At 44.7% G+C, this 144,179-nt stretch overlaps 1 protein-coding gene across 5 annotated transcripts; it reads left to right on the top strand.

Moving 5' to 3' along the window:
- Positions 1-29,780: 29,780 nt before the first annotated feature.
- LOC121866018 (protein sprint-like) lies at positions 29,781-136,919 on the top strand. Of its 5 annotated transcripts, none has more exons than XM_042365601.1 (12): positions 29,781-29,994; positions 104,534-105,167; positions 120,132-120,272; positions 121,045-121,235; positions 123,767-123,858; positions 124,169-126,631; positions 127,612-127,880; positions 132,086-132,277; positions 132,683-132,814; positions 133,454-133,711; positions 133,847-134,039; positions 134,638-136,919. In XM_042365601.1, exons 2-12 carry the CDS (start codon positions 104,559-104,561, stop codon positions 134,760-134,762), a joined length of 4,665 nt encoding a protein of 1,554 aa, XP_042221535.1. In that variant the 5' UTR covers positions 29,781-29,994; positions 104,534-104,558; the 3' UTR covers positions 134,763-136,919. The 5 variants fall into 5 exon arrangements, with proteins under 5 accessions (XP_042221535.1, XP_042221538.1, XP_042221536.1 ...); XM_042365604.1 differs by having other exon boundaries at positions 29,783-29,994; positions 104,534-104,922; XM_042365602.1 differs by lacking the exon at positions 29,781-29,994 and adding an exon at positions 103,365-103,795 and having other exon boundaries at positions 124,169-126,334.
- The last annotated feature ends 7,260 nt before the right edge of the window (positions 136,920-144,179 follow it).

The raw sequence follows: 144,179 nt of genomic DNA, 5'->3' as shown, positions 1-144,179 counted from the left end.
ACGCCTGAGTTCGATTCTCTCCCCCTATCGACCTCTGGGTTCGATCCCGTCCCCTTATCGACGTCTGGGTTTGAATCCCTCCCCCTATCAACGTCTGGGTTTCGAATCTCTTCCTCTACCGACGTCCGGGTTCGAATCCCTCCCCCTATCGACGGTTGGGTTCGATTCTCTCCCCCTATCGACGTTTGGGTTCGATTCTCTCCCCTTATCGACGTCTGGGTTCGATTCTCTCCCCTTATCGACGTCTGGGTTTTGACTCCCTTCCCCTACCGACGTCTGGGTTTTGAATTAGTGGGTTGGGAAGAGATCCTGTTGGGATAGTTGTTGTGGCTGGTCTAGGACGAGGTTGGGATAGGGCTGGGACAGGGCAAGGCTGGGACAGGGCAAGGCTGGGACATGGTAAGGCTGGGACATGGTAGACATGGTTGAGGTAGGATAAGACTATGGCTGGCTTGTGGCTTCGGTAAGTGTGGTAGGGAGCAGGTCCTGAGCACTTAGCAGGTCGTGGAAGATCAAAGAAGGACATGGCAGGTCGTGGAGGGACATGGCAGGTCGTGGAAGGACATGGCAGGTCGTGGAGGGACATGGCAGGTCGTGGAAGGACATGGCAGGTCGTGGAGGGACATGGCAGGTCTGGAAGGACATGGTAGGTCGTGGAAGGACATCAGGTGTGGAGGACATGGCAGGTCGTGGAAGGACATGGTAGGTCGTGGAAGGACATGGCAGGTCGTGGAAGGACATGGTAGGTCGTGGAAGGACATGGCAGGTCGTGGAAGGATATGGCAGGTCGTGGAAGGACATGGCAGGTCGTGGAAGGACATGGCAGGTCGTGGGGGATTTGTAGGGTAATCAACAGTCGGCCTACTTTGACCCAGCTAACCCCACCGCCTGTAACGCCGCCCACAGTAGACGCCTCGACCACTTTATGGGCGTGAGGACAGGGGAATATGTGTGTGTGTGTGTGTGTGTGTGTGTGTGTGTGTGTGTGTGTGTGTGTGTGTGTGTGTGTGTGTGTGTGTACACGTTCCCATGTTACTATTGCATATAATTAGGCTAAACAGGTGTGTAGGTACAGGTATGATGGACAGGTACACGTTGATTGATGGTTACTCACGTGAGTTAGGTTAGGTTAGGCTTTATAACATCGATAAACGTATTATTATTGGTCAGGGTGGAACGCCAGGCGATGTTGTTTTTCGCTCGTATTGGCGTAGTTTTTTTTTGTTTTTTTAATGGTGTGAGGTTATGACTACGGTGATGGTTAAGGAATGACCCCTCGTTCCAGGTCACGTGTAAACTGGGTGATTAATAACGTGTGATGGAGTTAACAGGCGGGCTGTCAGGTGCACACAGCTGTTAAAATACACGAGTGGGGTGACGTGAAATTGGTGGTGAGGTGGATGGTGGTGGGCGTGGTGGTGAGGGCGTGGTAGTGAGGCGTGGTGGTGGTGGCTGGTGAGAGCGTGGTGGTGAGGGGGCGTGGTGGTGGAGGGCGTGGTGGTGAGGTGGATGGTGGTAGGGTGGGGAGTTGTGGTGTAGATGGTGGTAGGAGTTGTAGTGAAGGTCATGATAATGAGATGGTGGTCGTGGTGATGGTGAGACATGGTGACATAATAGTGAGGTGTATGGTGTGTTGTTTCTTGAGGATGGTGAAGAAGATATTGGTGGTGGTGAGGTGCGGGGAATCATGAGTAATGTACCTGCATGTACCATAATAGTACACAATACTTGCACCACACTCTAGAAATATACCTACCACACCAGACGATAGATGCTGCCGCCAGCCTTTTTACCTCGACACCAGGAATGAAAAAAAGGGGCAGTTCTCCACCTTAGTTCACAGGAGAATATTCAACAAGACAAGTGAATGTTGGGTGAGTGTAGGTGAGCGAGGGATATGTGTAGGTGTAGGGGTGATGGGATGGGTGGGATAGATGTGGTGAAGGATGAGGAATGGAGGTGGGTGAGGGGATGGGATGAGGTGAAGGGTGGTTGGGTAGAAAGGTCAGGGAGGATGAAGTGGGGATGAGGTGATGGGAGTTGGGGGTGTGTGTGTGTGTGTGTGTGTGTGTGTTTAGATTAAGAAAACATTAACAACCTTTAATCTTATTCCAGAAACCGGTTTAAATCTAATGTTATTCTCCTTATCTAAAATGCCTCCACTTATGTAAATTAACCTCGTCCTCCAGGCCTTGAGGTGACCCCCGAGGACCAACCATAGAGGGTCATGAACGCATTAAAGGTTATAGTAAGTCTCGTTGCTAATTCGACGTCTAATGATATGTCATCTTTATCTTGATACTAATTAATTGAGTTTTAAATTCATCGGGAAATTGACTTCGAATAAGGAACTTGGAGAATTGGCCACACACACACACACACACACACACACACCCGTCTGGTCCAGGGAAGAATGATGCGCCATAAACAAGCCATAAATAAGGTTCCTTGGGAGACGTAAACACAGCCCTTAACGTGTATGAGCGTGTCCCTAACGTGTCCTTACCCCTCCAGGATAACACAACATGCTTAAGGGAATCGCCTCCTACGTCACCGTCTCCATGTCTCGCCAGGGAAAAAAGATGACCGTCTTGAAGTCTCCGGCGATGATCCGTGGCCGTGTAGGGAGGCGGAGATGGTAGGCCGTGAGATTATCACCACTGGCGTACTCAAAAGACTGCGTTAACTGGGCCCTGCGTGACGTAACGAATGACAGACTGCGTTACTGAGGCCTGCGTGACGTAACAGACTGACAGACTGCGAATTAACTGAGGCCTGCGTGACGTAACAGACTTGATGACAAATTGCGTAACTGAGGCCTGCGTAACGTAACAGACTGACAGACTGCGTTAACTGAGGCCTGCGTAACTAACAGACCGACAGACCGCATTGAAATGGAAAGCACACATGCTGCAAATCGCGTTATATAGAAACCATTGTTATATGATATACAGTTTTTATAAGATACCCATTTAGTAAAAGCTCGCGCGACATATAACATTATATAAAAGACCACGCTAAATTAATAACAAAAAACGCGTTATATGAGACCACGTTAAATATAATCTCTACTCTCTCTCTCTCTCTCTCTCTCTCCCCCCCCCCCCCCCCCCCCCCGGTAAGACTCGTAAATGATAAAAAGCATAAGAGCTAATACCATAAGGCTCATCCACCAGAACCAGAGATTATTCACACCAAGTCTCCCAGATGTTGGGGTGGGTGGGGAAAGAGGAGAGGAAGGAATCTGGGTGGGGAGAGTGGTTTTGGAGGAGGAGGAAGGATGTGTAGGAGGTGTCTAAGGAGAGGGATGGGAGAGGGAGAAGAGGGAGGAAAAGGAGCAAGATGTGGAGAAAGGGGGAAGGAAAGAAATCGATATATTTTCTCTCATGAATTTAATAGAACCTTAAACAAAATATATTAATAATAAATTAGATATGTTTATAATAAGTTGAATTAAATTATATACAAAAAATAATGTCAATACTATAATATTTTTCAGTGTTGCCGACAAGTGATCACAATAATATCGTGGGTAATTCATCGCAATGTGAATAGGAATTTTAATCGTCAATTCCCAGAGACATTTTGTTCAAACTTTCTGATACGTAGTGAAAACATTTGATAGTTGTCAAGTCGGTTAATTGGTCATTATCTTGATTTTGTAGTTTAGGTAAAAGACCAGGTGTAATTTGATGATACCTGTATTATTAATTCTTTCCATCTTTTCTTTTTCCTTTTTTCCTATTTTTTCCTCCTTTTTTTTTTGTTTTTTTTCTTTATTTTACTTTTTTTCCTTTTTGAGCTGGGGTAGAAATAGGAATTTGTTATAATAATGTTAGTTGGGGATGTACACAGGCATTTGTAGAGGTTGTGTGTGTGTGTGTGTGTGTGTGTGTGTGTGTGTGTGTGTGTGTGTGTGTGTGTGTGTGTGTGTGTGTGTGGCTGACGTGGTGTTGATGGGATGGGGGTGTGGGGGTGGTGGGGTGATTGATGGTGGAATGATGAATATCTCCTGCGAACATCTTCGACATCTTCACTTTACAGAACATCTTCACTTACACACTTATCTTCCATCTCGAATATCTCTTTTACGAACATCTCACTGTACGAAACATCCTCACTTGAACTCTTACTTTACGAACATCCTCACTGTACGAACATTCTCACTTTACGAACATCTTCACTTTACGAACATCTTCACTTTACGAACATCTTCACTTTACGAACATCTTCACTTTACGAATATCCTCACTTTACGAACATCCTCAGTTACCTCAAGGTCACCTGTATAGAGGCTGGGACACTATGACTACTACTTTCTTGATTCACCACAACCACCACTCTTACCACAAGCCATTAACAGCACGGGTCTAACACAATCACCATCACCGCTACCACAATCACCATCACTATTACTACAAGGCATTAACAACATGGGTCTAACACAATCACCATCACCGCTACCACAATCACCATCATCACTATCACCAACATCATTTATTTATTTACTATTCCGTCTTCGTCATTTTTATTAATATTCGTTTTTCTTTAATTAATTAATTATTTATTTATTACCACCGCTGCCATGCACTCAAACCAGGGTTGTAAATGCCTTATATATTGTCCACGTTGGCAACACTTGTCTACCGGGAGAGAGAGAGAGAGACAGACAGACAGACAGACAGACCGCCTCCTACTACCACCAAATTATGCACTCCGGAGAGAAGAAAAAAAAACCAGCCTCTGCTATCTACAACAAAGGAATGAAATACAACCCCTGAAATGGAATAAATCTGGACTAAATCTCCAATAATATCTGTTGTGTAGTTTATTTTGTTTGTCCCGCGGAGAGCAAGATTGAACTGGGGCGAGATGCTCTTTGTTGCGTACGAGAATTTTAATTTTTTTCTGGTTTTAGTTTCAAGAATATCTATCCCGTTTATTTAAGATATATTTATTAGAGAGTTATATATGATAAATTATATATTCTAAGTCTTTTAAAAGTTTAAATGTTTTGTTATATTTAGTTTTGGGGGAAATTTGACCGCACGATACTTTGGCAATCTGTTGAGGAAGATGGCGGGTGATGACACTGCCTCAACACCGTCTTGGCGGGAAGAGATATTTTACCCAGGATGAGGTTGGGGGAAGTTTTGTTTTTTATTTATAAAAAACCCGGGAATTTTTCATATTAACTAAACTAGAATCTTTGTGAATTTACTTAAGTTAATATTTAGAGCCATTATAGGGAGTTAGTTATTATATTTAATCACTATAATGACACAAATGATAGGTACCGAACCTTCCTCGCGTGTTGTGAAAAAAATTATCAAGAAAAATGAGATTAATAGGCGATAGATTAAATAAAAAAGGACTTGAAATATTACAAGCTTGATATCTAAAGACAAATTCATCGTGGGATACTAACTAAGACAAGTTTAGGCCTATAATTCTTGAAAAAAGTTTGGAGGCTTATCTGGTAAACGAAAAATGTCGCTATTCATCCTGGGAGAAAAAAAATGTTCACTTGGCGGGAAGTAAGCCAGGTGGACTGAGACGCGGTTGCCGGATTATGACTTTTTTTTCCAGCGGGATTTCCTCCATTTTTTCATTATTATTTATGTGAATAATGAAGGTATTAGAGGAAGACTTGGCTACCTACAGTACAGTCTTAGATGCTTTGTTTGTTATTAAGACGTTTAAGGGAGATTTTTGTGTGTATGTACTGTATGTATGTATGTATGTGTTGTGTACGTGTGTGACTCACCTGAAAGCGACCCCAATCATTCAGATTAGTCAGATTAGATTTTTTTTTAGATTGCCTCCGAGGCGGCTAGTTTATTGGGCACCCCCTTACATCCTGTGCAAGGTGAAGCGCAGAAGCGTTTACAGTGCCCATCTGGGAATCATTCAGTAAACAAACTCCCCCACCACCCCAGGTCACCTTAGGTCACCCCCTAATTACCTAACCTTATGTTGGGGGGAACTAGAGTGGACGATCACATAACGTACTGTAATAGTCCTCCCCTCTTCCGCTTTTCCGCTTTTCCCCTCCCTCCTTTCTCTTTTCCCTTCCTCCTTTCCCTCCCTTCTCTCTTCTTTTCCCTCCTCCTTCCCTCCCGTCTCCCCTCCTTCCCCTCCTCCCCCCTTCCCCCTCACCCCAGTCTACCCACTACACTATCACCGACAAGTAATGTTTTTTGTTTCCTTGTTTGTGTTGACGTGAAGTAAACAACAGTGCCAGGGTGCCACGATTAAGGTGTTTGAGTGCCAGTTGATCAACAGTGCCACGGGGAAGGTGTTTGTAAGTGTTACTTCAGCATTAGTACTATCAGGAGATGTCAGGTCCGTTAGCCAGTGGTCAGGAGATGTCAGGTCCGTTAGCCAGTGGTCAGAAATGTCGTTGAATCATTTAAAACAATAAAATGAATCTCACGAATAAACCACAAAACAATCAATTGAATCCCAGTAAAACCCCACTCTCCCTCCCTCCCTCACCCGTCCCTCCCCTCCCTACCTCCCCTCCCCTACCTCCCCTCAGTAATGCGCTTGGCAATGTTCATCTTTTGTCTATACCAACCGCGATAATGGCTCCTTAACTCAACCGTTTCTAATTAATTAAATTCCTCCAACACCCGCGTCTCCCCCCCCCTCCTCTCCCCTCTCCCCTCCCTCCTCTCCCTCCTCCTCTCCCCTCCCCACCCCCCCCATACCCCTAGTAGTTATAAAATTATAATAGGCCTCACTCCAAATTATATCCCGTATATCAAGCGTTTAATGGGCGCCATCTATACGGCTGGTAATGGGAGTCGGGCAGGTCGCTTCACGCCACCGAGTCTGTAATTTGTTTAACGGGCCGAGCCGAGAGTCGTATAGGCGCCAGCTCTCTGACACTCACTCCTGGGTTATGATGTGCCGAGCGTGACCCCTAGCCCCTGTGTGAGAGAGAGAGGGGGAGGGGGGGTGAGTGTGTTTGTGTAGTATGGGGTTAAGTTGGCTATATTGAGGCGTGTTATAGCCAGGATGAAACATTGCCAAGGGTTAATTTGGCTATATTCCAGTGTATTATAGCCAGAATGAAGCATTGTGTCCAGGGTTAGTTTGGCTATTTTAGGGCGTGTTATGGCCAGGTGTAATAGCGAAATCTCACTGTTAAGGGTTAAATTGGCTATACTGTGGGGCGTGTTATAGCCAGAGTGAAGCATTTCCAAGGGTCGAATTGGCTATATTTGGGCGTATTATAGCCAGGGTAAGGCACCATCACGCCACGACACACACTAACTCACACCTCATCAGCCTCGTATATGCGCCTATGTTTCCCTAGGGGCGGTGTGGTAGGGAAGAGGAGGAAGAGGAAGAGGGAGGAAAAGAGGTAAATGATGGAAGAGCAGCAGAAGAGACGAGATGATTGGAGGCTCTCAACTAGCCAACCTTTAATCTGATTGGCTACACTGTGTACCAATCAATAAGCGTGTTTGTCGTAATACTTTTTATACACAGATTAATGACAAGTGAAGGGGGTACTACTGTTAGGGATTTGTGACGGGATGAGGAAGAGGAGGTTCGGTTTCAGTTAACAAATTTATTGACAAAGCTTGGAGTACAGTTTGCCTATTCTGAGTAGTTCAGTCAGGTCTTGACACCGAGGGTGGTATCACTTCTCACTGCCACGCAGGACAGAGGTTCATACACAAAGAAATACATCATATTCATTAACAGTATATATAGGTCAGTGGATAAACATCAAGAATGTCCCCAAGCACAAAGTTTACATGCTGAGTGTTCCGGTATGGGTACAGCGTTACTATCTTGCCAGATGTGTCTGTATCCTAGCCTAATTCTGGCCACGACTACATCACATTGTCTGGTTCTGTCCTTATGCTGGCCATACCGGTACCTCTCGTCACAAAATTTTTCATATTTACTAATGCTACAACTTTCAGGTCTCTCTGCATTTCTCACTTCGTCTAGATCAGAGTTCATGATTCTGACTTGAATGTTTTTAAGTACAGCATTGGACAGGCCAAGGTCACGGTCAACATTTCTTTCTTACATGCCTCATTGGCCAGTCTATCAGCACAGTCATGATACCTAATCCAACATGGGACGGAATCCATACAAATTCGATGCGAAAGTTGTTCTCATTGGCAGTTATCACATTTCTTTTAATATCACAGACAACTTTAGACATAGAGCCTGACGGGCTGTTCATTGATTTCAAAGCACTTTGAGAGTCGCAGAATATCACCCCACCTCCATTTTCTTTGAGGTAGACTGTGGCTAAGTAGATTCCAGTTAGTTCAGTTTGTGTTGTGCTGGCCCAGTTGTTCAGCCTTTGTTTGTTTGACACTATCATCTCTTTTTCTTTATATATTACAATTGCACAGCCTGTTCTACCTGTGTTTGTCTGCACAGAACCATCAGTAAAAACATAACATTCACTTGATTTAATACTCTCTATGTGTCTGTTAATAGTTTCTAGTGTGACACATCTCACCACATCGGTGTTTAACATTTGCTTACTACCAACAGGAGTATAATTAATAGGAACTGATATATCCAGCCAAGGAGGAATGACATTAATGGGCTCGTCTGGGATGATTGGGACATTCAGTTTCAAGAGATCTGCAACACTTTTATGAAGCCACGCCCCAAAGAGAGTCTTTTGTGGAAGGTTAGCGAGATGGTCGGGATTACTTAGATAGAACATCACCTCAGTTTGGGGGTCATTGAGGGGGATCGAGGAGGAGGGGTCATAAGAGGGGGAGGTCGAGGAGGAGGGGTGATAAGACGGGGAGGAAAAGGAAGATATCGAGGAGGAGGAAGAGGTGGAGATAAGAGAAGAAGGATGAACAAGAAGAAGAGGAAATCGAGGAAAGGGAAGAGTAGAAAAGGGGAATGAAGGAGGAGGAGGTCGAGGAAGGGAAGGAAGAAAGAGGAGGAGGTGTAGGTGTGAGAGTCTAGCACACCTGTTCGTCTTTGTTGATGAGTCTCCGTGAGGACTAATAACTGTAATGACAGAAAATGACGTCCTTTTAAGGGGTAACCCAGACAGGTGTGTTATGTTGATTACACACACACACACACACACACACACACACACTTCCCCACCGATCCTAACCTACCAACCAAACTTCCCTTTCTCTCTCTCACCCCTCTGTTTCTTCTCCCCTCTCCCCCCTCTCTCTCTCTCTCTCTCCCTCCCCCTCTCTCTCTCTCTCCTTTTCTCCCTCCTTCACTCCTTCCTTGTCTTCCCTATACTCATTTGTTCCTCCTTTTCCCACCAGTACCACCTCCTCCTCTCCCTCCCCTCTCTCACCTCCCCAACACCTCCCCCTCCCTCACCTCCTCCCCCTCCCCTCCTCCTCCCCCTCCCCCCTACCTCCCCCCCTCCCACCTCCTCCCCCTCCCCTCATCACCCCTATAAGCTAAGTAATGAAAATCCTTTGAGGAGGAGAGAAGGACCCCCAAATACCCCTTAAGGCCCGAGGATCACTGAGCTTCCTATTAACACCTGCTGCTGCGTCGCCGTCGAGGAGGTCCTCTTCCTCCTCCTCCGCCTCTTCTTCCTTATCTTCCTCTACTTCCTATCCTTCTTTTCATCATTATCTCCTTTTCCCTCACTTTTCTTATTTCCTCTTCCTCTCTTATCTCCTCCTCCCCCTTTTCTTATCCTTCTCTTTCTCCTCCTCTTCCTTATTTGCACCTCTTATTCTCCTTGTTATTCTTCCTCCTCCTCCTCTTGTTGTGTGTGTGTGTGTGTGTGCTCCTGGAAATGTCACCACCACCCTCTCTCTCTCTCTCTCTCTCTCTCTCTCTCTCTCTCTCTCTCTCTCTCTCTCTCTCTCATGTTACCTACTTTATTATCATGTTCTCTCTTCTCTCTCTTGCTTTCTTCTATCTTCTTCCTCTTCTCTTTTTCTTTGTTCGTCATCCTCTCTCTCTCTCTCTCTCTCTCTCCTCCCACAGCGGATAGCATACTCTTTCCCCCACCACGTCCGTTACACGTCGTTTCCCTCACCCCCCCTCGACCCCCCCCTCCCCTCCTCACCCCCCCCTCCCCTCTCTACTCCCCCACGTCGACTACCGTGCATGACTGCCCTCGTGGGGGTTGGTTATGTGACGATGGTGGTAGATGATGGTGGTAGAGATGATGGTGGTAGAGATGATGTGTGGAACGATGGTGGTAGAGATGATGGTGGTGGTAGAGGTCAGGGAGGTCCTCTTCTTCCTCTTACTTCTTCCTCCTTTTCCTCTTCCCCCTATCCCCTTTTTCCTTATTTTCTCTTCCTTCTATCCTTCCTCCTCCCCACCCCATCTGTTCCTCCTATCCTTCCTCCTATTATTGTTGTTATATTATTAATGTTGTTATTTGTTATTATTATTGTTGTTGTTATTGTTGTTGTTATTGTTGTTGTTGTTGTTATTGTTTTTGTTATTGTTGTTATTTGTTATTATTGTTGTTATTGTTGTTGTTATTATTTGTTTGTTATTGTTGTTGTTGTTATTATTGTTGTTATTGTTGTTGTTGTTATTATTGTTGTTATTGTTGTTGTTGTTATTATTGTTGTTATTGTTGTTGTTGTTATTATTGTTGTTATTGTTGTTGTTTATTTATTTTTTATTTTATTATTTTTTATTATTATTATTGTTGTTATTGTTGTTATTATTGTTGTTGTTGTTGTTGTTTTGTTATGCTGTTGTTGTTGTTGTTGATGCTGTTGTTGTTTACGTCTATAGTAGTACTCATGATGATGACCTTTTATTTAAAGCCCTTTGTTTACTTACTCCTTACTTTCTCTCTCCCCTTGTCTCTCTTCTCCCCTCTCTCTTCTCTCCCCCTCTCCTCACTGTCCCTCCTTACCTCACTTCCTCCTTGCTACGTCTTATTCCCCTCTTCATTCTTTATTTCTCCTTTCTCTCCCTCGTTTATTGCCCTCCTTTCCCTCTCTTTTCCTTAACTTCACCTCTCGTCCACCTCTCTCCCCTCCCTCTCTCCCTCTCTCTCCCCTCCCTCCTGCCTCTCACATCTTGCCCATCTCATCACTCTCCTCACTACCCCTCACGCCTGCCCTCCTCTTCCCCTCACGCCTCTCTTAGCTATCCCATCAGTCTCTCTCCCTCACCTGGCCACACCATATATTCCGTCTCCCTCACTTGGCACGTCTTGGCTACCACCTCTCCCCCCCTCCCCTCCCCTCCCTTCTCCGTCTTTTCCCTCTCTTTCTGTCTCTCTCCTCTAACCCCCATTTTTTCCCCTCCTCCCTCCTACCATCACTCTCCTTCCCCTCATCCTACTTCCTTTCCCTCATCCTACTTCTTTCCTTCCATTCTATGACCTCTCTCTCTCTCTCTCTCTCTCTCTCTCTCTCTCTCTCTCTCTCTCTCTCTCTCTCTCTCTCTCTCTCTCGACGTGTGGGTGACATTGGCTGTATGGATAGGTGTGTGTGAGGGGGTGGATAAGTGGATGAGTGGAGTGGATGATGTGAGGGAGGACACACATACCCCACCTCATACTGCCACTTATATTCTAATCTCAAATAACACGACATGCGCCCGGGCTTTGTGTGTGTGTGTGTGTGTGTGTGTATGTCTTCCGTGTGTGTGTGTGTGTGTGTGTGTCCCGTGTGTGTGTGTGTGTGTTGTGTCTAGTTAAGAGTGACACATGTGTCCTCTGTTGGAAGGTTTGTAAACAGTCAAGGTGTGTTGTGTCTGAGTGGGCGTGTTGCAGGTGTGGGAGGTGTTGTAGTGTTGGTGGGAGGTGTGGTACAGTGTGTTGTGTGGTGGTTGTTGTTTCTGGTGCTGCTGTTGTTATTATTGTTAATACTTTTGCTATTATTTCTCTCTCTCTCTCTCTCTCTCTCTCTCTCTCTCTCTCTCTCTCTCTCTCTCTCTCTCTCTCTCTCTCTCTCTCCTCTCTCTCTCTCTCTCCACGTGTGTTGTGACGGACCTTCTAATATTCCCGTCTTTTATGCCCTCGTCCCCACAATGTCGGGGACAGATAACATTAATTTTGTCTGTCTGTCTGTCTTATTATTATTATTATTATTATTATTATTATTATTATTATTATTATTATTATTATTATTATTATTATTATTATTGTTATTATTATTATTACTGTAAATCTGTTATATTCCCTGGCCATTTTTTTTCCTTGTATCATAATTTGTTGTAATAATTAAAGGTGTTTTAGTATAATTATTTTGTTATAAGTTTACGGGTATATTTTTTTAGGAGGAAAAAATAGAGGTAGAATTATTTATTTTTTAGTTACTGTTTTGTTATGATAAGTTTTTCTGAACATTAATCTTTCTTATTCATGGTTGGTAGCTTCTTGTCTTCCTCTCCAGTTCCTCCTCCTCCTTCTACTCTTCCTTTTCTCCTCATCTATGTTTCGTCTCTTTACTTCATTTTTTCCTGTACTCCTACTCTTTCTTCTCTTTCACCTCCTCTTCTCTCTTCCTCCTCCTGTCCCCTTACCTCTCCCCCTCACCTCATCCTCCCCTCCCTCTTCCCTTCATCATCTCCCTCCTCCCCTCCCTCTTTCCCTCCTCCTCCTCCTTCCACCATTAAGTCACCATTAATACCTCCATAAGGAACAGTGATGCTCCACCACTCCCTCACTCCCCTCCACCACTCCTTTCCCATCTCCACCACTCCCTCACTTGATCCCCTCTGCCACTCCCCGCGGTGTCCACACGTGCCTGGAGTTTGTTTATGACATATTTACTGCATTTGACGTTTTAGTGACGTCATGAACATAGAAACCAATAGCTGCAGTTGACATTGTTGACGTTATGAATAGAGGAACCAATTGCTGTAGTTGACACTGTTGACGTCATGAACATAAGAACCAATAGCTGTAGTTAACATTGTTGACGTCATGAATAGAGGAACCAATAGCTGCAGTTGACATTGTTGACGTTATGAATAGAGGAACCAATTGCTGTAGTTGACACTGTTGACGTCATGAACATAAGAACCAATAGCTGTAGTTAACATTGTTGACGTCATGAATAGAGGAACCAATAGCTGCAGTTGACATTGTTGACGTCATGAATATAGGAACCAATAGCTGTAGTTGACACTGTTGACGTCATGAACATAGGAACCAATAGCTGTAGTTAATATTGTTGACGTCATGAATAGAGGAACCAATAGCTGCAGTTGACATTGTTGACGTCATGAATATAGGAACCAATAGCTGTAGTTGACACTATTGACGTCATGAACATAGGAACCAATAGCTGTAGTTGACATTGTTGAATTCATCCCTCCTAAAAGCTGTACAGGACTCATGGTAGGCATAGGGGTTGGGGGGGGAGGGGTGAGAGATGAGGGGTAGGGAGGGAGGAGGGGGGTTATGGTGTGTCCGTCAGCTCACAATTGTTGATGGTACATTTATTGGTCGTTACTGAGGGCTATGAACGGGTGTGGTAAGTGCTGCCTCCTGCTGGACGAGTGACGCACTGACTGACACCAGCCACTCACCTCCTGACACGTCATAACAGCGATACAACGTCATACATACATACATACATACATACATACATACATACATACATACCATAACACGTAATTAAGGGTATTGATGAGTACAACGTCTTAAATATAATAAACGTGTTATGTCCAGGTTATGAAAACGTGACGGGAAAATATTTAGAATGCCATGAAGATTAACCTAACCTAACCACCCTAATCTAACCTAACCTAACCCTAACCTAACCCTACCCTAACCTAACCCCATCAGGTAACGTTAGGGTGTCTAATCAGGAGAAATAAGGTGCTAGTGGTGGTGGTGGTGGTGTTGATGATGTGGGAGGAGGTAGTGGTGGTGGTGGAGAAGGAAGAAGATGTGGGTTGGTGGTGGTGGTGGTGGTGGTCGGATTGGAGGAGGAGGAGGTGATGACGGTGGTGATGGAGGAGATAGTGGAGGTGTTGGAGGGGATAGTGGTGGAGGCGATAAAGTGAGCAGCCTCTCTCTCTCTCTCTCTCTCTCTCTCTCTCTCTCTCTCTTTGCCTCCCGCTGAGTTCAGTATTTCATATCTCTAAACTTTTCTTCAGTTCAGGTTCGCGCTGTGGGGTGTGTGGCACAGCTGGCTCGGTGTCATGAAGTGTGGCACAGCTGGCTCAGTGTCATGAAGTGTGGCACAGCTGGCTCAGTGTCATGAAGTGTGGCACAGCTGGCTCAGTATCATGAAGTGTGGCACAGCTGGCTCAGTGTCATGAAGTGTGGCACAGCTGGTCTAGTGTCATGAAGTGTGTGGCACAGCTGGTCTAGTGTCATAAGTGTGGCACAGCTGGCTCCAGTGTCATGAAGTGTGGCACAGCTGTCTAGTGTCATGAAGTGGGGTGGCAGGACAGCTGACCTGGTGTCAAGTGAAGTGTGGCACAGCTGGCTCTGGGTGTCATGAAGTGTGGCAGCTGGTCTAGTGTCATGAAGTGTGGGTACAGCTGGTCTAGTGTCATGAAGTGTGGCACAGCTGACTCGGGAAGTCATATGTGCACAGCTGGTTCAGTGTCATGAAGTGGGTACAGCTGGCTCAGTGTCATGAAGTGTGGTACAGCTGGTTCAGTGTCATGAAGTGTGGCGTGCACAGCTGACTCTGGTGTCATGAAGCGGGCACAGCTGACTCGGTGTCATGAAGGGCACAGCTGGTTTAAAGTCACTGAAGAATGATATATATAAATGACAATCTCCTCTCTCTCTCCACCCGTTCCCTTCCCTCGGTAATTTCTCATCTCTCCGTCTCCCTCTGTCTCTGGACTGCCTGACGCCTCCTATCTCTCCCCGAGATCAAGAGAGAGAGAATGAGAGTACGTGTGTGTTTGAGAGAGAGAGAGAGAGAAAGAAAGAAAGAAAGAAAGAAAGAAAGAAAGAAAGAAAGAAAGAAAGAAAGAAAGAAAGAAAGAAAGAAAGAAAGAAAGAAAGAAAGAAAGAAAGAAAGAAAGGGACAAAATCCATCAAACCTCCACATACCACCACTTCCTTTCCCTACCCCCCCCCCTACAACTTTCACCCTCTCCCCCTACCCTCCTACTCCCTCTAACCCCCACCCACCCCACCCCCTTTTCCAAACGACCCTTCACTTGATATTCTATTCAATTCCACATATCCTTTGACCTCCTTCCTGCCCGGGGTCATCCTAGGGACGAGGTGTAAGAGATCCTACAGAACATATCCTCTCTCTCTCTCGCTCACTCCTTACCCGGGGCGCTCAAGAGGGGGGGGGGTGGGGGGAGCTGGGCTGGGTCTTTGAGGTGTCGTAAGAATTTTGGGGGAAGAGAGTTTTCTGAGTTCTGGTGAGGTGGTGTCTTTCTTTCTTTCTTTCTTTTTCTTTCGTTCTTTCTTTTTCTTTCGTTCTTTCTTTTTCTTTCTTTCTTTCTTTTTCTTTCTTTCGTTTTTTTCTCTCCCTTGTTCTCTCTTTCTTTTTCTTTTCTGTTTCCTGTATCTCTCAACACAGGCATATTCTCTCTCTCTCTCTCTCTCTCTCTCTCTCTCTCTCTCTCTCTCACTAAGAGCTGACCTTTAGTTTTTTTTTTCCCAAGGCAGAAACTCCTTAGTGTGGGGGAAAAAACTGACTGTAGGGAAAAAATTCAATAGTGAGGGGAAAAATCTCAGTAGTTTAAGTCAGGTTGTGATTCTGTGCTTTTTTTTCCCCTAATAAGAAATTCCCTATTTTCTGTTTGGTTTATTTTGTGGGTTTTTTCGTGTTTGGTTTAGGTTTATTTATTGGTGTATTTATTTTGTGTTTTATTGATGTTTAATTTCGTGTTGGTTTTATCGTGTTTGGATCTTGTTTTTTTCGTGTTTTATTCATGTTTTTATTGTGTTTAAATCCTGGTTTATTTCTGGTGTTTTATTCATGTTTTTATCGTGTTTGGATCACGTTTTCACCATGTTTGACACCGCCCTTTATTACAGTAGAGTCTTAGTACCAAAAAGACGCCATCTTGTGACATAAGTTACCTATAATTACTTATTTACGAGATAAATTTGAAGTCAATTTTCCAGCCAAGTGATTCTGAATGGGTCGTAGGCCTATAGTAAATATATATAACTTAATTAAAAAAAAATTGTGCATAGGTCATGGAAATCCAAAATGGCGTCAAAATTACACTAAGAGTAATGTTAAGTTAGGAATTCTCTCATATTCAGTTAATTAAGGAGGAAGAAGCAAGAGAGGGAGGAAGACGCAAGAGGGAGGAGGAGACGCAAGAGGGAGGAGGAGACGCAAGCGGGGGGAGGTGAGGGAGAAGGGAGAGAGGGGAGGGGGTGCCTAGCTTGTATCTCCAGTAGCGATCTCACTGAGCCGTCACACAGCCGTTCTTCCCGTCTCTCTTATCTCTCTCAGTATCTCTCTCCCTCCCTAGGAAACGTCTCTCAACTTCGTCTTCCCTGTTGTAGTTGAATTTATTTGTTTATTTGCTTGTTTGTTTTTTTTGTTTATTATCCGTCTCGTCTGATTCCTTTTCTGTACAGTTGCGGAGGTTCAATGTTTTCATCTCCAGGTGGATTTCGTTTTCTGTGAGTTCGTTTATCGTCTCAATGTAGTTGTTGGTCTTTGATATTTAACTGTTCAGGACTATAAACATTATAAATACAAGTGTTGTTGTTTTGTTGTTGTTTGTTATTGTTGGGTATTGTTCATTGGGTGAGTCAGTTATAGGGTTGAGAGAGTCAGTTTTGGGGTGAGTCAGTTATGGGGTTGAGACAGTCAGTTTTGGGGTGAGTCAGTTATAGGGTTGTGACAGTCAGTTTTGGGGTGAGTCAGTTATAGGGTTGAGACAGTCAGTTTTTGGGGTGAGTCAGTTATAGGGTTGTGACAGTCAGTTTTGGGGTGAGTCAGTTATAGGGTTGAGAGAGTCAGTTTTGGGGTGAGTCAGTTATAAGGGTTGTGACAGTCAGTTTTTGGGGTGAGTCAGTTATAGGGTTGTGACAGTCAGTTTTGGGGTGAGTCAGTTATAGGGTTGTGACAGTCAGTTTTGGGGTGAGTCAGTTATAGGGTTGTGACAGTCAGTTTGGGGTGAGTCAGTTATAGGGTTGAGACAGTCAGTTTTGGGGTGAGTCAGTTATAGGGTTGTGACAGTCCAGTTTTGGGGTGAGTCAGTTATAGGGTTGTGACAGTCAGTTTTGGGGTGAGTCAGTTATAGGGTTGTGACAGTCAGTTTTGGGATGAGTCATTGGGTGAGTCAGTTCATTACTCTCCTTCCTCCTTTCTTACTTCTCACTTCTCTCTCTTTCTCCTTCCTTCTTTCCTCTTCCTCTCATCTCTCCACCTCTCCATTCCTTCCCCTTTTCTTTCTATCTCCTCTTCCCCTCTTACCTTCCCTCCCTCTCCTTCTCCCTCTCGACCTCACTTTCCCTCCTCCCCTCTCTCCCCCTCCTCTCTCTCCTTCATCCCTCTCCCTCCCCCCTCTCTCCTCTTCCTCCCTCTCGGTAACCTTGGGATGGTCAGGCTACGCTTCGTTAAAATCGGCATTAAAACCTTGTTCCCCTCTTTTCCCTCCTCCTCCCTTCTCTCCCCTCCCACCCACCCCCCCCTCCACTCCCCTCCAGGGATTATTTTGTATGGTTATCCTGGTGTTGAGTGGGAAAGGGTGGGAAGGAGAGGTTAGGGAGAGAGAGGAAGGAGAGGTTAGGGGGACATGAGAGGGGAGAGAGAGAGGAGAGGGTTAGAGGGACGTGAGGAGGGAATGAGAGGGTTAGGGGGACATGAAGAGGGAAGGAGAGGGTTAGAGGAACGTGAGGGACAGAGGAATGAGAGGGTTAGGGGATGGAAGAGGGAATGAGAGGGTTTGGGGTGGAAGAGAGGGAAGGAGAGGGTTGGAAGTTCAGGATTAGTAGTAGTAGTATTAGTATCAATAAATTGGACAGGTGTGTAACAAAACTGGAGAGGTATGTAACTAATTGAACAGGTGTGTTACAAAACTAGACAGGTGTGTAACTACATTGAACAGGTGTGTAACAAAAAGTAGACAGGTGTGTAACTGTAATTTACCTTGACTTATTTTGTAACTTGAAGCTGGGCTGTAAATTCCTATCATGTAACATATTTCCAGGTTATTTTTACAAGCGAGATGGAGTGAGGGAAGGTAAGGGGTCTTTGGGTAGGAGTGAGGGGTAGTTAGCAGGTAAGTGAGAGGACTAATGGGGGCTAATTAGTAGAGAGGATATGGCAGGTGGAAAGTTAGGTTAGGTTACTGGGTCAGGGTGGAAGGAAGCCGTGGGTGAGGGGAAGGTGTGAGGAGAGGGTGAGGGGGTGAGGAGAAGGTGAGAGAGGGGAGGGAGGTGAGAGAGGGGTGAGGGAGGTGAGAGGGAGGGTGAGGGAGGTGAGAGAGAGGGTGAGGAGGTGAGACAGGGTGAGGGGTGAGGAGAAGGTGAGAGAGAGGGTGAGGAAGGTAGAGAGGGGGAGGGAGGTGAGACAGGGGTGAGGGAAGGTGAGAGAGGGGGAGGGAGGGAGGAGAGGGTGACGGAGGTGAGAGAGGTAGGGGTGAGGAGGTGAGAGAGATGGTGAGAGATGGTAGGATAGTGAGGGAGAGAGAGAAGCGGTAATGGATGTGTGTCAGAGTACCTACCCCACACACACACACACACACACAGCAAGTCAGGTCGGTGGTGTGTCAGTGAGAGAGATAAAGGTGAGCCTTACCTTCCTGCCCTTTCCTTCTACCTGAGAGGATGTGAGGCAATTCTTACTCACTCACTCACTCCCACTCACTCACGCACTCACTCACCCTTTCACTTATTAATTCCACTGTAATCACTCACCCAGTCGCTTACTCAACCAACCAACCAACCACTCACTCACTCACTCACCCACTCGCTTACTCAACCAACCAACCAACCAACCGCTCACTCACTCCACCGCTCACTCACCAATCCACTCACTCACTCATCACCACTCATACCAATCCACTCATTCGCCTACTCATTCACTCGCTTACTCACTCACCCTTTCACTTATTAACTCACTCGCAATCCATCCCTCGCCTCAACCAACCAACCAACCAACCTCCTCCTCCACTCCTCCTCCCCACTCGCTTACTCAACCAACCAACCAACCACTCACTCACTCACTCACACTCACTCACCAATCCACTCACCTACTCATTCACTCGCTTACTCACTCGTCCGTTCCTCCGTCCGTTTGGTCATCAGTCCGTTCGTTCCTCCGTCCGTTTTCGCCTCAAGGGATTAAGGTGTCTATGGAAGCTATGAATATACAATGACTATGATGATGATGATGATGATGACTAGGGTGATAATGATGGCGTTGGTTTATGGGGATGATGGTGACTTTTGCTGGAGGATGATGACTGTGATGACGACTATGATGATGATTAGAATGATAATGACGTTGGTTAATGATGATGATTAGGGTGATAATGATGAGGTTGGTTAATGATGATAATGATGATGATGATGATGATGATGATGACAATGATGACTTCAGTAAATAGTGTTGCCTAAACCTGTACTGCTGCCTCTCCACTGCTGACAACTGCTGACCGTGGTGCTCCTGCTGACAACTGCTGACGATACTACTGCTGACAAGGTGTTGATGTGTTATTGTACACAATGCAGGTGCTCTCTCTCTCTCTCTCTCTCTCTCTCTCTCTCTCTCCCCCCTCTCTCTCTCTCTCTCTCTCTCTCTCTCTCTCTCTCTCTCTCTCTCTCTCTCTCTCCTCCCTACATCATTTTTAATCCTCTCCCCTCTCTCTCCTTCCCTCCTTCGTTTAACACCACTGTTCCGTCCACTCTTATTACCATTCCTCTTTCCCCTCTCTTCACTTCCCCTTTCACTAATCCTTGTTTCTCTCTCACCTTTCTCCAGTGTTTTATCATTTGGTTTTCTCTTCCTCCTTTCTTCTTCGTATTCTTATTCTTGTTCTTCCTCTTCATCTTCTTCTTCTCCTTCCACATGTTCTTTTTTTCCTATTTTATTTATCTTCCCCTTCTTGTTCATCTTGTTATTGCTATTCTTCTTCATTTTATTCTTGTTCTTCTTCGTCTTCTTGTGCCTCTTCTTCCTTCTGTTCTTATTCCTCTTCATTTTATTGTTCCTCCTCCTCCTCCTCCTCCTCTTTCTATTCCTCCTCTTCATCTTCCAACTCCTCTTCCTCCTTCTTTCCATCTTCTCTTGCTCTTTCCTACTTATTTCCATCTACTTTCTTTACTCTTCTCTTCTCCTCCCTCTTTGTTGCACCATCTTTCCTCCCTCCCGTCTCCTGTACCATCTGCGGTTATTGTGCTGTAAATTGTACCATCTGCGGTTATTGTGCTGTAAATTGTACCATCTGCGGTTATTGTGCTGTAAATTGTACCATCTGCGGTTATTGTTACGTAAATTGTACCATCCGCGGTTATTGTGCTGTAAACTGTACCATCTGCCGTTATTGTGGCGGAATTGTACCACCTTTTTCCCTGTACCATCTGCAGTTATTATGTTGGGAAGTGTACCATCTGTATATTCCCTACTTCTCAGCTGCACCATCTGTCGTCGCACCATCTATTGTACCCACCTCTCCCCCAGCTGCACCACCACTACCACCAGCTGCTGTCTCGTAACCAGCTGTCACCAGGCTCTCGTGGTGTACTCTGACCTTCACCCCCAGACACATCTGGCAGAGAAGTGAGGCTAGTGGCTAGAGGAGAGACTTTAGTACTCTCTCTCTCTCTCTCTCTCTCTCTCTCTCTCTCTCTCTCTCTCTCTCTCTCTCTCTCTCTCTCTCTCTCTCTCTCTCTCTCTCTCTCTCTCTCTCTCTCTCTCTCTCTCTCTCTCTCTCCCCTCTCTCTCTCTGATCTGCTTTGGGGGAAGGTGGTGGGGGTTTGGGGAGGTGGGGGTGAGTTAGGAGGTGGTAGGTGAGAGGTTGGGAGGTGGTAGATGGGAGTTGGAGGTGGTGGGTGGGGGTGGGAGGGTGGTAGGTGGGGGTTAGGAGATGGTAGGGAGTTGGGTAAGAGTGTTGGGAATGGAAATGGGGAAGTGAATGAGCTTAGGATGTATAGAATGGGGGGAGGGAGGAGGTAGGGGAAGATGGGAGGTGGGAAGGAGGTAGATGAAGAGGGTGAGGGGAGGACACAAGAGGTCGGCTTTTGAATTGGTTCATTAGGAGGTTTTGGGGGTGGGGGTGACGTCACTAACAAGCACCGTGTAGGTACAGTAATTAAGCCGGCGGTGTGGATTGGGCCCTTACCACATCCCCCTCCCCCGACCACCCCTACCCCACCCCTCCACACCCCTCCCTCACCCCCACCACACCCCTCCTCACCCCTCCCTCACCCTCTCCCCTCCCCTCCCCCTCCCTCTCCCTCCCCCCTCCCTCTCCTCCCCTCTCCCTCCCTCTCCCTCCCTCCCTCTCTCCCCTCCCCCCTCCCTCTCCCCTCCCCTCCCCCTCTCCTCCTCCACTTGCGCTTCTGAACTCCTAAATCCGCTTCGATTTCTCCCCTTGTCTCTCCTCCTCCTCCTCTTCCTTCTCCTCTTCCTCTTCGTTTACCTCCTCCTCCTTCAGTGTGCCTCTCCTCTCTTCTCCTCTCCTATTTCCAACCCATCCAACTCTTGCCTCACCCCTTCCGTTTCCTCCTCCTCCGTCTTCCTCTCCTTCCCACCCATCGCTCTCCACCCCTCTCTACCTCACCCCATCACCTCTCCACCCCTCTCTACCTCACCCCATCACCTCTCCACCCCTCTCTACCTCACCCCATCACCTCTCCACCCCTCTCTACCTCACCCCATCACTTCTCCACCCTCTCTACCTCACCCCCATCACCTCTCCACCCCTCTCTACCTCACCCCCATCACCTCTCCACCCCTCTCTACCTCACCCCATCACCTCTCCACCCCTCTCTACCTCACCCCATCATTCCATAAGCCCATTATCACCATTTTTTGTTCGCCCTTCACCGCCCTAACTCCACACACACACACACACACGACTATAGAGTGTGTTCAGGTTTTATGTGTCCCAGGTTCGTCAGAAGTACAAAGGCTGTGTGTTGGGTCGTGTTGCTACCGCTTATAGTGTGTGTGTGTGTGTGGTGATTCTGTTGATGTTATTACTTACTGTGTCTCTCTCTCTCTCTCTCTCTCCCCCCCCCCCCCCCCCCCCCCCTCTCTCTCTCTCTCCAGTCACCCCCAGTTAAACGACATGACTGATGGCCACCATATTAACAGTATCTGGACTGCCACTCTAATAAGACTGTCGAAGCTTCATTAAGGCGATGAGCTTTTATCTAGTGATTGACAGGTGTTAATGACCTACCTGTTATACCACCATGATTCCCCTCACCCCTCAACCCCCCATACCCCCTCACTCACATTCCTCCACCTCCTCTCACCCTCTTCCCCTCTCCCTTCACCTCCTCACCTCTCCTTCCGAACCCTTCCCCTCATTTCCCCGTCTTTACCTCTTCCTCCTCTCCTCCCCCCCCCTCCCCCTCCCCCCTATCCTCCTTCCCCCTTTCCCTTCCTCCCCCTCTCCTCCTCCACTACATCAAGCAGGTGGGTGATGACGGAGAGACCTGCTGATCGACTTTCTCCTGCTCAGTAGTAGCGGGAGGTAGGGGCCTAAGAGGCAGGGGAGGGAGGAAAGAGGAATTGTGTAAGTGGGGTGAATCACAAGGGCGAATAGGGAGTGTTAAGGAGTTTGTGCTAGGGAGCTGTAGAAGAGGGGTGTTAGAGATGGAGAGAGAGAGAGAGAGAGGGAGGGAGGTGAGGAATATTAAGGAGTGAGGTGAGGAGGGAGGGAGAGAAGGAGAGAAGGAAGAGAAGAAGATGGTGAATGTTAAAGGGCGTGAGGGAGTGAACAGCTGAGTTGAATCAATTAACAAGTAAGTGAGAGTGAAAGCAGGAAACAGTCTGATATAAACCAGTTAGTGTGTGTGTGTGTGTAGATATCGCACAGGAACCAGTCTCTGGGGTGTAAAGTCCGTCCCCCCCCCCTTACCCTGAGGGGGGCAAGAGGTAACTTTCACACACACACACACACACACACACACGCACCACACACACAGTAGGCATGGAATAAAGCGAGAATCACCATGAGTTGCACTTCAACACCGCCACCACTCCAGTACCAGCAATCACAGTGGTGCCCATCCTCTCCAGTTAGTGCAGTCTGCCAAACTCCTGGGTGTTACCATAGACCACAAACTGGACTGGAAGGCCCATGTAAACAATACTATCAAGGCAGCCTCGTACTGACTCTACATGCTACGACCACTCAGGTCACTTGGGCCACGCCAGAGCTGAGGACTATCTACAACGCCTTTATTCTCCCCAAATTAACGTATGCGTCACCAGCCTGGTCGTCTTCTCTCAACTCTACCCAACAGCGTCAGCTGAAGGTACAGAAAAGGGCCTGCAGAATCATGCTCAGCGTAGACTACTCCGGCTACAACAACGCTCTCTCCACCCTGGAAATGCCATCCTCAGTGATCTCCACCACCAAGCACTAGCAAGGTTTGGCAGTGGACTGCATCTCATATAGCCACCTTTGCCACCTGCAGTCCCTCGCCCACCTTGCGCAGTCCACCAGTACAACAAAATTCAGCCCATAAGAGCCTGCACTGATAGATATAAGAATAGCACCATCCCATCTATTGTTAAAATAATAAACAAGTCCTGATTTATGTACTGTACAGCCCTGTAAATGTATTGAACGTATATTATTATGTCTAAATCACATGTAAGTTTGTATATTTTCAGCCACCGGCTGCAACTCTATTAATAAACCGTTTATAATTATTATTATTATTACACACACACACACACACACACACACACACACACACACACACACACACACACACACACACACACACACACACACACACACACACACTCTCTTGTTGTCTCCACCTTCATTACCTGTACCGCGTCTCTCTCTCTCTCTCTCTCTCAATATAAACCTGTTTTAATGACTTGCCATACATAACACCATTAATATTCCGTGTCACTTATTGTCACCAAGATGTTCAACTAATACCTGTCTTGCTCCCTCAGGTAAGCGGGCCTGGACACACCTGATTCCCGGCCACGTCAGGTAAAGTGCATGAAAGATAGAAAGTTGTCTCACAAAAATGTATACAAACTTTCTTACCTTGCCTTACCTTACCTTACCTTACCTTACCTTACCTTACCTTACCTTACCTTACCTTACCCCACCCCACCTTACCTTACCTTACCTTCATACCTTACCTTACCTTACCCCACCTACCTTCCCTTACCTTACCTTACCTTACCTTACCTTACCTTACCTTACCCACCACCTTCCCTTACCTTACCTTACATACCTTACCTTCATACCTTACCTTACCTTCCTTACCCCCACCCACCTTACCTTACACCCCACCCACCTTACCTTACCTTACCTTACCTTTTGTACCTTATACCCCACCCCACCTTACCTTACCTTACCTTCAACCTTACCTTACCTTACCTTACCCCACCCCCCACACACATACCTTACGTTACCTTACCTTAACTAACCCCTTCTAACCAACACAGAACGTGAGTCCCTTGGGCATAACATGACGCATAATAGACAGGGTGAAGATAGTGTCAGGGCGTGAAGCGTCTATCAGGAAGGAGGAGGAGGAGAGGAAGGAAGAGGAATAGGAGGAGGAGAAGAGGAGGAGGAGAGGTGTAGTAGAGATGACAGGTGCTTGTCTGGGCCATATCTGTGTTAACGTTCTCTAATTAAGTTACACAGGTAGGCAGGCAGGTGTGTGTGTGTGTGTTGTAACCTCTGACCTTACCGAGTTGGTCAGTGTTTGATAAACTAGTGGTAACAACTAGCACTAATACATGGCTAGTACAATAAAACTAACACTAGCCCATTATCTGTCAACTCCACACACGCATATAGCCGCCTCATTCATTTCGAACCTGGGTACTACTAGGTCGGTCGCTCAGTGCCGTAAACACTCCGCCACCCATTCACTCTGTCTCCATTTGGTGTTAATGTGTAATCCTCTCCTCTCATTATCACCTCCTGTGTCTCTTACCCCTTTATCCCCCCTTATGTCTCTTCCTCTTTACCCCTTTCCATTTTCTCTCCCCCTTTTATTCCACTTATGTCTCTTCCCCTTTACCCCCCTTTTTTCTTCCCCTTTAACCCCTTCTTCTCTCTCCCCCTTTATCCCCCTTCTCCTCTCTCCCTCTTTATCCTCTTCTCCTCTCTCCCTCTTTACCCTTATCTCTCCCTCTTTATCCTCTTCTCTCTCCTCTTTACTCCTACCTCTCCCCTTTCTCTCTTTCCCTCTTTACCCCTCCTTATCTCTCCCCTTTATCCCCCTTCTAGCCTCTCTCCCTTCTCCGTCTCTCATTCCCCCTCAAACACACACACACACACGCACATTTCACTGTTAATTGACGACCCCGGCTTTCCCCAATACGGTAATTTTGGCGTAATCGAGACGGCTGATGCTACGTCCGTGTTCCATCGTCGTCGTGTCCTTAGTTATCATGTGTGCGTGTCCTTATTTGCTATGTACGTGTCCTTGATTAACCACCTGCCATCTTGTTGTATTCTATGTTAATATTATCCATGTCCTTTTTCCTTCTCCACCTCCCATGTCTTTCTCTCCCTCACCCCCCCCCTCCCCCTGCCCATGTCCTTCACCCCCCTCACCCATGTCCTTCACCCCCCCCACATGTCCTTCACCCTCCTTACCTAGCTCCTTCACCCTCTCACCCATGTCCTTCACCTTCCTACGTATCTCCTTCACCCACCCACATATCTCTCACCCACCCATATCACCCCCATGTCACTAGACCAAATGGAATCAATTGGGCCTCAAAAAATACTCTAAAAATTTACTAGAGTTTTAAATCCTGAAATTCCATGTTATTTTATGACCTCAGAGGCGAGTCTATCTAAAGAGGCTATAACTGGTTTTAAAATCGTGATAAAACTTTTTTTTTTTTTATTGTGAGTTAAAGTTTATGGTGGGAGGTTGAGTAGTGGGGGGAGGCCATAAAGTGGGAGTAGGTAGATAAAGGTAGGTGAGGTGGGAGAATGGGCGGCCACTGGGAAGAAGAGGTAGAGATAGATAGGTATAGGGTGGGAATGGAAGGAGGGGGAGGTTTAGTTCGGGTGGAAAGGGGGGGAATAAGAAGAGGAAGGAAGAGAAGAAAGAAAGAAGAACGAGACAAAGAAAAAAAATAAGTGATGTGTTCTCCCAAGTGACTCCTTTATACCCCGCCATATCGCCAGTGTACGAGGGTGTGTTATTTTAAGGGGTGTCGGCCGCCTGTCTGTCAGTCGGTGTCGTGTTGAGGTTAGGAAAGCCCCGTGTTGGATGGCGCAGAACGAGGTGAGAAAGAGGTGTGTCTGCGTAGATATAATGACCTAGATGCGCAGACTGTGGTGGGGGAGAGGTGTGTCTGCGCATATCAGATAAGATGCGCAGACCAAGGTGGGGGGGGAAGAGGTGTGTCTGGGTAGATATAATGACCTAGATGCGCAGACTGTGGTGGGGAGGAGGTGTGTCTGCGCAGATAAAAAGACTTAGATACGCCTATTGAGGTGAGAAAGAGGTGTGTCTGCGCAGATGATAAAAAAACCTAGATGCGCAGACTGAGATAGGAGGAAAGAGGCGTATCTGCGCATATTAGATTAATGGCATTCGTTTCATCCTAGTCAGTCATACCAGTTGGACAATAAAACACTTTAATTTTTATTCACATTTCATAAAACATTAAAGGTCTCCTGTTGTCCTGAACGCCCACCTCTCACACACCTATTGTACTCTTGTTAAAAAAAAGCCTCACCACCAATAACAAAGACTATTTTATTATATAGATATATATTTATCTTTTAATCGTTGCATGACCCTGACAGCTTTACCACCTAAATATTGTGTGTGTGTGTGTAAGTGTGTAATTTTTAAGGTGAATTGGGTAATATTGTGTAATGTTTAATAAAAATGTTGTATGTGTGTTGGTAATATTTCGGGTGAGGTGGAATGGTTGGAGGAGGGAGGGGGGGCATACAGGTGTACTGAAGCACCTGTCATGATTCAGTTGATTAATTTGGCTCTTTTTTTTCTCAGGTAAAGTTTAGGCTAGGGGGTCAAGGGGGGAGGGAGGAGGGTCAGGGGAGTTAGGAGGTCAGGGGAAGGAGGGTCAGGGGTGGGTAGGAGGGTCAGGGGAAAGGTAGAAGGTAGAAGAGTCAGGGAGGAAGGTAGGAGGTCAGGGAGGAAGGTAGGGGGGTCAGGGAGGAAGGTATAAGAGTCAGGGAGACAAGGTAGAAGAGTCAGGGAGATAAGGTAGAAGAGTCAGGGGAGGTAACCAACCCTCAGACGGAATGATAACACCTTGATTGATTGGTTGATTGATTGATTGATTGGTTGGTTGATTGATTGATTGGTTCATTGATTGAGTGATTGGTTGGTTGATTGGTTGGTTGATTGATTGATTGGTTGGTTGATTGATTGGTTGGTTGGTTGATGGATTGGTTCATTGATTGATTGATTGGTTGATTGATTGGTTGATTGATTGATTGATTGGTTGGTTGATTGATGGATTGGTTCATTGATTGAGTGATTGGTTGGTTGATTGATTGATTGGTTGGTTGATTGATTGGTTGATTGATTGACTGATTGGTTGATTGATTGACCGAGAAACAAAGGTGAGTTCAAGAAGGGATATTGTTCATTATCTTCACACTCTCTTGTTCAACTAGGATGCAGATAACGAGCAGTTAACAGGGTGGTTGAACAGGGTAGTTAGAGGCAGGTAAACGGCAGGTGATCTTGTGGGCGTGACAAGTAGTGTGGGCGTAACAGGTATCGTCAAGTTTTTAGGTTGCTTGAACACGTAGGTATAGTCGACCACACAAACTCCTGCCACCCACACTTTGTTTACCTGCCGCCCACACCTTGTTTACCTGCCACCCACACTTTGTTTACCTGCCACCCACACTTTGTTTACCTGCCACCCACACCTTGTTTACCTGCCACCCACACCTTGTTTACCACCCACACCTTGTTTACCTACACCCCACACTTTGTTTACCTACTACTTGCACCTTCACTTTGTTGTTTTACCTACTACTACTACTAATTTGAACCTTCCAATTAATGCTTAGAAACCTTTAATAGCCCCACCTGACACCCACAGCTGACAGATACCCCTCTAGCTGACACCATTGATCTTAATATGGACACTGTCAGCTCCTGGCTATAAGCTGACCTCTTGTTGCTGATATTTTAAGAGATTCTTGTTGTCAGCAGTGGGATTCTGAGTTCCTGTTATCTGAGGTTAAGTGATCTGATTGACGAGAGAGAACCGGTCTGGTGGATTAACAACTAGTGTATCGCGTGCAGTGGAGTGTGTGTATCGCGTGCAGTGGAGTGTGGTAGTGGTGATAATGGTAACTGTGGTGGTGGTAATGATCGAGGTGGTAGTGTTTATGGTGGTTGTGGTGATGATAGTGGTAGTAATGGAGGTAGGTAATAGCGGTATATAAGTGATGGTGGTTGTAATGGTGGTCGTAATGGTGGTAATGTGTTGTATTGGTTCACTGATCGTTCATATGGTAGTCCTCTCTCTCTCTCTCTCTCTCTCTCTCTCACACATACACATTATATTAGGTAGGCCTATATCGCTATACACCACGTTAACGATTCACTCAGTGGTGTATTCACAGACCATGAACGTATTGTGAGCCGCCGCCCTGAGCTACGCGCCAAGAATGGTCACATATTTTGATGGATTGGTCGAGGAGCACCGAATCGGCTGGTTGAATAGGCCTAATCCACCAATCTGACTCAGCTAGTCCTCTTTGTAGTCGATTCGGTGCCTCCCTATCCCGCCCCCCCTCCCCTACACCCTTCCTCCCTCCTCCCCTACACCCTTCCTCCCTCCTCCCTTCTCCCTGTCATCCAATCATATGTCTTCCTTACCCTGTTAAACGTTCTCTCCCGACCAATCATATTTCTTCCTTTCGACATTAAACGTTTTTTCTCTCTCGGCCAATCATAATTCTTGGCTTTCAGTGGGGAGGGTTTTCCTATGGTGGTCTTGTGGCTGAGTCGAGGAGGGAGGGAAGAGAGGGTAGTCATTTTAAGGGGGTGATTGAAGGGGAGGGGGTAGTTCTTTTAAGGGGGTGATTGAGAGAGGAAGGTGCTCCTTTTGGGAAGTGATTGAAGGTAGCGTGAGGTTGGTGTTGATCTTCTGGTGAAATAAATAAGGGGGGAGGGGGGATCAATCTTCATGTGATCCTGCGAACTTATGAGTAATTATGTGACCTAAGACAACAACACCTTACTACTTGGGCTCGAGTGAACTATCTCAGGTTAAGGCCCAAATTATACCCAAGTCTTGTCAATAAAGAGGGAAGGAGGAGGGTAGCGAGATGTGGTCGAGGAAGGTGTGGTGGTAGGCAGTGTTAAGGGAAGGAGTAGAACAGCGAGATGTGGTCGAGAAAGGTGTGGCAGGCAGTGTTATAGCCAGGAGTGGTAGTCTAGTAGTTACAGACAACGAAGATGGTAGTTTGGTTGTTTTTGAACTGGGGGGGTGAGTGGGGTTTGGGTGAGTGAGAGACTCGGTACAGTCGTCCTGCTCAACCGCCAGCAGCAAATGCGTGAACACGGCGGTGGGGAGTGATATAGTGGTGAGGCTGGCTGGTTGCTGTTGTTGTTGCTGTCTTAAAGGGCCTCCCTCTCCCTCTCCTCCCCCGTAGAAGATCCCCTCCTTACTCCCCCGGCCCCTCAGCAGCCACTACTCCCTGAGGTAAACACCAACCTCCACTAACTTGTCCTGACGGCTGATGGTCAAGGCGTGATATATGTGTTTACACGAAGGGGGATGGATACACTGTGTAGAAACTCGGCTACAAGTGCTGACTCTCCCCCGTGTGTTTACTAGTGGTGGTCGCCATTAGTCGTCCCTCTAGCTAGAAGACCCTACTGTATGTGTGTCGTGTTTGTTTACTCAAGAGGAGTTATACGACACGTGGGACTGCTGACACTGTTTACCTCATGTGAGTACACAATATTTGATGACTTAAGATTGTCTGTAGGAAGGTTTGGTAATGGATTCTATAGGATAATGTCTTAGGTGGTAAGTGTTTGTGTTGATTAATAATTGTGAGGTAAGGTTGATGTTTACCTGAGGAAAAGGTGGTTTACCAGAGCCTCACCACACTCCCTCCTTCCCTCCCAGTACCTCACCGCCTCCTTCCTTCCCAGTACCTCACCGCCTCCCTCCCTCCCAGTACCTCACCGCCTCCTTCCTTCCCAGTACCTCACCGCCTCCCTCCCTCCCAGTACCTCACCGCCTCCTTCCTTCCTTCTTCCAGTACCACTGCCTCCTCCTCCCTCCCAGTACCTCACCGCCTCCCTCTCCCTCCCTCCCCTCCCTCCCAGTACCTTGCCCGCCCCCCTCCCAGTACTCCCCTCCCTCCCTCACAGCTACTTTATGCCTCTAATTGCCAAAGTTTCACAATTACCAGCTGATCCAGCCTTACCATCTCTTAATCAGCCCAGAGTTATGCCTGGCTCCCTTACACACTTCCTTATGCACTCACACTCCCTCATGCACTCACACTCCCTCATGCACTCACACTCCCTCATGCTCTCACACTCACATTCCCTCACGCGCTAAAACACCCTTACATTTCCTTACACACCTTACACACCTTACACTTCCTTACACACCTTACACACACTCACTCCCCCTTACACTATTTCACACTTATACAAATGTTTAATAATTCTTGACAGGTGTGTTGTTAATGGTGACAGGTGATGGTGATAGGTGTGATGGTGACAGGTGTAACACATGTGGTGAGAGTTTACACGGATCAAGAGTCGACAGCTGTGTGTAAATTTGACACACGCGTGACAGCCATGACAGGTGAAGGGTCCTCGCGTGGCATAGAGTACTCGTGTAGGATCGATGACAAGTGTGGCATAGATGACAGGTGTTAAACAGGGGTATAGAGTCACAGGTGTTAAGCCCAGGTGACATATATATTAAGACACGGATGACACAGGTAGAATGACACACTTCCACCTCATCATGTATTCACAGAGACACACACGCGAACACACACACGCACACAGAGATCGTACAGTCACCTCCGCAGAATTAGTCTCTCTTCTCACACAATCTAAGACAAACTTTGGGTTGAGTACAGACTATTGTGTAGCATGAGTCAACGCCGTGTGTGTGTGTCGTTATGGAGAGGTGAAATCTCAGTCTCGACGGTAATATTGAAAACCCAGAAACCATTGATGAACTTCACCCCGCCCCTGCTCCACCCCGCCCCGGCTCCACCCCGCCCCGCCAGTCAGTAAGTCCTGCCCCGCCACTCATTTAGGAGAAAGCATTAATTGGACCCGGATTTACGGCGTGTTGCCCCAACTCATTTATAACCCAAGACCTTCAGCGTTTACCATCATCCCTTGTGTAGCGGTGGGAAGGGAAGGAGGAGGAGGAAGGGGAAGAAGGGGGAGGGACCGAACCGTATCTTCCGTGTTCGTATAAACGTCTTAGGGCTAAATAATGGGTTAGATTCTTTATTCTCTGAACCCTCGCTTCCCATCCTCTCTCCCTCCACCCTTCCCTCCCTCTCTCCCTCCACCCTTCCCTCCCTCCTCCTTCCCCTTCCTCCCCTCCTTCCCCTTCCCTCCTCCTTCCCCCTTCCCTCCCTCCTTTCCCCCTTCCTCCCTTTCCCCCTTCCCTCCCTCTTTCCCCCAACCTTCCCTCCCCTCCTTCCCCCTTCCCTCCCCGCCTTCCCCTTCCCCATTCCTCCCCTTCCCTCCCCCATTCCTCCCTTCCTCCCTCCTTCCCCATTCCCTCCCCCCTTCCCTCCCTCCTTCCCTCCTTCCTCCTCCTTCCCTCCCTCTCCTCCCATCCCCTTCCTCCCTCTCCCTCCCCACAACTGTACCTTACAACCCTCCCTCCCCTCCCTCTCTCCCTCCCTCCCTCCTTTCTTCCTTCTACACTCGGGGTGATTCACTGCCTCCGAATTATTGCAATAGGGGAGCTCTTCTTCACCACCACCTCCTTTCTCCTCATCTTCTTCCACCTGCTTTCTCCTCTTTTCTCTTCCCACTCTCCTCCTTTCTCTTCCCACTCTCCTTCTCCCTCCCTCTTCACCCTCTCCCCTCCATCAAAAGTTCCTCCACAACTGAACAATTTTACCAATGCATCACAATGTATCGTCGGATTGCTCATTTTTTCCTCGTCATAACTTTCCCCGACAGTTAATAAGTAGCCGAGCTGTAATCCGCTTAAGGGGGTATTAATTCACCAGCCGCTGGGGGGGATATCATATGCAGTAGAGAGGTGGTCGACCGGCGGTATGTAGAGCCGTAGAGAGAGAGAGAGAGAGAGATGGACTGGTTGGGCTAAGAGGTGTTTGTTTACAATGATCGTCTCTAGATCATATAGTTATCGTTACGTATTCGTGTCAGGTAACGTGTGAGTGTAAAATAAAAACCTGTTGTGTTGTTGTATCTTATTATCAGAAACAGGATTGAGGAATGGTAATGAACTAGTTAATAGAATTGCTGTGGTTAATAGATGACACTTTGTGGGGGTTTTTTTCTCAGTAGGTGTTGATTAATCCTGCCCGTGTTGACTTCTACTCTGTCCCACCACACCTGTCCCCACCACACACACACACCTGTCCCCACCACACACACACACCTGTCCCCACCACACACACACACACCTGTCCCCACCACACACACACACCTGTCCCCCCACCACACACACACACACCTGTCCCCACCACACACACACACACACACACCTGTCCCCACCACACACACACACACACACCGCTCACCACACACACACACACACCTGTCCCCACCACACACACACACACACCTGTCCCCACCACACACACACACCGTCCCACCACACACACACACCTGTCCCCACCACCACACACACACACACCTGTCCCACCACCACACACACACCTGTCCCCACCACACACACACACACACCTGTCCCACCACACACACACACCTGTCCCCACCACACACACACACCTGTCCCACCACACACACACCTGTCCCCACCACCACACACACACCTGTCCCCACCACACACACACCACACCTGTCCCCACCACACACACACACCTGTCCCCACCACCACACACACACACACACACACCTGTCCCCACCACACCACACACACCTGTCCCACCACACACACACACACCTGTCCCCACCACCACACACACACACACCTGTCCCCACCACACACACACCTGTCCCCACCACACACACACACACCTGTCCCCCACCCACACACACACACACCTGTCCCCACCACACACACACACCTGTCCCCACCACACACACACACACACCTGTCCCCACCACACACACACACACCTGTCCCCACCACACACACACACCTGTCCCCACCACACACACACACTGTCCCACCACACACACACACCTGTCCCCACCACACACACACACCTGTCCCCACCACACACCTGTCCCCACACCACACACACACACCTGTCCCCACCACACACACACACACACACACACACCTGTCCCCACCACACACACACCTGTCCCCACCACACACCTGTTACGAACTCTGACGGTGATTGGTGTTGACGTCACGGTAGGCGAGTGATAGCTGGAGTTATTAAGAGATTATGACGATTAGTGATTATCTTAAGTGAACGATTAGCTTACCTGTAATAACCGGCTGAGCTATAATAACCGGCTGAGCTATAATAACCGGCTGAGCTATAATAACTGGCTGAACTATAATAACCGGTTGAGCTATAATAACCAGCTGAGCTATAATAACCAGCTGGCTCGCATTGTCCAAGAATATCATTGTATCCACCTGAACTACGACTGTGTGTGTGTGTGTGGTGATAAAATCGGGTTGTGTCGTTGTGGTGAGTTTAATGTCACATTGCAAAGGTTTACAGTCAGAGAAAATTATTTTGTTTTGTTTAGTGTGTGTGTGTGTGTGTGTGTAATAATAATAATACTGGTAATGATGATAATAATAGTAGAAATAACTTTAATGATAATAAATGTAATAATAATAATAACCTTGATAATTAACTTGTAATAATCACAACCATCGTTAATTAGGTCGTTAATTAGGTTGTGGGTAACACCTCGGATCACCACACAAAGGCGACCCAATTAAAATCCTCTGTTTGGCTGCTGAACCAATCACAGCTAAGCCACTGACCCGGGTCGATGAATGTGATTGGCTGAAGTAATAACCAGTCTAGGAATGTGATTGGTCAGCATTTCGTGCCGCAACAAAGACGGTGGAATTATATATATTTTTTTCTCCAAGTTAATAATTATATATTTTTTTTTTCATTTGACTTTTATTTTTATTTTTATGGTTTTTAAAGTTATCTTACATGACCTACGTTTATGTTATGTTATGCTATGCTATGTTGTGTTATGTTATGTTGTGTTATGTTATGCTATGTTGTGTTATGTTATGTTAATCAGCTGTTTGTGTATCGTTCATGTACATAGACGTTTAATTAGTGTTATGAAATATTGAGTTGAAATTAACAGTATTTGTTGATAAATTAACCTGTATATAGTAGTTTACCTTTGTTAATGGTTAAATATTGGTTATATACGTAAATAAAAACAGTGAAATTTAAATAAAACGGTGAAATGTAAATAAAACGGTGACATGTAAATAAAACGGTGAAATGTAAATAAAACGGTGAAATGTAAATAAAACGGTGAAATGTAAATAAAACGGTGAAATGTAAATAAAACAGTGAAATGTAAATAAAACGGTGACATGTAAATAAAACGGTGAAATGTAAATAAAACAGTGAAATGTAAATAAAACGGTGAAATGTAAATAAAACGGTGAAATGTAAATAAAACATCGAATATTAACAAACTACGATGATAAATAACCAGCCGTGAAAATTTTAAATAAACAGTGAAACGATGGAGAGATAACTTAACCAAACGATAGTAACTATGTCTCGTACGATCTTGTAAATAAACAATACAATAATAATGAACCAAATATATAACTCAAATAACCACGTTCACCACAATACGACCAAAACGATAACAATTGTCTCCTCGGAAGATCACCATAAACAAACACTTTGAAGAAATTGGTTAAAAAAAAAAAATCAAACCGGAATTAAATTTGGATGTAAGAGTCATAAATCCAGGTTACGTTATCGACAAGGTAGAAAATTACTCGGAAGGTGGTGTTAGGTTATAATGCCTGGGTTAGGTGGTGTTATTGTTGGGGAAATGGTAAGTGGTGAAGGAGGGAGAGTTTAGTGGTTTGTAAATCCTATAGGGTGTTAGTGGTGCATGGTGGGGTGATACACGTACACACCTCTCTCTCTCTCTCTCTCTCTCTCTCTCTCTCTCTCTCTCTCTCTCCAACGCATAGAGGAGAGGAAGACAGAAAGAGAGGGGGGGGTAGGAGAGACAGAGAGGTGTGTGTCACTGCTTTACATAATTAACTTCATATTCTCACATGTTTCTCACTCACTCACTTGATAACTCACTCAATCACTCACTCACTTGATAACTCACTCACAACCCTCTCACAGCCTCTTCTCTCCTCAGCGTGTGTGTTTATTTGGGTGTGGTAGGTGTATGTATGTATGTCGTGGCGACCTGTGGTGTAATGGTTAGCATGCTCGCCTCACAATCGAGCGGACCCGCCTCGATCCCCGGGCAGGGTGAAACTATGGACAGCTTTCTTTACACCATTTGCCTCTGGATGTTAATCGATTTGCAGATCGTGTTACGGGGTAATGGTTAGCCAATGCAGTTGGCGAGTTGTCCGGTCTTCTGGGACTATTCCTTAACACTGGGTCATGCAGCTCGTTAACTCAGGGTGTGGTTGTTGTGTTGGCGACAGCTTCTACACCTTAAACAAATTCACGCCTAGGTGGCTCTTGGACCGGCCTTCCTCGTTACACCAGGGGCAACCATTATGTATGTATGCCCTCTGTTTACAATATACACACAATAATACATACATGTAACTCGCGTAATAGCTTAAGATAGTGACGAAGGATTAATATTTACCAGAACAAATACCTCTGTTATGACGAGGGATATATTGTGTAGATTAGTATGTAGATAACGTATATACACACCTGTGGGGAGTACCTGGTGTGTAGTGAAGATGTTTCGGGGTTGTATCGTGTGTTGGAGGTTGGGTTGTGTTGATGGTTGTGAGGTGTTGATGGTTGTGATTATGGTGGAGAGGTGGTGGTGATTGTGGGGGTGGAATAGAGACGGTGGTTGGTGATGGTGATTCTTCTTCACCATCATTATCATCCACTTCTACTCCTCCACCATCATCAGGTGGGTGGTGATAGTGATGGTAGTAGTGATGGTGAGGTGGTAGTAGTGATGGTGGCAATGGTGGTAGTGGTGGCAGTGATGGTGGTAGTGGTGGCAGTGGCATTATCACGTTACTGTGTTTATCTTAATGATCTGTCAATCTGTCTGTGGGCACTCCCGTCACGTTAGCAAGCCCGTCTCCGCCTTACAAGTGCCCGTCTCTCCACCCCCATTACCCTAGCACCCTCCACCCACCATCCTCACCCTCCCTCCACCCTCCACGTTGATGGCTGTCACGTGATCCCTCAATAGGTATCTTTCCCCCTCCTGCAACCCCGTCTCCCATTTCCACCCCACGCCTCCCACTTCCACCCCTCTCCCACTTCCACCCTCTCCACTTCCACCCTACCCCTCTCCCACTTCCCACCCCCACCCCTCTCCCTTCACCCCTCCCCTCCATCCCTCTTCCTTCCATCTCCTCCTTCCTTCCCTCTCCTCCACCTCTCCTCCTCTCTCCTCCCTCCCTCCCTCCTCCCACCCCTCCTCTTCCCTCCCTCCCTCCACCCCTCCTCCTCCCTCCCTCCCTCCACCCCTCCTCCCTCCCTCCCTCCACCCCTCTTCCCTCCCTCCCTCCACCCCTCTTCCCTCCTCCCTCCCACTCCTCCTCCTCCCCCCTTCCCTCTCCTCCTCCATCCCTCCTCCCTCTCCTCCTCCATCCTCCTCCCTCTCCTCCTCCATCCCTCCTCCCTCTCATCCATCCCCTGTCCCCCTCCTCCTCTGAAGCCTGGATAGTGTCCCCTTTTAGAAAGCTGACACACACACACCAGCCCTTTAAGCTTTTCCTGGCGTCTTTAAGCTTTTTGTGACGCATTTAAGCTTTTCCTGACGTCTTTAAGCCTTTCCTGACGTCTTTAAGCCTTTCCTGACTCCATTGTGGTGTAGGTTTTAAGCTTGACACCGAGTTATATCAAGGTAGGTAGGTAGGCAGGTACAAGAGGAAGAGATAGAAGAGAGTGAATGAGTGAAGAGAGTGAGAGTGAGTGATGAGTGAGTGAAAGAGAGAGAGATTGGAGTGAGACAGATTGATTAGTGAAGAAGAGAGGAGAGAGAGATTGAGTGAAAGAGAGAGATAGAGAGAGAGAGAGAGAGAGAGAGAGAGAGAGAGAGAGAGAGAGACAGGTACACCCAGGTCATCAGGACGGCCAGGTGTGGTGTACCGTGTTTTCAGGTTGAGTAACACGGCTACACCTGGCGGGGCTTCCTGGCTGACCGTACTGTACACACACACACACACACACACTTCCACACTCACTATCACACAAGGTTCCCCCCTCCTCCTCCTCTTCCCCTCTCTTCCCTTTTCTTTTCCTTCCTCCTCCTCTCTTCCCCTTTCCCTCTTCCTCCCTATATGTTCTTCCCCTTCTCCCCCTCCTTCTTCCCCTCTCCCTCCCTATGTGTTCTTCCCCCTCCCTATGTGTTCTTCCCTCCCCTCTTCCAGGTATGATGGACAGGTCGTGTTGGTTGCCGCAGTGTAGCGTGTAGGGGAGGGTAGAGGTGAGTAGGGAGGAAGGGATATAGGTAAGGAAAGGGAGAAAGGGAGGAGGAATAGAGGAAGGCGAAGGTGAGGGAGATGGTGAGAAAAGAATAAAGAAGGGAGAATAGGAAGGGGAAGAAGAAGAAAGAGAGGAGGAGGAGGAGGAAGAAGAGGAGGAGGAGCAGGAGGAGCCCCCACCCCCATTAGCGTGTACACGATGTAGGTCAGTTGTGTTAGGAAAAACAAACCATCGATTCTTCAATTATTATATTTTTCTTGTTCGTTGAGGTGGCGTGACACACACACACACACACACACACACACACTGTCTGTTCATCACCACGACACTACCACCCACCCACCTACTCCACCCACCCACCTCTCCACCCACACCCTCTCCACCCACCCACCTACTCCACCCACCCACTACTCCAGCCACCCTCCTACTCCACCCACCCTCCTACTCCATCCATCCATCCACCCACTCCACCCACCCACTCCCTCCCTCCCTCCCTCCACTCCCTCCACCCACCCCACTCCACCCACCCACCTACAGCTGACAGTAATCTCTTGGTAGTTCGCGCGCGAGACAGAGAGAGAGAGAGAGAGAGAGAGAGAGAGAGTCGTGTCATTTTCGAGCTGACAGTTGCATGACCTGGGCTGACGTGTGAGGCCGCAGGTGACCTTAGGTTGTGTGGGGAGAGGAGGTGAGGGGAGGAGGAGGAAGGTGAGGAGGGAACGAGTAGTTGAGGGGCAGGAGGCGAGGCGGCGGGGGTGGGGGACCAAGCAAACAAAAGTCACCTCCGCTTGACTTGTAAGAATTAACTTGGTATTTGTAACACAGATCTGTAGTATGATAATGGCGACAGTTTCTCTACCAATCTCTCTCTCTCTCTCCTCTGTTAAATCTTGGTTTTACCTGGTCACTTTTTCTCACCTGTGTATACCTGTACTTATATTGCTGAGGTTAATGAAGGTTAGGTGAGGTTAGGTGAGATCAGATCAGTTAGGTTAGGTTAGGTTAGGTTAGGTTAGGGTTAGGTTAGGTTAGGTGTCGAAGTACTGACATTATTCTGAAATTTTTAAGTCGACAGAAAATGTGGTGTAGAGAGTTGTGGCCAATGGATAAGGGGGAGGGTGTGGCCAAGGTGTGTCCAACGGCAGGGAGGGTGTGGCCAAGGTGTGTCCAACAGCCAGGGAGGGTGTGGCCAAGGTGTGTCCAACGGCAGGGAGGGTGTGTGCAGGGTGTGTCCAACGGCGGGAGGGTGTGTGGGGAAAAGTATGACCAGGGTGTGTGGCCAGGGAGGTACATACAATATCCCAGGGTAGATCATTGGCTCAGAATTAGCACCAAAAACTAGTGTATATCAGTTATTGTGAGGTGTGTGTGGAGGGGCCTTCTCTGTGTGTGTGGAGCTGAATCGTGCGTGTATGTGTGTGTATGTGGGGGTGGTGTGTGCGTGCATGTGTGTGGAGGGTACATCTGTGTGTGTGGAGGGTGGTGTGTGCGTGTATGTGTGTGGGGGGTGGTGTGTGCGTGCATGTGTGTGGAGGGGACATCTGTGTGTGTGGAGGGCGGTGTGTGCGTGTATGTGTGTGGAGGGCGGTGTGTGCGTGCATGTGTTAGTCACAATACTTACATCACATTGCACTTCCCCTTAACGATACTGCCACGGGGAAGAGGAAAGGAGGTGCAGGGTAGCCTATTACAGACACGCACACACACGCACACACACACACACGCACCAGTTAGCCTCAGGAGATAAAAAAATAATATTGACTCAAAATAATTCGTCAAAATGTTGTAATCTTTTTCGCCAACTGTGAAAATAAATTATACGGTGGTGTGAACTGGTGCTAGGGTGTGAGGTGTGGTGTTCATTTTGTAATGTATTTATTAATTTAGATTTATTTCATAAGTTTATTTGTTTTAATTATTATTTTGTTTAATTATTTACGTATTTATTTATTTATTTACTTTATTTATTAACACTTGGTCACGAATTTGTACAGTCTACTTTTGTTTATCATGGTGGTCAGTGTGTGTGTGTGTGTTGTTTGTTTGTTTGTTTGTTTGTATGATTACTTGTTTTACCTGGTCGTGTTTACCTCACATAATGGAATTTTATTATTATTATTATTATTTGTATTGTTGTTTTTATCAATAAGGTCTCATTATAACACCTGTAGAATTGGCACCACTGTATTTGTTGTGGGAGGAAGTGTGGCAACAGCGTGGTACATATTTCCCGCCTCCCACTGTGGTATAGTGTTGTAGAGCGTGATTAATTTTCAAGGGGTTTTGCTTTTATGCCGCTCATAAACTCTGGTTTTATGTTCTTTAATACCTTGAGAAGCTTTTGTTTTGGGTATTTTTCAAGCAAATTTATTCTACTTTTAGGGTTAAATATGCAAGTGTTAGTTTAGCTTTCCGTTGATCGTCTTTTGTTATTATTTACGGTAACTATTTTTCGCGGTGTCAGGCTCCCCTACAGCCTTTTCCCCTTCAATAAATCTTTTCCAACAATAAGTGGATCCAATTTATCGCTCAATTGTTATTTTCCGTTATTTTCCGGATATTTTTCCCACCCTTGACCTTCCAACGCTTAATTTATTTCCCATCAAACAATATATATTTTATTTTTCCCGCCTTTTGATAAATTTTGCGAGTCACTGTCCTAACCAATCACATGACAAGAGTTGGATCAGTCAACCAATGACGTGAAAGGGATTGATTCTTCACCAATCAGAGTCAACGAGCTGTGTGTTGTCCAGTGATGTGATTGGTTGTTGAGTTTTTCGACGAATGAAATGAAAGAATTAGATAAGAATCATAAGAGTGAAAAAAAAGCGTTTACAAAAATTAAACTAAAAAACGTAAAACAAGAAACAGGGTAAAACAAAACTATTACGACTAAACAATAACACACACACACACACACCCTCCATAATGTCGACCTATCAATACCTGACTCGTAAATTATTTCTCTAAGGCCTTTGACTCCTTCTGCTGCCACCCCCCTCCCTCGGGCCTACGACACACCACCCGGCCTGCCTTACATACGGTAGTTGACATGAATCACCTGAAGATTAGACACCCCTTGTTTATTTTTTATGTTGATTAAGCACGCCATCGCCAACCCAACCTAACCTTACCTAACCCATGACCTAACCTAACAACTTGACCCAACCCCAACCTAACGCTAACCTAACCCAACCTAACTAATACCTGGCCTAACCTACGGCCTAACCTAACCCAACCCGACCCTATAACCTAACGCTAACCTAACCTAACGCTAACCTAACCTAACTTGACCTAATAACCTAACCTTCAGGTGGTACTTGTAGGTGACACACAGTAGGTCTAGGTGGCAGTAATCGGGTGTGGTAGTGACTTGTGTTGGTTAGGTTAGGTTAACTCAGCTCACTCAACTTCCAATCTGCTAGGTTATCGGCACTGTTGGAATCGGGATTATCGATTTTTTTTTACCTGCAGATACTTAAAAGAGACTTTGTCATGTTAGTATTGTTGTTTCCTTTTATATCTGTGTGTGTGTGTGTGTGTGTGTGTGTGTGTGTGTGTGTGTGTGTGTGTGTGTGTGTGTGTGTGTGTGTGTGTGTGTGTGTGTGTCCCTGACGTAAGGGGAACAATCGATCGAATGTTTTAGTTATGATCGATTATAGGCTTAGGCCCTCTCTCTCTCTCTCTCCTTTATCCCTTCGATCTACCTCCCCTCTCTCGTCTTTCCCTCCCTTTCTCCCCTCAGTTCTCCTCTCCCTTCCCTTTCCACTTACCTCCCTTCCTCCCCATATCCAGATATTCTACTTCCTCATCCTCCTCTCCTCTCCATTTCACCTCCCTTTCCCTCTCTTTCCCACCCTCTCCTCCCTGTCACCCTCTCCTTCTCTTCAACTCTCCCTTCCCACCCACCCCCCTCCCTCCCTCCTTTCTTTCTCCCCCTCCCCCTTTCCTTCCTCTCTCACCATTCTCCTCCACACTCTCCCATCCCCACCTCTCCTTCTTCCCTCCCTCCTTCTTCCTCCCTCAACCTCCGTGTCTTTCCTTCCACTCCATCCCTCCCCCTATCCCTCCCCCCCCTCTCCCCACCATCGATCAGGGGTGGGGAGGGTGAAGGTGGATCACAGTAATGTCACCTATCTTCCGTCAGTCGCGCAGACCTCTCTCTCTCTCTCTCTCTCTCTCTCTCTCCTTTAGATAATTTAACCCCTTGAGTTCGAAGACACTATAGTCAAAGGGTTACATCATCGTACTCAAGGGTTTAAGTCATCATACTCAAGGGTTTAAGTCATCATACTCAAGAGTTTAGTCATCATAGTCAAGGATTTAAGTCATCATACTCAAGGGTTTAAGTCATCGTACTCAGGGTTTAAGTCATCATACTCAAGGATTTAAGTCATCATACTCAGGGTTTAAGTCATCATACTCAAGGGTTTAAGTCATCATACTCAAGGGTTTAGATCTTCATACTCAAGGATTTAAGTCATCATACTCAAGGGTTTAGTCATCGTACTCAAGGGTTTAAGTCATCATACTCATGGTTTAAGTCATCATACTCAAGGGTTACATCATCATACTCATGGTTTAAGTCATCATACTCAAGGTTTAAGTCATCATACTCAAGGATTTAAGTCATCATACTCAAGGGTTTAAGTCATCATACTCAAGGGTTACATCATCATACTCAAGGTTTAATTTTCTCATTGACAAAATCTAAACAAAGACGACCTAAAATGGCGTCAAAATCACTCTCAAGACTCGACCAGCTCAAACGACTAAGATGATTGGTTGATGCGCCGATGACCAGACCTGCGCAGTGAATGAGTCCTTACTGCGCAGCGCATTCTAGTATGGCGAGGCTATACAGTACAAGGCCGTGAATCATCGTGATGGCCGTAAAGTCAGTGGACGACAAGCCTTCCGTGTGTGTGTGTGTGTGTGTGTGTGTGTGTGTGTGTGTGTGTGTGGGTGTGTGGTTGGGTGTGTGTGGTTGGTGTGTGTGTGTCGTGGTTTTCCCTTATACATCATCTCTTTCTTTTCTTCTCTTCTCCTCCTCTCTCCCCTCCTCTTCGTCCCTCCCTCTTCGTCCTCCTCTTTCTTTCCCTCTTCTTCCTCCCCCAGCATAGCATCCACTGCGGTTCATATAAGACCATTTACATTCCTAACAGGGTCCTCCTCTTCTTCCCTCCTCTTCCTCCTCTTCTTCCCCCTCTTCTTCTTCCTCCTCCTTCGGTTAGGTACATTATTTGGATTGAGTCGGCAAGGCTATCATGGAATAAGTTAGCTGGCCTGACTCACTCGTTGCTTCACTGACTCACTCGTTGCTTCACTGACTCATCCGATGCTGCACTGTCTCATCCGTTGCTTCTGTCTCTCATCCTTTGCGTCACTGACTCACTCGTTGCGTCACTGACTCACTCGTTGCGTCAATGATTCCTCTTTGCGTCAATGATTCACTCTTGCGTCACTGATTCGCTCTTGTTTACTGCACGCACTGTCACTGACACTTTTTGCGTCACTGACTCGTGTGTTGCTTCACTGTCTCACTCGTTGGGTCACTCACTCACCCACCAGGTAGGAAAAAATACCACCTTCCTATTGATCAAGCTCTAAGACGTGACATCACCATTCGTCATGGGTCTTTGTGTTGCGTATCGTATATGATGTCATGGGTCTGTGTTGCGTATCATATATGACGTCATGGGTCTGTGTGTTGCGTATCATATATGACGTCATGGGTCTGTGTATTTGCGTATCATATGACGTCATGGGTCTGTGTTGCGTATGGTATATGACGTCTGGAATTAGCGTGGTATAATGTTTGTTTCTCTGATATAGGCGAGTAGGTGGTGAACACACACACACACCCACCTCATTATAACGTTAATTAAAATAGTATTACTAGAACGATGTGCCTGGCCGAACTAGCTAGTACACTCGGCAGGAGAGAGAGAGACTACCATTTTCCATCCATTATATAACTCATAATAAGCATAACCATTTACTACACTTCTAAGTTTATTTAAGTAACTATACGACACAGCCTTTTAAACTCACACACTTTAATACTTGGATACTTAAAATGACTCACACTTATAATACGGTACACTAAAGGTAATATTTATAAGTAACTTTTTCTTATACTTGTGTGAGTGTGAAGAATATTTTTTTAATTTATATAAAAATAATAATGAAAAAAAATATTAACTCCAGCTTTGAGTAAAACAGTTAAGGGAGACTAGGGGGGTGTCGTTACCTGTGGTAGTGTTCACTTACCTGAACTTAACGACCCACACGACCACCTGTCCATCTAACGACCCCAGCTCAATCTTCTTCTCTATTTTCATTATTCGACGCCTTTGGGGGTCACGGTGGAGGAGAGTGTAGGGGGAGGGTGGAGGAGAGGTGTAGGGGTGGAGGGGTGTAGGGGTGGAGGAGGGTGTAGGGGTGGAGAGGGGTGTGGGGGTGGAGGGATGTGAGGGTGGGAGGAGGTGGGGGGGTGGAGGAGAGGTGTGGGGGTGGAGGAGGTGTGGGGTGGAGGAGGGTGTGTGGAGGAGGTTTTCATATGATTCTCGAGGTGTGTCATAACGTGGAGTGATCCTGTGGAGAGGCTTTACCTTCCTCTCTCTCTCTCTCTCTCTCTCTCCAAAACTCTTTCTCTCCTCTCTTCCTCTTTCTCCCCCACCCACTCTCTCCTTCCTTCACCCCCTCATTCATTCTTCCTCCCCCTCATTCCAATTTCTCCTCCTCTTCCTCTCTCTCCTCCTCTTCTCCTCTCTCCCTCCTCTTTCCCCTCTCTCCTCCTTTCCCCTCTCTCCTCCTCTTCCCCTCTCCCTCCTCTTCCCCCTCTCCCTCCTCTTCCCCCGCTCTCCTCCTCTTCCCCTCCTCTCCCTATCTTCCAACCCCTCCTCCACCTCTCTTCTCATCCTCCTTCTCACCTCCTCCCTTTTCCTCCCCTCTCTCCTCCTCCTCCCCTCTCTCCTCCCCCCCTCCCCCCTCTCTCCTCCCCCCTCCTTATAATGTTATGAAGGCACCTCCACCAAGGATTAAAATTCAGGGCTGGAGACCATAATGTGCGTAACTCACCTGGTGTTGGGGAATACCTGTCCTTCTACCTCCCTCCCTCCCTCACCTCTCTCCCTCCCTTACCTCTCTCCCTCCCCTCATATCTCTCTCTCTCCCTCCCCTCACCTCTCTCCCTCCCTTACTTTCATCCCTCCCTTTACCTGCCCTCCCTACCCTTACTTGCCCTCCCTCCCTCTCCCTAACTCTCTCCTTTCTTCCCTCATCTTACCTCTTATCTCCTCCCTCCCTCCCTCCCTCCCTCAGGAATAGTATTTACATTTTACACTCGACTTAAGGACCACTTGTTTACTATCACCTCCTGGACACACACACACCGCCAGGGCGACACATTCTCAAACACTCGTAAGGTTAAATTTTTATCCCTTAGAGTTGTGTCACCTGGATGGTTTAAACACCTAACGCTACCTGGGGTTAGATTAGTTTATTATTATTGTAATTGTTATCACTCTCCTCCTTAATCCACTCTCACTCCTTACCTACTCACTCACTCCCGGTAAAAACTAGTCTGTCTACGTTCAGGTGTTATGAGTGTTGTCGTACATGTGTGTGTGTGTGTGTGTGTGTGTGTGTGTGTGTGTGTGTGTGTGTGTGCTAGCTCTTACCTGCAAGAGAGAGAGAGAGAGAGAGAGAGAGAGAGAAATTACATGTTATCGCGGCATATTTAACCAGGAAAAAAAATCATTCTCTTGTAACTCTCCGGCCAAATAAAGCCTCAACCATACCTCGTCCCTCTCTCCAGTTACCTCTTCTACCCCTCTTCCTCCTCCCCTCTCCCTTTCTCTCCTTCCTCCAATCCCCTTTCTTCCTCCTCTCTCCTTCCTCCTTCCTCCTCCCCTCCTTCCTCCTCTCCCCTCCTTCCTCCCCCCCCTTTTCCCTTCCTTCCCTCTCCTCTTTCCCTCCCCCTCCTTCCTTCCCTCTTCCCCTTCTTCCTCCATTCTTCCCCTTTCTCCTCCTTCCCCATTCTTCCCTCTCCCCCCTCTCCCCTCTTCCCCCCCACCTTCTCCCATCCTCTCCCTCACGGCCCATTTCCAAGCGGGCCCCAACACGTTATATAAAAGTTGGATACACTCACTCGGTTACAGGGGGGAGGCCGACTACCCTCATTATGGTGGTGTAACCGACCCAAACATTACTACGCGCACGTATCACCACCACCCACACGTTTATCAGGAGTCAATTTGATAGTTTTTATTTTATTTTGAGTTAGTATAATCTTGTTTGGGGTTATTTAAGGTTAGGTTAGGTGGTGTTAGGTTAGGTTAGGTTAGGTGGGGTTAGAGAATAAATAATAGTTTTGATCGTGAATAATACTAGTGGTTATGCAATGTTTGTTTTTTTCCTAGGCCGGGAAGGTTCAGTGAGCCATTTGCCTCTCGGGGTAATCCAGTGTAAACAAACAAACTTTTTCCCCTATTATCCTGCTTCTTTTCCTCCCTTGCTTTATTTTTTATTATTATTTTTCCTTTTTTTTTATCGTGAATATTGTAAGAGTCGGGAACATGTTGTGTGTGGGGTTTTTTTTTCTTTAAGTTCGGTATGTTGGTTATGGGTGGGGGTAGACGTCCAATGAAAACACGTCGAGTATTTTGGGGGATGGTTGATTGGTTGGCGGGGGGTAAGTGGATACATTATTTATCAGTGTTGGAATATGTTTAGTGAGAAGGTGACTTTCCTGTTTTGGTCCGTGAATATCATTATCCTGGCTGGCTGGCGCTCTCTCTCTCTCTCTCTCTCTCTCTCTCTCTCTCTCTCTCTCTCTCTCTCTCAGGTAGCACTCGACAGGTAGGACACACAAACACACTGGGAGACCTTGTGCTTTGCTCCCGTGTTATATTTTTATCACCAAGTGCCTCTTAAGTTAGTAACGAGTCATTTAACGAGAGATAGAAGAGACTATTTCCTTCCTGACACTTACAGTAGGTGTGTGTGTGTGTGTGTGTGTGTGTGTGTGTGTGTGTGTGTGTATTTATATTACTTAGACTATTCTATTGTTTATTTACTCTTAATTTATATAGTTATTCACATTTGTTCTTTAGTAATATTGATGAAATATATAAATTGTTTGGTTATGAGAGTTGTTGTTACCTGTTAATTAGTAGGTGAAGCTGTTGATTAATATTTGGTTTTGTGTTACAGGTAAGTGATCCGCGGCGCTAGCTGGCCCCAGGTAAGGTGGTGGGCTTCTCTCTCTCTTCTCTCTCTCTCTCTCTCTTGTGTGGGTGTGGTTAGTGGGTGAGAGAGGCTGATGGGTGTTATGGTTGGTAAGGTGTAGGTGGGTGTGGTGGCTAGCTGGATGGGTGGGTGTGGTAGCTGGTTGACTGGGTGGGTGAGTGTGGTGGCTAGCTGGCTGGGCGGGCGTGCTTGCTAGGTGGCTGGGTAGGTATGGTAGCTGGGTGGGTGAGTGTGGTGGCTGGGTGGGGTGTGGGTGCAAGAGGAGGCCACTTACAGGCGTCTCACGGAGGAAAAAAATTTGTCAGGTATTGGTCCCAAGAAAAACAGCTTTAGAAAACAATATTTATTCCAAGGTTGAAAACACAGACGTAAATTTGGCTTCTGGCTGGTGAGGGAGGGAGGGTGAGGAGTGTGCCGGGGGTGAGGGAGGTGTGGCAGGGGAGACTAAGCTGTGAAAGGGAGGTAAAGAGAAGGAAGGAGGAAATATTAAGGAGGGTTGTACGAGCTAGAAAGACAGACAGACAGATAGACAGACATATAGTTAGACAAAGACATCCACAGACAGACAAACAGACAAAAATAGACAAACACAGACAGAGAAAAAAGAGAGCTATGTAGATATTTGGCAAGCGAGAGTTTTCAATATCTCTCCAAAAGAGGCGGAAAGGGGGTGGAGGTACTGGGAGGAAGGGTGATGAGGGAGAGGAGGAGCCCCTCTCAAGGGACATAAAACTCTCTTTATGGCTCAAGGGTTTCATTTAAGAGCTTCAGGGCTTCCTTACCTCTCTCACTAGGGGGTGAGAGATAGGGGGAGGAGGAGTGATAGGTGGGGGTGGAGGAGGAGGGAGGGTTGGGAATAGGGATAGAGGTGGGGTGAGGAGGATGTGAGGGAGAGAGTAAAAGATGGGAATGGAGAAGGAGGGAAGAGAGGGATAGAGGTGAGTAAAGGAGGGATAAGAATAGGAAAGAAGGAAGGAAGTAGATGGAAAAGTGACAAAAACGGAAAGAAAAAAAGCAAACGAAAGGAATAAAAACGAAGGAAGAGATTAAGAAAAAAGAAGGAAAGGAGGAGGGGGGGGAATAATTGGGAGACAGATGATGTGACACCAAGCAGGACACACACCCAGCTGGCCTCACCGTGTACGTAGTCCCAGGGTGATTGTCAGCCCATTTCCTGTGTGTGTGTGTGTGTGTGTGTGTGGTGTGTGTGTGTGTGTGTGTGTGTGTGATAAATTTGTTTCATACAGTAAAGTGAGCTCTCCCCCCTTGATTATTCCAATTTCTCTCCTCCCTTCCCTCCTCCTCTTCCTTCCTTACCTTTCATCACCTCCCTTTTCCTCCCTCCCCCACTTTCCTTCCCTCTCATTCCTCTTTATCATCTGTACCTCTTGTCTCCCTCTCCACACCCTCTCGACTCCTTCCCTCCCCATTCTACCCTCCCTCTTCCCTGCCTCCCTCCACATTCTCTCCCATTTTTTTTCCTCCCTTCTTCCTCCTTCCCATCCTTCCCGTCACACATCTTCGTCGCTTCTCATCTCCTTCTTCAACATCTCTTCTCTCACCTCCAGTCTCCCCTCTCTCATTCTCATCTCCTCCCCCCCCTGGAGACCATATGACACTTGGCTCCTCCTCCCCTACCCCACTCCTCCCCACCCTCCTCACACCCTCCTTCACCCCTCCCCTCCTTCCCCACCCTCCCCCTACCCCCCGGCCTTTATTCATACAGCGGAAATTCAATAAATCGATAATGAATTCAACTCGTGACATGAATACTGTTTGACGAGACTAAGATACTCCCCCCTGTGCTGCTCTTCTCCTCCTCCCCCTCTCTCCTCACCCACCTTCCCTTTCTCCTCCTTCCTTTCTCCTTCTTCTCCCTTTCTTCTCCCTCCCCTATCTTCTCTCCCCTAGTCTCCTCTCGATGTTCCTCCTATCAACCCAGTTCTACCACCATCACCACACCACCTACCACCATCACACCACCTACCACATCACCACTACCACCCCTACCACCATCACTGCCACCTATCACCACCACCTACCACCATCACCACCACCTACCACCATCACCACCACCTACCACCATCACCACCTACCACCATCACCACCACCTACCACCATCACCACCACCACCACCATCACCACCACCTACACCATCACCACAACCAACCTTTCCGTGATGCTGCTTTGTTGTTGTTGTTTTTGTTTGTATTCCTGTTTTGCTGCGGTTGTTTTATTGTTGTTCTTGTTGTGTGTTTTTGTTGTGTTGCTATTTACAACAATTAAAACAATAAAACAATTCAAATATTTTCATTTCTAATTATGGTTTAAAATTGACTAGGTGTTCCCCATCCCATGTTCTGGTGATTACCTTCATTAAAGCACTCGGGTGTGACGGTGTACAGGTGTGGTGGTGTTCAGGTGACGGTGACGGTGTACAGGTGTGGTGGTGTTCAGTGGGGTGACGGTGTACAGGTGTGTGGTGGTGTGAAGGTGACAGTGTACAGGTGTTCAGGTGTGAAGGTGACGGTGTACAGGTGTGGTGGTGTTCAGGTGTGACGGTACAGGTGGTGTTCAGGTGACGGTGTACAGGTGGTGGTGTTCAGGTGAAGGTGACGTACAGGTGTTCAGGTGTGACGGTGTACAGGTGTGGTGGTGTTCAGGTGTGAAGGTGACGGTGTACAGGTATGGTGATGGAGGTTGTGGTATACTGTATGTATGTATGTGTATGTATGTATGTATGTATGTATGTATGTATGTATGTACGTATGAGTGTAAGTATATACATCATACACACAGGATAACAAAACATATAAAACAACACTAGCCCTGGTGTATTGTTATCCTACACTCTGGGGGTTGTGTATATGTTGAGGAACATCTGTGGAGAGAGGGAGGGGGAGGGGGAGGGAGGGAGGAGGGAGGAGGTGATTGGAGGGGTGAGGGAGGAGACAGAGAGGGGGTGAGGAGGGAGGAGGGAGGGAGGAGGAGGGAGGAGGTGGAGGTAAGATTGGATGAGGAGGAGAGAGAGAGGGTGAGGGAGGGAGAGGAGGGAGGGAGGAGGGAGTGGAGGTAAGATTGGATGGGTGAGGGCGAGAGGAGGGGGGGTGACTGAGGAGTGGAGGTAAGATTGGATGGGAGGAGGAGGGAGAGGAGAAGAGATAAGGGATGAGAAAATAAGTGAGGGTGAAAAGAGAGGGGGAGGATAAGATGAGATAAGAAACTGGTGAAGGAGGGAGGAGGAAGGAAGAGAAGGAAGGAAGAGGGAGGGGAGGGAGGAGGAGGGAGGGGGAATGAAGTGAAGGGAGATAGTAGGGGGAAGAGAAGGAGGGAGGGAGAGGGAGGGGTATTCTCGTTTACATGACAATGAATATTCCAAGGTTAGTTATGGGAGAGACTAACTTGATATGAGTGCTGTCAGGGTGTTGCTGCAGGGCCTTCATCTCCCCCCTTCCCCTGCCTCTTCCCTGCACCTACTCTCTCCTTCCCTTCCTTCCCTCCTCTGCCTTTCTCCTTCTCCCCTTCTCTCTCTCTCTCTCCTTCCTTCACCTATCTCCCCTTCCTCTGTCCTTCCTGCACTTCCCTTCACTCCCCGTCCTTCATCCCTCCCTCCTTTTCTCCCTACCCTTTATCATTGTTTCCTCCTTCCCCCCATCCCACACTGAGTAAAAAGTGTACCGTCATGTTATAAGTTACACGATACACCCAGCTCTGTGTACCAGTAGGCCGTCTGAGGTATTTGTCTTAAGCTTGTAGTGATTACCTCTTGTCAGTGGGGTAGTGAGTGTGTGTGTGTGTGTGTGTGTGTGTGTGTGTGTGTGTGTTAGGGTTGTATGTATGTTTGGTGTTAGGGTTGTTGTGTGTGTCCCTGTGTGTGTGTGTGTGTAGAGGAATTTCCTGCTTGGAGTTAATTAAATCTTTGACCATAAAAGGTGTTTGTGAGGTGTAGTGGCTGTGGTGAACGAGCGCGCCCTGTGTATGTGGTGAGGAGCTGTGTGTGTGTGTGTGTATGTATGTATGTGTACCTGTGTATGTATGTACCTGTGTATGTGTAGTCATGTGTAATAGTAATCAAACCCTGTGTTATTAGCGTTTTTGGGGTGTTGTGGTGGTGGGGATAGTGATGATGATGATAGTGATGATAATGGTGGTGATAGTGATGGTGATAGTGATGATGATGGTGTGTAGTTAAGTTTAGAAAGGTGTAAAGTGTTACCTCCTTTTATACTGATGTGTCAAGGTGTGTGTGTGTGTGTGTGTGTGTGTGTGTGTGTGTGTGATCAAGACCTCAGGTGTAGAGACAATATACACAATACACTAGCGCCCCCTCCTGACATACACCAGGTTTGGCCGGGCTACAGTAATCTACTTTGGACTGACGTGTAGAGATATATTGCTTCTGTACTGGTGTTAGCCCCGACCTGTTCCTGTCCCCTGTCCTGTCTACTTCCTATCCACGTCCTGTCCTTGTTTTGTCTCCCTGTCTAATCTCCGACCTGCCATTGTCTCACCCCCGTCGAAGCCTCGTTCCTAATCCTGTCCTATCCCTGTCCCAAATCCCCGTTCTATCCCTGTCCCAACCCTGTCTATCCCTGTCCCAAATCCTGTTCTATCCCTGTCCCAAATCCCCGTTCTATCCCGTCCCAAATCCCCGTCCTGTCACCGTCTCAACCTATGCTGCTCTACACTGTTAAATATTTTGTTTTTTTCCTATCGACTTGCTGCCGTGTGTGTGTGTGTGTGTGTGTCCAGCCCAGCCCAGGTATACGGTGAAGAGGGGGGTAGGAGGAGGGGGGGTTGGGAGGAGTATTATTGGAATCAGTTCGTAACTCTTATAGGGGAGGGAGGGAGGGGAGGTGGAGAGGGTCGTTTGCTTACATAATGGTACTTGTGTTGTGGTGTGTTCTTCCCTCCCTCCCCTATCCTCCTCCACCCCCTATCCTCCTCCCCTGTCTCCCACTCACACACACACACACCCACATAACGCGCACACACCACACACACACACACACACACACCACATTCATAACATTGTCACAGCTCCTCCCCCTCTCTCTCCCTCTCTCGTCTATTTATATGAGCTTCGGCTTAGGAGGGAGAAGAGGAGGAGGAAAGAAGAGAGAGGAGGAGGAAGAAGAAGAGAGAGGAGGAAGAAGAAGAGAGAGGAGGAGGAGAGGAATGGGAATGAAAGGTCCTACTTGTGGCTTCTCTCTCTCTCTCTCTCTCTCAACATTCACATTGCCTTCCTACCGTTGTTACAGCAGTATTTTTCCCTTGTAATTGTTTATCCACTAATTATTCTGGTATTTATGGCTCAATTTTGGTCCAGTGCTGCCATTTGTTGTGTGTGGGGGGGGGTGGGGAGGGGAGGTGGAGGAGAGAGGGAGGGGGGAGGGGTGGGTGACGGAAGGTGGGGAGGGAGGGGGTGAGGGGAGGGAGGGAGGTGGGGGAGAGAGGGAGGTGGGGGAGGGAGGGAGGGGAGGGAGGGAAGGTGGGGGAGGGATGTGGAGGAGGAGGGGAGGGGAGGGAGGAGGGGAGAGAGGTGGGTGTGGGGAGGGAGGGAGGGAGAGAGGGAGAGAGGGAGGTGGGGAGGGGTGGGGTGGGGGGAGGGAGGGGTGGGGGAGGGAGGGGTGGGGTGGGTGGAGGGGGGTGGAGGGAGGGGGGGTGTGAGGGAGGAGGGAGGGAGGAGGGAGGGTGGGTGTGAGGGAAGGTGTGGGGGAGGTAGGGGAGGTGAGGGAACGGGGTAGAGGAGGGATGGAGGGTAGGTGTGGTGAAGGAGGGATAGGGAGGAGAAAGGATATGGCTGAGGAAGGAAGGAAGGAAGGAAGTAGGGGTGTACCACTGAGGTCCCTTCTGCTCCGCTTAACTAGGTTCTACTGTTTAGTATATAAGGTTCTAGAGGAGAGAGAGTATATATATTGTACTGGTCAGCCCTCTACCCTTGTTGGTCTAGGCATGGGTCAGCCGGTCTGCATGGGTTAGCCCCTTCCCAGTACCGGTCCAGTCATGGGTCAGCTCCTCCCCAGTACCGGTCCAGTCATGGGTCGGCCCCTGCCTGTCCACCATAAAGAACTTCCTCAGCTAAAGCTTTATTTATCAGCAATAACGCTTCAGTATTTATTACAATAATAAATATCAACATTGTGTATATAGTGAACTGTATCTCTGTAAGGAAGCTTGATGCTTGGTCAACAGGTGTGTGTGTGTTCAGCATGTGTGTATGGTAGTTCTTCAGGTGTGTTAAGACTCGACAGGTGTTTGTGTGTGTGGGGTAATAACAGGTGTGTGGCGACTCATTCTAGGCACCTCTCCCCTCCCCCCCTCTCAGGCAAGTCTTCTCCACCAGTCTAACTTCCCTCCCCAACTAACCTCCCTACACCAGCTTCCCCTTACCCTCCAGTTTCCTCCCGCAGGCAAAGATCCCTCAGTTCTCCCTCCCAGGCAAGAGATCTCCTCCCCAGGGTAGGTCACTGTGAGGAGAAGTGCTTGCCCTGGGGAGGGAGGTGTTTGTGTTGTACTTGGGGAGACTAAGTGTAATATATATGTGTGTGTGTGTGTGTGTGTGTGTGTGTGTGTGTGTGTTGCAGAATTATTTATGACCTACAATAATGTCAAGAGAGGAGGAGGAGGAAGATGTACCTGAGAGAAGAGAGAGTCCTCCATGTATGTGTAGTGGCATAATCTCTCTCTCTCTCCTTTGACATTTTCTCATTAGTCTCATCTGTTCGTCTTCCGTAATCTTGATATCCCCTCCTCCTCCTCCCTCCCCTCCCTCCCTTTCTCCCCCTCCCCCTCCCTTTCTCCTCCCCCTCCCTTTCTCTTCTCCTCCTCCCTTTCTTCCTCCTCTTCCTCTTTCACTAATCCTCATCATTTTCTTTCTCTCGCCACAACGTCATCTCCCTTCCCTCCTTCCATCTCCTCCCTACTCTTCCTTCTTCCCATCTCCTCACTCTTTCTCCCTCCTCTTTATTCCCTCATTTCCTACTTCCTCCCCCTCCTCCCCCCTATCTCCTCTCTCCTCCTCTCCACCACACAAGGAACAAGTGAAATTGTCACAATCACAGTACTTTGATGTATCACTCTGCGTTCTCCAGACCCGACCGACCGACAACCGACCGACCGACCTCCACTATCTGACCAAAATTATAATATGTTGAGACCCCAAGAAGTTAGGGCTGCTAGGTTAGGGTTAGGGCTAGATGAAGTTGACTCGGTCTTTGTTCAGTCTTACCCAACTTGTGACTGGTGGATGAAGTTGGTGAAGGACATGTCAGTTTGGATGGCTTTTTGGCGACAATGGTTGAGGTGGTGTGGGTGTGTGTGTGTGGAGGTGTATGTGAGTGGTGTGGATGTGTGGATGGGGGAGGTGTGTGTAAAGAGGGTGTCTGGAGGAGGAAAGAAGAGGAGGAGGTGGAGAAAGAAGAGGAGGAAGGAGAAAGTAAAAATATGTCTGAAGGAAGAGGAAGGTGGGGGGAGGAGGAGGGAAGGAGAAGGAGGAGGAGGAGGAGGAAGAAGAAGGATGACCTAATTGGAAGTGTCGCTCCTCCTGGCGGTCGACACAGTAATTAACTCTGTAAACAAACTACTCAATTTAGTATTACTTTTACTTATTATTGTATCTCCCTCTTCCCATCGTCCTTCCTTCCTTCCTTCCTTGCCTCATACGTAACCTACCACGTTCCTTCATTTTCTTTCTCTCATTTCCTTCTTCCTCTTCCTTCCCTCTTCCGGTCTCTTCCTCTTTAACAATTCCTTTTCTTTCCTTAATCCACCATTCATTCCTCCCTTCCATCTTCCTCTCATTCTCTCCCTCCCTTCCCTAATCTTCCTTCATCCCCCTCACTCCTTCCTTCCATTTTGTCCCTCCTCTCACTTAGCTCTCCCTCACCTCTCTCCCCTCCTCCATTTCACCTCCCACACTCCCACCTTAATCTCTCCTCCCCCTACCCTCCCTACCTTACCCCACTCCACCCCATTCTCCTCCCCTCTCCCCCACCACCCTCCTCTTCCCCACTCACCCTCTCTGCCACTCTTCCCCACTCACCCTCCTTCCCCCACTCACCTCCCTCTTCCTCACTCACCCTCCCTCTCCCCCACTCCTCCCTCCTCACTCCCCATTCTCCTCCTCTCCCCACTCTCCCTCCCTCACCCCCATTCTCCTCCTCTCCCCCACCTCCCTCCTCCTCACTCACCCCTCCTCCTCACTCCTCTCCCACTACCTTCCCTTTCTCACTCACCCTCCCTCTCTGCCACTCACCCCACTCTCCTCCTCCCTCCTTCAGGGTCTGACAACTGTATCAAGTCGTGAAGATGAGGCGACGAGGCTTGTTTACCCGAGGGAGGAGAGGGGGAGAATTAGGGAGGAGGGGGGAAGGCAGGAGGGGAGAAGGGAAGGTAGGGAGGGGAGGAAGGTTGGAGGAGGGGTGGTGGGGACAGAAGGGGAGGAGGGGAGGCAGGAGGGTGATGGGAAAGGAGATAGAAAGGAACTGGGGTGGAGGGAAGACAGAAGAGGGAAGAGGGGAGGGTGATTGGGTAGAGGGAGGTAGGAGGGGGAATAGGATAAGGGGAGGTGGTGGACGGAGAGAGAGAGAGAGAGAGTAAAGACGTTAAGGTAAATCAGAAAATTTGTCACTAGAGGAACCAAACTTAGCCTCCATATCCACACAAACTCGCATCATTTTATTCCTCCCATATAAGACCACACACTCGAGTCACAGTGCAATTATCACGCCATCTTAAACCACCTTTTTGTTTTTGAGAGAGAGAGAGAGAGAGAGTCTCATTTGGCGGAGATGCGTGACGCGGAAGGAAAAAGCGCGGGAAATACAACTTGGGTGATTTATTGACACGTTTTTATGGGAAATGAGAAGTAAACAAACTGTCGCGTCGTCTGGTGAATAGTAATGACTCGATGTTTTGTTTTTGGTCAGTTATGGTGGTTGTTGGTGGAGTGATGACTGCGTATGGTGGAGAGAAAGAGAAGAGAGAGAGATGCAGATTGAGAGCTAACACTATACGCTTCTGATATTGTGTGTGTGTGTGTGTGTGTGTGTGTGTGTGTGTGTGTGGAAACTCATTACACCTGTCTCCCTCCTCCTCTCCCTCCCCCCCTCCTCCTCTCCCTCACCCCTCCTCTCCCTCCCCACCCCTCCTCCTCTCCCCTCCCCACCCCTCCTCCTCTCCCTCCCCCTCCTCCTTTCCCTCACCCCCTCCTCCTCTCCCCACCCCCTCCTCCTCTCCCTCTCCCCCTCCTCCTCTCCCTCCACCCCTCACCCCTCCCCTCCCACCCCCCCCCTCCTCCCCTCAGCTGGGTGGGTGATGGCCTCGTGTAATGACTTGAACTCCTTTGTTTATTATTTTTTATCCCCGTCGGGTCTATCGATCTGTATTGGGGTATGTAGGTATTGGTGCCGTCTGTCTGTCTGTCTGTTGAAACTGTACTTCCTCGTTCTCTTCCTCACCTTACGTCTTCCTCTTTATCCTCCTGTTTCTCGTATTATTCTCCTCCTCTTCTTCCGCAACCTCCCCCCTCATCCTCCTCTCCTTCATCCTCATCTCCCTCTCACCCCTCCTCCCCCTCCCTCTCCTTCATCCCTCCCCTCCCTCTCCCTTCCCCCTCACTCTCCGTCAAGCCAAGCACCTCTATACCTCTCCCTGGTAAGTTGTGTCGACAGCGACGGCGTCATGAGCCCCCACAGGTCGTCTGGGAGGGAGGGAGGTAAAGAGGAGAAGGAAGGTGGGAGGATGAAAGGAAGTGAGGGAGGAATGAAAGGGAGGGAGGGGGAGGAATGAAGGAATGAATGAAGGAGGAGCACCGCCGATTGAACTGTCAGCCATGTTTTGTTGACACTCGTCTCGTCCTCGTCACCACTGCTGTGCTTTTGTTTATACTCTGCTCTTGTCTTCCTGCCCTGGATGTTGTGTTCTCTCTCTCTCTCTCTCTCTCTCTCTCTGTCTCTCTCTCTCTCTCTCGATGACTGTTGCCCTGGTGTGCGGTTGAAAAAAGACAGATAGACATGCTAACACAGACAGACAGACAGCAGACAGACAGACAGTCACGAGATACAAAGAAACAGACACAGACAGACAGGAAAACACAGATAAACAGACAAAAGCAGAGACAGACACACAGATACAAACACAGACACAGAAACAGACAGACAGACAGGAGAAGGGCATCACGCACACACACACACACACACACACACACACACACACACTACATTTGACAGAAGGAAAAACTGGTAAATTATTTCACATAAGGATGAAACACTTGGGAGAGTAATGTGGTAAAGGCGGCCATCTTAAGTGAGAGTAATGGTGGTGTTGGAGGTGATGTTGAGGGAGGGAGGGTGGGGGGAGGAAACGAGGAGAAGGTGGTGGAGGAGGAGGAGGTGGTGGTGGTGAGGAAGGTGGGTGGTGATGGAGGGTGCAGGAGTAGGTGGTGGTGGTGGTGGTGGGGAGGAAATGAGGGTGGTGGTGATGGAGTGGAGGAACTTTGTGGTGAGGTGGTGGTGGTGGTGGTGGTGAGGGAGAGGGATCATTGTAGAGGTGGAAGGGAAGGGAAAGAAGGAGAGAGGTAGGAGAATATGAGAGAGAAGGAGAGATGATCTCCTAGGGGTAACATTATCTTCTCTTCTCCACACGTAATTCACTAACAATCAGGAGGAGAAACAAAAGACAGACAGACCTTTATTATAATACTTCCCGGAGATTAAGAGGCGAGGAATAAATAGCAAATGGTGGGGGTAGCCTGCTGGGTAGACGCTCACATTCACCATTATTTTCTTGTTATGGCTGAGGGGGAGAATCTAGCCAAGAAACTCCACAGCAACTAGCCAAGGGTGGTGATAAAACTAGCCAAGGGTGTTGATATAACTAGCCAAGGGTGTTGATAAAACTAGCCAAGGGTGTTGATAAAACTAGCCAAGGGTGTTGATAAAACTAGCCAAGAATGTTATAAAAACTAGCCAAGGTGTTTTAAAACTAGCCAACTATCCAAGGATGCTCTGAAAACTAGCCGAAGGTGTTACCGTGATTAGCCAGGCGTTGAGAAAATACGCTACAAAAAAATCATAGCTACTTAAAAATAAAATAGCCCAAACTAGCCAAACATGCTATAGAAATGAGCCAATAGACTGTAACTAGCCAAAGCAGCTGGCTAACAGGGAAACTTTACCCTCTATTCTTAGGAACTGCTATTTATAGGGGGGATGAGTTAAAGACGGAGGGAGGAGCTAGGAGGAGGAGGAGGAGGAGGGGGAGGAGGAGGAGGAGGTGGGGGAGGGAAGGAGGAGGAGGAGTGGGGAGGGGAAGGAGGAGGAGGTAGGGAGGAAAGAAAGAGGAGCAGCAGGAGGTGGGGTTAATTTCAGGGTAAGGGAGGAAGGAAAGAAAGAAAAAAGGGGAAGGGTAGGTGAGGGGAAGAAAGAGGAGGAGGTAGGGAGTGGTGAGGGGAGGAGGGAAAAAAGGGGGAGGTAGGGGTGGGTGAGGGAGGAGGAAGGAGGATGGAGGAGGAGGAAGAGATTGGGTAGGGAAGGAAGGAGGGAGGTAGGAAGGAGGTAGGGAGGAGGTAGGGAGGGAGATATACAAGGTAATTGAATATTAGAAGTTAGAGAGTTGTGTTTGATGAGGGAGATGGTGGAGTCAGGGTGAAGGTAGTGGTGTAAGGGCGAGGTTTATATGGCTATATAAGGGGGAGTGTAGACCATAAAGGCTTGTGGTGAGGGAGGGGGAAGGAGTGTGGGTTGGCACTATCTAGCTACTGATGGAAGACGACAGACTCCTCCAAATGTGAAAAGTTTTGAGCTGTTGTTTTACAGTTAAGAGAGTCAAGTGGTAGCTTGTGGTGGCGTGTGTGTCGTCACCACCACCACCACACTGTCAGTCAACCACCGCTGTTTGTTGACGGTGTAAGGTGGGTGAGGGAAACACATCACAGGCTCGGGGGGTGAGGAGGATGGGGGAGGTGAGGCTGGCAGGTGAGGAGGATGGGAGAGGTGAGGGCTGGCAGGTGAGGAGGATGGGGAGGAGGGGCTGGCAGGGAGGAGGATGGGGAAGTGAGGGCTGGCAGGTGAGGAGGATGGGGGAAGTGAGGGCTGGCAGGTGAGGAGGATGGGAGGTGAGGGCTGGCAGGTGGGGGGGAGGGGCTGAGGGCTGGCAGGTGAGGAGGGATGGGGGTGAGGGGTGAGGCTGGCAGGTGAGGAGGATGGGGGAGGTGAGGGCTGGCAGATGAGGAGGAGGGAGGAAGAGGACGACGACGACGGGGAGGAGGTGAGTGAGGGGATGGGGGAGGATTAGTGGGAGGTGTGAGGGAGGAAGATAGGGGTCGTGAGAGGAAAGAGAGTATCAGTTTGACCCCCCTCACACACACACCACCACCACACACATACATACACACACACACACATACACACATACACACCCCAGTACGACAGTGTCCGTTCATTATTGGTTCGTCGCTGGTGTCAAGACCTCACCAGTTGTCAACCCCCCCTCCCCCCCAACATACACACCTCCAGGACTAGAATGAATTAACCTCCTCCTCCTCCTCCTTCATTCTCCCTCCTTACTCTGTCCTTCTCCATCAACTCCTTCCGTATCACCCTCGTCTCTCCTTCCTTCCATCTCTCTTTTTTTCTCCCCCCTCTTTCCTTCCTTCTTTCTTCCCCTCTCTCTCTCCTTCCTTCCCTCCTTCCTTCCTTTCCCTCAAACTTCATTAAAGCAAAAAAATAAAAAAATATCCGTCAATATTTACTCTGAGAAATAAATGAAGAAACTTTTTAAAGGCTATTATATTTCTTCAACTTGACTGAGGAGGAGGTTTGAGGTCACCTGTCGGCCTTGTGTGAGTGGTACTTGAGTGTCCTGGAGTGAGAGTTTGAGTAACCCTTCTTACCTTGGACGGGGGGTGTTCCTGGAGAGGGAAGGGGGGGGATGTCACTTGGGGGGAGCCACTTGAGGGGAGCATCTCACTCATTTACACTGGGGAGGGGTGGGGTTGAGTTGCGTCTGTAGTTCTATACATGTCTAGGGTTGCTGGTACACACTCACTGATGGACGGGAGGGAGGGGTGTAGGAGGGGAGGGAAGTGTATGGAAGGAAGGAGGAGGGGGTGTGTGTAGGGAGGGGAGGAGGTAGGGAGGGAGAGGGGAGAGGTCAGGTGTTTTAGGAAACCCAATAATGGATAACATCGTTGTCCTGTCACCTAGGCATGGCGGAGAGAGAGGAGAGAGAGAGAGAGAGAGAGAGAGAGAGAGAGAGAGAGAGAGAGAGAGAGAGAGACCACCCCACCCCACCACAAACCCTCACCACCCCATTGTTCCACCTGTATCTGGCCACACACACACACCAGGTAATTAACACTGCACCTATCCCGTGTGTGGAAGGCTAATTGGTTACCTGTGTCAAGAACAATTTGTAAGGTCAGGTGAGAGAGAGAGAGAGAGAGAGAGAGAGAGAGAGAGAGAGAGAGAGAGAGAGAGACCCAGCATTATCCTTATAGGCCACCTGTGAAGTAAGTGAGAAAGTAGAAAGCAGAATGAGAGGAAGAGAAAGGCGAGACAGGAAGAAAGTTGTCTGTCTGTCTCTCTCTCCCCCAACACCTGTACACAACCTGCCTGGCGTGTGTACCTGTGATCACTCCGTCCTCTCACACGCCATATGTAAAAGTAAGGTGTTGGTACAGGTACATATTTAGGTACATACACAAGCACAGGTACATATTATGAGTACATTACGAGCATAGGTACATATTATGAGTACATTACTGCATAGGTACATATTATGAGTACATTACGAGCATAGGTACATATTATGAGTATATTACGAGCATTGGTACATATTATGAGTACATTACGAGCATAGGTACATATTATGAGTACATTATACATAGGTATATTATGAGTACATTATATATAGGTACATATTATGAGTACATTTATACATAGGTACATATTATGAGTACATTACGAGCATAGGTACATATTATGAGTAATATTACGAGCATAGGTACATATTATGAGTACATTAACATAGGTACATATTATGAGTACATGAGCATGGACATATTATATACACATGAGCATAGGCATATTATGAGTATAAGCAATAGGTACATATTATGAGTACATTACATATAGTACATATGAGTACAAGAGCACAGGTACATATTATGAGTACATTACGAGCACAGGTACATATTATGAGTACATTACGAGCACAGGTACATATTATGAGTACATTACGAGCATAGGTACATATTATGAGTACATTACGAGCATAGGTACATATTATGAGTACATTACAGAAGCATAACAGTACAGGAAAATTTCAAGATTATTATGGTATTACTTCATGTTATTCTGAATACATAGACAGAAAGAGAGACAGACCGACAGACCTGAAAGACAGAGACAGACAGACAGACAGACAGAAAGCGACAAAAATAATATAGGAGGAGAGATAAAGAAGGTACATTCAGACAAGAGAGAGAGAGAGAGAGAGAGAATGATAAACAGCGTACGTAAGATAATTATGATAAAAGTGAGGAATGGGGAAAGGAGAGAAGGTGTATAAAGGCAGTTAAGATGTATGGAACAAAGGGAAGGAGGTGATAAAAGGTGCATATGGGAAGTGTAATAGAGTGGGAAGAGGGGGAGGAGATGATGATAAATGTGTGGATAAGAGAGAAAGAGATAAAAGGTGGAATATGATAAGGTCAGAAGGAGGAGTGTTGACAAATGGTGTATCTCTCTCTCTCTCTCTCTCTCTCTCTCTCTCTCTCGCCTCGCATTAATACCGACTTGTCCAGCTCCCATAGTACTCAAGGGGTTAATTCATCGTACTCGAAGGGTTAATTCATCGTACTCAAAGGGTTAAATCATCGTACTCAAGGGGTTAATTCATCGTACTCGAAGGGTTAATTCATCGTACTCGAAGGGTTAAGTCATCGTACTCAAAGTTAAGTCATCGTACTCGAAGGGTTAATTCATCGTACTCAAGTGGTTAAATCATCGTACTCGAGGGGTTAAGTCATCGTACTCATGAGGTTAAGTCATCGTACTCAAAGGGTTAAATCATCGTACTCAAGGGGTTAAATCATCGTACTCAGGGGACTAAATCCTCGTACTCAAGGGGTGAACATGACATTTGCAGCCACAGTTGAAAGCCGAGAAGGTTATACTAAAGTTGATGGTTGGTTATACTACCTGGTGTGTGTGTGTGTGTGTGTGTGTGTGTGTGTGTGTGTGTGTGTGTGTGTGTGTGTGTGTGTGTGTGTGTGTGTGTGTGTGTGTGTGTGTGTGTGTGTGAACAGTAATTGACACACACACTGACTGAACTTTCGGGAATCTAGTGAGTTGTAGTGGGTCTCCTTATTGGGTGTTAGGTTAGGTCAGGTTAGGTTAGGTTGGTTGGGTTAGGATAGGTTAGGTTAGGTTAGGTTAGGTTAGGTTAGGTTAGGTTAGGTTAGGTTAGGTTAGGTCAAGTTAGGTCGTTGGTACAAGTCAGTACTTAATAGGGCTTGGTGGATGAACAGGTGGATGTCTTTTACCTGGCCAACAGCACGGGTGTGGAGGGAGAAACTACCTGGCGGAGAGGAGGTACCTGTTTACACCTGAAGAGGGAGGAGGTACCTGGCCACACCTGAAGGAGAGAGAAAGGGAGGGAAGGGGGGAAGAAGGGGAGGGAGATACACGTGGCTGGTGAAGATCAATGTGTGAGTCATCCAGTGTATTCCTCCTTACCCCCAACACCTCCCTCGCCCCCCCCTCACCCTCCTCCTCCTCCTCCGTCCGCCCTTTCTCCCTCGTCCTTCCCCTAGATGCTGACGGACACGTGGGGACAACATGGAGATGGGGAGGAAAGAAATAGGGGAAGAAAGGGGGAATAAGCGTGGTGAGGACAAGGTGGTGAACCGGTGTTGGAATATGCATTAGGAGGGTGTGTGGGGGGGAGGGTGTGTGTGCAGGGGGTGTAGGATGAAGTGTGTTAGGTGGCACAAATAACACACACACAACCATTTCCCCCACACACGTACACAGAATACGTACACAAGAATACAGATCCAACACACACACACACACACACACACACACCCCCTCATCCCCTCACCTTCACCCTACATAAAAAGATATAAACATGTATATATATTTTGCATCTATGTAAATATAAGGGGAGAAAAAAAAGGTTTGTAGATGGAACACCCAAGACCAGTCTGTGAGATGAAGGAAAATTAATCAAGATGTTATACTTACTTTGATTTCCCTGTGGAGTTGTTTCATTTTGTGCAAGATTTTGATTAGTGAGAGAGGGAAGGCATGTTAAGTAGAGGGGGGTGCTGTGTGGTGGTAGTTGTGGTGTAGGGGGTTGTGGTGGTAGTAGTAGTGGTTTAGTGTTGGTGGTAGTAGTAGTAGTGGTGGTGGAGGTGGTTTAGTGTTGGTGGTGTTAATGGTGGTAGTAGTGGTGGAGGTGGTGGTAGTGATGGTGGTAGTAGTGGTAGTAGTGTGGGATATGTGTGGAGACTAGAGATGTGTGGATGCTGTAATGAGGTGTGTGTGTGTGTGTAGAGCTGTGTAGATATTTTTTGGGGGCTGTGCAAGAGCTGTGTAAGGATCTGTTTAGGTCCCTATGAGCTGCACTATGTTGTTCACTGCTGTTCAAGACTCAGAACACATCCCGTAGGCTTTAATGTCAGGAAGTGTTCAGGTATGTACAGTTTTACCTGAACACTATCCAACTCTTTTTTTTAATTTATTTTGTTTTGTTTAACAGGATTATTAATTATTATTTATCAGCCATTTTTATTATTTATCAACTTAGTATTTTATTTTGACTTATTATATAGTGGTGCAACGCCATAGTGTAATAATATAGTGGTTGATTAACGTGTTTTATTTTTCATTGCAGGTATGTGAATTCTCCATCCACAACCTCCAATTGTGGTGAGTCTCTCTCTCTCTCTCCCCCTCTCTCTCTCTCTCTCTCTCTCTCTCTCTCTCTCTCTCTCTCTCTCTCTCTCTCTCTCTCTCTCTCGTTCGTTGATTGACAATGACTGTATACTTAATCTGTACATATATATTATTTTAAAGATAAATGTTTAGCTTTGTGGTAAGCTTTCTCTGTAATGTGTGTGTGTGTGTGTGTGTGTGTGTGTGTGTGTGTGACTCTCCTCCCTCCGCCCTTTTCTCAGTAATCCAGACCTCCGTCCTTGTTAGAAGTAGGAGGCAGGGAGGAGGAGTAGGGCGACAAGAGGATGGTTAGGTCAGGATTGAGGTTTTGGTTCCTGTTTGAAGGTCCTGAGGGTGAGGCATCCTGCACCACGCACGTCCTGCCAGGATCCTGACACAACCCTCCTGCAGTACATCTTCCCCCTCCTCCCCACACACCGCCTACACACATCCTTTCCTCTTACCCACCACTGTGACCACACACCCTCCACATGCACTACCACACCTTTGCCAATTATCCTCCTCCCCCCACCATACACTACCACCCCATACCACCTCCCCACACCACACCCTTGCACCACCACCCTTGCACCACCTCCTACACCACCACACCTCCCCTACCTAACCACACCACACCTTCCTACACCACAAACTTTCCCTCTTTCCCCGCTACTACCACACCCATCCCCCTCCTCCCTCCCTCCCTCACTTTGCAACACCACCCTCTCCCCCCTCTCCCTGCACCAACTGGGGAAATCATGTTTACATCTATTCTGGCAATCCGGATTTGGGATTCACAAACGTTCGTACAATCCGGATTCTAGATACACGAACCTTCTTATATCCAATATATTTTTCTCTCTCTTAAACTATCAACATGTGAGCGTATCTAAGACTCCACAATATGGCGTTGAAATTAATCTGTGACTGTACCTTTGTGTATTCAATGAGGAGTTACCGAGTGTTGAGTTACAGGAATCTCTGAGAGTCGCCGCCCGCGCTCTGTCTGGTACGGGAAATCGTATTTGCATGTCATTATGTAATCATCTAGGTCTTGTGAATAATTTTTTTTATTTATTTATTTTTTTTGGTGATATGTGATGATTTATATATGACTTTGGCATTGGTTAAATAGTTGAATTATGTGACTTATGGTGTGTTGGGTCGGCCGTTTTTACTTATGGCAGCAGTTATTATTATTAGTTTATTACTATTATTATTATTGTTATTGTTATTATTATTCTAGTTATTTTTATTATTACATATCGTGTCTGTGTGTGTGTATTTTTGTGAGTATATATACAGTATAGTGTGTGTGTGTGTGTGTGTAATTCATGAGGCCATTAACCATTATGTCCCAGCCTACCAGTAGCCCAGAAGGGTCATTAGTACCCAAGATGGTAAACCGTATCATAATTTGGTGCACCATTAGAAAATTAAACGAGGGGCTTCATGCCATCTGTTCACTTTATCGTTGGTCAGGAACACGGAACAGTGAACAACGGAACAACGGAATTTGGAAAACACTTAAGGTCGGTCTCTCTCTCTCTCTCTCTCTCTCTCTCTCTCTCTCTCTCTCTCTCTCCTTCATTTTTGTCCGAAATACTAAAGAAAACGCTGAATTTCCCCCCCCCCTCACCCAAAGTTTTGTAAACAACAGACGCCAAAGGAAGTAAACTGTAAAGGTTGACGCTCATTGGCCACGACTGCTCTGGGGGTGTGGTTAATTGGCCAATGAGGGAGCTTGTTGCTGTTAGTTCATGGTAGGGAGGAGTACAGAGCTAATATTGACCAATGAGGGAGCTTGTTGCTATTAGTTCATGGTAGGGAGGAGTACAGAGCTAATATTGACCAATGAGGGAGCTTGTTGCTATTAGTTTATGGTAGGGAGGAGTACAGAGCTAATATTGACCAATGAGGGAGCTTGTTGCTATTAGTTCATGGTAGGGAGGAGTACAGAGCTAATATTGACCAATGAGGGAGCTTGTTGCTATTAGTTCAGGGTAGGGTGGAGGATGGGGTACTAATATCACCCATAGAGAGGTACGGCAAGTGTTTTAACAGTTTCTGGGGATTTATGTGAAGTTGACACGGCTTATTTTCTCATGTGTGATGGATTTAACAGCATATGTGAGAGTTGATAGCTACTGACGGGGCATCCCACAGGAAATAATTATGTAGATGACGACATAACACCGCTGGGGACGTGTGGGGATTGGTACCTCGCTCTCTCTTATACCAACCTGTTAGTGTGGCTTTGAATCCCATGTGGGGGAAGGGACAGTGTGTGTGTGTGTGTGTGTGTGTGTGTGTGTGTGTGTGTGTGTGTGTGTGTTTTACAATATAACACCGGGTAAAACAAATACCATTATCAAATTCCTTCTGGAACTATGGGTCAATGTGCTGTGGCTTTGTGTGTTCCAACTAGTTAACGATTACCACACACACACACACAGTAGGAGGAGTTTTGTTTTGACCTTGTCCTTCTAATGTACCGTCATCAAGGTCATGTACTGTAGGAGTGGGCGAGGTAGGACAGCCCGGGGGGAGGTATTTTGTAGAATTTCTTCAACTACAGTTCTTGTTGAGGTCTTGTAGATGATGATGTATTATAACAGCGGCGTGTACGTTTGTTGCTGTAGAGACGGTAGTGATGGATGACGGAGAGGAAGAGAAGAGGAGGAGAAGAGGAGGAGGAGGAGGAGAGGAGGAGAAGAGGAGGAGGAAAAAGACGGAGAAAAAGCCCTCCCAGTACCCCCTTGTACTTACACCTCCCCCCTACCACCCCTTTCCTCTCACCTCCGTCCCCCCTTTTCTCTTAACCCCTTACAACCCCCTACACCCCCCACCCCCCTGCCAAGCCGTCGTTTTTTTGTCGTGTAGGTAATAGTGTAAACGAGAGAGAGGAGCTGGGAGGCCACCATGTTTTATTCATGGTGGAGGGGACACACAAGATTGGAATTCTCCATAATAGATTGTGCGCGAGATCCACCCACCATTTGGCTATGTGTGTGTGTGTGTGTGTGTGTGTGTGTGTGTGTGTGTGTGTGTGTGTGTGTGTGTGTGTGTGTGTGTGTGTGTGTGTGTGTGTGTGTGTGTGTGTGTGTGTGTTTCTGCGGCTCTTACTGGTTGACCTACCCACTCACTGACGGAGGGTCTCGTGGTGGTGCTGCTGAGGGGGAAAGGTGGAGGTGATGGTAAAGAGGTGGGGGGGTGATGGAAGAGGGGGTAGGATGATATGGTGGAAGGGGGTGGTGGTGGTGGTGGGAGGTGAAGAGAGAGAGATAGGTGGTGGTGGAAGAGGAGAGGTTGTAGGAAAGGGAAGGGGGGATTGTGGTGGTACTTGAGAAAAGAGAGAGAGAGACGTGTTGGAGGAAAGGGTGATAAAGGGAGGGGTGATAGTGGCAGGGGTGATAAAAGGGCGGGGCGATTGGTGGTTGTGGTAAGGGAGAAAAAAGAAAATGAAAGGGAGAATGAGGGAGGGGGAGAAGGGATGGAAACTGAGGGTGAGTAAGTGGTCGGGGGAGGGGAGTGGAGACCTTAGGGGGGGAGAGAGGAAGAGTGGAAGGCGAACATTCAGTGAACTAGTCTCAGCAGTACATGTTATTAGTGGCAGGGCGTAGCGGCTGAGGGGGCGCCATACGCATTGTTTACGCAAATTTCGAGTCAACATATGCAGCACGTGTTGACCAGAGGCGTGGGGGATGGGTGAAGCTTGAAATGAAGGTGAATTTTATACTGTGGTAGAGGATGTCTGTTTGTATGTAATGTATATATTCTTACAATGTGTGGTGAGGTGAGGGTAGTTGAAGTGAGGTGAGGGTAAATGAAGTGAGGTGAGTTATGAGCGTCTCTTGAACTTAACACAGTGACCCCGCAGCTATATATGTCACCATACCGCTTTTAGGACGAGACTGATAATGTAATTTGATAGTGTTATTGATAGTGTGAGTGTTATTGAGTGTTATTGTGGCAGATGTGATCAAAGATAACTCTTGTCATCACTTCCTGCTTCGAGAGAGTGAAATGTGGGGGGGAGTGTATAGTTATGTATATAAACACCCAGAATAAGAAACTATAGGGGATTCCCAGGCGACGGAGAAGAGAATCTAATCTTGTTTATGTTGGTGTTGACGATGCTCCCTCACGCACGGACCAAAAAAAAAGGCGGGAAAATGTATAAATGTAAACAAACGCGCAACAATACAACAATGGCGCGCGAGTGTTACATCAGACTCTCATTTGACTGGTCGTTTTTATAACAAGGATATTCTGTTAATTGGATAGATTCAAACACGAACACGAATTTAAATTGATTCTTTTTTGTTCATACGGTCACTAATTTTATCGGAAAATAATAACGACATCCATTACTGCGCACGTAATGGAAAGTTATACGGTCCATATGATACTGGTGGTGGTGATAAATTCTGTTGATATCGGTGTAAAACAATTAATTCCAAAAGGGAGAAATTACAAAGTTTTGGTAATGAAAGAGAGGGAGAGAGGTAACAGACATAGACAAACAAACAGGCAGAGAGACAGACAGACAGAAAGACAGATGTGTATACCATTAGAAACGTAGAAAAATACCGAGGGTGTTTTGGATATAATCTTTTGCAACAATATCATGAAAATCTTGTAAAAAAAAAAAAATTCCGTAAAAAATCCTAAATAGCTTGAAAAAATACCTCTAGAAATCCCGACTAATAGTAGACGTTATGTGTAAGTGTGTGTAAGGCTTCGGTCCCTAATTATATGTTGGTGTTAGAGTGTAGTGTTAGTCAGTCTGATATGTATGTGGTCCCGCTGTTCCCTGGCGGCGGCGGCTAAGTAATCCTCTCGCACACCACATTACACACTCCCTCTGCTCAATCTCATAGACGGGGATGTTCTAATATATTTTAATTTTAATTTCAGCCAAGGGGAAGGGAGCCCATAACCTCCCATATAACTTTAAAAAATATACTCATTCCACCGGCCATACATTGTAGGGGTGAGCTACTTGGGGGCTGGCAGGAGACCGGGGCGAGGAGCAGCCGTCTTGTGTACACTCTGCAGCCTCCAACACCATCTTGGGACGAGGGGGGGACTGGTTTATTTCTTGTTTATTCTATCTTTGTTGTTATTGTATATTCATAAGCTGTATCTTGTATGAGCATAATGTATATTGCTGTGTATGGCGTGCGTGTTGGTTACTGTGTATGGTGTATTATACAATGTTCGGTCACGGGAGAGAAAAGTCCTATGATTATGATATTGGAACAGCAAAGCCAATTCCAGATTAGGGTATCCCCTGTAGGTGGCTATGGCCTCGGGCAAAAGTTTTTCTCCTAGGGGTCTCTGGGCCGCGTTATTATCACCAGAAAGATCGGTAATAATGGTAATAATTTGGTGGTGGTTGGGGAGACGGGGGGGGGGGTAATCCTGGACATAATGCGGGAGTGGAGGCGGCACAGGTGGCGGGGACGGGGAAGATGGCACCACACGCACCACCAACTTTATGAAATCTCTTGTAAAGCTCGTTATTATATGGGGGAGTTCCTAGCCTGGCGGGGGACGAGGTACACACAAGTCCCCTGGAATCTATTTCGCTGGTTTTTTTTTTCCCCGCTGTTGTGTTGTCTTGTCTTGTGTTGCGTTGTGTCGTGTTGCTTTGTTTTGTCTTGTCTTTCGTTGCGTTGTGTTGTCTTGCGTTGTATTGTCTTGTGTCGTGTCGTTGTAACTACTGTCGGCTAGGCTGAGAGACCTGTTCTTATTACTGGATTATGATTATTGTCTCGCATTTGTTTCATATCAACTTTTTTTTTTTTATAAATTTATTAGAAAGTTAAAAAAAAATCTAGTTGTTTTATGATAAAGTTTTAGAATAATGATAGTAATTGTTTTTGTTCTACGTTTTAAGATTGTATTAGTGTACAAGGCCAGTTGATGAGACTTCCGACAGTCTGCAACTCTCGTACGCCTCCTGAAGAACACACCCTCGCCTGCCTCTATATCTGTCTTGGTAATAAATCAACCCCGGAAGACTCACATGTGTAGTAGCAGAAATTAGTTTACTCTAGGGACGTGGAATTGAGGCCTTTAGAGAGATGTTAGGGGGAAATAATTAAAAACCATATAAGATGCTTTTCCTAGTGAGCCGTAAACACACACACAAAGTATCTTTACGGAGGTGACCGATGAATTTTACAATGAACACTACGACTCCTGTTGCCTCGGTAGGGTTGTCAAAATCCTTCGTACGTTGTGTCAAATTGTCTCGCATAAAATTGTAAAGATACTATTTTTTGGTCTGTACTTTGAAGTTTGTTTTGGATTGGATTCAATATTTGTTTGTCTTTTGAACGTCTGTTGGTATTATTATTATTATTATAATTATTATTGTTATCTTTATTATCGGCTATGGCGCTTGACTTCCTCTTTTGTATTCGTGTCGTGTTCTCAGTGACAATCAACTAAGATTCTCACTTCCTCCTGTACAGATCATTATCACTCCTCGGTGGGTGACCTTATCAAAACTATTATCATTGCTATCTTGTGTGTGTGTGTGTGGAGGAGGAGGAGGAGGAGGAGGAGGAGGAGGAGGGAGGAGGAGGAGGAGGAGGAGGAGGAGGAGGAGGAGGAGGAGGAGGAGGAGGAGGAGGAGGAGGAGGAGGAGGAGGAGGAGGAGGAGGAGGAGGAGGAGGAGGAGGAGGAGGTGGAGGAGGAGGAGGAGGGGAGGTGTGTTGCTGAGGTGTCCTGCATACGAACACTTGTCCTCAGTCTCATTATTTATTCTCCTCAGCTTGCAACAGTGGAAGAGTCTCTCTCTCTCTCTCTCTTCCTCCTACGTATAAGCTACAGATCTTCTTCAAGGTGTTGGAGTCAGCACTAACACGGTCCAAATTTACTTTCCTCTCTTGTCCAGGGCGAGGAGGGAGGTGTAAGACGCTCCTCCTGCTGCTCCCTCTTCAGTAGTTGTGTAGTGTTGGCTGAGTCACTCTTATTAATGAGTTGTTTTGGTTACAGTCTAAATAGAATTGTATTTGGTTATTTATAGGATTGTTGTTTGTGGGTGTGTTTGTTGTGTGTTTGTTGTGTGGGTGTGTTTGTTATGTGTTTGTTTGTGTGGGTGTGGGATGATTCTTAGTTACAGTATGATGTCTTTTTATGTAGCCTTGGCCGGAACCCCTATCATTACCACCATCATCACCACCACCACACCCCCCCCCCCCCCAAGCTTCCATTGTCTCGTCTTGTTCGATATAGGGGGGGGTGAGTGGGGAGGTAGCGGTGGCACTAGTTGGGGTGGTGGCACTAGTGAGCGGTGGCATTGGTGGCATCAGTAGGTTGTAACAATAGTGGGCGCCGGCATCAGTAGGTTGTGACAACAGTGGGCGCCGCGTAGTATTACCCACAGTGAGTTACAAAGGCTGGCAGGAGGAAAACTCTCACGTTTCAACCTTTGTGTTCTGGATGAGACAGGTGTGTGGGTGGCTGCTTCCTACCTGTCTAACCTACCTGCCCGCCTCTTAATTATCTCACGTAACTTTTTTACATATTCGCTCCCAGAATCACCTGTGTGTGTGTGTGTGTGTGTGTGTGTGCGTGTGCGTGTGTGTAGTCACGCTAAATAGACAGAAATAGATAATTAGATAGACAGACACATAGATAGATAGATAGATACAAAATTAATTTCTGGTGCAGGTTGAGTCAGTAATCAGTGTTTGTCAGGTGTATCATAGAGGTGTTGTAACTTCCCTCTACACACACACACACACACACACACCCCCTTTTGATATGTCACTTCCTTTACTTGGTCTCCAACACCCACACACTCCTTCCAACACGCCCTCCAACACCCATACACTCCCTCCAACACCCACACACTCCCTCCAACACCCACACACTCCCCTCCAACACCCACACACTCCTCCAACACCCCTCACACCTCCAACACCCTCACACTCCCTCCAACACCCCTCACACCCTCCAACACCCTCACACCCCTCCAACACCCCTCACTCCCTCCAACACCCTCACACTCCCTCCAACACCCTCACACTCCCTCCAACACCATACACCCCTCCAACACCCATACACCCCTCCAACACCCATACACCCCTCCAAAACCGCCACTCCCCTCCAACACCCCTCACACTCCCTCCAACACCACCCTCCAACACTCATACACCCCTCCAACACTCACACACTCCCCTCCAACACACCCATACCCTCCAACACTCACACACTCCCTCCAACACCTCACTCCCTCCAACACCTACACTCCCTCCAACACCTCCCCACACCTCCTCCCAACACCCCTCACACTCTCTCCAACACCCCTACACCCTCCAACACCCTCACACCCTCCAACACCCTCACACTCCCTCCCAACACCCCACACCTCCAACACCCTCACACTCCCCCGTCACCCTCACACTCCCTCCAACACCCACACACTCCCTCCAAAACCGCTACACTCCCTCCAACACCCTCACACTCCCTCCAACACTCACACACTCTCTCCAACACACCCATACACTCCCTCCAACACCCACACACTCCCTCCAAAACCGCTACACTCCCTCCAACACCCTCACACTCCCTCCAACACTCACACACTCCCTCCAACAAGGTGAGAGTAGGGAAGGGGGGGGGGACCTCTCCTTTTGCTATTTAACCTCCGTGTATTATGGTGGAGGTGTCTTGGAGTTTACTTTGTCTGTCTGTTTGTGTCTGTTTTACCGTGTGTTTGAGTGTATCTGTCTGTATGGGTGTTCTGTCTCACTGTCTATGTCTCCCTGTGTCTGTCTGTATCTCACCGTGTTAAGTGTGTGTGTGTGCGCGTTTCTGTCTGTCTGTCTCACTATGCCTGTCTGTTTTTCTTACTGTCTGTTTACCATTTCTCTCACTCTGTCTGTCTGTCTGTCTGTCTGTCCTGTAAAAGGGGTTAGACAATATTGATGAGACTTCACTGTTGTTTAGTTGTTGACTGTGAGAGAAAACCAATACCTGTTTGGTCGTTGGAGGTCAGAGGTCACGAGCTACAACCCTGTGTGTGTTTGTGTTTTGCGGGCTCTTAAGGATGACAGCCAGAAGAGAGAAAATATGGTTCTGACTTCCCATTGGTCAAAATAGTCATAGAGAAATGTATACCTCACTCCCATTGGTCGAAATAATCATTGGGAAAATATTCTTCTCTCCCATTGGTCAAAATAGTCATAGAAAAATGTATGCCTCTCACTCATTGGCCGAAATAATAATGGGAAAAATTGTACCTGGTTCCCATTGGTTACCTGTGTGGAAGGTATTGTGGCAGCGGTGATGACGTCATGAGCAGCTGGGTATCACACGGGCGGCTCAACGAAAGGTCACACACACACGCCATACACACGTACACACACGTACACACACACACACACACACACACACACACACGTACACGTACACACACACACACACAGTTATTAAAGGTCAGATACTAAGGTGAAATGTCGATACTTTAAAGAGATGAACTTACATATAGCAACAGGATGAATGTGTGCGTGTGCGTGTGTCTCTTTTGTAGATAAGGCAAAAAATACATAATGGTTTAGTGCTCAGTGTACACCTGACCTGACCTGACCTAGCCTGACCTGACGTAATCTGACTTGACCTGACCTAACCTAGCCTAACTTAGCCTAGCCTAACCTGACCTAATCTGACTTGACCTGACCTTATAGAGGGAGGGTATGGAGTGAGAGAGAGGGAGGGTAGGGAGGGAGAGAGAGAGAGAGAGAGAGAGAGAGAGAGAGAGAGAGAGAGAGAGAGAGAGGGGAGTGAGAGAGAGAGAGAGAGAGAGAGAGAGAGAGAGGATCATTGTCCCCTGAGCACCCCAAACCACATTCTCTCTCTCTCACACCTATTCTCCTTTCCCCTCTCCTCTTCCATTCTCTCTCCCTCCGTTCCTGTCTCTTCCCTCTCTTCTTTCATTATCTCCCCCTGATATCGTCTCTTTCTTTCCCTATTCCACTTTTATCTATATTTTACTTTCGCTTCTCTCTCTCCTCTTCTCCCTTCTCTCTCTCTCTCCTCCCTTCTCTCACTCTCTCCTCTTCTCCCTTCTCTACTTTTCTCCCTTCTTCTCACTCTCTTCTCCCTTCTCTCACTCTTTCCTATTCTCACTGTTCCTCTTTTTCCCATTTTCTTTTCTTCTCTACCTTCTTCGTCTCCTCCTCCTCTACCCTTCTTATCTCCCTCTTCTCTTTCATTCTACATTCTTCTTCACCCACCTCTTCGTCTTCCTCCTCCTCTCTCCCTCCTCTCCTCCTCCCCCTCCACCCTCCTCTTCCTCCTCTCCTCCTCCCTCTTCTTCCTCTCCTCCTCCCTCTTCTTCTTCCTCCTCACCTTTGTACGTTATATGGACCCTTCCTTTACATTATCTTCCTATTGTACCATCTTTATCACCCCTCTTCTCTCTCTCTCTCTCTCATCATAATGTGGTTTGCATATCGTTCTCTCTATCACCCCGCAGCATCAAAGGCTTGGGCAGAGAAGAGAGAGAGAGAGAGGTTGATAGTGAGGAAAGAAATAGAAAGAGAAGGTATGGTGAGAGACAGGGGAGATGATAGGAACAGGGAGGGTGAATAAGAAAGAGAGAGAGAGAGATAGAGAGTCAAAACTCCTCAAATCTGAAATATTTGGTAAAATGGAAACCGTTTTTTTTTACAGGTTCTGCTTTTTTTTTCAGCACACGTACAAGTGGTTCGTAAACACCAGGTTCGAGGTGTATGCACAGGTATAGGGCTCAGAAAAGTATAAGGGTTCATATCAGGGGTTCGAAACAGCATAAGGGTTCATATCAGGAGTTTGAAGAAGTATAAGGGTTCATATCAGGGGTTCGAAACAGTATAATGGTTCATATGAGGGGTTCGAAACAGTATAAGGGTTCATATCAGGGGTTTGAAACAGTATAAGGGTTCGAAGAAGTATAAGGGTTCATATCAGGGTTTCGAACTAGTATCAGAATACATATTGGCTCATTAGTAATTTTTTGCTTTCCGTAAGATAAGATTAAACACTTAGTTGGTTGTGGTAAAAAGAGTTTTGATGCAATATTGACGTCATAATGACCGGTAATTTTGTGTTCATGTCAGGGCGTAAAGTGAGTCGGATACAGATACTTAGTGTTCGAATCTTTGTGGGGATCTGTACCCAGGCATCTTGTGACGGATTCGAGGTGTCATGTAAGGGGTCGTTGGTTCATGGGTTCGAGAGATAGCATATGAACCAATAAGGATTCGTACCCAGGTATCGCGTGACGGATTCGAGGTGTCGTGAAGAGGTCATGGGTTCGAGAGAGCATGTGAACCAATAAGGATTCGTACCCAGGTATCTTGTCGGGGTTCGAAGTGTCATGTAGGGGTGGCGAGTTCTTTCTAATACAAGAGGAGGCAGCCACCCCCCCTTGCTGTGCCTCCGCCAGTCACCCTCCTGACCATACCTGGCCGCGCCTCTACACACACACACACACACACACACACACACACACACACACACACACAGGCCTCACTGTACCTGCTCTCTCTCTCTCTCTCTCTCTCTCTCTCTCTCTCTCTCTCTCTCTCTCTCTCTCTCTCTCTCTCTCTCTCTCTCTCTCTCTCTCTCTCTCTCTCTCTCTCTCTCTCAATACTTTGCTGAAGGTATTGTTGCGAGAGAGAGAGAGAAAGACAGACAAATAGACAGACAGAGTGAGAGAGAGAGAGAGAGAGGTATAGTGCTACAGAGAGACAGACAGACAGAGTGAGAGAATGAGACCGGCAGAGAGGGGGGGAGAGAGAGAGAGAGAGAGAGAGGTCATAGGTTTATATATGATTCAGCCCTCAGCCTCCTAGTGTGGAGGGGGAGGAGTGTTTGGAAGTAAAATTAGGAGTGTGTTTGGAAGGTGCACTAATCAACACCTGTGCACTGAAAGAGACGGTTAAAATCAAGGTATATCCGTGGGTCGTGCACTCGTAATTAACACCTGTGCACTGGAGGTTCACCTTGTACTAATCAGGTGAGCTTCAGTCATTCCCTTTGTTAGTTCAGGTCTGTATAATCCTTGTTTAATCAGCCGCCATGACGGTAATCCCAGTTGCTTTGAACCCTCATTAATGGCGGGTTTGATGTGTTGTCCCCCAATATAATTTAAATATATAACAATACCCTATATAAATGTCTTTTTTTTTCTTTTTTCTTTTACATATACGAATAGTTTTGTTTTGGGGCGGGAAATGTATAGAGCATGTAAGAAAATTGGATCGATTCGTTTTTGTTTTGCTGGGAAATGTATAGAGCACGTAAGACAAAATGTGGGATCGAGTCGTTTTTGTTTTGGTGGGAGAAGTAGATGTGTAGAATACAAGTCCTTATTGCGATGTTTTTTTTCTTTTTATATGCCATTAGCGTATATAGCTATTACGTGTGTGTGGGTAGGTTTAAATACTGCTTTATTATATACTGGTAAATACGCCCTGATTCTTCTTCCTTCCTTGGTGTAGGTAGATGTTCACTTGTTTTTTGACGGAGTGAAATAGTTGTTTATGGTGTTTATTGATGTTGTGGTGTTTATAGTCCGCATTTGTTTTGATGGAATAACAGTTTATTTTGTTTGTATTGACGTAGGGAACTGGGCCAATTATTTGTTAAAAGAAAAGGATGAACAAATATATAAATATGATTTTTAATAAAATTTTTAAACCTCTAAAACATTATAAAAAATATCAAATTCTCTGCCTTCTTCCTCTTCTCCCTCACTTCCTTCCTCCCCTTTCCTCCACCCATCTTTCCTCCCTTCCTCCACCCTTCCTTTGCTTCCCTCCCTCGTCCACCGTCTTCCTTTGATCCTTCCTCCCTTCAACACCCATCACCCATACATCAGCTCCCCCCTCACTACCCCCTCTATAACAGCTCTCCCCCCCGTTTACCCCCCCTTCCCCCTAATTTATGTGGGCTATAACTTAACAATATTTCTCTAGCAAAGTACTTGAGGCTTACGGCTTTAATGCTCTCTCGTCTTCCTCCTTGTCCATTCTCTCTCTCTCTCTCTCTCTCTCTCTCTCCTTCATCCCCTCACTGTCTCCTCCCCTCTCTGCCTCTTTCCTCTCACTCAGCGCCCACCTCTCCCTTCCTATTTCCTTCCGTTTCCTCAATTCTCCTTGTCCTCCCTCCTCCTCTCCTCTTTCATCTCCTCCCTCCTCCTTCTCTCCCCTTCTTATCTCATCCTCCTCCCTCTTCTTTTCCTTCCGTCTTTTTCTCCCATTATTTCCCTCCCTCCCTTTCCTTTCTCCTTATCACCCCAACCTCTCCTCCCCTCAAGCCTGGTACACCATCCCTACCCTTCCCTTCCTCCCCCCCCTCACCCCTCCCCACCTCCTCCCCCACTCCCTCACCCCCTCCCCACCTCCCCTCCCACCAGCTCACCCCTCCCCTAACCCTCACCCTCTCACCCCTCCCCACCCCTCACCCCTCCCCCATCACCCCTTAATGAGGCACCTTGTACACGGTCGCTACGTTGATACAGTTTTATTAGAATTTCCTTAAAAATTGTTTCTCCATTTTTTACAGGTGAGTGGGGTGGGGGGGGGGTCAGCTGAGACTTTGTTTGTTTGTTTGTTTGTGTAAGTGTGATCAGGTAAGACTTTTGTTTGTTTGATGGTGTGACTAAGTAAGGCAGTGTGTGTACAGGGCAGGCGTGGCCAGGTAAGAATTTTGTTTGTTTGTTTTGTGTGTGTGTGTGTTTGTTGGGTATGTAGGTGTGATCAGGAAAGACCGTTTGTTTGTGCAGGTGTGATTAGGTGGTTTGTTGCAGGTAAAATGTTTGGCAGTATTTTCAGCTCCATTTGTGTGTGTGTGTGTGTGTGTGTGTGTGTGTGTGTGTGTGTGTGTGTGTGTGTGTGTGTGTGTGTAATGTGCTAATGCAGAGACAAAGGAGAGAATCAATAAACCATGAGGTACTAACCTTTACCTTCCCGAGGCTGTGAACCTTAACAACCACCACTATCACCACCACCAACAACCATCACCACTAACCACCAATACCTACCACCACCACAACACAACCTACCTACACAACCACCAACACCAACCACCTACCACCACCATCACCAACCACCTACCACCATCGCCACCAACCACTAATACCTACCACCAACCACCATCACCAACCACCATCGCACTAGATACAGCAAGAGCTCCTCCCCCCTCGCCTGCTACAGAGGAAACCAGTGAGTGTTAAGATGGCTGGATAACATTACTGAGAGAGAGAGAGAGAGAGAGAGAGAGAGAGAGAGAGAGAGAGAGAGAGAGACCTGACTAAGACCCGTGTTAATGAGAAATACCTATACGCTGGTCAGGCCACAAAGAATGGCTGACGGGCTGACGATGGCTGACGATGGCTTACAATGGCTGACGATGGCTGATGATGGCTGACAGTAGGATAACTATTAAGATATTATTTAGTGAACAAGTTGCCGGGAAGAGATCCAAACGGCCAGTGGAAAGTTGAAATTGAAACCGTTAATTTAGCCAGAAGAAGGAGGAGGAGGAGGAAGGTGAAGGAAGAAAGAAGAAGAGGAGGAAGGAGGGTGAAGGAAGAAGAAGAAGAAGAAGAAGAGGAGGAGGAGGGAGGAGGAGGAGGTGGGAGGGAGGAGGAGTGAAGAAGGAAAGAAGAAAGGAGGAAGGAGGAGGAGGAGGAGGAGGAGGTGAAGGAAGAAGAAGAGGAGGAGGAGGTGAAGGAAGAAGAAGAAGAAGAAGAGGAGGAGGAGGAGGAGGAGGAGGAAGAAGACAGGTGTTGGAGAGGAGAGGAGGTAATAGGAACCTAGAACGGAGAGAGAGAGAGAGAGAGAGAGAGAGAGAGAGAGAGAAATGTGTGAAAGGGAGATAAAGGAAGAAGGGAGGAAAGTAAGTGAGAATGGAGAGAAAGTGAGAGATAAACAAAGAGAATAGATAACTTGAAGGACATGGATAGATAAGATGATGATGTAAAGGGGAGGAGAGAAGAGGAAGTGAGGGAAGAGGGAAGAGGAGGAGGAGAAGGGAAGAGGACTTGCGCTTCAGACTCTCTCTCTCTCTCTCTCTCTCACTCACCACAGATAATAACCGCCTACCCCCCGGACACTCGCTCTGTTTATTAGCAATTACTGTAGCAAGTAAAACTAATTCCGGGTGAGGGTGACGTCGAAGTACACTACAGTAATATCCCCGAGGGCGGTCCCAGGGGTCTGTCGGGGCAGGCTCTCGGTCACCAGGCAGGGAAAAGGAAGTAGCAATACTGTCGGGGGAGTTTGAGGGGTCCGTCGGTCTAGGTGGGGAAAAGGAGAAGTAGCAATACTGTCGGGGGTAGTTTGAGGGGTCCGTCGGTAACCAGGCAGGAGGGGGAGGACAGTAGCAATACTATAGGTTTCTATCGGGGATGTATTTGTCGGAATATCCTGTCGGGGTCCTTCGTGATGTGGTCGTTGGTCATAGGTCCTGACTATCCGACCTCTTCCCTCTTCTCACCCTCCCTCCCCCTCCCCTCCCTCCTCCAAAGAGACAGAGAATAAGATAAAAGATGAAACAAAGAGAGAGAGAGAGAGAGAGAGAGAGAGAGAGAGAGAGAGAGAGAGAGAGAGAGAGAACAATAGCTACAAATCCCATCTCAGCACAGCTTCAGATTCACTCAACAGACAAAAAAAAAAATACAAATAAAATTCCCTAACAATTTGCTCATCTCTGATCTTATTAATTCTTTCTCCTTTAATCTATTTACCAATATTTACGAGACAACAAACACAGTAACTAAATATTCTTTGCGTTATAAAGATATAGTTGTTTTAGTGAAGCAGGATTGATTTATGTTGCGTCATTATAATTTTCCATTGAGCAGTGCAGGCATGATTGATGTATGCTGCGTCATCATCTTGTTCCATAGAGCAGTGCAGGCATGATTGATGTATGCTGCGTCATCATCTTGTTCCATAGAGCGGTACAGGCATGATTGATGTATGCGTCATCATCTTGTTCCATTGAGCAGTGCAGGCATGATTGATGTATGCTGCTTCATCATCTTGTTCCACAGAGCAGTACAGGCATGATTGATGTATGCTGCGTCATCATCTTGTTCCACAGAGCAGTACAGGCATGATTGATGTATGCTGCGTCATCATCTTGATAGAGCGGGACAGGCATGATTGATGTATGCTGCGTCATCATCTTGTTCCATAGAGCGGACAGGCATGATTGATGTATGCTGCGTCATCATCTTGTTCCATAGAGCGGTACAGGCATGATGATGTATGCTGCGTCATCATCTTGTTCCATAGAGCGGGACAGGCATGATTGATGGCTGCGTCATCATCTTGTTCCATAGAGCGTACAGGCATGATTGATGTATGCTGCGTCATCATCTTGTTCCATCACAGGCATGATTGATGTATGCTGCGTCATCATCTTGTTCCATAGAGCAGTACAGGCATGATTGATGTATGCTGCGTTATCATCTTGTTCCATAGAGCAGTGCAGGCATGATTGATGTATGCTGCGTTATCACCTTGTTCCATAGAGCAGTACAGGCATGATTGATGTATGCTGCGTCATCATCTTGTTCCATAGAGCAGTACAGGCATGATTGATGTATGCTGCGTTATCATCTTGTTCCATAGAGCAGTACAGGCATGATTGATGTATGCTGCGTCATCATCTTGTTCCATCAGTACATGATTGATGTATGCGTCATCATCTTGTTCCATAGCATGATTGATGTATGCTGCGTCATCATCTTGTTCCATAGAGCAGTACAGGCATGATTGATGTATGCGTCATCATCTTGTTCCATAGCAGGCATGATTGATGTATGCTGCGTCATCATCTTGTTCCATCATCCGTTGTTCCATAGAGCAGTACAGGCATGATTGATGTATGCTGCGTTATCATCTTGTTCCATAGCAGTACAGGCATGATTGATGTATGCTGCGTCATCATCTTGTTCCACAGAGCAGTACAGGCATGATTTATGTAAGCTGTACAAATTGTTCCAACAAGAGACGAGATTGAAGAGTGAGGAAGGGAGGAGGGTCGGGGGGGCACTCAAATTACTCTGCCAGTGCCTAATGGTTGTTAAAACTGCAGGGGAAATGGCCTTTGTTATGGTTGGTGAATGGTTAGAGGTGCCACTTAAGTCCTGGTGGAGAATTAGCCTAACTGTTCTTTCCCAGGCTCGTTAATGGCGCTGTTTTATGGTTTAGTGGTGTTGGGGTGATGGTGGTGTGTGTGTGGGTGTGGGTGGTGATGGTGGTGGTGTGGGGTGTTGGGGTGTGGTGGTGTGTGTGGGTGTGGGTGTGTGATGGTGGTGTGTGGGGTGGGGGGTGTGGGTGGTGTGTGGTGTATGGGGTGTGGGTGGTGTGTGGGTATGGGGTGTGGGTGGTGTGTGGGTGTGTGGTGGTGTGGGTGGGTGTATGTTGTTGTGATGGGGATGTTTTGGTGGTTATGGTGTCTGAACGTATACATTGGTTGTGTGTTTGTATGTGTATGGTGAGTGTAATGATGATGATGCTGTGTGTGTGTGTGTAGAGAGAGAGGGGGGGGGGGAGGCAGGAGAGCGCTACACATCTTGTTATGGCTGTTACACTCACTGATCCACCGCCCTGATAATATTGGAACCACCTTGTTTAAATGATGTTATCGTTCGTCGCCCTTTCATTTTTTATTTATCATACCAAACTAGCAATTTTTTATGACATTTTATCTCCATATTGTGCCAGTTTATACACGAGATAGTGAGATGTATGAGTGTATAAGTGTATAATCTTGGAACCGATCCGAGGTGTGAATTTTTTCTCGTAGTTTGATAGTCTTATAAAAACGTAAATAATTGAAAGTACAGATCACCCGAAGACTCTCCATACCCAGCTTATTCCATACCCAGCTTATTCCATACCCAGCTTATTCCATACCCAGCTTATTTCACCTGAATATTAACCATCCTGATGCTATTTTATGGGGAATGGGATGAGGTTAGGTTAGGTAGTGTTGGGGTGGTTATTCTTCAGGTGAAAGGTTTTAATTAGTTGGTATAAATTGTGGTTGTTGTAGATTGTGGTTGTTATGGTTGTATCTAAAATGTTTACTGTTTTCATTTTTTCTTACTTAGGCTTGATAACGATAAGACCAGAGAGTGAGAGCATTACTTTTATTTTCTGATAATAATAATAATAATAATAATAATAATAATAATAATAATAATAATAATAAATGGTGATAATAGTAATAATGTAGCAGTAATTATATTATATTACCTGAAATAAGCTGGGGATTATAGTAGTAGTAGTAGTGGTGGTAGAAGTCATAGTCGTAATGGTCGCCGTGGTAGTAGTAGTAGTAGTAGTAGTAGTAGTAATAAGCATCAGTGAAAATGAGTCAGGGTCGTTTAATCCCATTGGCTGTCAACACACCCCCCATGATGACGTCACGGGAGAACATAACACTGATTGGCCAGATCCCCAAACTATTATGTTTATTACGTCATCAAGACACAATGGCCACACCCACAAAGTCTCAACCTCGTTAATAAGTCTTCCAAGTAAATAATAATAATAATAATCCTTCAGCTCATGAATTATATGAAGGATTATCCCTAGGGTCTGGGGGGAGGGAGGGATGAGGGAGGGGTAGGATTAAGATAGAGTAAATCCCTCTGTCTGGAGTTTATAGAGACGCCTAGCAACTGTAGTCGAGGGATTTATCATTTAGTTGTGTTATGTAGACGAGGTGTGTGTGTGTGTGTGTGTGTGTAATAATAATAATAATAATAATAATAATAATAATAATAATAATAATAATAATAATAATAATTAACGGTTTATTGAAAGTTCTGCAGCCCGAAGGCTGAAAATATACATTGGACATAAATGACTTATTACATACATTGATGGTTTAACAAAAGCCTTCATTAGAGAAAGGTAAAGGAACATACAGTGAACATACAGATTAATGTAGGTGTTGAACAGCAAACACGTGGAGTAGTAACTCCCTCCCAGATGGTGTAAGGAGGGACCTGATGTGGTGTAGTAATTCCCTCACAGATGGTGTTATGAGGGGCCTCATGTGTAGTAATTCCCTCACAGATGGTCTTATGAGGGGCCTGGCGTGGTGTAGTAATTCCCTCACAGATGGTGTTATGAGGGGCATCACGTGGTGTAGTAATTCCCTCACAGATGGTGTTATGAGGGACCTCACGTGGTGTAGTAATTCCTTCACAGATGGTGTTATGAGGGACTTGACGTGGTGTAGTAACTCCCTCACAGATGGTGTTATGAGGGGCATCACGTGGTGTAGTAATTCCCTCACAGATGGTGTTATATGAGTGAGGTGTGGTCCCAGGCCTTCCTATCGTAGACGGATTAACACATCGCTGGTTGTTGGGTCTCTGGGCCGTTATCACTGGGTACCTGGGACCTCACTGTGTGAAGGTTAACTTGAGTACGACTGTTACTGTTGAGTTGTTCTCACTGACTTAAGCACTGTTCACCAATGTTCACCTCTGTTTAACACTGGTTCCATTCCTTTCCTAAATGAAATTGTAACTAATGGCGAGAACTTGTTGATATTCCGGTGGGGAGGAGGGTTCAGGGGAGGGGGTTGGTATGGGCCAACTTAACAGTTGACCTGGCTGCTCCGAGAGGAGCGCCAGGTACGTCTTGACCCTTCGGTGGTCAAGGATGTGTGTGTGTGTGTGTGTTAATATTTTTTTCGTAAGATGTAAATACTCTGGGAAAGTTTTATTACTAGGATGAACAAGGATTATCTTTCCTGGAAATATTACACACACACACACGTTAATACAATCTGGGGATTAGTCATTTAGTGAATATTTACACCTTATCAACCTTAAAGATGATTGGCTCTGGCCTTACACCACCGACCAATACCAGCTCGTGACGTCATAGCTTTTTGTGACATGGTGACGTCATCATTACACTACCGAGCTTATTTTCCTTTTATCTGTTTTGTCATCATTTTCGTTTTATTTCCTTCTTCCGTTTATCTTTTTATTCTACTTTTATCTGATTCTTCCTCCTTCGTTTCAAGTTAATAAAATGTGATTAAATTTGCATATCGAGAGTGGAAAATGGACATGAATTTAGCTGTAGAGAAGATTAGGAAATACCGCTAGTTTTGTACAGTGACAGACGAGTGACGGGTGAATCTAATTAGTAGACAGATACCTGGGAAGGGAGGAAGAGAGAGAGAGAGGAAGAGAGATGGGGGAGGAAGAGAGAGAGGGGGAGGAAGAGAGAGAGAGAGGGAGGAAGAGAGAGAGAGAGGAGGAGGAAGAGAGAGAGAGAGGAGGAAGAGAGAGAGAGAGAGGAGGAAGAGAGAGAGAGAGAGAGGGAGGAAGAGAGAGAGAGAGGAGAGGAGGAAGAGAGAGGATGTACAATAATTATCACACGAATAAGAGAGAAGGGATGATAAACACAGATATTGCAATTACTGAGACAGTATGGTAATAAAGTGGACAGGTAGAAGGGTGAAGAATTACCTGTCCTGTCCTCCCCCCACACACACAAAAGTATTATATTGAGAAAATGAATTTAACTATTTGTCTGTGTGGTATGTAATGCGTTGGAAACAAGGTGAACTTTTTTGTTGAGCTCTTTCCATCGTGGGCGTGGGATGTGGGTTTGGTCATCTGTGGACATGGGCTCCTCAGTGTGGGCGTGGTGTGCGTGGGTTGTAGTGTCATCTCCTGGTGTGGGCGTGGGTAGCTCCTGGTATAGGCGTGGGTGAGGTCATTTCTAGGCATGGGCAGTTCCTGGTGTGGGTGTAAATGTTGTCAGCACTAAGATGTGGCGTGGTTAAGCTCTGACTGTGGGCGTGTGTGTTGTCAGCTCCTGGGCATGGGTGTTGTCAGCGTGGGGGCGTGGGCGTGGTGGTTTTGGTAGATGATCGCCAGGTATGGGCGTGGGGCCTGGTTGGCCTAAGACTAGCGTGAGGTCGTAGGTGTGGGCGTGGAAGCGGGATGGTGGAGCACGCGCCCACACAGCAGTAAGTGTGGGCGGGGAGGTGCACAAAATAACTCCCTGCGTGTACCTGTCAGTCTCGTGGGGGGAGGGTGCTCTGGTTTGTTGTTCCTTCTTCTTCCCCATTATCATCTTTCCTCCTCTGTTTCCATTATTCTATATATTTTTCATCATCGTTAAATTATAAGGTTTGTCATAGGCTCGTTGTTCACTAACTCCTCCCGCCCGATGATAACGTCTTCTGCCGTGTTTTGTTCTTACTGTTGCTTCACACACACACGCTCAATTCCTTCACACACACACACACACACGCTTAGTTACACACCTCATGTATATAATAATATAAAAAAGTAAGATATATTGCCAGGGATATTACAGTTAGTGACGACAGTATAAAGTTTAGGGTCATAAATCTTGGCTGCTATTGATGATGAGTCCCTCCCTCACTCCCCTGCCGCGTGCATGTGGACAATAGGTACCGAGGGACTGGAGGCCACACCACCCCGCTTCTGCTATAGACGCCCAGACGAGCATCCCAACTATGGAATACAACCCCGTTTATCACCCTGTCTATTCCCCGTGGAAGGTGTTTCATCCCTTGCAGTCTGTGTATCGATGCGATTTTGTTTTTTGTTATGGCTATTGTATTTTACGTATGGCCAGAGTTTTGAGAGGTTTTTACTGTTTTTTTTTTAAGAGTCAGGATAGAGTTTTAAATGTCGTGTCGGCGATAGTCAATTGTTTTATGAGTTTGTTACCTTAGTTGTTTGTTGCCATGCCTGCCTACCTTGTTTGTGGGAAGGTGTTTGATTCTCTATATTCTGTTTATAGATGCGTATAGACGATTCGATTATACAGGGATTCGATTCCATACGACTTGATTATTTGAAATAGATTATAAACAAAATATTAAGGCGTTTATAGGAGATGGTCAACTGATTTAGGAGTGTGTTACCCCTAGATCAACGTTGCCAAGCCTACACTCCATGATCGATAAATTAAGTGCAACACCACCTTACCCTACACCAGAAACCCCAACCCCACCCCACCCACACCCCCACCCACCCCTACCCACCTCACCCCACCCCAGATAGATAGAGGGGTGGACAAACTTGTTAAAAGGTTTTGATACGCTGTCGGGAATCCATCATCTGTTGTTGCTGTTGCTGCTGCCTGTTAGACGCGTCCTAGAATGTTGTGGTGGTGGTGAGGACTTTGATGCTTCGATAGGAGACTTGTGTATTATGGTGGATTATGAGTTTGTTTAGACAGAGTGAGGGAGGGTGTGTGAGGGTGTGTGTGTGAGTGAGAGTGGGTGTGGGGAGGTTGGGAATAGGGAATAGAATCAGGGGTAGTACACCTATTTTTTTTTCTTCCTCTTCGTCTTCCTACTTTTTTCGTCTCTTTTTCCCTTCTTCCTCCCTCCTTTTCTACCCCTTTTCATTCCTCCTCCTCCCCTCCTTTTCTACCTCTTCTTCATTCCTCCTCTTTCTCCCCCTCTCTCCCCCTCCTTCCCTACCCCACGTGCCTCACCTCTCAGTGTAAACATCACCTCTACAGGTATAATCTTCTCGACGCCTCCAGCCTGAAAATTAAAGACTCTTCTCCTATTTCTTGCTTTTAATTAAGACTCATAGGCGCCCAGGTAGAATGTATCTCTCACCTGTGTCTCACCTGTACCTCGCACCGGGGCTTAATTACTCTTTGATTGCACAAGATAAACTCGGGTGAATTGAGTTGTGAGGAAAATTATTTTATTTATTTATAATTGTTTATAACTTTTATTACACAGATGAGTAGATAAATTCATACTGTAATAAAGGGGAATAAATCAGACTTGCGACAGACAGACACAGACAGACAGACACAGACAGACACAGACAGACACAGACGAACAGAACAGACAGACAGCCAGCAAGTGACCGGTAATAACACACACCTAATCTCTAACACCTGTGACTCATGTTGGCTGAAATACCTGCTGAGTGTTTATATATATATCTGATGGTTGTCATGGAATCGATCCCACTTTGAGCAACTTTCATGTCAATAAAAAACAAATCTTCAAATCAGATTCGGATTCGGTCTAGATTGTTTTTGCCCAATCCCCCAATCGATGCTGAGATCTTTAACACTTTCACATGGATAAGAGTCTTGCTGGGTCTTCAGTACTGTACTTTCACGTGGATAAGTCTCCCGGGCTGCTGACGTATTGATGTGTGTGTGAAAGTGATGGATGCTTGGTGCTGGGAAGGTGTTCTCTCTCTCTCTCTCTCTCTCTCCTCTCTCTCCCTCCCCTCCTCCCCCCTCCTTCCCTCTCCCTCTTTCCCTCCCTCCTCCTCCCTCTCCTCCTCCTCTCCTCCTCCCTCCTCCTTCCTCCTCCCCCTCCTCTCTCCCCTCCCCTCACCCCTCCCTCTCACACCCTCCCCTCACCCCCCTCACTCCCCTCACATCCATCACAAGTAAATTGAAAGGAAATGAAAGTATTACTAAAGGTTCGATGAACTGGAGCCTTGAACCCTGACTGTATGTATCTGCCTGTGTGTACCTGTGTGTGTGTGTGCGTGCGTCGTGCGTGCGTGTGTGCATGCATGCATGCATGTGTGTGTTTGTATCTGTGTGTTTATTTGTGTGCGTGCGTATGTTTATTATGACTGTTCGTGTTTGTGTGCGTATGTATATCTCTGTATATGCCTGCTTTTGCCTGTGTGTATACCAGTGTGTGTGTGTGTGGCGGCGGCGACCTGTGGTGTAATGGTCAGCATGCTCTCCTCACAATCGAGTGGACCCGGGTTCGATCCCCGGGCAGGGTGAAACTATGGGCAAGCTTTCTTTACGCCATTTGCCTCTGGATGTTAATCGATTTGCGGATCGTGTTCCGGGGTAATGGTTAGCCAGTGCAGTTGGCGAGTTGTCCGGTCTTCTGGGACTATTCCTTGACACTGGGTCATGCACGTTTCTCAGGGTGTGGTTGTTGTGTTGTCAACCATTATTATGTGTCTGTGTGTTTGTTAGGGGAGGCAGCCAGTACTTAACCAACAATTTTTACCCGCGGTCTCTTGGTCAACACCCGCGATCTCTTGGTCAACACCCGCGGTCTCTTGGTCAACACCCGCGGTCTTAGTCACCTGCGTCTCTTAACACCAGTTTACAGACTCCTCCACGCGGTTCATAAATCCTTATCGTGTAGTGTTAAAAGTTTGGGTTAGGGGAGAGAGGAGAGAGAGAGTTACTGGCCTATACCTCTGTAAATATTGTTAGGTTACTGGTGGCTTTGTATGAGAGAGGGAGAGAGAGGGTGGATGACGCAAGGAGAGGGATGGATGAGAGGATGGTTGAAAGGGCGGGTAAGAGGGGTGAGTGGGGGATGGATGAGAGGGGTGAGTGGGAGAGGGAGCCTTCAGACAGAGCCGTTCCATTAAACACTCGTCCCTCAATTTCCGGTCTGAGACATCCTCAATTAATGGTATCAGCCATTGTCCTCACGACCCTTCTGTCTTGATGCATACTAACTCTCTCTCTCTCTCTCTCCATATCAGGTTGAGGGAGAATACACCTTACTCCCCTCAACTTCTCCTACCACCCCGTCACCGTTTTCCTCATTTTCCCTTCTTCTCCCCTTCTCCCTCCTCCCTCCCCAGCACCGTCTTTATATCTCCCCCACACACAGGAGCTGCCACCACCCCTCCCTCCCCTCTTAACATTATTATGAACACAGTTTCATTTAAGAGATGTGATGATATATTGTTTGACTACATGCCTACCTAACAACCAAACCTACCTACCCTAACCTAACCAAACCAAACCTAACGCTGTCTGCCCCTTTTCTTCTTCACACTTTCCTCCTATTTCCTCTCTTCTCCTTCATCCCTCCTCTTTCACTTTTTGTTTCATTCCCTCTCCCCCCTTTCCTCTCCGCCCCCACGCCCCCCCCACGCCCCCACGCCCTCCACGCCCACCCCTCCGCCCCCCCAGTCACAGTCTTAAGGGATAGTTACTGGATAAGCCCCGTCCTCTCACCCTCAATGTCTCGTTATTGTTTAGTTACTAGGGGAGGTATTACTGAGGAAGGGAGGTGTTACTAGGGACGGGAGGGAGAGATGTTACTAGGGGAGGGTGGTAGATTAGTTTCAGGGTGATTAGTCTCTTGATAATAATCCATCTATTGTTTCACCTCTCCCCTCTCTTCTGTACCTCCTTCTTCCTTGTCCTTTTCTCCTCTTACTTGTTCCTATTCTTCTATGTTCTCCTCTCTTCCTTGCCCCTCCTTCTTCCACCTATTTTCCTTCCTCTTTCTCCCATCCCCTCCTACCCCTCCTCCTCTTCCCCCTCACCTCTCCTCTTCCCCCTCCCCCACCTCTCCTCTTCCCCTCCCCACCTCTCCTCTTCCCCCCCTCCTCACCTCTCCTCTTCCCCTCCCCACCTCTCCTCTTCCCCTCCCCACCTCTCCTCTTCCCCCCCTCCCACCTCTCCTCTTCCCCCCCCTCCCCACCTCTCCTCTTCCCCCTCCCCACCTCTCCTCTTCCCCCTCCCCACCTCTCCTCTCCCCTCCCACCTCTCCTCTCCTCTCCCCACCTCCTCTCCTCCCCCCTCCCCTCTCCTCTTCCCCCCCTCCCCACCTCTCCTCTTCCCCTCCCCACCTCTCCTCTTCCCCCCTCCCCCACCTCTCCTCTCCCCTCCCCCCACCTCTCCTCTCCCTCCCCACCTCTCTCCTCTCCCTCCCACCTCTCTCCTCTCCCCCTCCCCACCTCTCCTCTCCCCCCCCTCCCCACCTCTCCTCTCCCCCTCCCCACCTCTCCTCTCCCCCACCTCTCCTCTCCCCCTCTCCTCTCCCCCTCCCCCACCTCTCCTCTCCCCACCTCTCCTCTCCCCACATCTCCTCTCCCCCCACCTCTCCTCTCCCCCACCTCTCCTCCCTCTCCTCTCCTCTCCCTCTCCTCCTCCCATCTCCCCTTTTCTCCCCCTTCCCACCTCTCCTCTTCCCCTTCCTCTACTTATCCCTTCCTTTCTCCCCCCTTCTCCCACCTTTATCTCCTCCCCACCTTTCCTCTCCTCCCCACCTCCCCCACACATCTCCCCATCTCACTTCCTCCCCTCCTCCTCCCCCACCTCCCCCACCTCCCCACCTCCCCCCACCTCCCCACCTCCCCCCACCTCCACCTCCCCCCCACCTCACCTCCTCCCCCCTCCACCTCCTCCCCCCCTCACCTCCTCCCCCACCTCCCCACCTCCCCCTCCCCACCTCACTCCCCCCCTCCTCCCCGCCATTGTCAGGAACATACACCCCTCCAGTACTAATCAATAGGACAATTATTAATGTGTGTTTCGACTGCTAAATACTGAAAGAACATAGTGTAGACCTCACCCTTCACCTCACCTCTCCCCTCACCCCCCTCCCCTCACCCCTCTTGGTTCTTGGAGGGAGGGTGAAAAGGAGGACTTGTAGGATGAGGATGGTGTAGTGAGGGGTAGGAAATGAGGTGGTGTGAGTAAGAAGATGGTAGTGAGTGAGGACATAATAGTGAGGTGTGTGGTGATGTGTGGTGAGGTAGGCATAGTGTGGTGTGTGGTGTGGTGGTGTGGTGAGGGAGGAGGGATGGTGTGGTGTGGTGTGGTAGGATGGTATGGTGTGGAGGTGGTGTGGCTGAGGGTGGGGATGGTGTGGTGTGTGTGGTGTGGTGGTGTGTGGTGGGGGTGGGGTGTGTGGTGGTGGTGTGGTGGGGGTAGGGATGGTGTGGTAGTGTGGTGTGGTGGGGGTAAGGGGATATTGTGATGTGTGGTGTGGTGTGGTGTGTGGTGGGGGTAGGATGGTGTGGTGTGGTGTGGATAGGATGGTGTTGTGTGGAGGTGGTGTGGTGAGGGTAGGGATGGTGTGGTGGTGTGTGGTATGGTGGTAGTGTGGTGGGGAGGATGGTTTGATGGTGTGGTGGGGTAGGGATGGTGTGGTGTAGGGATGGTGTGGTGTGGAGGAAGTGTGTGTGGATATGTAGTGAAGTGGTGGTTAGAAGAGGTAGAGGTAGGTGACTGGCCTGGTTGACTGGATTGGTTGATGGAAACTAGACTGGTTGACTGTTTTGGTTAACTGGCCTGGTTGACTGGTTTGTTGCGCCTGGACTGGTTTGGTTGACTGGCTGACTGGCCTGGTTAACTGGCCTGGTTGACTGGTTTGGTTGACTGGCCTGGTTGACTGGTTTGGTTGACTGGCCTGGTTGACTGGCCTGGTTGACTGTTTTGGTTGACTGGCCTGGTTTGGCCTGGTTGACTGGTTTGGTTGACTGGCCTGGTTGACTGTTTGGTTAACTGGCCTGGTTGACTGGCCTGGTTGACTGGACTGGTTGATTGTTAGCAGAAGTGAGGTTGACTCGATGACGTCATTACCTGATGTTTACAAAATACAAATATGGCTGCCATCTTCCCCTCTCTCTCCTCCCTACCCTCTCCTCCCTACCCCCTCTCCTCCCTTCCTATCACCCTTCCCATCACCCTCCATCCACCCTCCCACCCCTTCCCCCATCCCCTCCCATCACCCTCCCCCACCCTTCCCCATCACCCTCCTCCCCTTCCCACCCCTTCCTATCACCCTTCCCCATCACCCTCCCATCACCCTCCACCCTTCCCCATCACCCTCCCCCCCCTCCCCATCCCTTCCCCATCACCCTCCCCACCCTTCTCCCTCCCCGTGTATGGCCTCGGTGATAGTGTTGATAGTTAATTAAGGTGTAACAAGATTTTAGGATTGTGTGGAGCGGCTGGGATACGCCCCTCTACCCTCTCCTCCCCTTCTTTACCTCACCACCACCACCACTACTACCACTATCAGGGCTACGTTTGTGTTGATAGTGGTGATGGTGTCTAGTAATGCTAGTAGTATAGTAGTTGTAGTAGTTTTAAATAACCCGGTATTAAGACAGATCAGTAACCCGTGACTCAGGGGGTGTCACTCCAAGGGGCGTCACTCAGGGGCGTCACTCAGGGGCGTCATTCTGTGTGTGTGTGTGGCGCCCGAGGTCCAGCCACCAGGTACTGTGAGCGAGTGTGAATCATAACAGTACAATAGAGGGAGAGATCGATGTACTGTGCCTCTCGTAGTTAAGGGGGTGGTGGGAAGGAGGAGGGGTGGTTGATGAGGTGAGGGAATGATGATGGTATGGGAGGGTGGGGAGTGGTTGATGGTGTGGGAGGAGGACGATGGTGTGGGAGGAGGGGTGTTAGGAGAGGAGGGAAGAAGGTATAGAGAGGAGAGAAGAAGGAATAAGTGGTTAATGATTAGGGACGGGGAGAGGTGATGAGGGGGAAGAAGAACAGTGAAGAGGAAGTGTTAATGGTGGTGGTTGTTGTTGGCGGCTGTTGTAACGGTGGTAGTAGTTGTGGTTGGTGTTTTATTATTATTATTATTATTATTATTATTATTATTATTATTATTATTATTTATTATTTATTATTATTATTATTTTACTATTATTTTATTATTATTATTATTATTATTATTATTATTATTATTATTATTATTATTATTATTATTATTATAACTATTATTTATTATTATTATTAATATTCAAGGCAAAAACTAAAAAAATATCAACCCTCAACAATATGACCTGACCTGACTTGACCTGACCTGCTGACGGAAATAATTGTATTCTTGACCTCTAATTACTTATTCCCATGAGTCTCTACATAGCCTCCAGTCTACAGTGACCTATCATGACCTATTCATAGCTTGACCTGGTGTGTGGAGGATTTCTTCTGACCTGACTTGCCCTGATGTTGTAATATTTATATCCGGCCTCAAGGGTAGCGAGGATAGCCAGAGAGAGAGAGAGAGAGAGACCTATACAAACATTACGACCTGGAATTTAATATACTACACATTCACACACCAAAACTCCTCCCACCCGTCCCCACCATCATTTACAGTGAGCGTCGCCTCTCCACACTATTGATTCCTGTATCAAATGTAATTAACGAGAAAGTACATTAATTTAGCCTGACAGTAAAATGGTGGAGGGTGGAAGGGAGTGAGTGTTTGTTTACATGGCGGGCTGTTAGTGTACCGTCCTGCCGCTAGGTGACTCTTAGATGCTAGTCAAATGAAAAACTATCGTGAATGTTAATGTCAAAATGTTCTTTATTTGTTACTTAAAACTATAAAATTGATGTTAAGGTTCCATATTTACCGAGGTTCTTAACTGATATATAAATGCACGTAATAATAGTGGTGATAGAATGCACGTGATTAATGGTAACGATATGTAAATGCACGAAATTAATGGTAACGATATATAAATGCACGTAATTAATGGTAACGATATATAAATGCACGTAATTAATGGTAATGATATATAAATGCACGTAATTAATGGTAACGATATATAAATGCACGTAATTAATGGTAACGATATATAAATGCAATAATTACCGATACGATATATAAATGCACGTAATTGATGGTAACGATATATAAATACACGTAAGGGACTAGGTAGTTATGGTGTCGTAATGAGGATAATTAGGCTGTGGTTGCTTCTATAATTAGGTGTGTCTTTAAGGGCGATTATAGCATGGCGAACCGCTGATTATACTCGCCTCTGATAACACCTTCCTCGTCACTGTCAATTAAGTTATTAAAGTAATCTTATAACTTAATATTGTTTACTTGTGTGTGTGTGTGTGTGTGTGTGTGTGTGTGTGTGTGTGTGTTAGAGAGAGAGAGAGAGTTGAAGACAGACAGACAGACAGACAGGTGAAGTGGATGGTATACAGTATACACACAGGTCATGCATGGTCAAGCACGAGCGGGTTGAGCCAGTACAGGTATCAGGGGACCTGTGCTTGAGTACACACACACACACACACACACAAACAAACCTTAACTACCAAGCGTACAAACATACACTGTAAAACAATTTATGGAGGAATCGTGTGTGTGTGTGTTTTAATGGTAAGTGTGTGTGTGTGTGTGTTTTTGTGTGTGTGTTTTTAATGTAAGTTGTCAGGTGCGTGCTTTCCTCTCAACTAAAACCAGGTACCCTTTCACAGCAGGGTCGACTAGGTGGGGGTGGAGGCGTTACAACTAAATCTCCCTTCCCCTCTTATCGTCCTCTATCGTCTTACCTCGCCAGAGTTGAGTGTTATCTCTCTGGGCGCTCAGTCAGATCTATTTGTCTATCTTATCGCAAACAACACTATTTTTTTTCGGCATACTTTTTAAAATGATTCTTGGAGGCGTCATCACGGCGGGAGGAAGAAGAGGGAGGAGGGAGGGAGGGGTGTCGGGAGGAGGGGTGTCGGGAGAGGGTAACAGGGTATAGGAGGGAAGGAGGCATCAGGAGAGGTGGGAGGGAGGAGGGAGCATCAGGAGGTGGGAGAAGGGAGGGGGTAGAAGTGTGAGGGAGGGAGGGAGAGGGAGGGGGTCAGGGTGAGAGAGTTTGGCTGGCCTCCCCCATAAATCTGGTTTGGGATTCGATTCAAGTTTGATTTTTAAGATTTAGTGAACGAGATAAGTAATGTATGTATGTATGTATGTATGTATGTATGTAGTATGTATGTAGCTACACACCATCGCTATTAGTCTATGTCCCTGTACTGATGTATGGAGGCCTCACTATGACCCTCATGCCTTGAAGACCACACCGGTACAGTCTACTCTAACTCATCCTGAGTCACTTACACACTGTCCTGGGGCTTAACGAGAGCTTTAGTGAGCCTGGGATTGTTCTCACACACCACACACACACGTACGTCAGCTTACTAGTTTCCTGAAATTCATGCGCTTATTTCAGTGCATTTGATCTGTGCACTTGAGTTCATAAATGCCTCCTCTGAAATGTTTCCGTATTAGTGTGTGTCTCTAAAAGGGGAATAAATATATCATAACTTGTACTTTATTTACACACACATAGGTAATAAATAAATAACATATATGATTTACATCAACTGTAACCCAAGGCAATCTGTTTTTCCTACTATCATTTTGAGATTTTAATATTTTTTTTCACTTCTGCAATTCTTACTTTGTTCTTATATATCCTAATACTACTGTTCAGTTTAAAGAACAGATATTTTGTCAAAGAAGGGTAAAACATCCTGGGGTACATCAACTCTTATCTTAGACACAATTGTTTTGAAACAGTCTTTCTCCTCCATAAGACTGTCCCCATGTACAGCCTTAAATAAGTCTCTCATAATGGTTAATAGTGTCAGAAGGAACATACAGTTCACCTTTGTTTATTTCCTCTGTCCAAATTTTGGTCATGGATGTGCACTCAGTGACTTTCTGGCCTAAGTGAGGGTATTTAACTTTTTGTCTACTTCATTGCCAGTATCCAAGTCTTTGAAACAGTGATTAGTTAGTTCTACTGCCAGCTCTCTGTCATTGAAAGGTGTACCTTTATTGTTCGTCTAAGATCAATATTTCTTGGCAAGCAGTCAAAAGTATCATTAGTTGTGTTAGATTTCTCAGAAATTAGTGAAACGTCTTTTCCCGGGAGTAACTTCTTGAACTTAAAATTCACAGCATTTGGATGGTCGTAGGTTCCATGCACCCAAACAAATGCTCCAGACAACCTTGATTTAGTTTTCTAGTTAGAATGAATTCAGGATTAAAAGACTTGTGGAGCATTTTGTACAACCCTATAAATGACTTGGACGATAATATTACCCCTTTCTGAAACTTGTAAAGGCCCTTCAACAGTGGCTCGGCATCTCTGCAGCACTGAGGCCAGTTCAATGAAAATGTACCACGTCACAAAATATTATATTGATTGTGTACACGCAAATGGCCCGGGTCAGAATGGGGTCAACTTGTCAAGCACACGCAGGCAGAGTGGATTAGCTAATGCCATCACTCCCACCTGACCTCGAACCTCACTTGCTCGCCGTCTGACCTCACTACATTGACCTTGACCTAACCTAACCCAACTCGTATATAGTTATCGTAGTCTGTATGTAGTCATTGTAATCTATATGTTTAACTGAATGTTATAAAATCAGTTACTTCAAGAAGCTATGTTAAAGTGGTGTTAAAACAGATAGGTATTTAACCGGAAGATGATGTTATCAGGTTATCTGGAATGAGTTACAGTGTTTATCAGCAGTGGGGAGGAGCTATGGTGTGGTGCGTGTGTGTCCCAGTGTCTAAGTCAGCCAACCTCCAACACCTCCCACCGCAGTCGTGATAGAGCAAACGCCATAGCTACTTGTCACTTATTCAGTGTTCTCTAAGTTACTCACGCTGTTAGTTTCGAGTTACTGTGTGGACTGTGGATATATATATATATATATATACATTGGAAAATCAGGCTAGGAATTATAATGAAGTGTAAATATATGTTTTGACGTTTGAAAAGTGACCTTAACTAGAGCGTTTGAATTCGTGCGTTTTCATCCGTTGTGTGACTATAGGCTTTTAACTGTTGTATTAATTTCCAATCTTTTCCTCGTTCCAGTCATTTACGAATCCTTAGACGAAATCAATTCTTATTTTTTATTGACTACGATTGTCAGATATAGGTCTTATAAAACACTCAAACACAGATGTCGAAGTAAATTATTGAAACACAAACTAACACATGGTGGACTGTGAACATAGCATTAGCCTCGTACGAATATAAATCTATCTTGAACGGAACTACTAAACAACATGGGTTAGTTTACAAGCTGCTGAAATACTGCATTGGATAGTGACACTGAACATGTTATTGATTGTCCTAGTCTGTCTGTCTGTCTGTCTGTCTGTCTGTCTGTTAATAGTTTGTAAATAGTGAGAACATAATTTAAGTAGTTTATATTATAGAGACGTACAATAACTTTGATTATTGCATGTATAAACCGTTTAGTAGGTCATGCTTGACTTAAAAGATGTGTGGTGGTGTGGTGTTGTGTGGTGTGGTGTATTGTGTGGTATTGTGTTGTGGAGGTATTTGTTGGTTTAATGTTATCACTGCGCTTCAACAACTAAGGTCTTTTAACTTTTTTGAGTACGATGATTTGGCACCTTGCGTATGATGATTTGACCCCTTTAGTACAATGGCATAATTCCTTCAGTTGCCATGATCGTGTTCAAGGGGTCATATCATCGTACTTAAAGTGAGGCAGATCATCGTACTCAAAGGATCAAATCATTGTACTCAAAGGATTGCCATCGTACTCAACGGGGTTAAATATCATACTCAAAGGGGTAAAATCATCCTCAAAGGGTTAAATCATCATCCACAGGGGGGGTTAGATCCTCCTCCTTAAAGGGTTAAATCATCGTACTCAAGGAATTGTCATAAGAAATAGAACTGTATATATTACTTTTGAGTACAACCTACATTAGCATTAGCATCTATTATTTATCAGTGCTATCAATATATTTTAAGCCACAGTGACGCATTACAAGTTTGGGTTCAGATTAGTTCATGTTGGTCAGTGTACATGGGCTACAGTGTACTCTTAACATGGGCTACAGTGTACTCTAACATGGGCTACAGTAATACTCTAACATGGCTACAGTATGCTCTAACATGGGCTACAGTGTACTCTAACATTTAAGTTTCAAATTCTTAAATTCCTCTTGGGATGTTATTAAACCTTTTCCTTGTTAATTTATAGTTTTTTTTTTTGTAAATTTGATGTGTGTGTGTGTGTGTGTGTGTGTGTGTGTGTGTGTGTGTGTGCAACAGGAAGGAGAGAGAGAGAGAGAGAGAGAGAGAGAGAGTTACGTCACTTTATGCAATATTAGGGTGAGGCAGTTCTTGAGGTCTCCGTCTTGGTGTCAGCTTTCCGAAGTGATTTCCGCTCTGTTGTTGTCTTGGGAGGCGGGGTCAGGGGTCACTTGCAAGGTCAGAGGTCACTTGTGAAGGTCAGGATGTCACATGCTGGGTTCAGGAGGTCACGTACACGGTCAAAAGTAACTTGCAAGAGTCAGGAGTTCACTTGCAAGGGTCAGGAGGTCACGTACACGGTCAAAAGTAACTTGCAAGAGTCAGGAGGTCACGTTCATTCAAGGTCATGTTCCTCCAAGGTCATGGGTCGTGGGTGAAGGCTGAGGGGGTGTGTTTGCTCGTGTTTGTTATCGCGTCAACACATTTCATGACGCCGATATCAGATAACACTTGAATTTTGAGAAGTTTATAAGATAGTTTAAATCCTGCCAAGATGCCACCGTCAGTTAACAAAGATAGTGGTTATCGGGGAAGCTGTATTGGGTGCTGTGTGGGGTAGCCGCTCTTTACGCCTACTTGGTGGCGATAGTGATAGAGGTGGGGGTGGTAGTAGTGGTGGAGGGTGTGGTGATAGTGGTGGAGGGTGTGGTGATAGTGGTGGAGGGTGTGGTGATAGTGGTGGGGGTTGTGACATAGGATGATGATAGTGGGAGTGATGGTTGTGATGATGGTAATTGCTGGTGATGGTGTTAGTATTGTATTATTTGTTTACGTTTTATTGAGATACACAAGTTTTATTATTATTATTTTTATTATTATTATTATTATTATTTTTTTTTTTTTTACTTTTTTATTTAATTGTAATATTTTAATTAATCTTTTCAAAATAACTTTACATATGAACCTTAAATTCCAATAATAATATAACTAAAAAATATTAATATGTTCGTATCCCACCCGTACCACTTCCTCCCCTCCACTCACATCACTGGGTTTTCATATCATTAACACTGTACTAAATCGCTGACTAAATGGTTGATTAGAGAGAAAATTATAATATTATGTGATTAACTTTGTCTCAGATGCCATTAATGCCTTCAAACATCTTTATTAATGGAGTATTTGACGCCAGTATTAGGAAGAATTTATTTAAGTCACTGCAAGATGTAATTGAGTTCGTTACCCGCATCATGTTAATATACTGTAGAAGGTAATGTTATAATGTACTACTGCGCTTTAACTACTAGTTAAGGTCTTTAAACGTGTACATTAATTATATAAATATTCAAAGGGGTAATGCATCGATATTTATTTACATGACCTGTATCTACGACATTGGTGATTTTCTTCTTAAAGGGATCATTATTATAATTATTTACCGAAGTATTTCGTCATACTTATTGGTATCCAGTTTTAATTAGTAATCTCATTGGATATAAACATATTTACTGTATCTAATGACCGATGACGTGTGTGGTGCAGTAATCGGATAAAATAGTTTTGTTGTATTTTTAAAAGATACTGTATTCAGATTAGTACGAAAATAGGACTAGAATTGTATGTTATATGTGTATTAATTGCTATAACTAACTACGTGTTAATAAGGTAAATAAATCATATGTATGTTATTGTTAGTTAAGGTTAACGTTAAGTTGGATTTTTTCGGTGTAGTATAAGACGCCAAAACCGTCCTGGGAGAAAAATTCACACATACACCCCGCTATTGATCATCCTAGGAGAAAAAATGACAGTATATAGAAACTAACTAGCGGAATCACTCTTTCGCGAGGCCACGGTAGGACGCAACCCTCCGGGAGGCTCCACATTGTCTCACTGTAGTGCATTAAGGTAGACCACATTTTTGGTTTTGCCATTAGCAGCAAGTATGTACAGATTTTTGCCAGTTCCCACTCTGGAGCATCCAACATAGAACTGTCCATGAGAGAAGCAACGAAACACCAGGTTTAGGCCAACCATCTTTAGGGACTGTCCCTGGCTTTTGTAGATGGTCATGGCAAAGCTCACTTTAACCGGGAACTGAAGTCGCTTGAACTCAAATGGCAGGTCAGTGGTGATGAGAGGTATCCTTGTTATAAAAACGTCCTCTTCTTTAGCTTTTCCTGTCAGTATTGTAGCTTCCAGTACATGTTGCATCATGTTCTTCACCACCAGTCTTGTGCCATTGCAGAGGATTGGTGGTTCAAGATTTCTTTAAGAGCATTATAGGAGTTCCAATCTTGAGAGTGAGGTGGTGAGGAGGCATTCCAGCGGGCTCCAAAGAATTAAAGAATTCTGCAGAGTACTGGACTGCTTGATCCTGGTCGATAACTGTATCAACGGATTTGAATGAGGTCTCACTGCCTGGAAGCTGTCTGAGTAGAGTCATATTGATTTCAGCCACTGTTTCATTCTTTGGTGCCAGAATTGCGCGTTCACGCAGCCACTTGTGATCCTTGTAGTGGTGGATAATGTTTGGGTAGACCATGTTAGTGAGCTCAGTTGAGGACTTTACAACATTTTCACATCCTTGAGGAATGATTATTTGTCCTTCTGAATCAACAGGGAAAGTTCCATTCCCAATCTGTAGTATAAGGTTTGCAAACCGTCCAGCATCCTGATCTCCTTGTAGATGTACTCTCATGTTTGTGGATAGGGTGAGTGTCTGAACACTTCTCCAAAGGTATGATGCCTTGAAGCACGCATTCAGTTCATCAGCTGGAGTGCTTCGAGGAATGACAGGTAGGGTCTGGCGAAAGTCTCCAGCAATGACCATTGTAATGCCACCCATGAGCTGGTCATTTTCTCGTATGTCTTGCAAGGTCCTGTCCAATGCTTCAAACGCTAACTTGTGAGACATAGCGCATTCATCCCAGACTATGAGGCTGCATTTTTCTAGGAGTTTTGCCTTTACTGATCCTTTTTTGATGTCGCACACTGGATTCTCATTGTGAGCGAGGTTGAGAGGCAGTTTAAAAGTTGAGTGTACAGTACGTCCTCCTTCTAGTAGTGTTGCGGCAATGCCTGAGGATGCCACAGCAAGAGCAATTTTCCCCTGATGACGTACTTTGGCCAACAGAAGGTTGATGAGGAATGTTTTTCCTGTTCCGCCAGGTGCATCGAGAAAGATCATACCTCCATGGTCCGCCTGTATCGCTTGCAAGATCTGTTCATAAGCATTTACTTGATCAGGCACCAGGTGAAGCTCATTTTCTTCAAGAAAATTCACCAGAACTTCAACTGAGTAGTCTGTGTCTCTGAGCAACTCCCTGTTTGCAACTACTGATTCTTCTCGGTTTGGGGAAGGCAATCAAAAATCAGTCAGGTTTTTTTCCGCATAGCACCATCACCTTGTCTTCCAGCATGATCAGAGCCCTGTTGAACATGTCATCCATGAACTCAATCTCTTGATCTCTTGACCAGGATGTTCTCTTCTTGCTTGATGAAGCAGATCCTCTGAAAGACTTTCTTGGTGGTTTTTCCAGAGCTGGCTTGGGTTGGAAAGTCCACATGTAGCAATCATGATGGCAAACAGGTTCCTCATTCTCATTGGCGATTGAGTAGCTGCTGCCTCTTCTAATGTGTCATTCCAGTGACCATCATCTTCCAGTAGGCCAAGGAGAGTGCACGCTTCCTGATAGGTTCTGCAGACTTGTCCATTCACTGTCTTGAGTGCTGCATATGATGTTGGGCCACGGATGTGGTGCAAAGGTAGTCTCAAACAATAGCACGTTCAGAATTCTAAGAAAGAATACATATAACACCACCCATCATCACTACATATAACACCACCCATCATCACTACATATAACACCATCCATCATCACTACATATAACACCATCCATCATCACTACATATAACAACATCCATCATCACTACATATAACACCATCCCATCATACATAACACCACCCATCATCACTACATAACACCATCCATCATCACTACATATAACACCACCCATCATCACTACATATAACAACATCCATCATCACTACATATAACAACATCCATCATCACTACATATAACAACATCCATCATCACTACATATAACACCACCCATCATCACACTACATATAACACCACCCATCATCACTACATATAACACCATCCATCATCACTACATATAACACCACCCATCATCACTACATATAACACCACCCATCATCACTACATATAACAACATCCATCATCACTACATATAACACCATCCATCATCACTACATATAACACCATCCATCATCACTACATAACACCACCCATCATCACTACATATAACACCATCCATCATCACTACATATAACACCACCCATCATCACTACATATAACAACATCCATCATCACTACATATAACACCATCCATCATCACTACATATAACACCATCCATCATCACTACATATAACACCATCCATCATCACTACATATAACACCATCCATCATCACTACATATAACACCATCCATCATCACTACATATAACACCATCCATCATCACTACATATAACACCATCCATCATCACTACATATAACACCATCCATCATCACTACAGATCGGTAAAGTAGTTTCCGAGATTCTCGTGCGGACACACAACACACACACACACACACACACACACACACACACAAACAGACATACTTCTGTGTTTTATATAGATAAGATATAGCTATACCGATATATCTCAATAGTAAGAAAATATATTACAAGGATATATGAAGATATTTTCCATATGTGACTTAGTGTTAATGATGAAAGGAAACCCCCACACACTATAGCGTTAGGTGATGAATAAAAGTTAGTCATTGAGAATATATAGTCGCCTTATTTTATAATATATATTAAGTAACAAATCAGTAGGGGAATCATAGGAGCAAAATTTGGGAGGAATAAGGATTAGAAATGCAGTGTACACGATGCTTCCCCAACCACTGCCAGGAAATTTTCTTCTTGTTTCTTTACGTCATATCACCAGTTTTGGGGCTTATATCTACTCTGCATGACTCACAAATGACTTTCGGAAAATGAAAAAGATATCGGAGTGTTTCAACATCTTGGTAGTGCTATCTTATTATTTGCCTGGGGATTGTGAAGGCAAGATAACACTTATTTATCCTTTCTTGCTTTGGTTATTCTATTTATTTACAATCTTGCTGTGATTCATGAGTATTTTAGGATGTATTTTTGTGTATGTTATTGATATGATGACCCAGAATGTGTTTACGAATGTCTATTGTGACTAGGCTTGTAAAATATGAGTGATTCGTTAATCTTTTACAAATGAACGTATGGTTTTCATGGCGGTGCAGTATTTTTTAGTGTTACATGGCGTTTTTATTGATGTAGTTGGCATTTTTATTTAGTTATTTATTTTATTTTTGCCTGGTTAGTGGGTTTTGAAGTTCGTGTGACCCATATCAGTGGGGTTTTGTTCCCGTAGTGTAGTCGTGGGTCTCGGTGGACATTGAGTCTGTATCAGAGTATAGTATGTATATAGTATACAGTATATATGTATATTTATTTATTTTTTGATAAACACTGATGTATAATTTGTGGGTGTTCATAGTGGTTTTATTATCTCATCCATAGGAAATTAAAAAATGTAATGGGTGCTAAGATACAAGCAAAATATAGAAAGACGTGATGCCAATACGACAGTTAATGAACGGTGTGTAGTATAGCAGTGCTTCCGTCGACTTGGTGTTTACGTTATCAGCTGACGTCATGGGAAGATCTATCTGATTTTTTTTTTCTCGACAAGAACTTGTATATAAAGCTTGACCCTAATCCACAACCTCAGTTTATCGCTATACCTTGCCGAGTGTGGACACCCAGTCTGCCACAGTACACGGGTTAAGTTAGTGGTTGGCAGGACTGTCTCTGCACCCACACGTACTGTAGCTATATAACAATGCATGAGAAAATAGTGATCACTGAACCTACTCGGGGGAGGAGCACACCCTTCACCAAGTTCAGGGATTGGATGAACCCCGCCAAGCTCCTACCACCCCGCTGGAGGAAGTGTCCCAACTGCACCAACAGGAAACGCAACTGCATCTGCTGGCGTCACAACAGGTGTGCTATACTAGTGAACACGTGTTTGTGGTCATAATAATGTAAAACAAGAATTCCTTCGACATACGCACACAAACAAGGAAAGTAGAGGTTGCTAAAGAGGTAAATGTCGTGTTTCCGTTTCGTATTTGTATTTCGTGTCTGTCAATGTTTCGTGTCAGTGGTATCATCAGAGTGTCATATCCCTGTAAGTGTGTGTGTGTGTGTTTTTCTTGAGTCACAGAGAGTCTTACCTTACCTGCTGTTATATGAAGAGGAGAGAACCTATCGTATTACAATAGAATCACTGGTGGCTGTCATCTGTGTGTGTGTGTGTGGGGGGGAGGGGGCTCTTTCATTGTTTCGTGTGTCTGTCTGCCTGTGTATGTGTGTCTGTCTATATATATGTGTGTGTGTGTGTGTGTGTGTCTTGCATGTCTGTCTGTCTATCTGTCTGAATAGTCTCTCTCTTAAAGTGTTTTTATAAATGTCACTTGGGATAAATTCATTTGACTTATATTATTTTATTATTAATTTATTTGTTAGGAATTATGTTATGTTTATTATAGGATATATTATTGTTTGTTTTGACCACGTGGCATTGTTTGTTTGTGTTGATAACGTAATAATTGTTGTTGTGTTTGTTTTGATGACGTGGTATTGTTGTTTTTGTTTTGACCACGTGGTATTGTTTTTTTGACCACGTGGTATTGTTTGTTTTGATGACGTGGTATTAATTGTTTGTTATTGTCGTTACAGAAGAGATGGTGTCGCTGACGAGTATATGGCAAGTGTGGGAGAGCCAGTCGACGTCATCACAGTCCCTGGAGAGAGCACTCCGCCAGGTCACCACCGTCAGGGAGGAACAGAGCATCACCATCACCACCACCACCACTTCTCCAACACACCCTCCTCTAACTCCATCAACACATTCTCCTCCACCACCACTAACCCTCTCTCCTCCTCCAACCTTCCCTCCCACACAATTCCCACCTCCAACACAAAGCCCACCCCTGCCCCCAGAAGTGTTGGAGTACCCCGGAGCTCCAACAACAGCAAGGAACAGCACCAACATACTACCAGTGGAGTACGACGCCCCGGTGTTGGTGTCATCGGTGTGTCCGGCAGCTGCCACCACAACCACGAGGGTACGGTAGACACCTTGATGCCTGGTAGTGGTGTGGGCCTGGGTGGTGGGGGACTTCCTCCACCCATCCACCAAGACACCATACACTTTAACACCTCCTCCACCACCTGCTCGTCCACCTCCAACACCAACACTTCCTCCACCTCGGCCTCCTCCTCCTCACACACTGGCGGGTTCTGCCCCCCTATTCTTGATCTGGTCGACTACAGTGGTGGCGGGTCTGATGATGATGATGATAACTACCAGGTAGATGGCGCCCACTAACAATACTTACTTGCACCTGTAGCACCTCTTGCTTGCCTGCCTGCTGCTTCTAACACCGCGCTATCACCTCCCCTAGCACCGTATTGTCACCTCCACTAGCACGACTTGCTACCACTTTAAACATCTTCATAATAACAAAATTAACAGCCGTAGTAACGCTTTCTGCTGCATGTTAGTGTGTGTGTGTAGAGCATCGTGTTCTTGGCCATGCTGATTAATCCGTCTGTATATATATGTTGTGTTGGTTACCTAAGGCCTGAGAGGGTGAGATGTCCCGACAGGTGTTAACAAGGTACCAACTCACCTGTCGGACGAGACACTTGCAACATGCCATCCTCATTAACAGTCTCTTTATGTAAACACTGTGTCTTCCATTTCCTTCATATTTTTCTTCTCTTTTAATTGTGATTTATTTATTTAATATATTTTACTTACCTTTTAATTAGATTTTCATTATAGATCATGAAAAGGTGTGTTATTATTACTGTATATTTGTATGTACTCGTTGGTAACTACTGAAGGTAAGGATGAAATTCAGGTATATTTTATCTGATTTTTTGGGGGTGAAATAAGATAAATTTATCCTTAAAATAATCCATATGAATTTAGAGATGATTTTTATAAGCAGAAATAATGATCGTATCCAGAAATAATGTGAATTTATGAATGTCGACGGTATATTGCATACAGGAGGCGCTGCACTCACTGTAAACAAACAATAGGCGAGGGGGCTACGGGCGTAAAACCTTTTAACACTACATACGACTTAACGCTAACCAAACCAATCTAAACCAAGCCCCCAGATAACGTTAGAGTGGTTAATCTTCTTGTGAAATAAACTAGAATTGGGCGAATCTTCTGGTGATCTTAGTAGCGTCACACAATTTATTCTCTCAACGCTTTATATTATTCCTTGGTCAGTAAATACAGTAGAAGGTGTTGTCGCTATATGGCGTCAGGAACAGGCAGCAATATAACGTCACAACCGATTACGTCATTAAATTGTGACGCGACGTGACGTTTGATAACAAGGAGTACACCGAGATTACACCCGTGGCTACTACACACACACACACACACACACACACTTGCCGGGAGGGGGGAGGAAACACACCTGGTAATTAATTAACCTGGAGGGAAAATCGCGAGGTGTTAACATGTTATAGCAAAGTTGAACCCAGACGAGATACTTGGCTTCTCCCTCTTCCCTCCTCCTCCTCCTCCTCCCTCCTCCTCCTCCCTCCTCCTCCCTCTCTCTTCCCTCCCTCCTTCACCCCTTCTTCACTCTCTTTTTTCTCTCCACACACATCTCTCTCTCTTTCCCTCCTCCACACACCTCTTTCCCCTCTCTCTCTCCTTCCCCTCTTTCCTCCACCCCTTCCCCTCTCTCTCTCCTCCACTTCTTCTTCCCTCTCCTATCACCTTTCCTCCCTCTCTCTCTCCCCCCACCTCTTTCCCTCTCTCTTTTCTCTTCTCCACCCCTCTCTCTCTCTTCCCTCATCCACCCCTTCCTCCCCCTCATCCACCCCTTTTCCTCTCTTTTCTCTTCTCCACCCCTCTTCCCCTCATCCACCCTTTCCCTTCCTCCCCTCATCCACCCCTTCCCTCTTTCTTCTCCCTCCACCCCTCTTTTTTCCTCCCTCCCTACCACCCTCCCCACTCACTCCTTCCTCCCCACCACCCTCTTCACCACCCCCTTCCCTCTCTGCATAAAAATTGAGAGATCTTGTAGACTGAGTGAGTGTACCGCCTCGTCACGTAGTTACAGAAGTGATACAGCGTGGTGGTCAGATACAGTTGGTTACAGTACTTCTTCCGCCCTGAGGTATACTGTGGAGAGGTGCCTTGTGTCGTGTGGGGCATTGAAAACCTTACGTATTTAGTCGACAGCATGATTGAAGTGTCGTAAGTGGTCGGCAGCAGGATTGAGGTGTCGTAAGTGGTCGGCAGCAGGATTGAGGTGTCGTAAGTGGTCGACAGCAGGTGTGAGGTGCCGCAGGTGTGGGTTGTGTCATGGTGTTGGACAGGTACAGGAAGTAAGAGCCTCCTGAAGACGCATGCTCGGGCGTTTGGTCAGTGTTTGTACAGTACACTAGCTTGTGTTGGGTCAGTCACGGTGGCTAGGTTGGTGGTGGTTGTGGTGTATACGGATGTTCACGCCCACCACACTTCCTTCCGGTGTGTTTATGTGTGTGTGTGTGTGTGCCTGTGTCTGATTGTGCCTGTGTATGATTGATGGATGACAGAGAAAGAAGAATGTTTTCGGGTTTACTGTGCTATAGAGGCAACTGTTCCCTCTCTAGGTAACATCCAAATACTGTCCAGGTGTAGATATTCGAAGGTTTAAACAGTGACAGTAGAATTTAGACAGTTTAGTATTCTATGAATTTATTTATAAGACGATAATTCAAGAGTTTGGTTCCTAAGACTCTTTTGAAAGTGAAGCTGTGACCGAGTGTGTTACATAGTTAAAACTAAAGCTCACGAGAACACCTCAGTAACTCGTAGGACAAGCTGGTCGGCCTACGATGTTTTACCTTGAGCGGTGGCAAGACAAGACCATGCACCTCCAGCGAATCAAACATAACCTCCCAAATTGAACCTTAACCACCTGACAGACGCTCATATGAACCACGCGCTGTTTTATTGTGTTAGTTGAGGTTTAATTCCGAGTCTTGTTAATCCAGAGAGGGAAAAAATACATCAGCACCATCTATTAAGAGAAAAAGTTATTAATGTGATACTCGATGCGTCGTCTCACCGCTTCCTTCTGTCAGGTTAACAAACGCTTCTCGTTATTCAATTGGTTTTTCATTTTTCAGTGTTGTGTATTTTTGGGGGCGTTAATTTGTAATAATATCGAAGTATTTGCTAATCTGTATCAATAAATTACACTGAATTATATAGGTATTATATAGTAATTAAAACAGTCAGATATTTAGAAGATTATTTAAGATATTACTATACGTGTTGTCTATTGCTCAGTGAATACCAGTCTTGTGTGTGTGTGTGTGTGTGTGTGTGTGTGTGTGTGTGTGTGTGTGTGAAGTTGACCACTGACTCACCTCCTGACCAGTTCTTGATGACTTGTCTATATTAATGTGGTAGAAATACTTTTATGTGGTGGTGGGTGGGTGTGTGAGTGCGTGACATGGGAGAGTTGGTGGCTGAGTGTGTGTGAGGACGACAGCTTCCCTCACCGTTAGTTACTGCTGCAACATGTAGAGGTGTTCACTGTGACCCACATCCCAACACGTGACTGTGTGTGACTGCGTATGTGACTGTGTGTATATACCTGCGATTTTTTTTCCCGTAGATGTGTGTGTGTGTTCGTGCCTGTGTGTGTGTTCGTGCCTGTGTGTGTGTGTGTGTGTGTGTGTAGTGAAGGAGCACCTGGCTTCCTCCTCCTGGCGGCCAGTGTGGCGACAGAGACGGAACAGGAGGTAGTGAGGTGAGGATGGTACCCGCTGCTTACCTTGAGGCTGGACCCGTGATGCAGCTGACGTAACCACTCACGAACTTAACCAGACAGAGGAACACGGGTGACTACTCAATATTTATTAACACATACCATAAGTAAAGTACTGTTGTGGTATTTTGATGACGTTACTAGACACTTATGTGTAGTTATGCTCGTTGTAGAATCAATTTTCACTTATATTATGAATCCAGTGACCCTCTCTTTCCATGGTTACTCAAGTGGCTATTATAATGTGTTACGTGAGAATGGCGCCAGACAAGTTATAAACGGAGTTGGCTATTGTGCTGGGTGACACGTCGTGCGGCTAACAGTGTACCAGAATGTCACTTATGGAGAACAATACCGCTGTGTGTCGTGCAAGAGTGATATTAGCTACAACTTAAAGGATATCTGATATTTGTCACTCCTGGGATACTGTGGTGGGTGAGGGTGTGTATGCGTGGATGGGTGAGGGTGTGTATGCGTGGGTGGGTGAGGGTGTCGGTGTGAAGGTATGTGTGTGTGAGAGTGAATGGGAGGGTTAGGGTGACACATAACACACCATATTACTAGCACCTCCAGATAGTATAATGTTATTGAATGTAACCAAACCCTCTCCTTGTTGGCTGTACTCTCCGGGGTCACTAGAGAAGAGAAGAGAAGAGAAAATGTGTTTAGGCTCGTCGGGGTTACGTGTTGTTGCTCATTTGTTGACTTTTTGATTTTATGAAACTGTTTTAACCAAGCTTAACTTAACCTACCCCCTCAAACCCCCCCAGTTAGTGTTAGGGTGTTTAATTAATCAGGTGTAATAAACTGAGGTTCGTAATCGTCATGTGCTCAATGAATTAGTTCCAGTACGTGTGTTGAATTCGCCATTGACTTGAACGTGATCAAATTCAAAGGTGTGATTGTTATGCCGTTTGCGTGCGGAGGGTCATTCTGTCATTGATCACAAGCTAACTGGCGACTGTAGGGGCCATGGAAGGAACTAGGGGTGTCACGTTTAGTCTTTGATGAAAAAAAAAAATAATTAGATACAACAGGTTATACTGAGTCACGAGTCGGCAACAGGTGATGGCCCGTACACCGCTGTCGGCCGTACGATAACGTGACAATATACAGTTATCCAATTTGTTTATATATTAAATTAAACCGTCCATACATCACAATATACATTCTCAATAAATTTATATCATTCTGTGGTATATTTGTTATCTTAGAAGGGAGTTTTTGAGGTTAAGGAAAGATTTATAGGAAAGTTTTATTGATTATATAAATGTTTGTTTACCTTTCGCTTTAAGACGTATGGTAGTGATTTTAATGAGTTGTTTTATTTTATTTGGGATAGTCTCGGTGCAAAATTGACGCCATTACGTTTGGTCTCTCTCTCTCTCTCTCTCTCTCTAACACAAAAAATCCCCGAAATAAGAGACTCGAGAACCCTAAGCAGTAGACTGATGCATTATTCTGTCCATAAGTGCTTCGGATTTACGACTCTGAATCTCGAGGTTCGTGGTTCAGGAATAAGGTGACAGGAGTTTTGTGGATGACTGTATTTAAGAGGAAAGGTAAAATGTAGGAATCAATCGCAATCCAACATGACTGAGAGACAGGCAGGCAGGACAGCAGAAGGTGAACAGGTTAGAGAAGGTTTTTCACAGGATACGGAGCAGGTTAGGTTGGTAATGTGATAGGTGTTGGTCGACCTTCAAGAGAAACAATAACAATATCAACACAAACACAACATAACCATTCGAGTGTTGCAGCTCTTAACAAACACTGTACCATTTATCCTCTCCAGAAAATAATAATAGCCACCTTAGAGTTAACACCTGTATTAGACCTCATTAGTAGATAATTAATTAACAGGTAATGATCATATGACAGGTAAGGGGTTAAAGTAGTGGTGTTGATGATGACAAGTTTGAGATGTTTGTTTAGCCTGTTGGTTCCTTCTTCTTCTTCCTCTTCATGTTTGGTTCCTCTTCCTCCCCTTCCTCACTTGTGGTTATTCCTCTCCTTTTCCTCCTTTTGGTTTCTGCTCTTCCTCCGTCAAATTTGCTCCTTCCTCGTCCTCCTCCTCCTCCTTTTCTTCCTCCTCTTACTCTCCCTTCTCATTTTCCTTCTCTTCTTCTCTTCCTCATCTTCCTTCTCTTCCTTCTCTTCCTCCTCCTTACTCTCCCTTCTCCTCTTCCTTCTCCTCCTCTGCATCTTCCCTCTCCTCTTCCTTCCCATCTTCCCCATCTTCCCTCTCCTCTTCCTTCCCATCTTCCTCCCCCTTCTCTCTTCCTCCTCTCTCCTCTCCTCTCCTCCTCCTCCTCCCTCCTCCTCCTTTCTTCCTCCTTTCCTCCTCCTCTCTTACTCTCCTTCTCATTTTCCTTCTTCTTCTTTCCTCTCTTCCTCCTCCTCTTCCCTCCTCCTTCTTCCTTCTCCTCTTCCTTCTCCTCCTCTCGCATCTCCTCCCTTCTCCCTCTTCCCTTCCTCCCCTTCCTCCTCTTTCCCTCCTCTTCCTCTCCTCTTCCTCTTCTTCCTCCTCTTCCTTCTCTCTCCTTCCTTCCTCTCTTCCTCCTCCTCTCCCTCAGTCACCTTCAGTAATCTCCAAGAGTAACAAGATTCACCCACCTCTTGACATCTGATATAATCTGATGGTCTCTCCCCTCCTCCTCCGCTCTGTTGTCGTGTCTCTCTGGTCCCCGTACCCGTCACCACACCACGTATTTCAACCCTCCTAGTTCCTCCACCCCTTGTACAATTATTCACGCCTAGTCCACAATTAAGCCTAGTACCTGTCCCACCACATCCTAGTACCACCACAACCTAGCCACCACCACACCCCTAGTACCACCAGCCCTGTACCCCACACCTTGTCTCCCCCAGCCTTATGCCACACCACCTATGTCTCCTCAGCCCTGTACCTGTATCCACCCCTAGTCCCCTAGTACCACCAGTACCACCCACACCACACACCACCTAGTACCTCCACACCCCTAGTACCACCACACCACCTAGTACCTCCACACCCTTCGTACCACACCACCTAGTACCTCCAGCACCACACCTATCTTGTACACCAACAATATTGTAATAGGCTAATCACAGGAACTGGTTTGGGTAGTTTTGGTCCGGATGCAGAAATCGACAACTGGTTTGGTAAAAAAAAAAATCTTATATTTTATGTTTTGTAATTTTGTATTCATTTATTTTATTAATTTATTAGTGTTTATTTATTGTATTTATTTATTAATTTATAATTTTGTTTTATTTACTTTTTTGTTTTGATTTGAATGATTTTTTCCTCGAGGTTTTGTAGCTGTTGTGATCTGAAGTATGTGGTATAACCCTCCCTCTTCCCTCCCTCCCTCTCCCATTCCTCCATACCCTGCATCCTCTTTCCTCTCCCATCCCTCCCTACCCTGCATCCTCTTTCTCTCCCATCCCTCCCTATCCCTTCCCTCTATCCTCCCCGGTAATCTGTGAGGCTTCATGTTGCTTGTACGAATTCCAGTGACTTGATTCTCTTGCTCTCATACTGCACTGACCATCCTCCTCCTTTCTTCTTCCTCTTTCCTCCTCCCTCTTCTTCCTCCTCTTTCCTCTTTCCTTCTAATTCTTCCCTCTTCCTCCATCCTCCTACTCCTTCCTCCTCCTCTTCTTCCTCCCTCTTCTTCCTTCCTCCATCTTCCTTCCTTCCTTCCTTCCTCCCTCTTCTTCCTTCCTCCCTCTTCCTTCCTTCCTTCCTCCCTCTTCTTCCTTCCTTCCTCTTCCCTTCTTCTCTCCTTCCTCCCCTGTATTCGCTAATTGGTTAAAAGTCTGGTTAACCAAGTGAAACAAACCTCCATGTGCGTATCTCCCTACCTTACCTCCCCCCCTCCGCCCCCCCCACCTTTATCCCCCTCCTCTCAGATTTCAGATTTGCTCCTCTCCATCACCACAAATCGTCAGGGGAGGGAGGGGGGGTTGAGCTGCGTCTGACTCACTAAAACAACCTAACACGAACTCTTGTTGGCATGTTAAAGTGGTTATGGGGGGGGGTTAGGTTAATATTCAGTTGATCCTTGTGTATTTTTGTTGTTTATTTGTAAATGTCGAAGGGTTTAGGGTTGTTGACCTGTGTGTGTGTGTGTGTGACGTCACTAATATAACAAACACCTTGAGCTGAGTGGCAGGTGTGACAGGTAAGTTTATCCCAGGTGATAGTGTGGGAATCAACCTAACCTACTCACTCACTCACCTCTTAATAACCCGCCCAGGTGTGTTGTTTCCAGTGTACTATTAACCCTCTGTACCTACACTAATTGCCCTGTCTTGACCTGACCTCGCTGTACCGGATAGGGCCACCAGATGGTCACTGTCTACCTCCGCCACACATCCTCATTGCTCCTCCAAATACGGCGCGTGACTCATACTTTTCCTCCTCGTGCCGCCGTTGCCGCAGCCTTTTTCAACCGTTTGAGCAGCTGTAGTCATTCTCGGTTGTCTAAGTAGGATAAAATAACTGCTTTCTACCTATAATATTCTCTATGTCAACCTCATGATTAAATAACTGAAGGATTTATTTCTGTGGTAGATGTTGTTAACTTGTGTGTGGTATAGTGGGTGACGTCAGATGCAGGCAGCCAGCGTCAGGACTTGTGTGGTATAGGCGACGGCTGGGTGACTTCGCTGCACTCTGGCCACTGATAAACACTTAATTGAGACTGTCATGACCGAGTTCCTCCAGTCACACGCTAAAGTTATTTACATTTAGATCCGTGTTCGTGTTTTTCTTATTATAAGTAACTGGGTGGGTCGTAGAGATGTAAAGTAATTTAATATCCCGGGCATTTTCTGAACCGTGATTATGTGAACATGAACCAATCACTTACTTAGATCTTTTATTATGAGATTCACAAGTGGTTTAGGTAGCCTTTCCTGACTGACATTCTGAGAGTCTTTGTCATGTTGGGTCCCCGTAAACAACTTTCATATAATCCTTATGTTTATGTGAATTTGTAAGCATCTGACATTTACACACATAACCAGATGTATAAACTAAAATATTTGAGTTATTTCACCTACTGATTCCCATTATAATGCCTAAATCAACCCGTTACAGTGTCTTAAAGCAAATTATAGAAAATGGGACTGTCAACTATATTTATACAGTATATTTTATTTATTAAGTTTCTTCTGTATGTATTGACGTTAGTAATGATTATATTAAATGTGGTGGTGTTTGTTACGCGTCTTGCAAGTTAGCGAGTGAAAGACGAGCTGAAGGGTGAGTGTTGGCTGGAAAGTAGTTAGTAAGTTAGCTGAAATACGAGTCATGGCTGTCAAACCGGTCACAATATATATTTTTTCTCTTTTTAAATCTGATGGAGGTTTAAGAATATTAGTTTGTAAGTTGACATCAAGTTGTAAGATTATTTACGAATACTAATAGATTGTTTACATTATCACAAGTAGAAAGTAAAGTTGTTGTTTGAGGATGTTTTGGCGGGGGTGAGAGTGTGGGTTGACGGTAAGCTTGTGTACTGTGATGGGTCGATTAGTGACGTTCATGATGTAGATACTATTTATTATTATTATTATTATTATTATTATTATTATTGTTGCTGCTGCTGCTGTTGTTGTGGTTTTGATAAGTAATTATCATATTAACAAAAATAAACTACTAATAATGAGTAATTTAGTATGCAAAGTAGTCTTATCTTCAACTAAATGATACTGTACTTTTTATTTCAATATTTCATCACACACACTCAAGTTAAGGTTAATTTTTGGGGTATGTATATATATCTTAAGGAAATGCTGTATATTGTTGGATGTTGGTAGGTGTGGTGGCATGGCCTTGGTGAGTATTTCCGTTGTTTGGGAGCCAATAAACGTGCTCCTTAACATACTGTACAAGCTAGGCTCCTCACATCACTCGGCTGTCCGGTGTAATATAAGAAGTGAATGTTTGTTTTTTCTCCTGTTAAATACTTCGTGGGGTAATAATAGTATCGTCAGTAATAATAATAATGAATGTTTTTTTTTAGGAGACACGATACAATCTTTTAACAGTGTCTATATAAATCTAGTTGTTGAAGAAAGAGATATTGAAGCAGTAAATATACCGACTGTTGTAAATATGACGCCATTGTTACAAAGTATATATAAAATAATGTAGAAACCCCAAAGAAAATTCAGCTGAGTTGGTGTACACTTAAAAAAAAAAAATATGTTGCTTTAATTTGCATGACAACAAGATCCTGGCTGTTGGGGTAAAGTGTATGTGTAGGTTAGTCTCCAGCTCTGCCCCGCCCTTCCCTCACACAGTCGCCATTATTCTCATTTCTTTCTTTACCAACTCTGCTTATCGGCGTTTCCCTTCTTGCTGTCATTTCTCGATTCGTCATATCAAAACAATCTTTAAGCTCTAGATAAGAAGTTTTCGTTTAATTTTACTACTACGTGAAAGGGAAACTCGACTATTAAAACCCAGGCATTATATCGTACGGGGGTTGTTAAATGCAGTTTGAGTGAGACTGAGATTGCAGACGGCGGCAAGAACTGTGGAGGGCCTTTATCGTTTTATTAGGGAGAAGCGTTGTTGTCGTATTATGGAGTTGAGCCGTAACTCTCTTGGCGTCTCCTGTTTTGGCAGACTGTCATTTATACACGTCAAAGTCACACGGAGGAAAGGAGGTTCTCGGGATCATGATCGTATACTGTACTCGCTAACGCTGTGGATGGTCCCTCACTTCACTTCCTCACCTTACATACGCTTGGATTATAAAGATACTAACCCACCACAGCCTTCAGATTTAGTCTTAAGCCTGGTGGTAGAATTCTGTTTCGTTGAGTCATGATATTTGGGAGTTCGTAGAAATTCACTGGTTGGGTTAATGTTGTCACGTCTTAAGCCACGAGGAATAAGAATTTTTTTTACCAATTTTTATAGATTTGTATATTAATTTTAAGTTACACCGGCCTTAATTTATATATTTACATATATTATTGATATTATTACAGCGAACCCTGACATCTTGGGTATAAATCTTGATGGATTGGTAGTCACTTTTTCAGGGACCATTTGGGTGTTGGGCGTGGCAGTAACACCACAACAGATATGTATCAGTGAGGTGGTCGGGGCGGCCTGGTGGTGGTGGTAGTGGGCGGCGGCAGCGTCATGCCTCGTAAAAAAATCATCCCATGATAAATCGAATTTAAAGTGTACATGTCACAAGTCACGACACACTTTGTTCTGTATAATGCAAAGATCCCTACCTAACTGTGTGACCTAATCAATTTTGTAAGTCGATAATATTCAGGCAAACGTTTTAGATATTACGATTTCTTGGATAAATCTTTGTATAATATTCTTAATGTTGTTGGTATATAATTGTCGAGGCAGGAAACCGAGGAACTAGTATACAACGGCAAAACAAAACCAATAATACCAACCACTAACAGCGTACAGTATACTCCGGGCAGAACTCTTCCCTCTTATCACTTCCCAAGTACACACCAGTTTCCACCAGCCAGTCGATTCTTTAATGTTTTTCCTAGAATATATGGTAATTCTAAATACATCATCAACCATAATTTAATCAGCTATTCCTAGTCAACAGGTTTATATTCTTACCAAATTTGAATCGAATAAATATGAAGTTATTTTGAAACGGACATAAGGGACTCGAAGTGTAAGCTATTGAATATTTTTAGTACTGTATATTATTCTCTCGGGCACTCAGTTGTCTCAAGACTCTCAATATTAATTTTGTTCTGTCACAATCTCTCGGGCCCTCAGTTTTTGTTATCTCAGGCACACAGTTGTCTCAGCCTTAATAATTGTTCTCTCAGCCACACAGTTGTCTCAGGAGCCTTAATATTTGTTCTCTCAGCCACACAGTTGTCCCAGGAGCACGTCTCACATCACCCAGTCTCTCCCTCGGCTGACCCGCCCCGTTTCGGATAGGATATTGTGGAAGATTCCCTTACCCAGCAAAGACAGCCTTGAGAGATTGATGGTGATGGCTGGCGGGGAGGGCGGAGGGCTGGTGGTTGGCAGACGCGAGGAATAAATAGGGGAATGCAGGAATGGAATGGATGAGGGAAGAGGTGAGGAAGAGGGTTAAGAGAGAGAGAGAGAGAGCGAGGGAGAGGGAATAAAGACTGTGTTATACAAGAACAAAAGGATTAAGAGGGGACAAAGCCATGAAAGGAGGAGATAGTAGCACAAGGAAATGAAACCGTGAGGAAGGAGGAGAACAACAGAGGGTAGGAATAAAGGAGGAACAGAGAGAGAGAGAGAGAGAGAGAGACGATAACGACGTGAAATATAAGCTGGGAGGAAAATGAAGTTATGTTGGGGGCGGAGAATGGAACGGTAAGGCTGTGGCGGAAGACAGAATAATGGAAAGAAATTGAACACTTAGAAAACAGAGATAGTCAAAGGGGTGAGAAAGGGGAGGGGGGAGGTGATAAAAGGTTAAAAGTAGCTAGGAGTGTTGTGGATTGGGGGGAAGATGGCGTTAGTGTAGAGGCGTCGACCGTCATTTATGTAAGCTGTGTCTGGCGTCGTGGCGTGGGATAACCTCATTTTTACGATCTTTTAATTTGATCTAGAGTATAACGTGAGGGATGGAACACTCTTGGGGGGGGGGGTTGATTATGATGTATAAATGTGCGTTTGTGTGTTTTGAGGGAGCGTCGTGGGGTCGGGTATGTTAGTAATTTGTATAATCAGGATGCAACATGACGCCTGGAATTTTTGCCGAGTCTAATGTTGCCAATACTGTATTGTATCATAATAGATTTACATTTTGTTTCTACCACTTGGGGGGAAAAACAAACAAACACAAAACAGACAGAAAAACTTAGCTTTTTTTTTTCTTCAAGAATTAATCCCATTTTTTTGTGCGGTCTATTTCACCCAAAATTAAACCCATTGTTGTTGTTATCCAAGGTGATGGTGTTATTGTTGTAGCGCCGACAGGGGGAATGGAGGGAGAGGTGAAGGGCTCTTGCTGTCTCTACTGAAATTTACGACTGTCTGTTTTAAAGATCTTGTGTTTGTGTGGCTTCCGATTCAGTGATATAGAATAAACATTGATTTTTTTTCTTCTAATCTATGGACATCCTGTATAATAAAATAAGTGCTTTCTTTTGGATGACCCTGTACATTAGCGTCTCGTGATAATGTGTTAATTAGCTGGTTATGTTAATTTATGAAGAATATTTGGTAGCAGAAGTAATGAGGACAAAGTCGGCTACTAGACTATTGCTTTAATAATGTTTCAATTTTGCCTCCGCTAGTCTTGTGTAATAAATCTAGCGGTTAATTTCTTTCATTATGCCCCTCTCCCCCTCATCGCCCTTCTCCTCTCTCTCCCTCTACCCCTTCTCTCCCCTCCTGCTGGTAGTGATGGCTTTCTTGGTGTACTGCTTCTCCTCTTCCTGTACTGCTCCCCTTCCTCAACCTCCTTTTCTAACACCACCTCCTCCCTCCTTCCCCTTCTTCCGTCTGTTTCTGCTTCCCCTCCTCCTTCCCCTCCCCTCCTTTTCTTTCTGCGATATCAAAATACTAAATACACAGGTAAATAAAATCAGCTTGATATACACATAATAAAGTCATCAGCGTCGGATCTATTCATTGTTGTTGTTCATCAGCTGTTTGTCTGCGTCACTACCAAGTCTACGGTCTGAAATTGCCAGGAATAACACGATCGTCCCAAAATAATCTGGATTTCCTAAAAATTTTGACATCAGCTTACTTATTTCGCCTGATGTTTAAATTTTTCCCTAACGATACTCTAGCTTAGTCTAATCTAACCTTACGTAATCTATCTTCGCCTAATCTAACACAATCTAACCTAATATAATCTAAACCACGAAGGTAGCGAGCGTAAACGCGGCGTCACAAATAGCTTTTCTATTGTTAACTTTTTCATTACAGTCAAATTTTCACGAATCGTTGTCGTTGGCTGTTTGTCAAACGGTATAGACCGTGGTGACCGGATAAAACCCCAACGGACAAAACCCCAGTCTCATATATAAAATAAAACACTTATGTTTAGGTTAGGTCTACATTGACAACGTGTACGACAATTTCGACAACTTATCGGAGTTAACTCAAGATCTATAATTAATACTACAAATAGTTATAAAAATAAACTAATTTCTACTTAAAATATAAAACTGAAATTATTATAAAGTAATTATTACTCTTTTTCCCAAGATAACTCATTTTTTGTTTACATTTTGACCACACTGTAATAACAACATGACGGAGCCAACAGGTTAAATAATTTCCCAAGTATGGACACGCCTCTTGGGGAGTTCTTGGTGGACCAGATAAGGCAGCGCCGTTGTCTCTGGGATCACCAGGACTCTTCATACACAAAAAAGGCGTATAGTTGCTGCGCAGTCTTCGTCAGGGAAATTGGCGAGTTGGTTCTAAACGCGTGTGTGTGGCGGTGCACAACAAAAAAAGTGTGACGAATTTCTGAAAGTTAAAAACAATAATGACGAAAGAATGACAGAGTGACACCGCATTTAGGGTGTTTAATCATCAGGTGAAATAAAGTGGAGGTGTATAATCTTTACGTGATTCAAAGTTCTGAATCATCATACGTTTATCATATTCAACAAATTTGCATTATCACCTGGTATTTACACCATTACCTCACAGTAAAACTAATAATAATAAACTATGTTTTATTGAATGTTTAGAAATAATTATTAATTTGTCATATTTGTTTACTTTTTCAAGACATCTGTACACGTTATAATACAAAGTGGATTAGAAATTGCACAACGAGCCCAGTATATTTTTTCTTAGAGTACTAGAGTGTATTCTGTGTGTCACTCCACCCACCCACTCACACACACACACAACACGTGGAGGTGACTTATTGAACACGACACACTCATGCCTATAAAGATCGTGTGCAGCATGTTGTGTGGGTGGTAATAGGCTATCACTTGACATTGATCTCTTGTCTGTAGATGTAGTTAATATTTTATTCCCAGCGCCAAATATGCATGGATAGTAATATTTATCTTCCTGTTAGTGTAAGATCTCTATTTGTGTGTTAATACTTGTATTATTTTAGTATTAATGCCACTTATGTTTCTTATCAACAATGCAATGTGGTTTTTATATGGTAAGAGCAGCTTAGTAATGTCTGTTTACATATTCAGTATACGTTATCTGATGCTAACTTCGAATTATAAATGCGTGTGTAGATAATTATCACCACTTGTTAGCGTGTAACACTCACTCCAGAAAGTATCTTTATGTAGGGTACGATGAATTTCAGAATGAACACTGTCACTCCTTTTGTCTCGGTAGGGTTATCAAAATCCTTCGTCCTTTGTGTCATATTGTCTCACACAAAATCTTAAGATACTTTTTGGAACGTGTGGGGTGCATTGGCTTATGGTAATGCATGTATAATATAATTTCAAGTGACAGCAGCGATAGTAATTGAAATGTTGTATGTGTGTGGCAGACTGGTAGTGGGGATGGGTCGGAGTGCGAGCCCTGTCAGATACAGCTGGAGGAGCGACTTGTCAAGACTAACCCCATCTGGTTCCTCCCAGACCTTCAGCGTTCGGGTGCTGTCCATCTACTGCAAGGCAAAGACGAGGGGGTAGGTTATCATGGCGACCTTTTTGTTTCATGACCATATTTTGCTTCACCGTGTAAAATATCCCCAGACCATTTTAGAAATATTTGGCCAGGAAAATATTGATACGTAATTTGCTAACATAATTTTTGTTCATCAGGACGTAGAAGGGGCTGCAGTGATTCTGTTATACTGGGTTATATTTGATTTAGTACTGTGTAGTATTTATTGTACTACAGTCTGAAGTCCTGCCTTGTAGTTATAGGTTTAAATCTTATATTTAATGATAGTTTTATATATCCAACAGTCAATATTTTCTCAGCATTATATAGGTAGAATATTTTGTGTATTTAAAACTTCACCATTTGTTACCAATGACCTACTTTATATCTTGTATAAAAATAGTATGTCAGCCTTTTTTTAATGCGGCGAATTGGTTAAGTTTTAAGAAATAGTTACCGCTAGCGTATGCTGTATAAATATGAGTAGGAATATTTTTGTGGGATTTTTAAACCTGAACTTTGTTATCCTCGAATCCCCAGTGAATAAGAATGTAGTAACTCAACAGATAAATACATGAACTTAATTCCAATACAGGATTACTGTAGTTTGTTATCAGACGGGCGGATGAACGGTAGAAATCTATCTTTTTTTTTTTTTAGCTTAGATAACAAATATTAAACTACGGAATATATTATGAAATATTTGAGTAAAAATAAACAATATTATCCCCAAAATATATTAGGGTCACATAAATGCAAGCCAAATTACACTGAATATATTATGGTATTTGCAGAACTTCATCGTCCGTCAGAGCAGCAAGCCCGACACCCGCGCCTTGAGTGTCCGCCTCCCTCCAGACAAAGGGCCATACATCCAGCACTACCTCATCGAGATACACAACGACGGAACTGCATACTCCCTTGAGGCCTCTGAGAATCGCTTCGATAATCTCCCGGCGCTCATTGCCTACTACTCTCAGTGCTGGTAAGGAAGGATCCAGCCTATTTTCACTAATGACGCTGGACATTTTTTTTTATAAGGGTCTGGGTTTTTCTGTTGACCGTATTTTCAGAGAAGTTTTTCTCTGTTCATCTGAAAACGATGATTTTCCCTAATGTTGTTTTTTTGGGTCCCACCAAAAATGCTGAAAATTTCGGTATAGGTCGTCCTCAACACACAGTTTAGGCATCTGTGGTCGAAATGTTGAAATTTTTAAAATAAATTTTTATTATTAAGAATCTTCATATTAATTTATATATTTGTCAAAACTTCATAATCAAGGATACTAATAAGACGATTAGTTATTAAAATGTCAACATTTCGACCACATCCTTAATCAGCATGTTGAGGACTACTGTAATAATACGTTTTATTTTATTTTATTCTTATTTACTTGTTTACTTACTTTTACTCTTTCTTTATTCTCTAATTCTCTTTTATTATTCTTAATCTTTCTCTGTTCTTTATGCTCCTGAGATGGAGGAGGTTGGGGGTAGAGGGAGCGAAGGAATGTGAGGGGAAGGAGGGTGTGGGTAGTCCCTAACTGTGGTCAACCTCTCCTACACTGAGGGTAGGTAGAGAGGGGATGCTGATGGGAAAAATAGCTAGGAATAGGAATAACATGTGATAACCAAGACACTAGGGGAAACAGGTGATAGGTTACGTTATTTCTAATGGGCTCACTGTATCATTGCATACCACCAAAACACTTCTAGCAAATCAGCCTTTCTTAATAAGGGAGGGTTGAAATAGGATTCTAAGTAACAGTTACTGCATTTATTGAATATTTTCTCTTAGGGTTAAACAATTACACTTGAGAACAAAAACCTATCTTTCTAGCTAGTTAAACTGGTCACATGAATCACAATACATTTCGTGAAAGGGATAGAACCTAAAGTGTACTCTATATACAGTATTCCGCCATGTGGGAAGATGACACACACACGTCCACACCCCCAAAAGAAAGACTTGTTTTAAAACCGGGTGCCTACCTTACTGGGGGCATGAACTCAGCCTCCAGCCAACCAGCACAGTTAGGTCTATGACATCACACTCACGGGTCACTGTGATTGGCTCACGCCTCGGGCACTTGGACACTCCTGGTGTAATGGCGGACAATCTTTGTATAAGCTGAATTTTCCTGTATTTCTCTAAACATGACACGATCTACTCCAGAACACATGGCATTGTTACACGACCTATACTGAGATTTTGAGCAAATTTAATTCTTTTGTTTGAAATCTCGGTATACTGTAGGTCGTCCTCAACACACTGATTAAGGATCTGTGGTTGAAATGCTGAAATTTGGGTCATTAAATTGTCTTAATAGTACCCTAGATTAAATGTGCAAACCTTCCGATGTAGGGGAGGGGGGGGGTGGTGATAGGTATTGTAGGAAGGGGTGTACTAAGGCCATGAGGTTAAAGCTATGTTATAACCAGGAGCTGAGGATGATAGGTGTAGGAGGAAGGACTTGTTTCCCAGATGGTATTTAAAGAGTGTCGTGTGTGGGCTGGACTGACTGGGGCCCTATGATTATCACTCCATGGCGGCTCTACTACATGGTCATAAATCTGCAGGGAGGAGTCGTATACTAGGCTGCTGTCTCTCATTCTGATCTCTCACTCTCTCTGATGTGGTCTTAAATTCTCCCTCCTGTCTTCTCTTCTCTCACTCCTTTCGCTCTTTTGTCTCTCCCGTTTGATAATTATAATGCTATTTCCCTTTTGTTTATTCCTTCCTTTATTTTATTTGCCACTTTTCCACCAAAGTTGATTTTTTGTTTTGCATTTCTTTATTCTCTTTGTCGTTTGTACCATTCACCTGAAGTTTAAACCCCAGCTTAGTTCACTTGATGATTACCATCCTAATGCTACCTGGGGGGTTAGATTAGGGTGGTTAATCTTCAGGTGAAATAAGCTTTAGCTAATATTCAGGTGAAAAAATCTAGGGGCTATCTTCAAGTGAAATAAGCTGGAGGTCTAATCTACAAGTGATCCATTTATATTATAATACTAATCAGTAACTGGTGCCAAGATGGCTTATATTAATCATGAGGTTTTAGTAATGATAAGTGATCCTCCACATCATAGTACAAGACAGCAACACCTTTACCATCATTACAAGGTGTCAGGATTTAACATAAAATGCAAGGACAGTGAATGTAAAGTGTTTTTATAGTAAACATTGTATTGAAACCGAGTTTGCCAATACCTAACTAGCCTTTCTTCATCTTATAGCTGTCCTACAGCAGTACAATAGTATCTGAAACAAAAAAGGTATAACAAAATGAGATTATAGAATACTGAAACCTAGAAAGAACATTTAGGCAAGTGCAAAGTGATAGTACAGTAATTCTTTATCTATATGGCTATGCAAAACTAAAAGCATTACATCCCTTAGACATACATTAGTACATAAGAACAATACAGAGGTAAACCACAAGTTCATAAAGTAAACTCTTCTCTGCATTGCTTTGGTGTTGACATTGTATTGATAGTTATTGCATTTTGCAGTGACGAGTTGCCGGTGCAGTTAAAGTTGCCTCGATCTGTTCAAGAAGCAAAAACCAGACACGAGCTCACCTCCCTGGCTCTACTTGGACAAGGTAAGAACCAGTGTAGTGTTATCTGTTTTACACTGTGTCTATTATTGGGAGGATTCTGTTATTGAGAATATTCACTGGTAAAAGAGGTTACTGTATCCATAAGTACTTTATTGAGAGGATTTACTGTAGTGTGGTTGTTGTCATTTTTCTTGTATTTATTTATTTTATTTAATGAACTTAGATGTCTTTTGGTATTAATAATCATTCATTGATTTACACCGTGAATATTAGAACAAAAAGTAAGTAGGTTTGGGGTTTTGTTTAGTGTATTTTTACTTTATTAAGATCTTTTGTTTTGTTTTGTCCTCAGAGTTTTGGGGTACAGCAATGGCCAGCCCAACAGCAAGTACTCCCACAGCCGATTGTCCTCGTAGTGCTGCCCCAACACCATCCCCGCGCCCTCACGACCTCTCCTTCAGCAGCTTCGGCAAGGGCGGAGTAACAAGGGGGATATCCTCCACCAGTCTCCTATCACCACAGACTCTAGGAGGGTTAGGTATCTCAGTAGGTTCACTTGGCAGTTCTATGGGAGGATCCATTGGAGGCTCGACATCATCTTTAGCGCCAATTAGACCAGCTCCTCCTGTACCACCCTCTGGGGACCGATCATCACTTAATTTAAATTTAGCCCCACTTGATGAATTTTTAAAGGAACAGCCAAAATTTACTTCATTCCGTTCCCAGCCAGCTACTCCAGTTACTCAGTTGAAACCTAGTACACCTGGCACCAAGCCCACACCACCACCTCGCTCCAGTCCACCTAGTACCCTTTGGGCCAGTCAGATCAGCCCAACAGGATCTCAGAGGCCATTGAATAAGCCCACTCCCCCTGCCAGATTCAGTCCGCCAATAATGTCGGAGATAGGAACTCCCACTAGTGAAAATGGGGAACTAATCCCTCGGGTCAGTCAGGCCCCAGCGCCACCTCCACGATGGGCCCGATCATGCATCACAACGTCACCATCAAATATTACAGTCACAACAACTTTAACTCTCAATGTTAACCAAGTGAAAGCTCTACCACTGCATTTAGATGATGGACAGCAGGGAATGACTGTACATGTAGCTAATTTAGAAATCTCCCCAACTGGCAGTAGCAGCTCACAGTCAAATATCCTAAGTACTACTCCAAATGGAAACCAGAATGGCACACTAAATGGCTGCAGAGATGGTCTACACCTACAAATTCGACAGCAAATAACCTCGCCTCAGAGCACACCATGTACGCCCTGTGCACCGAGCACTCCAATTGGAGAAGAGGCTCCTGGAATGCCAAGAGTTCGTTTGCGTAGTGGAAGAAGGGATAGACGAAGACTTTCCAATCATTATCACGAGGCCAATATTGTTGACAGTAATGCACCTTACTGTCGATCATCTCTGGCAGATAAGATTAGTGATTATGAAGACTTATGGTCCAGTCCACCTCGTGAAGTGCCAACAACCCCAACATCAGCACAGCCCAAAATGCTAACTTTTAAACCTCGAAATGAAATCTCTAAGTCAATGGGGGACCTCAGTGAAATAGCAAAAAATGCAAAACCAGTTCACTTTACCTATGATACAGATAATAAAAAGGAAGATGAGAGCACATACAATAATGAAAAGCAGAATGGTAACAGCACAGACTCTGTAAATTCTTATCGTAAAAATTCAAGTCCATTTTATATGGAACCAGCAGATGCACTAAAGGATCAGCAACCACAGGCGAGGATTAACAAAGCTTCAAACAAATTATCAAGGAAAACAACAAACCGCTATTCAGACTCTAACATCCAGTGGAAGACTAGAAAGAGTCACAACTCCTTGGGTAAAATAGATTCAAATGAAGACCTGCCATTATCATCAAGCATAGAAAACTTAATGAATGGTAAAAATCATGAAGCTGTTAGTATGAATTTAGAAGATGAAAAGAACAAGAACATTGAGAGTGAGAAAAACAAGGTAAATGCTGGTCATCTAGTCAATGGGCAATCCAGAAATGACGCGAGGCGCCACTCAAGGGTGGGAGGACGAGGAAAGCCAATAGCTCCACCCAGAATTAACAATGATCCTCTAACACCCAATGGTGAACAAATGCCAGAAATTTCTTGCCATGTCGCCTCTTCTTGGGAATATCAAGGTGTGGGATCAGACAATGAAGATGGCCCTTGTGGAGAAGGTAGATTCCCAGTTGGTGATACTGGAGGAGAATCAGATAGTGTCATGATTCCAGGTGATAGAACTGTACAAGATCTGATCTCCGAAAAACTTCCAGATCTGACCTTGGATTCTCAGTCGCTGGCACCGAGTTATGCAACACGCATTAGTGAGTATGATAATGTAGGAGGCCACGGTCCTGTTCGAGGAGAGGATCACCATCCCCTACAACATCAGAGACAGCAACCACAAAAAAACACTTCACGCAACATTCCTCTTGAAGAGCGCCTTCACCCACCGCTCCCCACTCACTACTTTCCTTCAACTGTGAGCGACTCAGGTACAGAGTTTTCTGAACCATGGGATTCAAGGAAGTGGGAATCATTAATGCACTTTGAAGATGACTCCTCAATTGACCAATATCCACGCAGCTCAACAGAAACCCCGGCTTTACGTCCTTACATTCATGAAGACTCAGATATGGGTGGTGCAGGCGTTACAGACACAGACTCATTTGTGCATGTGCTTGGAGAGTCTGTGGCTGTGAGTGATGATGAAACTGTTTCAATCTCAGGGACGCCAACCTTGTCCCTAGCTCATGCTCCCAACCTGGACACACAACAGCGGTCTAGAATTAGTAAGTGTCTGATACATACTTTCTGTTGATTATGTTTAAGATTTGAAAGTACAGTAAATCCTCCATTTTACTGACCTCTATATAACAAACTACAGTATATGGGAGAGGGAAGTATATTAGATAGAGGTTTCACATCGAACAGACTATCCTCTCCCATATAGCCCATTATATAAAGGTTTCACTGTACAGGATTGATAAGAAAACATACAGAAGGGTTATACTGACATATTTAAACTTGGTGGCATTTGTTTGCATCACACAGTATGTTATTAGATGTGAGAACCTTTTGTGCACAAAGGGAACATAGAAAACATTCATGCATATGGTTAAGTTTGACAGTTAAAACAGGTTGCAAAAGATTGTAACCTAAGTAACATTAGTTTTTGTTATAGATTCAAATTCGATTGTAAAAAGTCAGTCTAAACCATAGACCAGAATCAGAACTGGCTTACCTGAATTGACTTCCCTAAACTGGCTTACCTGATATTTTTGCTAATTGTCTCGCAATCAAAATTTCGAATGCAATGTTCAGTGATGGTATAAAAGAGTTTGGATGTGTAAAAATGTGTAGTTTGCAAGTGTAAAATATATTTTCCGTTTGCATATTTGAGTGACATCCTGCCATATTTAGCCCTGGTCGAAGGATGTCACTTTGTACAGTTAAGAATACAAGTCTCATAATTGACCAACTGACTCGGCTCTGCACCCTTGTATCTGTTTCTATCTCAGACTGTCACTCATCAGCACATTGTCATAAAACAGTAGACAAACTTTGCACCCTCACTCATCTAAATGTATTGACAGCTTCATTGTGTCTGATATTTTAGCACAGATGTAAAAGTAAATACAAAATTTCAGAAGTTCATGAAATATCACTGTTTTTCATACTCTAGGTTGCATTGAACAATAATCTTCCTTATCATGTAATTATGACCATTCACTATATTTTCAGTAAAGTACAGTACCATTTTTCCCGACAGTGTCACCGCAGTTACTTGCGCTGCGTCACCGCCAGGATGCCGAGAATGGTGCTGCCATTAAAGCTTACGCAATGGGCTTGGGGAGTGACACTTCCACAACCTTCAGTCGGGCTGTCAGCAATTTTATTACCTGCACGTTCGAGAGCCCCGAGCGAGACCCGGCCATCGTCACCCGTAATGTCCGTCAGTTTATGTCTGGGATGAAGAATTATTTAGTCACGAGCGGCGAGAAGGAATTTGAAGCAATAGTCAAGAAACAGCGAAGTAATGTAAGTGCAAAGTGCAATTGAAGGTTAGCTTGTACTGTAGGTATCAGAACACAGGTGTACAAAGTATTATACAGGTACATAAACAAAAGCATAGTGATCCGAGAACATTAATGCCAATATTTTGAAGATTTTTGCTTTTATATTGCGCATCATACCAGTTAACTACAATCCAATATAAGCTTCAGATCTTACTACTGGGGTGATAAAGCCTCTTATACTGTGCTTCTCTCATCTGCTGCTTCACATCACTTTAGAGCAGGGTTGGCCAGTTTAAATCGTGCTTTAAACAAATAAAAACATTTTGTGTTTTTAATGTGCCTTTTTTCTTGGTCTTATAGAATTTTGTTGGTTTTGATTACTTAGATGGTTTTAAATATAAATTTGGAAAAATGTATGATAGGGTAAACAGAAAAGCATTATGGGGGGCATTACAAATGTATGGGGTGGGAGAAAGGCTATTATTAAATCTATGAGATTGCTGTTTACAATTTGATATATGTATAATTACGTGTCCAAATGACTTCAAATATTGGAATTGCTTTTCTAAGGCTAAGTACTCACTACCTAAGGTTTTTTCTATTTTAGAGAATTGTTTTACGGGAATACGTATATGAGGAATTATTGTTTCACTTGAATTCATGCCTCAGTTTTCAATGTGGTCTGTAGTAGCGGTAATTTTTTCCATAAAGAAAATTATTATACTGTATTTACAGTAGACCCTTGCGAATTCGTGATTCACGGTAAGTAGATGGTGGCTAGCTTGCAAGCCTTTTCTCGCAGCACAACAAGTCACCCTACTCGGCATCTCATGTTGTACTCTCAAGACTTTAGTGTTTCTGTGTGAAATGACCCCTAAAAGACTGCCTAGTGTCAGTGCCAGTGCCAGTGGAGTGAAATGTAAAAGGCAGAAGTCAGTGATGACCCTGACAAAGAAAGTTTTATTATTAGGTAAGTTAAAAGAGGGGACAAGTGCTGCTGCGGATGGTCAGTTGTTTGGTACAGTATAGGTATACAGTAGTGCACTTTGGTAGTATAAGTTGCTTTTCACGGTTTTGCCAATTAGCACTATTTCTTGGAACCTATCCCTCGCAAATGGCAAGGGTCTACTGTACATACTGTGTTAGGATTGTAATGGAATGATGATAATGACAAGAATCTTTGAGGAAGTTGAGGTTTTAACTGATAACACCTCAGTAAATCTTATGAAGACTCCTCCTACATTAGAAATATGGTGATTCATACAAATTATTCTCTTTTTACTTGTCTGTACAGTATATATGAGGAGAATAAAAAAAAAAAAAATCACGTGGGGTATACAGTATAGTTTGGATTTACACTGTCAATTGAACCTGTGGAGGTCCGCGTAAAATGAGAAACGCGTCAATGAAATAACAGAACATATGGGATTAATTGAAATAGAGACTGGGCCGACCCTCAAACTCCACTTTTTGCCGACACAATACGTACGTTGTAGTAAAAATAGTATCTTAACTTTATGATGGTATGCACACACACATAATATCTAAATAAAAAACTACGCTACTGTACAAATAAAGGTGTTTAACACTTACGTTAGTAGAAGAGATGGGTCGGCATACGTGGATGGCGGCTGGTTCCGAGGCAGAGGGCAGATTAGTGGCCCTCAGGTGAATCACTTTCACTATCCACCACAGTTGTCAGGGCCTCCCTGACAAATCCCTCAAAGTCAACATCACTGTCACTGACTTGGGCTGGCTGTGGTGGGTTGCGGGCGAAGAAGTCCGTGATGTTACGCTGACGGCTAGTGTTGACGTGTACGTGATACATCGTGATGTACTGCTCCATACCTTGCTGTAGATGGTTATTGAAGACTTCATACTGTTGATTGTCAGGGTTGTTGGAAAGGATGAGCTTCAGTTTCTCTGCAAACTCGATGGCATCCTTAACATTCCCATGTGTTTACTTGTGTTCTTCTCGGGCTGACGCACCACCTGCATCTTCACTGATGTCATCATCATCCAACATCTCGTCGGCAGTCACCTCAGGATCCCTGATCACCTCCATAATGTCTTCGTTGGTGTTCTCGGAGAAGCCTGCAGCTGTAACACTCTGTGCAGCTTCTCTTGCAAGGTCCACTGCAACAGACTGAACCTCACCAGTCACAGGTTGACTCTGCCTCCCACCTGGGATATCTTGCAACACATGCCGCCACGCATGACGAATCGTTGCCACAGACAGCTGCCTTCATGCCTCCACCAAGAAATCAACAGCTTTCTTGACGATTAATTTCTTCCAAAACCGTTTGACGCGAACTTCTTGCTCTGCCAACTCTTCTTCGTCGCTCTCGCTATCGGTGTCACCCAGGTTACGCAACTCATCCTTGGTGTTGGTACAGTCGTTCAGGAGCTTAAACTTCTTTGCAGAGAATGCAGCCTTAACGTTGCATATCAACTCCTGGTCCATGGGCTGGATTAACGACGTAGTGTTGGGAGGAAGGAAGACCACTTTTACATTGGGGTGACGATCCAACAGTAGGGGCGAGTGTCCTGGTGCGTTGTCAAGGAGCAACAAAATGTTGAATGGAACATTCTGTTGCTCGCAGAATTTCTTGACGTCGGGAACAAAACAGTCGTCAAACCAGGAGAGGGACAGAGCAGTGAACATCCACACCTTACGTGAGGTTAGCCAGTGGACATTTAGCTTGGTCATGTCCATGTTTTTGTAGGCGTGTGGCTTGCGGGCTGTGTGGATCACCGACAACTTGAGCCTACAGGTACCGGAAGCATTGGTGGTAAACAGAACAGTGATGCGCTCCTGCAATTTCCGGGCCCGACACTTGCTGGCAGACTTGACAAAGACAGTCTTGGTAGGTAGCTTTTTCCAAAACAGACCGGATTCATCCATGTTGAACACCTGGTCGTCGGTGTACTGTCCTTCCTCCATAACTTCTCATAAGAATGGAGGAAAATCACTTGCTGCAACACGGTCAGCACTACCACCTTCACCAACAATGTTAATGTTGGTGATCTTGTTCCTCTTCTTAAACCCTTGCAGCCACCCAGAGGAAGCAGTGAAGGGTCTGGGCTCTGCAATTCCCATCTTGCGTGCCACTGCCACATACAGTTCACGTGTGTACTCTTGAACTGACTGTGTGTCCACCGCCATGTTCCGTCTTGCCCGACGAATCAAGTAGCTCACCAGCAAATTCTCAGTCTTGAGCAACACCTTGTTCTGTCAGTACTTCACCATTGAAGCACCTGCAGTCTTTGTGATGCTCATGTGTTATTTTATCTTGGCGGCATCCTTCTTGATCGTCCAGATCGTAGATTCGTTCACGCCATGCTGGCGCGCCAAATCAACTTGCCTCGTACCTTTTTCCAACTCCTGCTTAACTTCATAGCTTGAAGCTCGTCATATCTTCTTAGGCTTGGGGCAGCTTGGACCAGGTAGTTCAAGGTTTTTCTGTGGTGTTGGGGGTCCAGCGGAAGCCATTGTTGCGAGATTAGCGGGCACACGAGACAATTGTATATGCAGTGACTGAGAACAATGTGACTGGTGCGGGGTAGGTCAGCGGGTTCTTCCCTCCCGTGGCAGGGCATGTCATATTACATTAAACCAATCACAGCTAGTGGGGGAGGGAGGTAAGGATGCGTGGCACAATCACAGTCCGATACGTCATATGACGTCAGCGATAACGTAACAGCAACCTAATGCGCACCCTTCACGGCGCATGGTCGAGAATGGACCGCTTGAATGAAAAGTGGCGTGGAGCGTCTGGACCTCCAGCCGCTCTCCGCATAAATGACCAAATTTACCGCGTAATTAAAGCATTTCAATTCTGGCAAGGCACCGCGTAAATTACCAAACGCGTTAACCAAAATCTCGTAAATCCAGACTATACTGTACCTGTATATTTATTACAGTACACTCAAAAATTTTATTAAAAAAAAAAAGAAGGGAGAACAGGTCCATACACAGTATTTCCACTGGTTCACCTATGGAACAAAAAACTACCCCTGGTAATGCTTTGAGTCATAGATTTATCCTTGTCTGAAGCATATAATTTGTGTATTAGTAAAGAAATGTTTTATAAACTTTCACCAGAATATACATCATTACTAGACAAAGTACTCAACACTTAAACATTTTTGTTCATATCTTTACTGTGAGTTGGATAGTTTATTCATAACTTTCTAATACTGTACTGTTGTTCTCTTTTATAACAGCTTAAGGCAACCGAGTTCCTAAATCTGGATGCCATCTTGGAAGACGTTCTGGTCCGACTTGTACTGCGCCCTCTGTGGACCCATATTAACAAACTGTTTGTGGAGGCTTACTCAGCTAATGGCTCTATCCAGTTACTGGCCACAAACATGAAATATGCAAAGTCACAGCCATATATCCGCCTTGGTATACGGGTGAGTAACATGAAAAGTAACATACTGTATATTTCTATTGTATACTTACTTTAGAACTTAATCTTTTTTCAACTTGAATAAAAGCAAGTTTACCTTATGGTAGGGAGGTTATGTAATGTTTGATAATCAAGGCCCATGGAACTATCTGAATCTCAGCCTGGCTCGCTGAATGTGCCTTGAGCACAAAGAAGGTTACGTGATTGTAAAATAACCATTCAAGAGCCCTGCATGCCCAGTACAGTACTTGCCAACAATGTGTAACATAGAACCAGCTATTAAGCAGACACAAGTAGTGAAGAAGTAAGGTATGCAAAATTGTTATGGTGTTAGAGATTCTGAAACTACATACTTTAATGTTAAATACCTGTACAGTACTAGATAATTGTAAATGTTTTTCATTCACAGCCCGAGTTGTCACCACCAAGTGGAAGTTCTCTTGAAACTATTCGCAGTCTTTTAACACGAATGCAGAAACTGTTTGCCCCAAGAGAAAAATTAGAATTCCTCTTGGCTACCATCTCACACATATACCAAGCTGTGAGTATTACTCTTCTTTTTCAGCTTCCTGGATCTGTTTTGAGTGCAAGGAGGGAAAGTATTAGACCTACTGAGATTTGAATGCAGAGAGAACCATGTCATAACAAACAAAGATAGGGAAGTATTGTTCAGGGAGATTGTTTAGCCAGCATTAGTATGTGGATATGTAGCACAGAGTCTGAATGTTTAACAACTATTGGCAAGATTGAGATAAAATTTTGCCTAATCTGAGTACAGTACTTCAGTCACTGAGGGGGCTGTAATTGATTACTGCCAGGTAGAACAGAGTATCAAGCACAAGAGATAATAGAGTACAGCATATTCATTAGTGTCATATTAACTTGAAATTTTGATTTTGTCCATAATCTCATATAGGTGCTCTTGAACATGCTGATCTGTGGTTAAATTTTTTTTATTTGGGTAATTACTGGTCCTTATAATTCTTGGAAACACATTAAATAATGTTATAATGTAATTACACAATGCCAATGATTTTTGATGGCAGTCATTGGTTTTTTTGTGTTATTTTGGAGGTGCTAAAATAGTTATAGTAAAGTAAATTTAGTATAAATAGTAATCAGGAACTTTTATACAGAATTCATAGACTTCTTTGGGATAAATATAGTTTTTGGATTTCAGATGTATGAAAATGGTGACACATCAGGTTCAGGAGATGCTGATGACCTTGTTCCAATGATAATGTGGGTCCTGAGTCAGTCAGGGATGGTGTCTGCAGAGGTGGAGGCAGACTACATGTGGGGGCTGCTCCTTCCTAGTGCCTCATCTGGAGAAACATCATACTACCTGGAAGCTTTTCATTCTGCTATTCATGCACTTAAAAATCTCTCTCCTTCACCTGAGTCTTCACCTGGAAATAGTCTTGATTCTGTTAGACAGGTAAATTACTTGGATATTGCAAAGTTTTCAGTTTTTTTTTCAAATGAATTATGCAATACATTACTGTAGTCATGTTTAACTGATACAGGACAAACATTTATTTTTTTATTTTACATAAAATTACTAAATTTACAGGATGTGTCTATGGTGTCAGACCAGGGCATCATGAAGATCGTTATACCGGATGAGAAGAATGGTAGTATAGTCACTCGCACATTACCCATAAGACCGGCAACCACCACACGTGAGGTTTGCAAAATGATGGCACACAAGATGAAAGTAACAAACCCCCAAGACTACGGACTCTATAAACTTGTGGATGGACTCGGTAAGTGTGTGATCATGTGATTTTGTGTTGCATTTTTGGGGTGTCCAAAAAGGCTGGGAACATAACCTATTGAACTCCATGTTATCATGATCCCAATTTTCGACCTGCAGTGGGTTTTTCGAGAACCTAAACCCATCTTGGCAAGTTTAGGTGTTTCAGATACCCAAGACTTGGTGTCATTTTCTTGGCGAATTTAAATGCTTTGGACACCCATGACCATACAGTCTTGGTGTCAATTTCTCTTCAAATTTGGGTGTTTCAGACACCCAAGACTATAGTCTTTGGTGTCTTTTTCTTGGCAAATTTAGAGGCTTCAGACACCCAAGACTATAGTATAGTCTTGGTGTCTTTTTCGGAGCTAAGAAAATTATGCCTCTCGGGTGTCAAACACCCAAATTTGCCTGGAAATTTCCATAAAATTTGTATTTTCATGCTTTTTTTCTGCTACAATTCTCTTGGTACCTTTTTATTATCAAAGCTTTATTTGTTTGAATTTATATACAGTATTACAACTTCTATTAATATAGTAAATACAATTTAAATTCTTGTTTCTATATTTTATAGAATTAATGCAAATAATATACTTGTTTCATTTCAGAGACCTTGCTGTCGGATAATGAATGTCCACACAAGGTGAAGTCAGATCTCACCACTCATGGCTTCCATTGTACCTTTGCATTCAAACGCATCGATGCCAAAATTGCATGGCCAATACTCTCTTGATTGTAATTATATACTCGGTGTATTGTTCCCAGATATGATCTGATAAGGCTTTAGTGTTATGATACTCTTAATAACAGAAAATTACACTGCACATTTATTTTCCCTTTAAGTAAAAACATGAAATTGATAATGCCAGATTGATTTATGCTGTAAATATTCATTGGTTACGGGAGATAAAACGGCATGTAAAACTTTATCATTTTAAATTACATTTGGTGTCTTTTTGCTGTTTAGATCACTCGCCAAGTACTGAAAACCGGGCATTATCTCGCAAAAAAAAATACGGAAATTTAAAGTAAATCACATTCAGGGTAGTTGCAAGTTTATTAATTACAGAATCAAGAAATAGTTACCCCTTCAGAACCAAGAAATGGTTTTAACCTTCAGGATATAGTTTTCTTGCTTTTTTTTTTTTTACCTGTAATTTTCCCAGTGCAGCAATAAAGACGAGAACAGTGAAGCTTGGTTCATAAGTTTATTGATAGAAGGGGGACATATAAAATAATAATGATACCATGCATTTATTGTTAATGTAATCGCATCCCTTACAGTTTTGTGTTGATGTATATACTGTTAATAAATGTGTCACAATTTGTGTATAACTAGAGAATCTCATCTCATAGGTTATGTAATTTGGGTTAATACTATAAGAAAGCATTAAATAGCTCACCTGATGATAGTAGTAATCTGGCATATTATACATTACTTAACTGTACATTATTCATCATTTAGATATGGAGACAATATGTAATTATTACCTTTTAACTGTCTTGATACATGTAGCCTGAGTTATCATACCCATTGCAAAACTTGACCATTTCTCTAAAGTACTGTATTCTAAAGTTCAAATATATCTTGCTGTATGTGAATTTACCACACGTTTAACAAAACCTTTTTGTTACCTTACTAAGTGAATATAATTGACACAATCATTCAGTGTTGATGTAATCGTCTAGCAATAGGGTAAAGGAGACCTATAGATCCGAGTGTGCTCAATATTATCGTATGCAGTGAAATTATCAAAGTTTAATTAAAATCTAGGAACTCTAGTGTTTCATTTGTGTGTTAATACAAAATTTCCCTTTAGTTTATAATTAACTTACCTTTGACAATAAGCCTTAGTTTTGCTCAAAATGGTAGCTGTAGGTGTGTATTGTGGTAATGAATTTTGAAAGCTTAGAGAACAGCTTATGGATACTCAGGCTTATCATTGTATATATACAGTATTGCAAGTGATAACAAGAAAGTGTTTTGACATACTTTTGTGAAATTATTTGCATGATACTGTACCAAAAAGTGCTGTTTACACACTGTATATGGATAGAAGCTTGTAAAGTATAATTTATTATATATTTTTTGTTTATGTTTATATGATTTCTCACCCAGTGTACTGTATAGGTGCTTCAGACTACTAGGTGAGACAGGCAGAGTAGTGGGAATGCTCCCTTTAACTCAAGAGTAGGAATTACCACAAACAGAAATGTCATGTAAACAGTGCCATTCACATTTTTACACCTTTTTTAATGCTGAAAGACTTTGGGCACTTCACATTTAGCACCAAGGTTTTGATCTTTTATTTTTTTCTACATCCAGCAGTGAATGATTTTCTACTTTTATAAAAAACTCTAACCATATCACATTTGACGTAGTTTAGCGGTAGAATCAATCTGATGTGTAATATTTACAACTCCTTTTTGTATATAATGTACTTTCTTTGCAAATAATGCTGAATGGCTGTGTTACAGTTGGTGTAAGGGGAACCCATCTGTTTGATTTGTAAACTTACTTGGAAAGAAAATAGGTTTTAGATCACCCTCCCATACATGGCACTGTTCTAGATATTGGTGTGTAATTATTACTGTTAGTGCCTGTTGATTAATTAATGTACTGTACTTTTAATGGGTCAAGAAGTTAACATCAATTGCAGTTGACACCAAGTTATAATCAAAGTCAAACTTATGGGTGACCATGTTTGCGTACAATGTCTAGTCATTGCTTGGTAACTGTAGTTGCATTAAAGCTTTTTATATACTAATATCAAACATTATTAAATCTATTTCCAGATCTTAGAATTGAAGATGTACTGGTATATTGGAACTACATCTTTTAACTAAAATGTTCTAAGATGTCAATAAATTAATAAAGAAGCTCACATTTTAAAGTCTATGATTCTTGTTTACCTAAAGTATATACAGCACCATACTGTAATGCATGTGAAAACTAATGGATGTGTTTAGACTGATGTGAAAAACGCATGATGACTTAAACCCTTCAGTACAATGACTTGATTTCTGTAAGAACAATGTGTTCTTATAAACATGATAACCTATCCCCTTCAGTAAGATAACATCATACCCAGGGGTTAAGTCTTCATACTCAAGGAGTTAATACACAACTGTATACATTAATTTACAATACAGTAATTACTATACTGTACTCACCAGCAGAGGCTGTCATCTTGGGCTTGTGATGTAGGTAGGCCAAATGGTGATATGATGATAGAGGATGGCCTGCCTTTGTCCTGTACCGTCTACTGTAGCAGGTGTTACGGTCACTCTCCTTTCCCCCCCATAAAGGAAGGATACTATACATATACATCTACACACTAACTACAGTAAGCAAACACTGTCCACTGCTGAATGTACAGTACAATATACGTAACTGTAATCACGTTTTATGTCAACACTGTATTCTTGGCTAATTGTGTACTGGTATAGTAATATACAGTACTGCACAACACAAATTGTAAGCAAAACCAGCAGCGACTGAATGATCAACCTTGTACAATGGCAGCAGAATATGAAATATGTGAGTGAACCTATGGACTAAAGGCACCCACACACTATCAAATATGTTTGTCAAACATGATGTTTTATCATGCATCGCCACACACTTCACAACTAGAATGATCAAACTTCAGTTGGTGTCTGGTACGTGCCGCCTCAACACTGGGTGACAGCATGTAAGGAGGCAGCCTGTATTGCTATTATACTTGCTCTTGAAACAGAGACTTCAAAGAAAATACAGTAGTACCCCGATTTACGTGGTCAATTGAATGCACAGGGTACCCCGTTAAGTGAAATCCGCGTAAATGGAACAACAGAACATATGGGATTAATTCCAATAGAGACTGGCCCGACCCCCCAAACTCCACTTTTTCCAACACAATACCTATGTTGTAGTAAAAATAACATCTAAATTTTATGATGGTATGCTCACACAATTAATATTTAAGAGAAATACAGTCACCAGGTTAATGTCCATTCAAATAATAGACTCAAATCATCCCCCCCCCCCTCTTCCCAGCTCACTGGCCCCTACCTCTCTGAGAAATGATTGGGTGAAACACTAGATTTTAACGTTTAGTAATAAATAATACCTCAGACTAAAGTTAGGATAATATAATTGACATTTCTGGATTCCTTGTAAGACCAGGAACATTTTGAATATAAATGTCATATATTTTGCACAAAAGATAACATATTTACTCAGATTAAACATTACATCTAAAATTTGTATGTCTAATGCAAAATCTATGATGTTTATATTCAAAATGATCATCAAATTGTAAGAATTCCAAGTTCTTTAGGACACAAATATCTATACAGTATTATATCTTTTTTTACACCAGATCCTTAACCTGATAGTGGTTAAATACATAGATCTTCATACATGAGTGGCCTTCTCTGAGAGGTTAGGTACAAAGATCAACGAACTTGATTTTTAAACTTCCTGCGGCATCTGAAATGGCCCGAGGGGTTAATATAGATCAAATATGGAACAAGGCAACCTCTAAAGACAGGTGTGAGGCTTACCCTTTGAGTGGGCCTCAGTATCATGTAACAGTTCTGTTAGACACAGTGAGATGCATTGTTGCCAGTTCATGATGTAAACAATGTTAGTGTGAAACAATAAACTTGTAACTGATACGCTTATCACTGTTATGAATAAATTAAACATATATAAGTAATAAAAGTGGCCAAATTAAGTGACAGAACAGCGAAGATATAATTCCATGAGTAAAAAACATGACTTGATGTGGCATAATGGTACAGTATATTACACCAGTCATAAGACAGAGCGAGCCACGCCTCCAGCATCAACCTCATGGCCCGAGAGCATCAAAATGGCGAGTACTGTACAACCGAAATGACTATTATTCTCATGTTTTATTTACCAAACTGCAACTTTTTCAGCCCCCCCCCCCCCTTCCACCAAATCACTTTTAGCCGACCAGGGGATGATATTGAACATTCCATAACACGACCACTAATGAGTTAATCGGCACACCAAACAGTACAAGGTGTCCCCAAATTCAAATGGATATATTCCTGGACCTTGTTCATAAGTCAATTTGTTATTAACTCAGAACCACATTAATTTCACAATATAATATAAATAAAACCAATCTCTACCTATAAAATCATAACAATTACAACCCATAAATAACAAAGAATAAATAATGTAAATAAAGTCATGCAATCAAAAACAAAAGCTTGCCCCAAATCCCCCTGCCAGTACCTGTATTATGTTTCTGTTCATAACACATACTGTACTGTATATGGAGTTCCTTCCACCAACAGTTGACCTGCAGTCCACTCACAAGACAATGACGCATACAAGTGTTGGTGGAAAGAGCGTCATCTGGCTGGGGATTTTTCAGCACACTTTTGGTTTTGAGTGTATTGGCAGTTCCCAGGTTATGAACAAGTTTCGTTCCTGGGGACGTTCTTAAGTAAAAAATGTAACTAAGTTAAAACACATGCTAGTGCATACTGTACTTGCAGAACGATGTTTAAAATCCCACTATATCATAGCCTAAGTACTTATACAGTACTGTATACATCAAAAATCATTTAATTTAAGACAAAAGAAGAAATAGAATGAAAAATCACAGTAAATGAAAGTAAAAAATAAGTTATCAGGTAAATGAAATACTGTAAATTTGAAGTTTAATCTCGTTCATATTGGCGGATGTTCGTAAATTGGACATTCGTAACCTGGGGACTGCCTACTATACTGTAAATAATGATCAGAACAATGTTGTTTTAATTACCTTGACTCCTGAAGATGGCTGTTCATAGGAATGGATGGTACTAGGAAGACTGGTGGAGGACTTAATGTTTATCATGAATATAATAAGATCGTGTTCGAAAGCACAGGTGTTCATAACTCTGGGACAACCTGTAATATGTTCAAAATTTGAAAAACTACATATTTAAAGAAAAATCAACATTGGAAATGCTCTATGGTGAGGAATTCATCATCAACAACATTTTGCACACTTGCGTGGGTTAGTCCTGATTACCTGATGGCTGGTGTTGGGTAAAACCACAATGGGATGTCTCCCCTCCCCCCCTTTGCTTACCACCACAAACCCAGGGTGCCAGCATAGACCAGGAGATGGGACACCTCTGGTCACCAGGCTGCCATCAGGCATGTTGAAGTAGAGTTCTATGTCTGGAAACCCTTCCTAACACCAGCCCAGAGGGTCAAAACTCCTTGAGATAATTATAATCAAACACTACCTGCCTACAAAATTAAATTCAAATTTTCCAGCATATTGCAGAAGAGATCTTACACAGGTACCACATGCCTCACTGTACTGTACATTACCTTGCTATACCTCACTGTACTGTACATTACCTTGCTATACCTCACTGTACTGTACATTACCTTGCTATACCTCACCGAACTGTACATTACCTTGCTATAACTCATTCCCCATACAGTACACACTTGTTGCTGAACAAAAAATTTCAAGAATTTTTTGTAACACAAACACAACAGCCTTAGAATGCTGAACAACCATCCAATTAATCCCTCCACTACAGCCACACCAAACTTATGTAAGTTGAACACACTAATAATTCCTCCAAGCAAATTTTATTATAAACTATTAATAAGTTTCAATAATTACTGTATTTTACAGCATATAAATGCACTTTTTTGTCTGAAAAATAGCTAAAAAAAATCGGCCTGCAACCTATATGTGAAGCTGAGGTCTCCCATAAGCTAACGAATCTCCCAGTTGCTATCTCCAGTAGGCTAAAGTCTACCTAACCCAACTCCAGAATTAAAAATATGTTATTGCTTACTTAAACACAGTACGTATTATTATTTCTAACTAATTAAAAAAAATTATTGTAAGTATAAAAGCTGGATGTATAACTACCGTACTGATGATGATAACCTGAGATGATTAATGCCCGTACGGCACGCACCCAATTCTTCAGAGCTAAGCAGTAACCATTACTGAACTCTTACAAGCATTATTATCTCTTAATGCCATACCTGAAACATTTATTTCTAAATCTATAAATACCTGATACAAATGAAGATTTACAGATAACTTTATTTTCACATTTGTGTCCATTAACATCGCTGGCCACGAGTTAGCTGGCTCAGTGTGGGAGCAGAGGAGGGCACAGAGTATGGGGGGTGGGAGGGTGGGTGGAACGCTTCTAGAGAGTCGGAAGAAGTAGCGTCCCTACTGGTCTGCATTGTTACGGCGAAACAGGGAGTACGTATATGCAAATGGCGATTGTGTTAAAGTTTCATTTGTCGTTTATTTATTGGTTTGGCAATACAGAATTTTTTTTTTTAGTTTATTTATTGGTATTATTTTAATTTATTCCTCACATTTACTGGTACAGTACTGATGATATTATTTTAAGAAAACTACGGCTACAGGAGGAAATCAGACAAAAGTTTTTTCCTAAGTACTCCCTACTGAAATGCAAGATGTGTCTTATATGGCCGTGCATCTTATATGCCATAAAATATGGTATTATTTTCAATTCAAACCCATCAGAAATTAAGATAACTTATTATAAATCTATACCCTACTGTACATATTGGTAATCAGTGTTTTGTCTTTCACAGACACGTGCAATAGTGTACAGTACAGTACAGCAGCACAAAGCTTATGTAAAGTGAACACTAAATACTGTATCGTACAGTATTCTTTCCAAGAACATTTTATAAAAAAAAAAAAAATAAATTACTAATTTTCATCATAAACCCATTGTAAATTAAAATACTCAAATATAAATCCATACTGTACACTATTGTACATACCTACAGGTAGTTCTGCTATAACGCGATAATTGTGTTCTTGTAAAATATCGTGTTATAGAAAATCGCGTAATAGAAATAACAGGGCTTATGGAGAAAATAGGGTTAGGTGCAGATTACTCGAAATCGAAAAAATTAGTAGTTAGCCTAACACAAAGGATAGCACAGTCTAAATAAATGTTACATTCATATCTAATAATGAAATCATACAGTAAATGTAACACTTTACTTGATGGGGGAGAAGGGTGATTTTGAGGTTGATAAAATCGAGCTTCTCTTCAAGTGTTATATCCTTTCTTTTACGATCATCGCCGGGAATTCTATCACCAGAACGCTTCTTGTTGATATTCTTCTTTACTATATTCACATTATTTAAATTTTATTTATTTTTTATTTTTTTTCTAATTTATTGTTTTTTTATTACAAATATTAATGATATTCTTTATTTCAGGGGTTTAGATGCATATTTATGCACTTTTTTACAATTTTTACAATTTTATATTATATTTTTCAGTGTTAAGTGGTTGTATTTGGAGGCCTGGAACGGATTAATCCTATAACGAATGAATGCTATAACGAACAAGGTTCTAGAACCAATTAGATTCATTATAGCATACCCCACTGTACCACAAAATTGGAGAAACAGTAAGCAAAAATCGCGTTATAGCAAACAAGCGTTCGCGTTATACAAATATCGTTCCTAATTCACAAATCGCGTTAGAGCAAATTCGCGTTATCAAAACACGCGTTATAGCAGAACTCACTGTATCAGTAACTGGAGTTTAGGGTAAGTTGTAGACAGGTAGAGTACGATTGCTCTCAGCTTACCTGAGGTTCATCCCAATAACTCCACCACTCCCCACCCCAGTCAGATCAGCCTCTATGCACAGTTACGTCAACCATCTTGGTAATATCGTACAGTATATCTAAATATTAATTTTAACTTAAAACTTTGTCCTCAAAGGGTTAAATAATCATTCTCAACTCAACTCCAGAATACAACACAGACAACACTAATCACCACAGGTAAATAGGTACAGTGTAAATCAAAGGTAAGGAACTAAAACTATAACATTTCCCAAGTCAATAAGATTTATCACCATATCGGCAACTCTTATTATCTCTCACTCGTCTTGTTATTGTACTTGCTTCTCCTTCATCTCATTTTTCTCTTAATTCTTGTTCTCTTCATAATGTTAATAATACGCAGTCATTTTTTTTATTTGAAAACGTATTATGAGAAGTGATACCTCTATTAAACCGACTACATCGAGAGGAAAGTCCATTATATTGAGGGTCCGTTGGATGTGAAACCCCCATCTAACGAACTACAGTGATATCCCCGTTAGCTGGAACAATTGGTGCAGAGCACTTCCGGGAATGAGAGATTTCTGGGTAAAGAGACGACTCTCTCAAAGCTGGAAAAAAATCCCTCATCCCCGGAATTTTCCGGATAACGGAATTTTTTGGAGGGGAATTTCCAGAAAATGCTCCCGATTTTCATCTTTCAAATCCGGAAAAAACTCCATCCCCAAATTTTCCGGAATTTTCTGGGTATCGTGAAAATTTTCTTGGAATTTTCCAGAAAATGTGCCCCTCAGAAAATCATTCCCAAAGCCGGAATTTTCTGGAAAATTCCGGCCTTGGGAACGATTTTCCGAGAAAATTTCAATTCCGGCTATCGGAGAGTTCCGGGTTTGAGGGATTCCGGCTAAAGGAGATATTACTGTATATTGAGATAAAAAGCCTGTAATATCAAGGGCCCATTAGATGTAAAAACCCCATCTCATGGATTATATGGAGAGAGAAGTCTGTTATTTGGAGGTTTCACTGTGTACCTCAGGATGTGTAATAAACAGGGACCTATAACTCAGATGATATTATGAACAACATACAATGATCCGACTTTATTCCTACTCATTATTAGCTTTCTGTTTACTGCTCAACTTACTCATTCTTAGCTTCCTGTTTACTGCTCAACCTACACTCCAATAATCAATTAAGGTTCTCAAGTACAAAAAATGACCCTGTAGTGACATTATCCTTGAAGTGTTTCTGATAATATTTATAGCAAAAGCAGTGGTCATAACTCTTATTATTAACCGTTATTCATTTCTTTAATTTTCGTTCTGGTTTTATAAAGTCTCTTTACGGTAGAACAGTTATCATGTTTATCTCAGAAGCTGTTGTCAGTACAGTACAGTAGCTCAGGAATCAAGGGAGTGCAAGTTGCACTGGTGGTCAATGTTGAAGTAATACTGTACACTTAACTCCTCATCTTAGTAAATATTTATAAAGTTTTCCTCGTGATGATGTAGAAATGAATAAAATTAATAAAAC

This window comes from Homarus americanus, unplaced genomic scaffold (genome assembly GCF_018991925.1).
Source record: "Homarus americanus isolate GMGI-L3 unplaced genomic scaffold, GMGI_Hamer_2.0 scaffold9729, whole genome shotgun sequence".
Lineage (NCBI taxonomy): Eukaryota > Metazoa > Arthropoda > Malacostraca > Decapoda > Nephropidae > Homarus > Homarus americanus.
This window is presented reverse-complemented; position numbering and strand designations above follow the sequence as displayed.

Bases quoted from the DNA above. Each gene is read 5' to 3' on its own strand.
- LOC121866018 (XM_042365600.1), top strand. From the start codon at position 103,632: ATGCATGAGAAAATAGTGATCACTGAACCTACTCGGGGGAGGAGCACA. The intron at 127,881-132,085 runs GTAAGTGCAAAG...CTTTTATAACAG, and splicing joins TCAAGAAACAGCGAAGTAAT to CTTAAGGCAACCGAGTTCCT. The intron at 132,815-133,453 runs GTGAGTATTACT...TTTGGATTTCAG, and splicing joins TCTCACACATATACCAAGCT to ATGTATGAAAATGGTGACAC.